A 144,179-nucleotide genomic window follows, 5' to 3' on the forward strand; every position below is an offset into this window, starting at 1 on the left:
ACCAGAAAGAGAATTTCTAACCCGCAAGAAGGTCTTGTCATATCCATTAAGACTTTTTTGGCAAACTGACAGAAACGATATTAACCCACCAAGAGTTCGAAATGCAAATGGGTATAACGATACATCAGCACAATTCATAATTTAACTAAATATTAGAAGCAAACGCAGAAGAAGAAGAAATACCATAAAGACCAATGGCAGAGCAACAAACAGCGGAGTTGAACTGACTTCACCCATAATGGAGTTTTCCCAAGCTAGAAAGCAATGCTAGTTGCACAAAAAAAAGTGACAAATGTAAACATAAAACAGGCTGAAGGAAGTCATCTGTCGTTTACAATAGTCTGCATCCCTGCAGCGAATGCGAGAGTTTCGGGTTGTGAAGAGGGCAATTCAGGAAGAAGATTATATTTGGTGTTTTCCTACGCGGCTCACGTACTGTACGTTCGCTGTACAGAGCAGAGAAGAAATCTTCTAGTTTACTCACATTATTAGAAAAAAAAAAAAAGAAGCAAATCGCTGATATAGCTAGTAGTGTTCCTGATTTTCTGTAGAGAGACGTACCAGTAGTACCGCTAATGTTACGACATTAAACTGCTGTAACTGTGTTATCATAATACATTGCAAAAACCACACTATTCAGTGCTGGAAGGAAGTGAACATAAAACTTAAAAAACTCGTATAGACATATAAAGATTAGCTATTCTGAACTGACGTGTAGTGTTGCTTCGCTTGCAAATTTTGGCAGATATACGAAGCTCATTCGGATCTTCTACATAAAGGAGTAAAATACTTGCGTGATGTTTTACTAGTGAGATAGACCATTAAAAGGAAAAGATAAGGCAAAACGTAGACAACATGTTACACGTGATGATATCAACTTAAACCATATAAAGAATATGTAATTTCCAGTTCACAATTCAGAGTTTTCAGCATACAGTGTTGAGATTCCTGCACAAAAGAAAATCCATTTAATATAATATAAAATGTTAAACATTTATTTATTGCGCTAAAATCAATAATAAAAAAGCAGTAATGAAAGTAGACAAGGAATTTTGCAAGGATCATACTCAGGATCTATATTTAAGGCACCATACAGCCATTTGTCAAGTAAAGCTAAAGAAAATCCCTGAAAAATCTGACAGCATGGTTTAATAAAAAATAATAATAGAACATTGTATTATTTTGTAATTTTCTCCACTTTTCATCTGATCAGGTGATATAATATCATATATGGACCACCTAAGTCTATGACTTTTTCTCTGCGTTTCCCCTTTGTTCCATGGTTTGCAGAAAGTTTCTTACAATTATCCAAGTGGCTAATATTGCGCTACGCTCTTCTGTATTATCTTTATATTTGTTCTTTCCTTCCAATCCAATTATTTCAAGTGCTGTTTTCAGCGTCTTATGGAACATTCCAGTATCCGATATTGTTATTGGTATTATTTTTACTACTATGTTCTTTCATTGTTCTTTTGTGTTTTGGGCTGGTTGTTTATATATATATATATATATATGGTATTTTTCTATATGCTTTCTGTAGGTTTGTTGTGTTTGATATTTTGATATTGATTAGATTTTTTTTTTTTTTTTTACTTATTGTATGTCTTGGTTGTTATTTTGAAATGTTTCTAGTATGCTTTATGGTCGGTATTTATAACATGGTATTACTTCTAGTATCATTTTCTGTTTCATTCCTATTACTTGATGTATGATTATTGGAATTTCTTTGAGTCTTTCCTTGTACTCAGTTTGTACTATCATTGAACATATACTTGTGGTAACATTGTATTACTTGTGGATATGTTTGACATTTCTGCATTTGTCATCTTGGGTCGTGATGTTTTTCAGGATGTGTTTTGTATTTATTACCTTGCATGAAGCTTTGTAACTACTTATTACACGTCAGTTCGTATATTTGGTGTTGTTAATGTGTTTTTAAGTATTACTTGTATTAGCAATGATTACATGGAAATATACACCAATCTCAAACTCCATACCACTATATTTGATGAGGAACAACTTATTTATCACAGTTCAAAATTTTACATGTAATTGTCATGGCGACTCATACACTTATTATAAAACATGGCAACTGTTGACATAACTATAGCAACATACAAAACAGAAAAATATGTACATCAATTGACAGATTGCTTACATTATTTCTTCTTCTTCTTCTACAAAAATGCTTGAGCACTGCTGCCCTGATTACGAACCAATACAAGATATACAACGTTGTCGTTGTGGCTTTTATTATTATTATTATTATTATTATTATTATTATTATTATTATTATTATTATTATTATTATTATTATTATTATTATTATTAAGCATGACAGCATAAAATATTTCGTGTATGAATGGAGTGTAGGGAGGGATAATTTTACAATATCATCGTCGCAGAACAAATTTAACTGTCCCCTGATTGCACATATTTAATATTTTCTTATAAATAATTTTCTTCTAATTTTCTTTTCCTTCTTCTCTAAGAAAATTTGAACTGCATTATCTTCTCAAAATAGCTAATAGGAGTTGTATCACTCCAATACCGCACTATGCTACAGTCCAATACAGGTATCTCCCAGTCAGACTGTTTAGAGCAACTGTACTATAATAACTTGATCGATTGGAATTAAACTTTGATAAATCTTAACAAGCTGTCACACAAACAAATGCAAAGCTTATACTTATCGATTAAGTAACAGTAGAAAAAGGTTTTAAAAATCGTTTTCTTTAACAAAATTAATAGCAATTTGTTTCAGTTAGTGATGAGAGCAAGAGTCTTGATCTTACAGTTTTTGCAAGAGTCTTGCATGCAAGACCAAGACCAGGAATCCCGATGCGAGACCAAGACCAATACCAAGGCGTGCAAGACCAAGACCAAGACCATACCTACAAGACCAAGATCAAGACCAAGACTTTTGCGCAAGTACTGGTACTAGTTGAATTTTTTTATAGAATGTAAAAAGGGTAAAGATCTTTAGAGCTTTCACTTGAATTTCTTGATTTCAGCAAAAATGCTGCTGGAGTGAATGTGTTCCCAGTAGTTTATGCACTCTGTGTGAGTCGATTTGCCCTTGTAGCATATAGCTATAGTATGTCGTTTTCTGAATCGGTTGTTCGTGTTTTCTGTAGTTATTTACTCATTTTCAAGCCACACAGGTATCACTTTAATCAAAGCTTGTTGCATACAAAAGAAATGTGTTATTGGTGCTGGGTTACAATGCATTCCTGTGTTTTAAAACAATGAGGATTAATTATTGGTAAATCAGACACTATTCTACAAGTGTGTGTTATGTGGAGTAAACTTAAACTTTTGACCTTCGAGCTGGTAAAATTTGTCGGCTCGTCCTGGGATAAATCTAGCAAAAGAAGGATTTGTTTTTCACCCTTCAGTTGCTTACACTCAGGCAGTCTGCTGATGAAACCACAAACGTCCAGTAAGAAGAAATTTGCAAAATCATAAACGCAAGTGGCGAGAGCAGAAACTAGATTTCATGCGTACTTCAAAGTTGTTGAGGGAAGTGGGTAGCATCCCTATGGGTTATGCGAACTATGCAAAAAGTCGAAGAATAAAGTTACAATAAAAATGAAAAGCTGAAACACTTCTGGACTGAAAAACATATCAATGCATAAGAACGAAGCACAGGAACTATTTCCATTAAAGCAACTGCAAACTCTAAATATTGCAGATTTCTTTAAACCTGGCTTGATCAATATTATTTTAATTTTTTCTCTCTTTTTTGGACAATGTTTCTAAACACATCATCATCTCTATCATAGCTAGTCTGCCATTATTGGCAGATCACTTGCTGCAAATTAGAAGCTTCGATGTACGGTGGTCCTCAGCTAGTCTCTCCGTCTTGACGCACAGTTTCCTTCGCCTCTCCCTCTCTTTCCTTCCACCATCCCTCTAGCACGTCCTTCATATATGCAGTTCCTCCTCAGCCAATGTCCCAACCAGGTCCACTTCCTCCTCTTAATAACATCTAAAATTCTTCTTTTCTCCCCCACTGCTACTATTTCTAACACCTCATTCGTTTTTCCTTCAACCCAGCTAATTCTCTCTTTTTTTTCCTCCATGCCTACGTTTTGAAAGCCTCCAATTTCTTCATCGCTTTTGCGTAATGTCCATGTTTCTGCCCCACAGAGTACATATTGGAATCAGTAAAACAAAATCTCAATATTTAATTGGAAGTTTGTTCAATAGAAAGATTAGCTAATCGTAGTTGAAAAGAAAAATATCTGACGCCTTTAGAGAGTAAAAATAATTTTGCAATTCATGGTATTTTAGTAATTGTGCCGTCTTGATTTTCTTTCACGCATCTCAGGGGTAGCTTCCCCAGTTTGGGAACCAATGGAGTATGGGATCTGTTTAAAAAATATAAAAAATATTACGAAATGGTTTGATTTATCTTATAAGCAATGACGCGTGTACATCCATTGAAAAATAAATAATCATACTTACAAAATAGGTCATCGCCTTTGTTGTACACTATCATCATACTTACAGGAAGGTAAATTATATTACATTTAGAAACATACATTGTATTTCCGTTACTATTGATGCATTGTAGAATTTATTATTCCTTATATACAGAGTAAAATTTCCCCATGAAAAGCATAAGATTTCTTGAAAGTAAGACTTGGAAGACTCTTGCAAGCAAGACCAAGACCAAGACTGAATGTGCAAGACCAAGACCAAAAGTTTTAGTGCAGGACCAAGACCAAGACTGGACGTACAAGACCAAGACCAAGACGAAGACCACCCGCGTCTTGGTCTTGCATTTGCTCATGACTAGTTTCAGTTTCAAATATATATTTTACCAGTGGCGTATTTAGAATTTTGTTTCGGGGAGTTTTGCTAACTTTATTCCTGAAACTGAACACATTCTGCAAGATATTTCATTTATTTTAAAATAGTAAATAAAATTTCACGGAGGCTTCAACATGGAAGCCTCCATCTTAAATACGCCACTGTATTTTACTCATTAAGTGCATTTTTTAAAATTACAATTAAAGTTAGTAGCAAACTCATGTACAGAACACTTAAATTTACGTTAACTTATTGAGTAATTGCAAAGGGAATTTTAAATTTTTCATGAAATTTCCACCAAATTACGACTAGATTCAACATTTCATTCACTGAGGAATTTCAAAAGGAATTTTTACTTTTCCTTTTGTTTCTTTTGAAAAACCAATAGAAATTTTTTAAAAGTTTTACAATAATGATTTACACTTATTCACTGAGTAAAATTGGAAAAATAGTTATTTTTTCTTTAAGTTCTTCTACAATATTAATAAAATACATTGTATTTTTATTATTATTGGAAAGTAAACGTAGCAATACGTAATATTATTGTTGATTTAATAACAAATAATGACGAAAAATGATAACTTGAAAAGGGTAACTGGGTGAAAGCCATAAAATATAAAGAGTGACATACATCAAAGTATTAATCACAAGAATAGGAAAAAAATGGATACGGGAAGCCTTAGGAAGTTACAAAGCAAAAGAAGAAAAAACATCTGCTTTTGTTAACATTGAACTCGGGAGTAATTGGATCTTTTGTGGCTTGAAGTCTTCATCTTTCTCCGTCTCTATCACTCCTTATATACAATAGAATGTTTAAGTTCACAAGTCAAATAATAATAATAATAATAATAATAATAATAATAATAATAATAATAATAATAATAATAATAATAATAATAATAATAAAGTTTTCTGTACTTAGCATTACACGGTTATGCTCCGAAACTAAAGGAGACTGATGATAACGAAACGAAATGGTGGAATGATGAAAACCGAAGAATTCCGAGTAAAGTTACCCACATGGTGTTTGTCCACGACAACAGTGATGGAACACGTCACGAAATTCCCAGATGGCATTGGCCTCATGACCCAGCAGACTTGGTGACTCAGAGAACCATGACAAGGAGTGACAAGGGAAGGACCTGGAGATGACGAAACACATGGCAACTATGTGTGAGGCTGTTAATGTAATTCCAACAAGCATGTCCTCTTCTCTCTCCCTACCTCCCTCTTCTCACTAAACCAATATATTTTTGGTTTGTTGTGCGCATCTGTTTCAACACATTGCACTCAAAGAAAACTACAAGGTTTATGAGAGTATGAACGCGTAAAAATCACAGAGCCACATGTTTTCCTTTAAAGGATTGTCAAAATTTAATTGAGTGGACCTGTCCAAATTGTCATTTAGAACGTAATATACGCCGCTCAGACCAAACAGTGTTTCGTTAAATCTTTTCGTGTAGTATATGTTCAAAAGCCATTTTATTATTTTTCTGTATGGGAAGACGAATAAACATGAAATTACATTTGAAATATCCAAACTACAGTACGTTGGCTAAAAACGTCACACCGCGAATCAAATAAATGAAGTTCGAGCTCGAGTAGTGGAAATCAATTTACTATGAAATTCTGCAGTAGTGCTGCAGAGCTAATATTTTGACTACTTTCAGGTCACCGGGGCAGAGCAATTCAAAGAAGTTAGACCCAGACTCAAATGACATTGACAAAATTCGTGGTTCAAGTGACCCGGTAACCCGCTTCATCACTTCAAAGAAGTTAGACCCAGACCCGGAGGGCTTGGACAAAAGTCGTGATCCATGTGACCTGCTTCCATCACTGCAAAGGAATTAGTCCCACACCCGGATTAAGGCGGATTTTCATGTGTCCTTTACCTCCGTGAGTTGCGAGCGATTGTGCTAAATAGCCAATGAAATCACGCATCGGAGATGGCGCGCTACACTCGCGTCAGAGTAGAAATTTGTTCAATTCTGACGGAAGTAGCGCGCGTACACTATTGTATTCACTGACTAACATGGCGGAAGTCGCAAACTTTCTATTTTACGCATGCGCATTAGCTAGGGAGTAGTAATTTGGCGCAATACACGCACGGATGTATGAAAACGAAAATAATTTACGGTGAATACGCTACATGTGATGCTTCCGTTCTAACGCGGGCATGAAAATCCGCCTTTACTTGGACAAAAGTTGTGATCCAATTGACCCGGGGCTCGGCTCATCACTGCATCACAAATATATTGATATAATAAGAATACCCAAAACAAAGGAAGAACTAGATGCAGCAATAATAAATGTGAAATATTATTGAGATTGGAAAACTAACAAAGATTAGAAATTAAAAGAGTATTTCCCAACATTAAGAATAATAAACAAAACAGGCGAAATCTTCAAACAAGAGCGCAGAATGCCTTTCGGGTCACAAGCAGGGGTAAAAGTGGATCTGAAAAGATAGGGGGACGCATGAAGTCACGCCGACCCAATTCCCTATATTTACCAATTGTAATTTCTAGGAAGTGGGGGAAGCCATAGATATTTTATGGAAGTAGGAGGACAACGTCCCTCCGCGTTCCCCCTCACTTATACCCCTGGTCACAAGATTACAGATTACTTTGGATGACCTATGGAATAATGGACAAAAATAAACAATAGAACATGTGTTATGAAACTGCAAGATATTAATTCAGAAAGAAGAAATTATCACGCTAAGAAGCAAATTGAGAAACCTTAATATTGCAAGAAGTTCTAACAAATAAAGGAAACAAAGATTTAGAAATCATTACTAAACAAGTGATCGAAGCACTCTGGAAGAAGAGAAAATTAATCATGAAAAGATGACCTGAAATACAACTGAAATTACAACCACAGTTTAGTTCTGGAATGCCAAGAACTTCACTTTTTATGTTTATGTTATGTGTGCATGTGAATTGTAGTAAAATACAGTGAAAAGAACTAATAAACATAGAAAACTCGAAAACCGCTTCTCGCTACCAATGACCATTTTTGCCAAGGTTCCTCAATCTGGGGGTCACGAAAAGGTTTCATAGGGGTCGCGAAGATGAGCGAAAGAGATAAATATAATTAGAATCTAATACTGGAAAATATTTTGAAATATTCTTTTGAATTTTGTTCCGGTAGGCATATTTTTTCTTTTTATACATAGTGTTAAGAACAAGAAAAAATACGTCGTACTAAACAGTTTCAACAGGTGCAGAGATATTTTAAAAAATCAATTTAAATGAAAGAGGAACGATATGGAACTAGTGAGAATTGCATATCTACCTTTAGGATCTCCGCAATAGGTATATTAAAAGAATTAGTCCTAAAAGCGACAGTTCTATTATCGACAGGAACTGTTATCTGTCCTATAAGTGACCGATGCATTATAATGAGATTATGGAACATAAGATTTCCTCTTGTAAAATATGTCTGCCTCTGGCGTTATTTGCGTCCGAATAACCTTTCTATGAAAAATGTACGTGTCAGTGGTACTGTTCGCCAAATATATTTACTCTCATCTGAAAGTGCAAATAAAACTTATTTTAATTTTTAGTTAGATTTGACATAAAACATATAAAAAAAAACTTAGCGAGACAGAGTTATTTCCATGAGAAGTGCATTCCTATGTAATTAAATATTAAAATCCAATTGTAATATCCCCTTTCCTCGAAAGCTCTGCTTTCTGTACTTAATTTAATTCAAATCTTATTACTCACTAAGCAAAGCAAATATATTTCATTTTGGAAAAGTCAAACGTGTAAGAGTTTCGCAAACTATCTAGTTTTTAGACTTCCTAAGATTCTATGAATAAAATGCGAGAAACATTTCAATAATGAAATACAGCTTTTGAGATCCCTTACATCTGATTAGCTGATCCCAACTAACGCCATTCTTAATATGAACGAATCGGTGACTCATACGCCAGTTAACAGGTTGAATCGGTCGCTCATAGGACAGTTAACAGTTTCTGTCGCACATAAGACTGTCGCATCTAGGACGACACCTACTAAAAATCCTACACAATCTTATTACAAACCAGAAATTATTAGTGGGTCGCTGGCAAGAGAAAGTGATAAAATGGGGGTCATGATATGAATTAGGTTGAAAACCACTGCTCTATAGTGATCAATGTTGAAACCTGAACTTGTTAATTTCTGCTATTCCCAATTTGAAAATTATTCCTCGATCCCTAACTTTTGACCTACATCCTGGCAAAAACTCATCCTGATAAATTAAGTGGTTCTTGAGACAGTGGCGGCGATTGGACGTTAAAAGTGGGGGGCAAGACATGATCTGAATATTTGTATATCAAGGTTAGTTTCCCTGGTTCATACAAACACTTTGTTGACGGAGGATTGTATAACTAATAGGATACTATCTTTTTCAGTTAAAATACCTTAATTATATCGTATTTCATATTTTATTAAGTAAATTGACAAGAGCAACACAAATAGGTATTATCCCTTTGTACTCTAAAATAACGAAAGTGTAAAAAGAAATTTTGACTCCTTGCTCATTAACATTTTAAAATACTATCTGGAAAACTGTGATCAGATTATTTAATAACAGATTTACTAAACAAATAAATAGAAAGGATAACATTAATCATAGTAATGAATAATGAGGCTTGTTTTGCAAAAGTTGAATTGAAATTCTGGATTAATGAACAACTCACATTTTTAATTCCACACATGCTAATAAATGTGTTATTACCCTTAGAAAATGAAAGACAATAAATATTACAAGCATATGCTACGACATTTAAAGAAATATTTGCTTTTGCAGCTTCCCGAAACATATTCGTTACCATTAGATGCAGTTTTCACTTTCTTGGAATACATCAAAGCTTAATAATACTTAGAATCATTTCCCAGTTATACAAAATAACCCTAAAACCTAGAATTTAATTGCATATACACTCGTACACCCCTAAACACACCACTCCATTCGTATATTACACTGAAAAACAATGGAAAAGTAGATGTTGTTTCTTATTACTCCCTTTTAATCAATATTCCTTACTATTAGAAAGAAGAAAAGACATTTTAGGAACTGTCAATTTTTGTGCAATTAAAGAATAACTTGTGAAAGACTTTTCCTTTTTTGCGAAATATCATCTCAATTAGTTTTAAAGCGGATGATTAACATATCGAACTCTTGTAAGAAGAAGTGAAAGTCGCTGGAATTATTGCGCTCCTATAGTTTTTTTTTTGGGGGGGGGGCATTTTCTGTGGCAATTAAAATGTAATTCCTGCAGTTTTCTAAACTCAACAGGAAGACAACCATTACGTAGTCACGCACCGGTAGGGGTCATAATTTTTTCTGTGAATCAATAATACATGCAATAACTTTACATTTTGAAATTAATCTATATACATTAATGTGTCACTTCAAAAAAGTGAGGGGGCAACTGCCCCCCTTTGCCCCTCCTAATCGCCGTCCATGCCTTGAGACTTCTTTCCTTCGGAATGGAAGATACATGGTACGCAACACGGGTATGTGGTTTAGACTAAGAGCTCTCACGTGTTTATATGGTTAACGTACGCGCTATAGTAGCGGGAGACCTGGGTTTGTTTCCCGGCAAGAACTCGTGTGGTTTGTACCCCATGTTAAGCTATAGGTCACGTCCCATATATGAAATGAAATGAACTCTCAGTTTTAAGTCGATGCTGATCGTTAAGAGTCTTCATCCCGGCGAAATTAAAATACCACTAATTTTACAGTAATTATGTGATATCTTCAAATAGATAAAAGATAATTGAAATATGGAAGAAGAGCGCCCTAGACAATATTATTTTGCATGAGGTACCGTTATCACAAGTCACCTAGTAGCTTTCCGTTTTCAGCTGTTTAGAAACGCGAAAATAAATGCCGATGTTCAAAATGGCTCGAAATCGAAAGCAGATAAGTGAGTCGTGATAACGGTTTCTCATGTAAAATAATATTGTCTAGGACGCTCTTGTTCCACATTTCGATTATCTTTTATCTATTTGAAGATATCACATAATTACTGTAAAATTAGCGGTATTTTAATTTCGCCGGGATGAAGACTTTTAAGTCGATGCTCATAAAGCTAAGGGAGACGGATGATTATGGCAAGTGATGATGATGGAAAAATTGGTGGAATGAAAAAGTGGAGAGTACCCCGAGGGAACCCACGGGAACGATGTTGTCCCCCATAAACTTACTTGGCCGGGGATTGAACCGGGGACCCTACGCATCAGAGGTAAGTACTCTACCACTGGGCTACCATGCCCCCTCCCCATGTTCCATATAGCACAGTGCTGAAAAGGGACGCTAAACACCAAAAACTTCCCACATCCTTTAGGTTAAAACTGACGATTGGTTAATGAAGATTAATGATTATTGAAAATGTGCAAGGTAAATATGAGAGAAACTGGGGAACCCTGAGGAAACCCACGAACATAATCTCCAAAATGAACTCCCATGGGCTTTAATTGAAGCAGAGACCCCACGCACCAGACGTGAGAGCTCCACCACTGGGTTAGCGTGACTCCTTGTTTCATTCGAACCTACAGAAATTTCTAATGCACGTAATGTTTGAAAGTTTTCTTAGCGTACTTTCACTTTACCATTTCACAATTTTTCCGCAATCATTTATTTATTTATTTTTTAAACATCTCCTTTAGCGTACAGGGCTCAAAGATCTCATACAGATTTGCGATTGATTACAGTACTGAACTAACCATGACCAAGGAAAGTGAAGCGAAATTGTCAAAAAGAAAACTTTTGTTTTTTCCTTTCTTTGGGGAAATCGAACAGATTTCTCCGAAAAAACATTAATTTCTCTTTGACCGATTGAATTTCGTGGAACAGAGCCTCTCTACTGTACATTTTAATGATAGTCTTAATGGCAGCTACTTAGTAGGTGATTTTGTTTCCAGGGATGTGAATAACCAAACAACCCATAACTTTTGACCAGTGTGATAAATGAGGCTTCTCCCAGACCTCACTTCTTCCCTTGGGCTACGTAGGAGATTAGACAGACCAGCACGGCAAGACAAGGCTCTAGGGATATTAACGTGTTCCTACGAACTGTCTCGATATGTCGTTAGTCTCGATCTGGAAGGGAAAAAAAAAAAAAAACTGACAAGAGTATCGACAAATATTATCTCCCAAGTGCTTTGAACATGAAGTATAAAATAACCGTATTGGCTTGGCGGAAATATTATTTTAGATATGTTTTAGGGTTAAGCTTTACGCCGTTTTGATTAAATACAAGTATTTACTAGTAGTATGTGCGGCTCTGCTAGTACTTTGTGTTACTGTTAGAAAGCTGTGTATTACTGTTAGAACAACAAAGTACAATAGACAAAACCTGTTACTTAGCAGTATTTTTAACCTATTTCAAAAAAAGAAGGAGAAAGTTCTGAATTCGTTCCGTTTATATATAGGGCAATTCGATTTCAGAAATTTATTCTGAAAAAATCTAATAAATACAGATGGTAATCAGAAAAATGGAAACACCTGTAGTTGGCAACCCGTACGTCAGATGTATGGGTTGGCAGTGGTGTCGTGGCGCCCGCAGCGCCAGACCGCTGGTGGTGGTGTGTTAGGTCGGTCTCCATACTACGTCAGGCGCAGTGGAATAGCAGTGTCCAGTGGTTGCAGCAGACGGAGGTAGTGTAAAATGGGAGACCTCTCAGATTTTCAAGAGGGCAAATTATTGGTGGGCGGTTATGTGGAGTGAGTGTGACGGCAGTGGCTACTGTCTTAGGTGTGTCGCGTGGGACAGTGTCGAAGGTGATGACGGCCTATACAAGACACGGGAAAACCACATCGGGGAAGCGGAACAGTGGGCGGAAGAAAATCATGAGTGACAGGTCACGCCGGGTATTAAAGCACATTGTCACGCAGAACCGTCGTGCCACTGCGGAGTAAGTGACGGAGGAACTCAATCAGCACCTCCCCCACCCTGTTTCGACAATCACAGTCCGCCGCGAATTACATGAAGTGAACTTACGGGGTCGTGTTGCACGGGCCAAATCGCTCATCAGGGACCATAACGCTTTCGCAAGCCGCAAATGGTGCCGCGACCATGCCACTTGGACCGTTGAGGACTGGAAACGTGTGATATGGTCGGATGAGTCATCCTTCACCCTATTCCTAACCACAGGCCTTGTTTATGTGTGGAAAACGCCCAAAGAAGCTTATGATCTGCAGTGTCTCCGCCCAACTGTGAAACATGGCGGCGGCTCGGTGATGCTGTGGGCCGCCATATCATGGTTTTCATTGGGTCCTCTGGTCACACTTAGCGGACGAATCACTGCCAACGATTATGTCGCAATTTTAGGAGACCACTTGCATCCTATGGTCCGGATGTTGTTCCCGGACAATGACGCCATCTTCCAGGATGATAATGCACCCATTCACACAGCTGGCGTTGTTGCAGCGTGGTTTGAGGAACATCGGGATGAAGTTCAACATCTCCCCTGGCCCGCCCAATCCCCAGATCTCAACATAATTAAACACCTGTGGTCCGTCTTGGAAACACGACTCCGTCGACGATTTACACCTCCATCCTCTCTCACAGAGAATGCCCTACACGAGGAATGGTGTAAAATTCCATGCCTCCATCCCACGTCGCATCAAGGCTGTTCTGAAGGCGAAAGGTGGCCGGACACCATATTAATCTGGTAAGTTGCAATTTCGTTTAGGTGTTTCCATTTTTCTGATCACGATCTGTATATGTTATTAAGACACATGTGCTGAGAAAGGTAAAGTCTCAAAGTCTCCTTCAAACATATCACAGGCGTTCAATGTGGACACCTCGCGTCAAACGGCACACTTCAAGACGATTGTAATTATGTCCTGCCAAACCTGCTGTAGTATGTTGCGGTCAATATCAGCAATTCATTTCATGCTCACTGCTGACTCTTAGCGGTGGAAAGTGGAAACACTGCGTGGAAGCTAAACTTTGAAAGTTAACCTTCCGAAGTGCATCTTTTTATAACATACATAGGATTATTATGTTTCACAGAATAAATTTCTGAAATCGATTCGTCATTTTTACTTGCCCTGTACCTACATATATATAATATGTGTGTGTTCTGGATATGTGCACGTCAGTGGAGTATTTACGATTTTGTTTCGGGGGGCTTTGCTAACTTTCGGGTGGGGGTGGGGGGCTTTGCCTCAAAATGTGAAAATTCTTCAAGATATTTCATATACTTTACTATAGTAAGTAAGATTTCGGGGGGACTTAAGCCCGGAAGCCCCCCCCTAAATACGCTACTGGTGCACGCATAACTTGAACATATGTACACTCATGTCCAAAATGATTGTCGCATATCTATAACTGTCTTCTTGTAAGAATATAATTTGATATTGATTTTGCAGGGTACTTTTAATACTGATACCATGTGTATTATCGGGAAATGTATATTTGTAGTAAATTTCCTAGGGAAAAAATATAAATACGAAAATAAAAATTAGTAAAACAAAATGTTGCTAAATTGACAAGAAAGTTTTATTTTCGTTTTATTGTTGTTATTTACTGCTCTTTTAACATGAAATTTGCCACATACATGGCTTTGCGGATTATACACATACTAACAATATAAGAAATACCGGGTGAATTCGTTATCCAATTATATTCCTACAAGAACATATTTATAGACATGCGACAATAATTTTGGACATGAGTGTACACCGATTTTGATGTTTTTCTTTCTTTGAAAGAGTAAACTTTCCTGGTTGTCCTTGTAAATTTCCTGAGAATTTCTAGTAATAGACCATAGAACTTCTTAACGGGTGAGTATTAATACCATAGTTATGTGTAAGATTATGCGTAACAAAGGAAGCACGGTGGCTCAGCGGTAGAGCGCTTACCTCTGGTGCGTGGGTTTGATCTCTGGCCAAGTTAGTTGGTGGTGGACAACATCGTGTCTGTGAGTTTTCTTGGGGTACTCCCGTTTCATCCCACATTCTCATTCCATCATTTCTTCCGTTACCATTCACTTGCCTTAATCATAGTCTTCCTTAGCCAAAAACGGCAAAATCATGGGACGTTAAACTGAAAGATTTTATTTCATTTTCAAAGAAAGACTACGCATAACTTCGAAACAAACGCATTGATTTTGATGGTACTTTCTATGAAAAGAGAGTACTTTCCCAATGGATGCTTATAAATTTCATTGGGATCTGATGATAGCCTTTGGAGCTACACCATAAAATTCATCAGCGACTGAAAGTTTTAAATTGTAATTAACTGATTTCATTGTGTGTGTGCACAACATAGATGTACCAATTTTGATTATTCATTTTATTTAGTTTCAAAAAGTACTTCCCCCCCCAAATCTATATATATAAAAGAGAACGTACAAATCCTTTGTTAGCTCATCACGCTAATACGGCTGAACCAATTTCTTTCATTTTTGGGGGGTTATTAAGATTTGGACCCTAGATGGTTTTTATCATATCACTTTAATTTTCAATTACCAGTGTCTTGAGATAATTGACCATTCAAGTGTCCATAACGTACAAATCCTTTGTTAGCTCATCATAGCTAAATCTAACCGTATTTATATGCAACCCACATGACCGTGTCACTCGGCGGGTTAACATAAATGACAGGCGATATAATGTTAACATTTACTCCAATCTTCTATGGTTTTTATCATATCACTTGAAAGCGAAAAAGTAAAAATTATCTAAGTAACAAAGTTTATTGCGTTCCGGGGTGACCCCAGCGAAGCGGGGTGAACGCTGCTAGTTCCATATAAATTTTATTAGGATTTGATGACATTTTTGGGGGGACTAGACTATTAAACTCCTGAACAGCTGATATTATTAACACATTATGCATTAACATAAATTTCTAATATAAAAATCAGTTCTGATCGTTTGATTTTCAGTTTAGCGCCTCCTTCAGCAGCGAGGCTATACGAGGCATGAACCTAGAACTTAACATGAGACCCCTGGGAATCGAACCGAGGTATTCCACTTCAAAGGCATGTATGCTAACCACTTAGTCACAAGTGAGCTCAGTTCTGATGGTAATTTTAGATATGACACATTAATTTGTTTTGCTTGACACAGATTTCAAAACATTTATAGATAATAGTAATGAATATAAAGGGACGATCAATTGAAACCCGTTCAGTAGTCATAATTCATGAAATAAATTTGATTTCGAGCGGAAACTTGTACACTATCTAGAGGCGTCAATGGTTAGCGTGCAGTAAAAATATAGTTCAGAAGAAGTCACCATGAGCGTTGAGATACTTGTCCCACTGTGTCACTGACTTACAAATGCCGTCTATGTAAAATTTGGACGGCTGACTATCAAACCAATCAGGCACAGCGTCCCGAACCTCAGCGTCGCACTGAAATCTCTGGTCTTTCAATGCTTTCTTTAAAGGCCCAAAGATGTGAAAGTTACAAAGTTAAAGGTCAGGGCTGTAGAGCGGGTGTTGCAACATTTCCCATTTGGGTCTTCTGTGACAACAACATGGGTTTGACCAGGACGGGGATAGTCAGTGGTTTGTTCACACCCCTTTCGAAACATTCTGGCCCACTTCACCACTGTTGTTTTATAGACGCATGCATCACCATACATGTCTTTCATACGCCGGAACACTCAAGCTGGTTGACAACCTTCGGCACTCAGAAAGTGGATGACAGCACGTTGGTCCTGTTTGGACGGATTAGGGATCTTGAACGCCATCTTTCACTTGTTATACCTGCAAAACGGGAACACGTATCAACAACATTCTTATACCCAACACACAGGGACATTCGCCATTACACACTATCAAACAATATTCTCCTACAAAGTATACCAATAATACGTGGAACGAACGGGTTTTAGTTGATCGCGACCTATATTTTCTGCTTCTTAGCGCTTTTATTGATCTGTTCTTTTTATCGCTGCTGTTGAAGTCAGTTAAGATTTTTTTTTAATTAAAGTTTATATTTGTATATATAGCGCATAAAAATTAAACAATCTCTTTCAGCAGAAAAGACTGTCGATTATTATTGGCAACGAACGGCATTCCTTTTAAGCGCCATAAAAGAAGCTTTTAGCGATTTTCTTAAAAAGTACGCATGAGAAATTAACCCTCCAGATCCTCATTTTGTAGCGTATCTTACTCTTAAAATAAAACTCATCCGATATAGAGTAAAACAGTCACCCAAAATAATTGACCTTTAATCTACTGGGTGCATAGCGTTTATTATTTTTGTTACGTGTTTATTAGGGTGGAGTGGAAAGAGGCCCAAATTTTTTGTTTCGAAATTCGATTTTGGATAGGAGGCAAAGTTGCATCATATTATAGTACTTTACCATGGAAAATTTCAATTCTCTAAAATAATTTTTAGCCGGGGCGCAATGGGCCTTAAGTTTGAAAGATTATGCAAATAAGTGAAAAGGCCATTTAAAAAAAAAATTAAATTCAAATTTGGATATGTTGCAAAAGATGCATCATATCGTAGTACCTTACAATGGAAAATTTCAATTCTCTAAAATATTTTTAGCCATGGCCTTAAGTTTCGTAAATTTTGTAAACAAATACATGTTTGTTGTGTATTTGTGTAATTATTATACAGCTCTTCACTTGAAGTAGACTGTAATTTGAGGGTGTTAAGATTCGTTGTCGCGACGAGCTGAATTTCTAAAGCTACCGAAGTTCATATTCTATATTAAAGGTTACATCAACCCAAAATTCACCAATAAGAGGTGGCTGCCGTCGAGTTCAATCCCACCCACCCGCCAACATTAGATTGAATTTTTCATAAGTTGCGTTCACGTCTTCGTGCAAAATACTGCGACTGTCTCAAAAGTAAGCATCTATTTTTTTCTTTTGGCATAGTATATACATGATAAGTACTTGAATATAGAACTCATGTGAAATTCACATGAAGGGAATATGGTTACTTCCGCCCTAAAGTACGGGCTTGACACACATTGCGGAATGCACCTGCTATGTACAGTAGTAGGCCCCGGCGTATATCTAGTCGAGTCAGCAAAAATTTTCTCGATTCTGATTGGCTGAGAGAGGTCACGTGACTTTAGGCCCCGCCCACGCGGGAAATTCAAATTTCCAGGTCACGTGGTATGACGTCATGAGTCACCCCGCGGGGGAAATCCCTCATTCTCTTTTATGACCAAGATTTTTGAAAATTGTTCCCTTTTACGGGTAAGATGAGTGTTTATGATTGGTTGACAGCTGTCACGTGATCTTAGACCCTGGGATATTTGAAATTCGTTCCCTTTTACGGGTAAGATGAATGCTTTGGTACCACGATGCTGATTGGCTGATAGAGGTCACGTGATCTTAGGCTCAGGGATTTTTTAAAATTCGTTCCCTTTTATGGGTAAGATGAGTGGTTTGGTACCTTGAATTTGATTGGTTGATAGCGGTCACATGATCTTAGACCCTGAGATTTTGAAATTTGGGTATCCTCTTTGATGAGTACTTTGGTACTACGATACTGATTGCCTGATAGATGTCACATGATTTTAGACGCACCACATGATGAACAGATTACATGGAAATTCCTCACTCATACGTTTCATTTTACGGGTAAGATGTATGTTTTGGTACCTCAATTTGATTGGAGGATAGAAGTCACATGATCTTAACCACACCCCATGCTAGAAATTCAGAGTGATATGACAGCGATCCACTCTTGACCGAGATTTTAGAGTTACGTTCCCTTTTATTGATATGTACTGAAGTTCACCTTAAATATTATCATTTCCTTTCATGAGTAAGATGGTTCTTACCTTATATGTTTACGTATGGAGATCTTGTCCTTGAATTAGTAGCCTATGTCTCTGAAAGGAACAATGGTGAAAGAGTGGTCCATCCTTGTCGCTTGTAGATTTCTTATAACACATTGTTGTGAGTTTAAGCGATTTTTTAAACGCTCAGTAAGCGCTTCATTAATAGAAACAGTGTTGCCAGATTTTTCTTACCTAAACTGCTCCGATTCTTTTTGAAACGGTTCCGTAGAGTGCAAGAAATTTTAAACTAAAAATTTTTCGAACTAAAAAAAATTCAAAACTAAAAATTATTCGAACTAAAAAAATTTTCAAACAAAAAATTTTGAAACAAATTTCAAAAAAATTTCGAACTAAAAAATTTCGAACCAAAAAAATTAAAACAAAAAAGTTTTAAACAAAAAATTTTCGAACAAAATTTCAAAAAAAATTTCGAACTAAAAAAAATAAAACAAAATTTTGTCGAACTAAAACATTTTTTTAAAAACAAAAGTTTCGAACTAAAGATGTAAATCACATCTGAAAATTTTCAAATCAAACTTTTTATCGAACTAAACTTTTAAAATTTTCGAACTAGAAATTTAAACCAAGTTTTAGAAAACTAAAAAGAAAAATCCTAAGAAATGTTTTTTCCAGGAATCGAACTCAGGTCTTTCAAACCAAAGATGTGTATGCTAACAGCTTAAATGAGATCGGATTTAATCATGCTTGGTGGGTTTCGAACCATGATCCTTGAAAAGAATACACTTTTAAGAAAAATAAATCTGGCAGTGTAATGCTTCCGTTCGTGGATTAAAATAAAATGCTGATAGACTTTTTTGTGTGTTGACATAGAAGCACATATGATTGAAAATGCAAACGTCAGCGGATCGTATTACTTTTGTTTTACTACGAACGTGTCAGCATGATTCATGAAAAAAGAAACATTGATATTTTCTTACGGAATATGAGGAAAATGAAATGTCGTCACAGTTACGACAAGTAGTGACATGATCCTGACAGAAAGCATTTGGGATGATGTCATGATACTAGATGTTGTAACTATTGAGAAACGTGAATGACGTCACGATCGATTGTTACACATCGCTTTCGTTCGTGATTCATGACAAGAGCAGCGAGCGTTTTGATTGGTTCATTGTGATGTCATTTTATAAATTTCCTCGTTTCTGATTGGTTGATGATGACGTCGTTTTCGCAGCGACCTAAATAAAAATCTAAATTTCATTTTTCAAATCCTACACCGCTCTCAACTATCGAGTGAGAAGGTCTGTTTTTTTGAAGTGTCTTCATTTAAGTTTTACTGCACCGACTTTTTGTTCATTGAATTTGAGGTAAGTTCAGTGAGATTTTATTTTTCACACAAGATTCGAAAATCATTTTTATTTTATATTTGTGGGCGGATCACGAATACACTGTTTTACTTTTAGCACGAAATATTTAGGCTATGAAGGAATTAGTGGAATGGGAAAGTGGGAGTAACGCGAATAAACACACGAGATCGAACCCCACACATTAAAACTAAGCACGAGAAATGATATGGTTTAGCGTCCCTTCATCTTAATGTTGAATGTGAGCTCCCGTCGGGAATTAAACCATGGCCAGAGATGTGTTCGCTTGGCTTTGAAAAGAATTCATTACAGAATTTTAAAAACTATGCCTGAGAATAATATAGTTCGATTCCTTTGAAACCATTGTTTTAGTTTAGCATCCCTTCAGCTTAACGTGATATTCGAACAACCACCTGGGATTGAACCAGGGCCAGAGGTGTGTACGTCAACCACTTAGCTTAGTTTTGAAAAGAATGTATGATAACGCATGAGAATATTAAATTTCAGAAATAACGCATGAGAATATTAAATTTCAGAAAAGGCTTGACAGCGCCCCGACGTGGAAAGCAAACCCACCGAGGATTGAACCAGGGCCTTTCACGTTAGAAGCATGTACGCTAACCACTTAGCCACGAGTGCATGAATATTTGGTTAAAAGTTTACATTATACAGATTTTGTTTTGACAATTACATATGCGTAACGTTAATGTTTGATGAATCTCTTCAACTTGCAAACGCTTTGTTTTAGTTTAGCATCCCTTCAGCTTAATGTGATATTCGAGCAACCACCCGGGATTGAACCAAGGCCAGATGTGTGTACGTCAACCATTTAGCTTAGTTTTGAAAATAATGTATGATAACGCATGAGAATAATACATTTCAGAAAAGGCTTGACAGCGATCCGGCGTGGAAAGCAAATCTACCGAGGATTGAATTTGGGCCTTACACGCTAGAACCATGTACGCTAACCGCTTAAATAAAATAAAAAAAAAGAGTTCATGAATATTTGGTTAAAAGTTTTACGCTATTCAGATTTTGTTTTGACAATTACGTATGCGTAACGTTAATGTTTGATGAATCTCTTCAACTTGCAAACGCATCATTTTAAAGGTCGTTGTGAGTGGAAAAAAAAATGCTGACGCGTACTTTGTCACATCTCAGCAATGTTGAAACATTCATTCATTTCATGCATTCTTTTTTATCACTATAGGATGGTAGGTCAGTTACATGCTGATGTAATGGTCTCGAGTTTGACAGCAATAAAACACACATTTCAGTAACAATTATTAAAAAAAAACTTTGATTTCTAGTACGTGTGCTTTAATAATGAGCTTCTGAACGCCACCGTCAGGGAATCAAACTCAGGACCTTTACATGAATTGCTTAGTTAAAAATTTATCATGAATGTTATGATTTCCTGTTTATCAGGTGATTAAGATTTTTCTTTCTTCTTTTCTTTTGTAGTAAACTCACGCTGGTCAATTCCTTTTTTCCACATTACATATTTGTTTTACCGTACCTGTTTGTTAGTTTTCTCCTTTCTTAACCATGGCCGAATCGGGTTTTACTGTTCGCAATGAAATCACTCGTCATTATAGACGATTTAACATTGAAGGTAGAATGCTCGAAATTCAATTCAACGCACCACCCGTAGGAACCGATATTATCCAATACGTGCATAATAGTTTCCAAGCAATGCTGGACTATTTATTAGCCAATGTCGACGATGAGGCGATGGTTGGTTTATCAGTAATATCACCACGGAATACCAATAAACCATTTTGGGTGAGTTTTCGCCAAGCCCGAAACTTGACACTGGAAACAATGTGGGCCTCGTTCGAAAGAGTTTTACAAAGTAACAATTCATTTCTCTTGCACGAACCATTCACCGTTCATTTCCATCGTGTGGATATTCCACGTGGCTACGGCGGCGGTTTGCGGCAAGGAGTACTTCAAAACGAAGAATTGTTACGAAGCAAGCGAGGAATTGTACGAGTAAAAAATCAAGATTCAAGGTGTCTGGCGTACGCCCTTGTTATTGCTATTGGCCTGAAAAAATACAAGAATGTAGATGTGAAACGACATAAGCAGTATCAATATCAAACAAAATGTATTGTGGACCAAGAAGTCGATGCGCTATGTGCAAATGCAGGAGTCAATTTGGATCATGGTGCCAGTGTAAATGAAATTCGACAATTCCAGTCATACCTCAAAGAATATAAAATTACAGTGTACACTAGCTTCACAGGCCACGATATCATGTACGAGGGACCCAACGACGAAAATCGCACTCCCATAAATTTGATTTGTTTGGCTGGCCATTTTGACATCATCCAATCCTTAACTGCTTGTTTTGCAACCAATTTCTACTGTGAGGCGTGCCATAAAAAGTATAGTAAACGTAATGAACATGTAAAAAATTGTCCTGTAACATGCTCCAAATGTTTACAAAGACCTCTATGCGACAAGAATCAAACGCTAGTGCTGTGCAACGACTGCAATCGTCAATTTTACGGCGAAGAATGTTTTAACAATCATCGGAATGCAATATATCATCAAGGGGAACCTGTATGCAAAATGGTGAAGCAATGTACTAAATGTTACAGAGTTTATTCTTTTGTACGAAGTGGACAACGCATTCATGATTGTAATGAGATCTTTTGTAATGTTTGTAAGAAGATTGTTCCAGGATCGCATCAATGTTTTATGCTTCCTGATCGACAGTGTTTGAAACCTGGTGTTCCTTCACTCATGCACGCAAAGAAAGCCTTATTGATATTCTACGACATAGAATCTATGCAGGACAAAAATATTGATGATAATACGTATGTACACGTTCCAAATTTATTGGTTGCACAACAAGTATGTTACGCATGTGTTGAAAACGATAATATCCAGCAGTCTTGCAGTACGTGTGGTCAGCGCCAGCATATTTTCCAGGGGGACGATCCAGTTTATGATTTTCTCCAGTACTTGCGGGAACGTCGTCCCAATATAAATAGGATTTTCTGTCTTGCTCACAACTCGAAGGGCTACGATGGACATTTCATTTTAAAGACCATGGTCGAACAATGTCAATGGAGACCTGACGTCATATTAAATGGGACCAAGATATTGAGTTTAACGTTGAATAATCTGACGTTCATTGACTCGTTGAACTTCCTACCTATGGCATTAAGTAAATTGTCAAAAGCGTTCAATTTACCAGCAACTAAAGGATACTTCCCGCATTTCTTCAGCACCAAAGAAAATCAATCGTATATTGGACCACTTCCAGAAACGAAGTATTATGGTGCAGATGAAATGACCGTCGAAGACAGGAACAAGTTCATGCAGTGGTACAACAATCATCGTAATGACACGTTTGATTTCCAGAAAGAAATTATCAAGTATTGTATTCAAGATGTCAATGTACTGCGACAAGCATGCGTTTCGTTTATGACGTCATTTGAAGCAGAAACCAAAGTGAATCCCTTCTTGGAGACGGTCACGATTGCCAGTGCTTCCAATTTAGTATTCCGCCGGAATTTCCTTAAACCCAACACTATTGGAATTCTACGGCACATGGCTATCGATGGAGAAGTACCCAATCAATCGCTGCAATGCAATGGCTGGCCTACATTGAAAAAACCGAAGGAAAACAAATCTTACATGCTGCCCGACAAAAAGAAGTGTTTATTGCGGGATTCCATGTTGATGGTTACTACCAAGATCCTGAGACGTTAGAGGAGCACGTCTACGAGCATGCCGGCTGCTTTTATCACGGGTGTAAAGTATGTATTACTACAGGCCGTAATCAGCCCATCTACAGCAATCCAGAAGACACCATGGAATTCCGTTATGAACGAACGCAACGCAAAAATGCAAGACTGCGTGAATTGGGGTACATTGTACATGAAATGTGGGAGTGTGAATTTAATCAGTTCTTAAAACAAAATCCTGCAATGGCGACGTATCTGAAGAATCACCCGTACATGAACCGCAGACCATTAAATCCAAGAGATAGCTTTTTTGGAGGAAGGACCAATTGCGTGAAATTGTACCACCAAGTCGACGAAAAAGCGGGGGAAGTAATAAAATATTTCGATATTGTCTCGCTTTATCCTTACATCAATAAGTGTGCTAAATACCCTGTAGGCCATCCACGAATTTATCTACAGGGTGATGAAAATATACCACCAATAAATAAAGTCAATGGTCTAATCAAAATGTCGATATTACCAAGTCGCCATCTTTATCATGGTCTCCTGCCTTACCGATGTAACAAGAAACTACTCTTTCCACTGTGTGCTGCGTGTGCCGAAGAAATGAACCCAGACCCTACAGCAACGTGTACACACAACGACCAGGAGCGATGCCTCACTGGAACATGGGTATCATATGAAATCCAGAAAGCAGTAGAATTAGGATATCAACCAGTGGAAATTTTTGAAATTTGGGACTATGACATTGAACAATATGATCCCATCACGAAAACAGGTGGCTTGTTCACGGAATATATCAATACATTTTTAAAATCAAAAATGGAAGCGTCTGGCTGGCCTAGTTCCTGTGTGACCGAAGAAGACAAATCAAAATTCATACAAACCGTCCTGGAGCGTGAAGGTATTGCATTGGATCCGTCCAAAATTGAAAATAATCCTGCACGAAGAAGTTTATCTAAGCTTTGTGGGAACTCTCTATGGGGAAAGCTTTGCCAGCGTACAAACTTTAGCCAGACCCAATTATTGATCGGCCGGAAGAATTTTATGAAAAACTCACTTCCCCCGACATTAAACTCCATCAAATTGTACCCATCAATGATACGATGTTGTATGCGTTCTGGAAGTACAATGAACATGAGCCTGTTCAAAACCGAAACACCAATGTCGTGTTAGGTGCATTTACAACATGTCAGGCACGTCTGGAACTGTACAAGTACCTGGAAATGTTGCAGGAACGTGTTTTATATTTCGACACGGATTCTGTGATATTTACAGAAAAGCCCGGGGAGCCAACCATTGAACCTTCTACGTACTTGGGATGCTTATCGAATGAGATGGAGTCTTACGGACCACGAGCATACATCAAGACATTTGTCAGTGGAGGACCAAAAAATTACAGCCTAGAAATATACAATCCGGATACCAACGTCACCAGTTACATATGCAAAATTAGAGGATTTACATTAAACTACAATGCAGGACAACAATTAAATTTCAACACGCTAAAAGAAATGATTACAAATCAATGCCGTGGACAAGTCACCATCACTATCCCCCATAAGATATGCAGGACTAAAGACCATACCATCGTCACACGCAAAGAAGAAAAAATGTACAGTATCCAGTACACAAAACGTCGATTTAAAGAATTCAATTCCTATGATACGGTTCCGTACGGGTACGTTAAAAAACAGAAGATGGAACTGGAAAAAGAAGATGAAAAAGAAAAAACTGTAAACACCCAATAGGGCCGCCATTTCTTCTTTTCCTTTTCTTCTTTCCCTTCCTTAACCACAAAGCAGCAACACCAAGAAGAAAATGAAGTACCCACAAGAGTTCATAAACCATCAACACCACCATCAGTGGAAGAAATGTAGTCATCTCGTACCGAAGGAGGAACCTTGACCATAAAGCAGCAACACCAAGAAAAATGCAGTACCCAGAAAAAGTTCATAAACATCCATCAGTGAAAAAAATGCTGTCATCTCGTACCCGAGGAGGAAGATGAACCTAAACAGATCCATCATTTACGAGTAAGTTTTATTTCTCTCTTATCAATATTGACTCGTTTTTATTGTTTCAGGAAAAAAAGAAATTCAAAAAGTAATCCGTTGTTTCTTCTTTTTCTTTACAGGATACGTCTACAACATTCGAAGATGATGACACGTCCAACATATTCATTAAACTAGATCCTGTATTTATTATGTTAATAAAATTGTATGAGAAGAGCACATACCTTTCGTTAAATACACAAGTTGAAAAAAAAAATATGTTTTATTATTTCTTGAAACCTTGAACACTTGTTTTCAAATCATGGTAATCTTGAAAATTTAAGGTGGAAAATATATTCAAGATTTGGTTTACATGATTTTGTTCGAAAAAATAATTAAAGAATTTTTTAGTGTCCAAAATTTGATTTTTAATTTAGTTCGAAAAAATTTGGATTTGAAAATTTTTAGATGTGGTTTACAACTTTAGTTCGAAACTTGTTTTTAAAAATTGGTTCGAAATTTTTTGAAATTTTTTTGGTTCGAAAATTTTTTGTTCGAAAAATTTTTGATCTGAAAATTTAGTTCGAAAGTTTTTAGTTTAAAATTTTTTGTTCAAAATAATTGTTTAAATTTTTAGTTCGAAAATTTTTTGTAATTTTTGTTTCAAAATTTTTAGTTCGAAAATTTTGTTTGAAACTTTTTGTTTGAAATTTTTTTTGGTTCGAAAATTTTTAGTTTTGAAATTTTTTTAGTTCGAAAAAAATTTTTAGTTTGAAAATTCTTGCACTCTGCGGAACCGTTTCGAAAAGAATCGGAGCAGTTTAGGTAAGAAAAATCTGGCAACACTGTTTCCATTAATGAAGCGCTTACTGAGCAATAAATCGCTTAAACTCACAACAATGTGTTATAAGAAATCTACAAGCGACACCCCTCTTTCACCATTGTTACTTCCAGAGACATAGGCTACTAATTCAAGGACAGGATCTCCATCAAGGTAAGAAAGCTGGTAATCATCTTATCTGCCAAAGAGAACGATAATATTTAATGTAAACTTCAGTACAATATCATGATACCAAAAAAGGGTTATTTAAGGAGGAGGTTGAACCCTTCATGGGAACTTTACGCATAACCATAAAAAGGGAACTAAATTCTAAGATCCCGGTCTAGGATGGATCGCCGTCATATCGCTCTGTATTTCCCTCATGAACTGGGGGGGGGGCTAAGATCATGTGACTTCTATCCACCAATCAAAATTGAGGTACCAAAACACGCATCTTACACATAAAATAAAACAAATAAGTGAGGGGTTTTCCCATGTAACCTGTTCACTGTGTGGCGGGTCTAAAATCATGTGACCTCTATCAACCAATCAGAATCGAGATACCAAAGTATACATCAGAAAGGACACCCTAATTTCAAAAATCCTAGGACCTAAAATCACGTGATCTCTATCATCCAATCAGAATCAAGGTACCAAAGCACTTATCTTACCCGTAAAAGGGAACGAATTTTTTTTAAATCCCAGAGCCTAAGATCACGTGACCTCTATCAACCAATCAGCATCGTGGTACCAAAGCATTCATGTTACCCATAAAAGGGAACGAATTTCAAATATCGCAGGGTCTAAAATCACGTGACCTCTGTCAACCAATCAAAAACACACATCTTACCTGTAAAAGGGAACAAATTTCAAAAATCCAGGGTGAGGGATTTCCCCGCAGGGTGACTCATGACGTCATACCACGTGACCTGAAAATTTGAATTTCCCGCGTGGGCGGGGCCTAACGTCACGTGACCTCTCTCAGCCAATCAGAATCGAGAAAATTTTTGCTGACTCGGCGCAATATAACGGGGGGACTACTACTACTTGTACCTATCACGTACTGGGTATGTACTTGACACATTTACAGGCATGTGCTGCTTTTTCATTTAACAGAGCGCCTTAGCAGTGTGAACCCAAACGCCTGGTGCGATAGGAAAAAATTCACAAATTTTAAATTGAAAACCATCTTATTTCCAACAGCTTCTATCTCTTTAATTTTTCATAGCGGAGTTGGTTTTTGGCGCCGGACTTTTTATACACCCGGTATTGTTATTTCTATAACAAAATTGTCTAAGTTGAATTAGAACAGTAAATAAATATATTTTAAAAAAAAGTAGAGTGCAGACAAATCATTGTTATCCTCAACTGCTAACTAATGTGGTTAAACCGAGGAAACGGTAATTTCTAATTGTACTGTTAATTCTCGTGTATTGTAGAGTATTATATAGCCCACAGCAAGTAGAGCTAATAGCTGTCTCCCAGAGGGGAATGCATGGAGGCTACCTCTGCTGTTAGGACAGAACGTGCAACGGCAAACCAAATGGTAGTTTTGCATATATAGTTTAGTACATTGAACTTGGTGATTCAGAAATTATCTTGTCGAACAGGAGGCTGGCTTAACAATATATCACGAAACATTTGCTGTGTGGAACAATACCACCACAATCGCCTCCGGTAGTTGTTGCATTAGCAGACGGGCTTATCTCTCTGTGTATATCACAACGATGCTTGCTTGCATCTGTCTGCCTGCCGCTATGCTTTCGGTTTGTTTGTAGAACTTTCATTGTAGCGAAGCCTTGAGTAAACACCTATTTTTTGAAGGATGAGCTTCAGGATATATTTTAAGATTCACAATATATCTATTCACGTATTTTTTAAAGGAATCAGAATATATTTTAAGATACACAATATAATTACAGACCTAAGAAGTTCCGAAATACTTAGACATTTTTGAGCCAGGAATGGACAAAATATGTAACAAAAAAGAAACCGTTCAAGGGTTCGTTCTGCATAATATCGTCAACATATAATCAAAATTCTCTCATTCTGGCATCTTTACTTTAAATAAAGGAACATTCAATTTTTTATTGTATTATTATTACTATCATTGGCAAACTTTTTAAGTTGAAGAAACATGTTCTTTTCTTCTTTTTTTTGGTTTAGTACCAAACTATTCTTTCCATATATTAAAACAAATTAAGAGCAGAAAATCTATAACACCATTTTAATAGACCACCATATTGGATTTATATGTATATTGTATTTATCTGATTGAAACTTCATTATTATCCACATAAATTTAGTTTTGTTTGCTACCACAAGCATGCACACTCTCAGGTTTAGTGGAAAGAGGATAACTAGATCACTCCATGCTTTTTTTTAAGTGTCGAATTTGTTTAAAATTGTGTATTGTTCATTAGTATTTTATTAGCATATGTAACTATTACAAGAAACATATCTTTTGTTTTCCTCTTTTACATATCTAGACTGCCTCCCTACATTCTTCTAAATTGCTAGATATAAAATATTGCAACAAGAATTTTTCTTCCCTATATAGGACCATTGATCAAAGGAGCTATTCTTGTCACCCTAAATTTATTTTATTTTTATTTTACTTTTTTACAGAAAGAGATTCATTCCACCACCTTTATAAGACGTTAATACATCTCTCTCTCTCTCTGGGAGTCAGCTATTAGTTCTAATCGTTTGATGTATATTATACAATAGATTACAATACACAGAAATCAACAAGACAATTAGACAATTAGAACAAGACAATTAGATAATTAGGAAGTTACAATTTCATTGAGTTTCCTTGGTTAAACCCTATTTGTCTAGCTGCTGGCAATAACAAAATACTTAGGTAGAATGTCAAGAGAAAAAATGTTATGTACTAGGCCTATGTTCAAATGCATTTGAGACAATAACAACACTAAATGCGACATAAGCGCTGAAAAAATCTATCAATAGTAACTACTAAGGTATTATTAATTAATAACCTTTAGTAGTACTACACAAGAAGCAGTAAATTAGTTTGGTTTATTTGCACTGGAGTATATTATTGATCGTAGCGGTTTAACACTTTCATACTGTATATCGAGCTCAATTCTCTAATATTCTAATTGTATAATGTTGCTATAATAATATCTTATATGCCTATACACGAACGGACATACAAACTGTATGATATTGATCTGTATCCACTGACCTATTAGAATATTATCAATGAGGTTTGTATAAGAAAGTCCAGAAAACCCACTTATGAGTATGCATGGTATGTAGAGGGTCTACTCCAAGACATTCCAATATGTACCCTGACATTTTATTATTAATTATCATTTAGCAAACTTGTTCTTTTAATTAATCCCCCGTTTGTAATTGGTTAAAGTTTAATGCCTCCTTTCAGTACCCTGGCCATATGAAACGGGGGATCTGAACTCGTATTCTAGACAGTGTGTCTTTCAGAAAAAAATATTCCGGGGGCGCACATTTTTTCACACGGTATTATTCTATTTATTATTATATTCTAGACGTATTATTTTGGTCACCTCCGGGGCGGGAGCGGCCACTCTCAGAGCTCCGGGGGATGGAGAGCAGTGCTGCTCAAAAACATTCTAGGCAAGAACTCTCACCAGAAATCGCACCGAGGAAAGTATGCTGTTTAGCTACTTGACAATGAAGGGATGTTCAGAATATTACATGTTTCCATCTGAACTTATTTTCGTCCATCATTTTCAATTTTTCTTAATAATATATATTAAGCCCAATGACATTATATAGAGCGTCCTTGTAGCTGAATGATTGGTGCACGTCCCTTTGGTGCGGGAGACCCGGGTTCAATACCCAGTGGTAGCTTGTGTGGTTCAGATCCCACATAAAGCTATAGGTCCATGTCTTAAATACTATCGGACCTAAAAGGAATGTTCAATGGAAACAAGTAACAAACACATATTATACGCTACCAACAGAACTCAACCGATTTTCGCCGAACTTAGCGTGAAGGGAAAAACTTCACCTGCTTAGTATGAGTGTGAAGTAATTTCCTATGCAAAATCTTTGGTTACCGACTTATTGTTCACGAAAGTTGGGGTTTGCGCTAGGTTAAATTTTCGGGAAGAAAATCCCTAATTGCTATGTAGAACAAAAATTAGGAGAAAAAATTATACATGGAACAAATCTGTTAAACACGAAGTAAATACCACCATACTTATGATAAAGATTTGCTAAAATCAGTGAAGAGCGAATTTTTCCACCTCATTGCTAGCTGTATTATGCTATTTTCAGACTTTGCTTTTATTAATCTTGAACATTTGCACTCACTTTGAGTCTTTTGGTAATTTTCATACATATAAAGTGTTTGAAAAATAAACACACTGCTGAACAAGACTGCACTTATTTAATATAAAAACACATTTACACGTGACGTTTCGATCTTCTAGCCAAGATCCTCATCAGACGTACATTCGATGAGGATCTTGGCTAGAAGATCGAAACGTCACGTGTAAATGTGTTTTTATATTAAATAAGTGCAGTCTTGTTCAGCAGTGTGTTTATTTTTCTGATTTTATTCGCAAGACGTTGACTATGATTGTGTGTCAAAGTGTTTGAAACGTCTGGTTTTCTTTCTGCGTATTGAGTATTACATAATTTGTTGTAAACTGACACACTGCCGATCTCATAGCTCTGTTTCACTAGCAGAAATTCAACTGCTTAATATAAATTTGAGGGAAATTAGTTGCCACAAAGAATTTTACTAGATCGCATTATCAAATGTACGTCAAGTACCATTTTAAGAGCGAGTAATCCTTACACAACGCTAAATATAATTACCACAATACGAAGTTCACGTTACATACGACAGCACTTTGAGAACACGTTAATGAAACGACTGTGGGAGGAGTACCTTTATGTTCGAAGTGCGCATAACTGTTATATTCCTATGTGTTGAAAAGCTTGTCTGTCTTAGCTACTGTCGTTAGTTATCGACCGTCGAATGAAATATTTCTTTCTCTGCATCTTCTCGTGGGCTTGGGAACAAACCTAGCAGTCCAATCGAGGACCAGTCTCAGGTCTAATCATGTAACCAGGAAGGAACTCGAGTGTTTGGCTTGAAATAAAAGTCTCAAAATAGGGAAAGAAAATACGTGTTTGTTTGATTTAATTCCAGTTACAGACAAAGTCCAGGGCTTTTTAAAAGAGAAGTGTGTGGCCAGGATTCTAAAAACAAGATTGTATATTCTAACTCATTAGTCCATACTAAAGTACAGGTAAATTAAAGCACAGTGTACCTCTATACACACTAGCATATTTGTTCGGAAGTTAATAAACTTTTTTTTTTTTTTTTAATAAAAACTGAAAGTTCATTGTTGCGAAATCAAAAGTCCGCTCTTGGATTCTACCTATCAATCTGGTTCGGTCCCGGCCAAGTAGGTTTGTGGAGGGCAACATCGTGTCCGTAGATTTTTCGGGGTACTTCCGTTTCCTCCCACGTTCGCATTCCATCATCATTCACTTGTCTTACTCATAGTCTCCCTTACCCTAAAGGAGATATTCGTAGGACGTTAAATCTAAAGATTTCATTTTCCTTTCTTTTTCTTTTTAGAGCTATTTTTCCACGCGAGTTAGTAACCTTGTCTTGGGCTGGTAAACTGTTACAATAGATCCTCTAAGACTAGTTTTACTGTATATGTAGCTTAGTAACACGAGTATTATAATCAATCTATGTAAATCGTTTAACTAGTGTGCAATCAGGAAGCCATATATCACTTCCACATAAAACAAAAGGCAAAAGATGCAAAGATTCATTTTCTACATCGTTAAAGATGAGTGATGCTTCTGGTTGCCTCAATATGAGTCTATGTGTATGTGTGTGTCTATAGAAAATGAACTAGTTTGGCGTTACCTAATTTTCGCTTAATTTGCTGATTGCCTCAGCGGCGAAAACCAGTATGAGATGGGGTTTGAGTTCAAGTCCCCTTGTGGAGAGAGAATCGATAACTTTTAGAAACTCCGCCCTGCTCTGAATACTGTGGTCATAAATCAGAGGGAAGCGTGTGTGAGTATCGGTGCAAGTTTTTGAGAGATACGTAACACCAACCCATTAGCTTCAAGCTGCCCTTCTAATTGGAAGAACACCGAAAAAAATACAGAACTCTGCGTACGTCTAGAAGCGCCTCTTCTATTTATCTCAACCCGACACATATTAAAAGGAAGAGGAAAAAACGAGAGAAAGTGAAAGTAAAAAAAAATGTTGAAACTCAACAGAAAACGATAAGTTATTTCTCCGTAAGCGTAATTTGCTTTGATGGTAATCTCACTTGATAATTTCTAACTAAAAGGAATAAATAAATTGACCGTAATTTACTATGTTGATTTACGAGGGTGGAGACAGGAATTGCAATTCTTGAACAAGTAATAAAGGAGTTCTTTCAAATAGTAAAACATGTTCATTCATAACATTTTAGGTAGATATCAAGAACTTACCCTTGTAAAATAAAAAAGGGTACTAACTAACAAACTTGAAATTTTCAGTGTGATATGAGGTGTTCAAAGCACAAAGGAAATGAAATGAAATTTCTGAGTTTTACGTCCCATGGTTATGCCGGTTAGGCTAAAGGAGACGATGATTATGAGAAATGAATGAAATGGTGGAATGAAGAAAGTGGGAGGAAACGGGAGAACTCAACGAAACCCACGCATGGTATTTGTCTATCACCGGCGGGAGCAGGGTTTGAACCCTCCGGGACCCCATACACTAGAGTTGAACAATCTACCACTGAGCCCCCAGAGCACAAAGGAATCGAGATCAACTACCAAAGTAGGAGAAAAAAGTTAACACTAAAGGTGAAAAGAAAGGAGAAAACTTGAGGACTTTCGGGGACTGGGGATTCTGGAGATGCAGGTTTTCTTATTTTATTTTATTTATTATTATTATTATTATTATTATTATTATTATTATTATTATTATTATTATTATTATTATTATTATTATTATTATTATTATTATTTTGACAAGGGGAACGGAAATTTCACTTTTTTAAATTTCCATGTCTTTCTTGTTCAAACGTCTCTTTTGTTTCCTTGTTATGGATTTTACAATTAACGAAGTGTCTTTCAATATTCAGTATTTGTGTGTCCTATGTTCAGTCAGGAGCTGATTGTCTTTATTTGTTTTCATAACTAGCATTGTAGTTATCAGTGATTGTGAGTTATGCAAACCCCATATCACAAGTGTCAGTTTGGTTGCCTAACTATCTGTACTTGGAAACTATATATCTTATGTGTGACTCACTGGATGCGTAAAGTCGATCTGGTAGGTAAGGAAGCAGTACCAACAAATGAAATCATTCAGTTTACCGTCCCTTTAAGCTAAGAGAGACGGATGATAAGGGCAGGTAAATGATAGTGCAAAAGTCGATGGAAGGAGAATGGAGGAGGGAACAAGTGTACCCCAGAAAAACCCACGAATACTATGTTGTCCACCACAAATTTACTTGGGAGGATCGAACCAGGGATCCTACACACCATAGGTAACCGCTCTACTATTGAGCCACCGCAGTTTGAAAAAACATAAGTCCTTCAAATGGGACTGCAACCAAATCGTAATCTGCAACCAAACGCCAGGCCACTCAGCTATGTTTACCGGTTATTAGGCCAACAAGAAAGGCTTTCAAATTTACCATATTCATTGTCAAGATAAGCTGAATAATGTCGCTGGATTCTAAATTTTTTTTGGACCTACTTAAAATTTTCTGCCATATCGAACATTCAATACTATTGTTTTCTCGTGCGTGGGTCCTTGGTTCGATCTCAGCTTCCGCCAAGTGTTTCGTGGGGGACAAACACCGTGAGCATCAGTTTTCTCGGAGTTCTCCGTTTCCTTCCACATTCCCCATTCAATCATTTCATTCATTTCTCATCATCATCACCATTTCCTTTACCCTACACGACATTCGTAGGACGTGAAACACAGATTTCGTGTTATTTTATTGTTTCTGTCTACAGAAACAAAATAAAATGTTCCCAAGAGGGGCTAAATAAACGTATGCTCAGTTACTTTAGGTTTGACTCAATTGCATGCCCATTGCTTTACTGCTAGTCTGCTTTGTGCTTGGAGTACGAAACTACTGCTGTTCGGCAGATTCGCTGAACCATTGTACAGTGTTCAAGCTCTCAATATAGTGTCAGAAGAATCGAATTGACAAATAATGTTAGGATGTTCGCTTACTCACGTTTACGTTGGCTGAGTAAATTAACTCATAAAATATAGTCGGACGAGCACAATTCTGGTGATATACAATCGAATCTTAGGTGCCAGACGCTCCTTCCTTTATGTATGTCTTGCAATTACTGATGAGAGTCTCCGAAGGATGCAATTACTTTGTGGTCGGCCGTCGTAACGATCCAGCGACTTGGCCGTAGTTGTAAATTTTATTATTATTATTATTATTATTATTAATATTATTATTATTATTATTATTATTATTATTATTATTATTATTATTATTATTATTATTATTATTATTATTACAGTAGACTTTTGATAATCCGGCTTCAGTAGTCTGTCCTCTCAATAATCCGATCCCCAGATCTGGCGTCTGCCGCATATCGTTGCAACAATCTATCAACGATTGTATTTGTTTGTACTATAGTAGTGGAAAAATACATAAAGTACTATTGTGGCTTCCGTTTACTGTTGTTTGTAAAGTGGTTGCTTGATAATGCATGCCGTCGTCGAGCATCTTTATTGCTTCAACTGAAAATTGGAACATGCTTCATAGTGATTGATTTATACATACAATCTCGAACATTAAGTTTTTCTATTTTTCTGTGATAATGTATGTAACCTTATATTTAGTATAATACTGTATGCGTTAAATTCAATTTCAGACACTCTCAGTCAGTGGCGTATTTACGATTATGTTTCGGGAGGGGCTTTGCTAACTTTCGGGGGGGGGCTTTGCCTGAAAATGTGAAAATTCTGCAAGATATTTCATATACTTTACTATAGTAAGTAAGATTTCGGGGGGCTTAAGCCCGGAAGCTCCCCCCTAAATACGCCACTGCTCTCAGTAATTCGGCTCTTTCGCCAATCCAGCATCCTTCTTTACAAGTAATGGTCGGATTAACGAGTCTAGTGTAATAATAATAATAATAATAATAAGTTTCACTCTTTTAAAATGAATCATTTTGATGCAATTCTCTCTGAAGGAATATTGCTGAATCATACATATCAGTTATTTCCATATATCAAATCCACCGTCAGAATTCTTGTAGTTCCTTTCATTATCATTATTCCTTTTATTATTGCCTTTCAATCATTATTTACTTAGAACAATGATTAAAACGTTAACAATATTAGTTTGAAACAACTTTACTGTTTGTTGAACAGACAAAACAATGCGTTGCTGCTAGGCAATAACTTTTAACAAGCATGTTGAATGTATAAACTCAAAACTTCTGCGTTGAAACTGTTATTTCATTTGAACATTCCTCTGACCAGTTACGATCTCATTAACGAATGCTCTTTACAGTTACAAATATGTAAGTCATTTTTTTATTTCATTTACTACATATTCTAACTATGTATTAAACTATGAGATATGCCCTTTTTTTATTTATTTCGAGAAGAGTGAAGTAGATAAATTAGTTTGCTGTTGGCTTAAAAGTTTAGAAAGTAATGTTATCTAGTTTATCATCACATTCATTTCGAAACGGTGTCAAGATTCATTTACATTAACATCTACCTGCAACGTCGATCGCTCGAGTTTATGACATGGTTTTCGTTCCACTCTTTTCAAGAGTGTAATTCGGATTATTTCAGGATTTACAACAACAGTAGCAACAATAACAAAACGACAAAGCAAAAGGATTTATTTTAAAAGAAAGATGATCAAGAAGGATTTAAAAAAGAATCAAAAAAAGAAGCATGGAGATCTTCTCCACGAAGTGTTGCCAGATTTCTTAACTAAGAAAACCAGAAGCATACAGTATTTCTCAAAATGTACAAGGTATAGTCCATCAGTATTAGAATATAACGAAAAACAAGTACAACACGTTATAAAATTAAGGCGAATTCGAAGCAACAGCACTAGTTTTTACAAGTGAGGGTTTGTATTATTCTAGCGATTCTGTTTCACATTATTTTACGGCTTGCGAAGACCTTGAAAGTTTAGTGAAAAGGCTAGTAAGGTGAGTGAAAAACTTGTAAGGTTAGTGAAGAAAACTTGTAAAGTTAATGAAAAAAATTTTTAAGGTTAGTAGAAAAATGTAAATTCTGTGACGATCCTAACGATTCTTAAACTTCCTCCCTAGAAAAAGATGGCATCAAAAAGTAAAGTAGTCGAGTTTACAAGTTGCTTTTTGAAACTCCAGGGTTATATCCCGGCGCTAAACAACCTTATTTTTTAAAATTTTTATTATTTTTTTTAGTGATTCCTCCAAGGAAAATACAGTGGTATGTCGACTTACGAGTGTCTCATCTTGGGATCAACTCAAGCTACAAGTGAAATACACATTCATAGAAAAAAGAAAAGAAAGTACTTACGACAATTATTCGATTAACGGCCGTAAAAGGTGTCATGAACGCCCATAAGAAAATAATTCAATACAGAACGCAACAAACAGTGTAGATATAGGTCTATATTGTTTTTCCCAGGCTTAGAGAATTTCCCATCTTCCGCTCTTATTCTGTGTTGTGGCATAGACATGCTTGAGTGTGATTTTTGAGTTTTTTTTTTCTTCCTTTTTCAGAGCGACTATAGGAGGAAAGGAAATGTGGTGATCGTAAAATAAAATTAAAATAATCAATTCAGTATTTCAATGCACTTTACGTTTCATGACTTTTACGTACACTCATGTCCAAAATGATTGTCGCATATTTATAACTGTTTTCTTGTAAGAATATAACTTGATAATGATTTTGCAGTGTACATTTAACGCTGATACTATGTGTTTAATCGGGAAATGTATATTTGTGGTAAATTTCATAGGAAAGGAATTATAAATACGAAAATTAGAATGAGTAAAACAAAATGTTGCTGAATGGACAAGAAAGTTTTATTTTCGTTTTATTGTTCTTATTTACTGCTCTTTCGATATGAAATTTGCTACATACATGTCTTTGCCGATTATACACATACTAACATTATAAGAAATACCGGGAGAATTCGTTATCAAATTGTATTCCTATAACAACATATTTATAGACATGCAACAAAAATTTTGGACATGAGTGTACATATCGAAAAGGTATTGTTCAATGTCTGCCTGTCAATACACTCACCTAGGGTCACATCGTTCAAAGCATCTGGACCAAATTTTAAACTAAAGGTTTTTATTGGATTCTTCACTAGGGAGCTTGAAGTTTCTTTCTTATACACACACACACACACACACACAAAAAGCAATTTATTGAAGGGATACGAGTTTGTTTACTTTTGATAAATGAATATTTCATTAACAACTGTACATTTTAATGTAGTATAAGTCGTTTCAGGGGCGTCATTTCAGACTTCGCTTGAGGGGGGGCAAGAGCACCACTGACATAAGCCTTTCACGTTTTTTACTAGTATATTAGTAGACAATCGATTAAAGCATATGTATTCCTCAAACTCTTGGGGCGGGGGCAATTGCGACATACATGCCCCCGCCCCACGGAGTGGAGATATTTACAATGCAACTACAAAAGAATCGCCTTAAAAACTCGAGACGACGTCTTATAAAAATGGTTAATAGGAAAACAATATGCAAATAATCCCATTTTATTTAAATCAGTGATACAATCTACTTTCAATATCCCTCGCGCATTTAGCAATATTTATTTACATGGCTCTTTTTGCCAAAATTACGTTTGTCAGTTTAGTCTGATGAAAACTTAGCTGATTTTTCTACTTGTGTCGTGTGTAATTGTCAGCGCCAGATTTACATATTTCTAACTCCTAGACCAAAACACAATTCTGTGCCTTAGCCTCTCAAAATGGTTATTTATAATTCTTTTTAACTTATCTAAAGTCTTCCTGGGGAAACTGTCATTCATGTTCCCTGTGCTTTTACATGTAGAAGCAATCTTATGTTTCCTTGCTTTTTGGTGTTGGAGAATGTCCAAGTTTGCACCAGTGCAATGGAAAAAGTAGCAGTGCAAATTTTACAATCAACTTCATAGTTGAACTTCGTTACTTTCAGAAACGGGCTTCTCCTTCAAATTCGATGAAACCATACACTTCAGGTTAGGCATTCTGTTGATACAAAATTGGAACACTTACTTGTAGACTAATGTATTATCAACGACAGTTCAGCTCGACCACTTTATCAAAGATTGCAGATCCCATTGACTACTAACGAACAATTACAACTCTGCGCTGCAAGTCTATTGGCTTTCTCGCTATGAAATTGGAGAGGGTGGTATGATAACTTCCTCGAAGCTGTTACATGTTATTGTTCATTCACTAATTACCGGATTCGCAGCCAATGTTTGAATTTTTGATATTTCACTTTTCGAATCACGTGGAATTCGAACCACATGAGCTCCTACCGGGAATCGAAGCCGGGTCTCCCGATACAAAGACGCTTACACCACTGTATAACCACAAGAAATCTCTTTGTAGTAGAAGAGACGCTGCAAGAATCCTAGTCTATTACAACCAGTACTTGGTACTTCAATACAAAACGAAAATCTTCGGTATTTTATTGAATTTTGCTATCAGAAATCAGAGGTCTGGCAACACTATTGTTCCTAATGCTTCACTTATATAGAGAAAAAAAAAAGCGTGTAAAAAATATCTACTTTGAAATCTTATGAACTACCTTTGTATGCTTCTTTATTGGTATGCTTGCCAGTTCTGGAACATTGTAAAATAAACAATAAAAATGGAGGTAGCTATGAATGGTCGTTGCTTATGTATTAGCTTAGGGTTTGAGGAAGATCTCGGTGTGGTAGGATATGAAAGAATGGTTTCTCAGCAGGTGATTAATGCTTTTAGCACGTTTCTTTCTTTCTTTTTCTTTAAAGCCTCATGTGTAAATTATGTGCAACAGAGAAGGTACTTTCTTTTTAAGGTACCACGTTACTGTCAATGACTTTAAAGAATATAGTACTAGTAACATCTTCCACACTAGCTTCAATTAGACAATTACAGAAGTTTTGTTACTATTTAGTGCATGTTAATGTATTTGGTATTATTACCTCTCACCGAATATAGTATGTTTCAAAATGACCATCCTAGTTTTAAGGTTTTGTAGTGTTTATTACATTTAACGTACAATTACAAATAATACATGAGATAAAAGAGTAACTGAAATAGTTTTTGCTATAAATGTTCAATATGAGCGCCACTCGACAGACGCTAGTCGATATGTAAGTTTCCAAACCTTGATCAGCGTATTTGGAGTAATTGTTGTAACAACTGCTTCCATCCTCTGTCTTAAATCGGGTAGATCAGCCGACAGCAGAGGTACATACACATGATCCTTTATGAATCTCTAAAAATAAAAATCGGTTGGCGTCAGATCTGGTGAACGTGGAGGCCCATGAACTTTCAGCCAGGATATGACACAAAGCACATTCAATTTAGGGGAGTCTCATTGCAACTGTACCATCTTATGGAGAATTACTGACCCCAAGATGCGAACATTACTAGTGTTCACATCGCCACTTAAATGAAATATCGATTCATCACTAAAGACGACACGACCCAGAAAATCTTCATCGTAATGCAGCAACTAACTAGCTGCGATCTTTGCTTCTAGCGCTTTCTAACAGCAGACAGAGGATACAGTGCGTGCGCATGCGTGCGTACAAAACTGATTGAGTTGCTCTTTCATTTGATATATTATTTATAATTTTAAGTTACTCGTAATAAATACTGCAAAGTCTTAAAACTCCGATATTCATTTCAAAATATCCCTTATTTAATGTCTGTTTAGAAGAGAAGTTTATAAAATTAAAATGTGTTTTTGTTGAGTTAGAAAGACTATGGTAATTGTATTCGCTTCTCAGATTTTATGTTTGTGATATTTTGATCGAAAATTAAAATTAACATATACTTAAAACCAGTGGTGGTATTCTAATATTTTAACAACCGGTTCTCTCTCTCTTTATATATACATATATATACAGGGGAGGATTTAGCCGTCAAGACGGACATTTTATTCGCACCAATCTAAAACAAACTGTGCACAATATTCAAAGAAAGAAGGTCCTGCATTGAAAATTCCAGAATCGACAGGTATATGTTGGTCAAGTCATTATAGCGCCGTTTCTGCCAGTAAGAAATGTTACAGATCAATAATGATGACTTTTGAGCATGCACAATGGGATGACGTAGATTGGTGCTATAATTGCATATGGAGTTTTTGAAATACAGAGGTCTACTTCTCGTTTAACCTTTTGCCTAGTTGTGGAGACATTAGGACCTCTGTCTAATAAGAAAATGTTTACAAAAGGAGGACTGTCAGTTAGCAATATTACTGCGATTAATTTCAGATACAAGCTCACTTTTGAAACGATTTCTGAATATCTATAATGAGAAACAAAACAAGAAACAAGATCTCTCACCGAAACTTACGAAGATATTAAAAATAAAATGTATAAGATTGTTGGTAATTCAGTTAAACAGACCATGGTAAATATGGGCTTGGCTTATTACTTAGAAATTTATTTAGTAATTACTTGAACACTTGTGCATGTTCTTAGTTTTTTCTAAAAATAAAGAGAATCCAAGCAGTAAAAAGAAGTAACATTAAAAAAAATGTTATAGCATTCTATGGAGTATCCGTAGAATAAAACTCCTCTCAATTTCATTATTTTAAAACAGTATCAGTGATGTATATAAGATTTTGTTTTGGAGTCCAAGACCAAATTCAAACTAGCAATATACCAGTCTTTACTATAACATTATGTAGTACATATCAAATGGAAAAAAACTTTGGCTTGTTTTCCGTGGGATGGGGGAGGATTAAAGCTTTATAGGCTTTTGTAAATACGATTTTGAGTAGTTCTCACAAATCTGAAACCTTCCCCAGAAAGATTTCTCTGAAAGAAAACTTGCCCCAAGCCGCTCAAGTATATTTAGGGTGGCCCAAAAGTAGGTATTACACCTGTGTATTGATCAAGTATAACATTCTAGCTTATGGGCGTATTTGCTTCGGCTCTTCCGAGCTTAAGATGTAAGTAAAAACACATTAAGAATAAATAATAAAGAAACTAAGTCTCCCTGATAGACAACAATAAGAAATGATATAAAATGTAGTACGGTACTGTATACCTACTTTTGGGCCACCCTGTATAAACTTTTTTTTTTTTTCATATTTTGGACTTGTAATTTTCATATATTTTTTTCTTCATATTTTGCCTCTCTTTGATAATGACCATACAATGTATATCCCATCTGTACGTATAAGTATAGATCTAGTCATGTCCATAAATATGCCGTAGTTAATTATGAATACTTAGATGGTGAACTTTCTTTATTATATATATACGAATTTGTTTAGATCAGAATTTCGTCTTGTGAAAAGAGAATTTACCTTGCCGCGGACTGACGAAGAATCAAAATCACTTTTCTAAATACTCAAAAGGAAAAGGAAAAAAAATCAAAATTTATTTACTTTCTTACAATACAATCCTTGAATCTTGAAAAGTGACTTAAGCTTGTACTCTTCAAAAACGAATTTTCATTCATTACAATGAGAGAAAGGGAAAAAAGGAAAATTTGTTTTGTCCTGTGTAAATATTTACTGGAGGATATTTAAGCAGAGAGAGAGAGAGTTTGAGATTTGAAACAAATGTCCATTTACCACCAACTGAAACATGGAAGGAACCACGCCTCAGTGATGAATAGATCGCTGTCACTGAATATGTGCCAGGGAAACACTCTCTGGGGAGAAGTTGAAAAGGAATCTCATGACACACACTCTCTCACACACACATACACACATGAAGGGGATGGAAACGACCTTCATATGAGCCCTTTAGAAAAGTCAACGCCCACTCTATACAACATTCACGTGGCAGTTAAAAGGCATGAAAGTAGATTCACATGTTTAAGGAGGTTGATCTTCACTACGTTCCCTACTATTTTTTCTTCTTTTATAATAATTTTAGTGAATAACAAAGACAGCGAAGAGCATCGAACATTTAGAAAATGAGCCAGATCGTATCTGCAAAATGTTATTAACCGAATTAATAACTTTTCTTAATTCAGTGAATAACAAAGACAGCAAAGAACATCGAAAATTTAAAATATGAGCCAGATGACATCTGAAAAATGGTATTAAACGAACCAATAATCGTTCCTAATTCAGCGGATAACAAAAACAGGAAGAACATCGAAAATTTTAAAATGAGCCAGACGGTATCTGCCAAATGTTATCTACATACGGTGAAACAACTCGTTCATCAACACCCAGGGCACATTTCTATACTTGTATCAAGGAATATGAAATTTGGACAGAAAACTTCTTGTCATGAAACTAAGGCATAAGAAAGAATTTTCTAAGAGTAGCTACATATTCTAAGGAGAATAAACGGATCCATTGTTTTTGCCAGGTATAGAGCATCTCACAAATCCCTAAATTTGGGAAATTAAACCCGACATATAAAACTCCTCATTAAGACTAACTGAACACGTTTATATGCCGACTTCTTCTGGATTTTCGAAAATTCCGCTCTTAAAAGGGGGAAAGAGAGAAATTTCCATTATATTCAAATTTCTGACTCTTTAATCGCAAAATGCTCGATTTACTAAAGTTAGAGGTGTGAAATTCGGTGTATATAGTCTTAACTTAAAAACCTAAGGGAATAACTATTTCGAAGGTTTTGAAAAGTCTGCTTTTAAAGGAAAAAAAGAGGTACTTTCTATAATATTCAAAATTTCGTTCCTTTATATAGAAAGTGTTCAATGTGAAAATTCGCTTAAGTTGAATGTGTGAATTTTGATATTGTACTCTAAATTAAAAAAGAGAAAGAAGGAAGTTAAAACTGAAGCACATTTTTGAAAATTCTCCTAAAAGAACATCATTTGCAGCATTTTTTAAGTTTGTGTTCGGGGAAAACCACTTATATAACACGCCACCTATGGTAGAGCACAACACCAACAATCTCCTAGACATGCTACATATTGAAAAAATAACATGTGACGAGGTTTGGGCAGCCATTAAAAAATTGAAGCCAAAAAGAACATTGGGTCCTGATACTGTACCGAGCTATATATTAAAAGGATGCGAAGAGATCTTTATCTACCCCTTGATTATTTTGTTCAATTTATCGCTAAAAACAGGCATTTGCCCCGACATTTGGAAAACATCACAAATCTGCCCCATTCTTAAAACTCAAACTTGTAAAACAATAGAAGACCAGGCCTATTGCTATATCATCTTCATGCTCCAAGGTGTTTGAAACCATTCTGTTTGAACGTATAATGGCTCATACTAGAACCGCTATCTCTGAATACCAGCATGACTTTCTTACACAAAGATACACAAGATAACAAACTTTATATCCACTACCCTTGACAATGGCAAACAAGTGGATGTTGTATACACTGATTTTACGAAAGCGTTCGACAAAGTACATCTCCAAACCCTACTAACTAAACTCGGACCCCTTAATTTTTCTCAGCATCTTGTAAACTTCTTTTCATCCTATCTAACAAACCGTAAGCAATTCGTCGTGTACAGATCAAACAAATCATTCACATTCTCGCCAAGCTCTGGCGTACCTCAGGGATCGAACTTGGGACCACTCCTATTTCTAATTTATATCAACGACCTACCGGACTGTATAAGTAAATCACATAAGTTACTGTTTGCTGATGATCTCAAAATCTATATGGAAGTTAACTCTGTTCAAAATTATGAACTGTTGAAAGCGGATCTGCATCACATAAGCAGTTGGTGTAAAAATAATTATATTGAACTGAATGCTAACAAATAGAGTGTAATGCCATATACCAGAAGACAGTCCTGTATTTCATTTGAGTATGTGATTAATGAACAGCCACTATTTAGGAAAGATGTAGTCAAAGACCAGGCGTGTACTTTGATCCGAAACTAAAGTTCAGTGTACATATTGAACATATTACCAACAAGGCATTTCGCAGTCTACGCCTAGTCATAAGGTTAGGTAAAGAATTCGAAAATATCAATACTTTGAAATCATTATACTATGCGCACGTACGCTCAAGGCTTGAATATGCGTGTACAATTTGGGATCCTCAAACCAGTAAAGATAAGTTCATGCTCGGAAAAATTCAAGCTAAATTTCTGAGATTTTTAACGTTTAAGGACACAGGTTTCTACCCAAGTAAATTTAGCTCCTCTACCCTGTCTAGTAACTATAACATGTTAACGTTGGAACAAAGAAGACTTGCAAAGACTATTTTATATTTATATAATATTTTGCATTCGAAAGTCGATTGTCCAGAAATTGTATCCAGCTTAAATATATCAGTTCCGTCGACTAAAACACGGAACATGAATCATAACTTCTTTAGTATCAATAAGTCACGCACTGACATAATGACTAAGTCATCGATTAGTAAGAATTAGTGCTGTCTACAATAACACAGTCAAATTATGTCCAAAATTTGATGTATGTACAAACAACATCCGAGAGAGATGTTATAGATAAAATGAAGCAATACGCCAAATAAGTAAACAACTAATATTGGTAATCAACACATTATTGGGAATATTATACTTTTACTGTAGTAAGAATTATGTATAGTCCGAACGCTGTAATTGGGATCTATCCTGTTGTGTTCTATTTAATAAATAAATCTCTGAACATTTAAGCTTCTGGTTTTATATTGATTAATTCTTTCCCATCGCTGTGCTGGAAGGACATTTCTACTGGTCAGTAATAATGAAGAAAAGGTGAATAAATTAAACTTACTTGGAAACAAAGTAACAATTCAATGATGAAATGAATACCTTTTTTTTGGGGGGGGGGGTGAGTCAGATGCTAATATTCTACTGAAAATCTTTTATTAAAGTTATCTGGTTCTTACATTGACATTCTGAAATTGCTTTCACATTATCTTGAATTGAAGGTAAAATTATAATTTTCTTCTAGCTATTGAAATATCTTAAAATATCAATCTCTTTAGTAAGGATATTGCATAATAATAGTCTGAAAATAACCAAACAATTGCATGTTACTTTTCTGTCCCGTGCGTAACGTCCCGTGCGTAACGGCGAGTCAAAAAAGAAAACATAATCTTACGCTAATTAAATTTTATTTTTCAATTTAAAAACATAATGCACAGTAAGGAGAATGAATGTAGAACATAAGTGATGGCATATAAAATGAAAATGCTGCCATAAATCGCAGAGAATATCCAATGAGCTTTTCGTTTGAGTCCCGTGCGTAACGCTTAATTTTGGCTTATAACTCAAATTTACAATAGTTTTGAGTGTTTCATTTTATTTAATCATGCGCTAATAGTTTTCCCCCTAATTTTGACATACTTTTTATTTTATTTGAAAATACATTTTTGTTTTAAAAAGCAGTTTTTGTGTACAAATGTCCCGTGCGTAACGCTGAGAATCGCCCTTGTGGTATAAGTGTGTGTAAGAGCACACACTCACACACAAAATATAGATAGAAATCATTCAGACAAAATCTAAGTTATCGTTCTTCTAGATTTCCGGGATCTAGTGACTTCTTTACAAAAATTTTAAACGCATCGACCCGGTAAAAAAATGAGTCGCGTTCAATAGAAGAGAAAAGAGGGACAGGTTGTCAACGTTTGGACATCATCCAAGATGGGAATCAGCATCTGCTAGACAGCAGCTGCTTTGCCAGCCCGTTCGTCACCAGGCAACAATCTTCCTTCGCTTTTGGACAGTGCATAGAAAAGCACGCCATGTCTCAAACTCCCAAAGACAGACAGAGACGGAGAGGTAAAGAAAGAGAAAGGAATATACAAAAAAAGAGACTTGTGTACGCGATCAGAAAAGAGTTGTTGGCCATCTGCAGCCCACGCAGTTCCTCACAAGCAACGGAGAACGGACACTGACCGGCAGCACATCATGTGAAATGTGAATACATTCCTCTTCAAAGTAGCACCATCCATGTACTTACGATCAAACAAAAACAAATGGAACACTTCATACATGAGTTATCTAACTCAATTAAGCATGCTATGCATCACATAGAGAACTTACTTAAGTACTGTACGTGATAATTCTTTTGTATCACCGAACAAAACTAGATAGATGATTGGTGTTTCTATCAGTTGCTTTCAACATGATTTTCTAGTTGAGAAGGGAGCAAAAGAGTAGTGTAGGCGTCTTTAACGGATATGAGATCACTGTAGAGCCAAGCATAACTTGTTGGAAATTCACCTGTTTCTCATAGGGTGTCCCCGCTGCGCCCAAAGGAACAAAAAGCAAACAGAACAATGCCATCACTTTTGAATGGAATTACGTGGACAAAAAAAATTAAGAGTGGATATTTCCATTCAATACTTCTCTGTACTAATTGCTGATAACCAGAGATTTAACTTGGGGGTGTTCACTATGGGCATAACATAAAATATATTATGAAATGTTAGGTACGCTGAGAGAATAGTAGAAACAGTAAATCCGTTAGTAACTTAAAATTTGTATGAACATTGTATCATTTATGGAAGATTACACATACTTCCTTCATGGCTAAGCACTTAGCGTACATGCTTTTGGCGTGAGAAATCCGGGTTCGATTCCCGACGGGAGCTCATGTGGTTCGGATTCCACGTTAATAAGTAGGTCCCGTCGCATATAGCCTCGCTGCTGAAAGGGAGGTTAAACTCAAAATCAACTCAAGATGACACATAGTAATTAACAAATTAACAATTCCTCCCATAATCGACCTTCTACAATTTTCTCCCAAATCTTCATAATATGGACAGTATTAAGCAAATTTTAAAGTAATATTGCTTTATTGGGCGGACATGTCAGGAGAATTCTGGGTGGGACGCGTCATAGGTAATGAGGGACAGAGTACCTATGTTTAACTTCAACATGTACCGCACAAAGAATAGCTTCCTACACTGCACTGTTACTCAATTAATGTTATAGAGAAAGTAGCCGACGGTTCAAATTCTAATAAACAACTTTTTTCTCTTTATCTGTTTCCACTTATGTGGATCAGTGGCGGATCTAGGCCAGGGCTGTGGGGTCTATCTCCCTCCCAGTTTTTTGAATGACAAAAATAATTTAAGCTATTATTTATATATTTTGAAAGTTTATAGTAAACTCATGATATATCTATCATAATCTGGGTTCTGGCTGCCCCGCCTCCCAGTTTTTACCTTCTAGATCCGCCACTGATGTGGGTCGACGTTTTTGATAAGTCTTCTCCGTAAAGCCCTGTCCAGGAATTTTTTTCTCTGTTAAGCTTTTTGCTTCAAGGTATTCTTAACACCATCCATCCATTTCATTCTTAGGCACAAATTGTTTGTCTACATGTGCTATTTTTATTCTGCAAAAGAACTTCATTTGATACGAGAATTATATATATATATACGGATCAAAAACGACCCGATCGTAGAATTTCATGGGATGTAAATGATCTTTTGGTATTTCGAGGGTCAAAGCATTGGATGGAATTTATTAAACTTAACTTGTAACTTCTGTGTTGACGTAGGATACACGATAATAACACTACGAGCAATAAAGACCAGTTCTATTTATAATGAAAACAGCAGATGTTTTTTTTTTTCACATCAAGTCAAAAACTGGGGGGTTTGTTCTATTTCATCGGTACAATTTGACATGCATGTATAGTGTAGGAGTTTTGTTTATGTTTCTTCAACGCAAAGAATTCAACGAGGCGGACAAACTTAAATTTCAGCTGTTCTTCTATAAGCACACATGTGGAGAATTAGCCATTACTATCATGCATGCCAATACACAATCATTCATCTGATCAGTCAGTTCACTTAATGGCAAGCTGTTTTGGTCACATGGATTTTTGCCCATTATAAACTTACGTTGGTGATAGAACAGCGAAACACAGATCATCCGCAGACACAAATATTTTAACTCTAATCCAGTACTATATGAAGTGAGTGGTAAAGAACTGAATGTCTCTGTTGAGGAAACGTAGTTCTATTTCAGGTAATGTGATTTAGCTGTGGGATTTTCTAGAGATTGAATTTAGACATTTTCATCGGGAAGGGAAATGAAGAATGAAATGAAACATTTGAGTTTTACGTCCCACGGTTATGCCGGCTAGGCCAAAGGAGACGGTGATGATGAGAAATGAATGAAATGGTGAAATGAAGAAAGTGGGAGGAAACGGGAGAACCCCGAGGAACCCCCCACACAGGGTTTGCCCACCACAAAGTTCACTTTGCGCGAGCTGGGATCGAACCAACGACCCCATGCACCAGAGGTGAACGCTCTACCACTGCTCATCGGGAAGGGGGAATTTGTGATTTCCTCGGGACTGGGAGTCTGATTTGGGAGAAAATGAATCTATTAGAGAGCCATTATCATAAAGAATACAAGTCCTGCCTTGACTTGGGTATTAATACTTTTATTGCACCATTTTTTCCATTATTACTTATCTATTTCTCGTCTTTTGCTTTAGCATACAGAAGGTAATCGTTGAATTTGAAAAAGTAAAATAAATAAATAAACTAATAACTGTATTCATTGAACATTGATACGATTTTAAGTCCTGGCAACCCCGTCACAATTTAACAAATTTCGCTATTTCTGTTAAACTTTGCTTTTTCTTGATGAGGTAGCAATAAACTTGGGTGGTAACACATATATTTCCTTGTATCGTTTTTGAGTTCTATTGACATCAATTCTGAGAATGCAACCAATACCAATAATCATCATGCCATATTGGAAAATGTTTGACATAACTTATCACGGACTTTTCCTTTCTTTTTAAAATAAGATTATGCGTGATCATACACCATCCTCTAATCTCTGACCAATTTCAACCTTACGCATGTAACTGAAATTCTTTGTATCAAATTTATCATACAAAATAATATAATGTTTACCAGTTACCACAGATTTCTTTCAAAATAATATACCAATATATACATTGAATATGAAGAAATTTACTTGTTAATTCATCCTTACCTCACCCTTTCCCCTCCCTCATCGTTAACTAATTTCAACCCCTAGCAATAAACCTGATTGGGGAGCCTCAAAGGTAAACATGTGTGCCAGGCTTAATTAAAACTAAATGATTCTTCCGGAAGGTACCGTCGAATCTACAGCCAGACACACACGAACACACAGGAATTTAAAAAATAAAGGGGAAACGAGGAATTCTCCCCTCGTCTAGGTTTTCTCTTTCCCTGCCCCTATATTTAATTCTTTCCCCGAAGTCTGAAAAAAAATATTTTATTTCCACTTCTGCAGTACACAATGAACGCTTACTACGCAGTACAGATATAGCCATGTTCAAACAAGCTTGGTCATTCACTCATATACAAACTCCAAGTTTAATGTTTACGTACAGTCACAGAGGTAAGTACCAACTCACTCGCAGAGCTCCCTCCTGGTTATATGATTATTCTGTGCGCCTTTTGCACGAGAGAATTGGGTTCGATTCCCGATGAAAACTCATGTAGTTCGGATCCCATGTTAAACTGTAGGTTCACATCTCTCATAACCTCGATGCTGAAAGGGAAGCTAAACCCTAATCCAAGTTCTATTACTATTTTCTTCAGCAAATCGTATAGCTTGTAGTTTAAAAAGAAACATTTATTTATTTATTTACCTATTAAATTTATTTTTCAGTCATATACAACAAAACTGTTCCTCCTCTTACAACAGGCATCCCCCAATAAATTAAACATTGTGTAATACAAAAACCACATAATGCAAAATAGAAAGTATAGTAAGAAAATCTGGAAACAAAATAATAATAATGACGAAAAACGTAACGTGACGAGGGGGTGCTGAAAGTTTCCTAGCTTTGCCGTCTTCCTGTCTACATAAAACCTTGACTCTAGGTTCATACGAAAGTTTAGTATCTTAAGAGGCCTCATCCCGGCGAAATTAAAATACCGCTAATTTTACAGTAATTATGTGATATCTTCAAATAGATAAAATATAATCAAAATGTGGAACAAGAGCGCTCTAGACAATATCATTTTACATGAGATACCGTTATCACGACTCACTTATCTGCTTTCGATTTCGAGCCATTTTGAAAATCGGCATTTATTTTCGCGTTTCTAAATGGCTGAAAACGGAAAGCCACTAATGACTTGTAATAGCGGTACCTCATGCAATATAATATTGTCTAGCTCGCTCTTGTTCCACATTTCAATTATCTCTTATCTATTTGAAGATATCCCTTAATCACTGTAAAATTAGCGGTATTTTAATTTCGGCGGGGTGAGGCCTCTTAATACAGTATAATAAATAGTACATAGCACAAATACAGGTTTCTTACGATTAACGGAATTATTTTCTCGGACTTGAAGCAGAGATGTTGGAAGCTAAAGCAAGTTTCACAAATTTAGAGTGTCAGACAGTCATTAATCCTTTGTTGCTGTTGTTGTTGTTTGTTTGTTTCTTCAGTAAAAGGTCTGCAAAGGACACACACACTGTATCGTCACAAACATTGGGGGAGCAGTGTACTTACACCATAGAAACCTGGATAGCTTGTTTCAAGGCTGGCCATTTTACCACTACAGTAGACCCCGGAGTCCTCAACAAACCCGGCAACATATGATGCTGTCCATGAACCGACCCGTAAAGGCAGGCAAATATCAACATCCCCCGTCCCAAAGAAAAGAAAATGCCCAAGTACTGAACATCTAATAGAAAAACAAAATATATAACACTATAATAGTTGAAAAACTAGCAATAATAGTAAGACATAACGGGAAAAAATCTCAAAAATAGAAACCTCAAAAGCCGTTGGGTATTTCAATTGCATGAATTTAAGAATGTTGTCACGACAGTTAGGGTTATCCTCCGAGTTCTGAGTAATATCATTACTATCTGTCTGAGTATTCTGGATAGTCTACAAAGATGTGCCGGATATTCAATGGGACGAGTGCAGTATTCACAATACAAACAGTTAGCGTCACGCACTAACAGTAAACTTTGCTATGTTTCTGATGTACATACGAGTATATACATATTTATCTTTCGCGTGTATAAGTCCCACTCATAATGTTAATTGTTATAGGAAGGTGTGGCTCATGCATGCGAGAACGAGGCAAATATCTCCATTGGTCAAAGAAGATTTATATTTTTAAAATTGCATATACGAATAACAATATAGGTTTTTCAGAAAGAGGTAAAAAGCCAGTTTTATTTACTTATTTATTTGACCATTGAATATTCCTATACTTAGTTATTAGGAATAATGTGCTAACTTAGCTAAAATACTACGAACTGTGTCACACAGTGAAGATAATGTTTGTGTTATGCGTTTCCTTCGAGCTGATTCTATTTACATAATGTGCGCACAGTTTTAGGCGGCAAACGGCAACGGCCTCCTCGGACAACAGATGAGCGGGTAGAGGTGAGGGCATTCTCTTGTCCTTAGGAGGGAAAACTGTCCAAAAAGGCGGAGGAACTACAAAGTGGTTAACGGCATGGAGATGTGGAAAGGAAATGAAAACACTGCTATTTTTTTTTCTCAGGAAGCACAACGGAGGAGAATAAATACAACGGTAGTTCTTCCTGAGGTAAAACGGTTCACAGTTCGGATCTCCAGGTGAGAACAACTGCGGGAAAAATCAGAGGAGAAAATAATAGTATCAATAACTTTTGTTTCAGCATAGGAACCTGGAACGTACGAACTTTACAATGTGTGGGTAAAGTGGAAAATTTAAAAGTGGAAATTGATTAATGTAAAAAAGTACATAATTGGTTTGAGTAAAGTTCGATAGTCAGGCAAAGGTGAGATAATATCGAGAAATTACACAATATTCTATTTGGGAGGCTTTAAGGCCTAGAATGCTGTTGGGATAACTGTAAGGAACGAAATAGCAAAGTGTATCCAAAGTGGAATGCTGCACTAACGGCTTATGTTTATAAAGCAAGGTGCAAATCCAGTGGATATTGTGATAATACAAGTGTATATGCCAACAATCGATCATCATGACAATGAAACAGAAGTATTATATGACTAGATTAGTGATATTGCTTCAGAAGGGGAGAGAGATGATCAACGTCACAGTAGTGGGAGACTTCAACAGCGTAGTGGAATGAGTTGCGAGTAAGGTGGTGGAACTATTCGGACTAAGTAGAAGAAACGCATGGGGCCAGATGCTTATCGACTTCTGTAGCAACATGATATAGTGGTGACGAATACGCGGTTTAAGAAAAAAAACTGTACACATGGAAAAGCCCAGGAGATAAGAAACGCTACTAAATCGATTACACTCCTATCAAGCAATGTTTCAGGAATAATGTACGAGACCTGAAGACACTACCGAAAGCGAACATCGACTCAGTACACAATCCTCTAGTGGTGGAAGTGTAATTAAGAAAAATGGGAGGAGAAATCGAAAATGAAACTTCGGGGGACTAAGAAGTATAATAGGCAGTGTAGAAAGTAGCTGAGCAAAAGTTAAACAGATTCTACTAGATACACTCAACAACATTGGCAGGATGAAAAAAGCACCGAGAAAACCATTGGTGTCTGAAGTCACGCTTAAGAAGATGGAAGAACGAAAAGGGTGAAAATCACGGACATCAAAGAGTAAAGAAGGTTGAGTAATGAATTGAGAATAGAGAGGGACAAAGCCAAAGACAAATACATAGAAGAGATATGTGAAGAAATAATGTAACTTCAACGGAGCGATAGATATGATTTGATGTATCAGAAAGCACAAGAATTAGTAGGAAAACCTAGTTAAAGGTGTTCGTACGTTTAGAATCGAAGATCAACAAGGTAGTGTACTCATTGACCATCAAGAAATTCTTGGAATCAATGAGGATTACATGAGGGACCTATGCCCAGAGTAACCACCCAAAAAATATTGCGATCGAAGAGGAGAAAGAGGTGGATGATGAAGAAAAATGCAAAGCATATTGAAAAGTAAAGTAGTACAAGTCATCAAAGACATGCAAAGAAAGAAGGCCGCTGGAGACGATGACATACCAGCGGAACTGCTCAAGAGATAAGGAGACAACAATGAAAGTACTCTCATCACTTATTAACAAGATCTGCCTGAGTGGAGAATGGCCGAAGGATTCTCTTAATGTTACAATGGTTGCATTACCTAAGGAAAATTAGGCAAAAAACAATGCAGTGATCACAGAATCATTACCCTTATTTCCACACTGGAAAGATTATTGCGCGCATACTGAACAGGGGCTGGAAAGTAAAATAGAGGAGATATTAAAGGAAGATTTATTTGGATTTCGGAAAGAAAAAGGTACCCAGAGATGCTATTAGGTTGGTCAGAATTGTATAGAAACGAGTTCATGACGTAAGAAAAAGAGTTGTGTTTGTCCTTTATCGACTGCCAAAAACTTCTCGATAGAGTTAACTGGACGAAACTTCCGAAAATTTTTAAAGATACGTGTATCGGGGTCAACTGGAGAACCGGACGATTCATTCGCAACTAGAACATAGGACAACGAATGAAGTTGCGCTTGAATCAAGGAGAAACCAATAATTTGGAGACTGGAAGAGAAGTCAGACAAAAATGTAGTATGTCGCCCCAGTTATTTAACATTTGCAGTGAGCGTTTAATGAAGGAACTCTTCATGGGAATTGGAGATTTCAAAATTGGAGGGAAGATCATTAACAAGACCAAGCATACGGGTGACACGATTATTGTAACCGGAACCAAAGAACTACAGGAGATAATGGGCAAAATAGTTGACACTGGGAAACAATTTACGGAACACAAATCAACGTCGAAAAATCGAATTTATGTATCGGGTGTTCCGAAAATGGCACACACGGACTACAGAGCACTATTCTACAAATCAAAATAAAGTGAAAAATATATATCATTGAATACCTTTCGGGTCTTCTTCTGGATATGCGAATTGACTATATCCAGACTATATCCACTATATGACAACGTTGTAGATAAGAACAATAAAGTAGAAATCCATCAAAGAGTAACATTGATTCTTTCCTGAAGACAGTTCAAGTCCATAGATGTTGACACCAACACACCCTATTAGTGTAACAATTGATGTAATTGATTGATGGTTTCGTGCAGCAGTGTTAATGGTTCTAAGTTAATCTACGACGTTAGCACATAGTGATACTTTTGATTCCCCATAGCGACTGAAGGAGGCCCTGGAGATATACTGCTCTATAGCATTTTCGCTTTATTTTCACCTGTAGAATAACGTTCTATTGTCCGTGGGCGCTACTTTTAAAACACCCGATACATCTATCCACTGTTTGTTTCCTTCTAACAATGACGTACATGTTCCTAAGAGTGACGTCAATACTATTTGCAGTGTTTCCAACGACAAAACAGTAGTTGCTACTAGGGATTTAGGATTTAGATTTCTGGGCTTTCGGCATCTATGACCATTTAGCCCGTCACGTACATGAGAGATGACGTCCCTCGGCGAGCACACTATCCGAGAAAAGGGAAGGACACGGCTTGGGACCTACAAGTTAGGTATCATCCCGGCATTTACCTGGTGTGAATGAGAAAAACCCGGGAAAACCTCATTTAGGATGGCTAACCTGAAAAAACTTTCTACACATTTTCGATCGAGTGCCCCACCGAATGTGAGAGCGTTAGCGACTAAGCTACGCGGGGCCATGTAATAAAAAAATATATTAGTTGCTACCATAAAAATAACAGAGATTAGTCTATGCAAGATTTATATATTGCATTCATTTAAAACAAAAGTTCAAGATAAATTTTATTAAAGCTATTTAACACGTTATTGATTACTAAAAGAAAATGTAAGAAAGTAGAATAGAAGGTACATATTTAAATATAGCTATCACTGCACCTAGTGTATAGAAAAAGGTAACGAAAATTGCAACAAGGTTTCATATCCAGGACCTGCTAATTATGAAAAATGAATATTGAATTTGACTACGAATTCAGCTACGTGATAAAAGCAAATGTTGTTTGGAAAGTTTACATGAAACCAGGTTATCCTAAACTACAAATCTAGCAATTAGTTTTCCAGCATCACGTAAATAACGACTGTTACAAAATACATGCATATGTATTGAAAACACGTATGGTATTTGCAAGAAGTCATTAGGACTGTGAAATATCGTATAGAGCATAATTTGAAATTACCAAGAAGATAATTACCATAGAGAATACATTTCACCTTTTACACGAGAAATTGTGTGCCAGGACAATAGTTTCTGACAAAGGAATGTCCAATACGAAATGGGTACACACACTGCACGCAGGAAATTCATTACAGGTTTAGACCAAAAAATGCGGCTCGTAAACTATAGTTTAAACAGAGAGAAAGAAAAACACGCTCATTTGGTGCGAAATGAACATACGTAAAATAACGCATTCTTCGTTCCAATCACTTGTAATTCTTTGTCTGGGTGTCACTGCATTTTTTTTTCTTTTACTGTTGGTTCGGGGGACAACACTATCGGAAATACCACTGTCTATACCAAAGGACCGAGAGAGGCGGTAACTGAATTCAGGAAGGGAGAGCTACTGTCACCCAAATTAGAGGAAATTGATAATGTTATTTGTCTCTTGTGCAGCAGGTTCGGTCAATGACAGGAAGAGGTTTAATTACAATTCATCTTCAATGGAAGCCAATCAATAGACCAAGGGCGTTCAGCAGGACAATTGTTCCCACATGAATAACTATATTTATCTTTCAATGGGTATCTTCAATGTAAACATCTTCTCTTTCATCCAGAACAGAGAACGAAAAAAAAAAAATCAAATTTAAAAGATTAAATTTGCATTACACTTGTAAGTAACGAGTAAGTATTTCATTCATTAAGTACCTTGTTAGTTTGCTAAAAGAAATAGTTACGCTGTTTTGAATAACTAGTAAATGATTAGTTTTATTACTTCAACATAATCGCAAATAAATAAACTTACTTCTAAAACTACTAATGGGTTTCCAAATTAATGACAAAAATTGTCTTTTTAATTAATTTTAGTAATATTTACTGTAATAAGTTTCCCGATTCCGGTGAAAAATCGTCCTTTCCATTGATTTTAACAATCTTTATTGAAATAAGTTTTCCAATTGCGTGGAAAAATAGTCCCTTTCATTGACTTCAATAAATCTTTATTGAATTAAGTTTCTCAATTACGGGGGAAAAATTGCCGTCTTCATTGGTTTTAGTAAACTTCATTGTAATAAATTTTACACTCGCAGAGGAAAACTGCACTTTTCATTGATTTTAGTATCCTTTATTACAATAACTTTCTCAATTGCGGAAGAAAATTCATTGATTTTAGTACTTTTAACTATAATAAGTTTCCCAATTGTGGCGAAAATTTGTCCTTTTCATTGGTTTTAGCAAACCTTTATTGTAATAAATTTCCTAACTGCGGAGAAAACTAGTCCTTTTCATTAATTTTAGTAGTTTTGATAGTTTAAATTTGCCCACTGCAGGGAGAAAACTTTCTTTTCGTTGATTTTAGTAGTTTTGATTATAATGTTTTCCACTTGCGGAGAAAATCTTCCTTATCATTGATTTTAATAATTTTGGTTGTAATAAGTTTGCCAATCGCGAAAGGAAATCTCCTTTTTATTGAATTTAGTGATCTTTCTTGTAATAAGTTTCCAAATTCTGAAAAAAATGGCCCCTTCCGTAGATTTTAGCAAAATTGCGGGGGGGAGAGGAATAGTGATTTTAGCAAAACTTTTTTTTTATAGGGACACACTGTTTTTATTTAATGTTTAACTTCATATTAACGTTTAACAGGTTTGTTCCATAGATTTCCTCCTAATTATTATTCTAAATAGCATTTAACAAAATATTTATTTCGATAGTCCGACTAAGTATGAATCCAACCTTGATGGCCAATAACTCAGGAACCAAAGGTCTACACAGGAAAAAAAAGTCATTTGCATAATAATTATTACTTTTTAAAAAAGTAGATACTCGTATCTATCTTCATGCTAATTTTTGATTAAGATTGGATAAATTCTGTAGATCGTGTACGATATACATTGGTCTAGTGATTGTGTTTCTTTTCTCTTAAAAAAAATCACATGAAAGATAACATTTAATTTTCTTCAATACTCATACCCAGCACTTTTTTCTGACAATACGTAACAACATGTAATACCAGCACTTTTTTCTTTGAACCTTTTTTTTTTTTTAAAGTAACCTTATCTAGATTTTTCTTTTTCTAATTGTTAGATTTTAATTTTTTTTTCAGTCTATTTAAAGATTGAGCCAAGAGTATATCATTTGCATTTAAAAGGTCTGCTTGAAGGAGATGGTGATGATTTGTGTCAATGTGCCAAGATTTTAAATTCTAAGTATTCGAAAAATGAAGTACTTACATTTTGTGAATCGGAAATTACTAAGTTAGCATTCAAGTTTCGCTTTAAAATAAAAAGAAGTTCGTTGTTTCCATGTGCACTTTTAAGAAATTAAGAGATTTTTATTAACTTGATCTAAAGCATCTCTGTACGAACACCTTCGGCACTTATGTTTATCAGGATGGGGCCACCTTGGGATCTATTGCTGCTCTGAGGTCGTCTTTCTGCAGTTTATACCGAAAGTAATAAACGATCTGTAGAGATGGTGAGGGTATATAGAAGGATATGTTAAAAGGTGCAAGTTACTGTAATAATATTTACATCAAATATCGGCACATTTTTGTTTTCAAGGATAAAGCACTGACAATACCTCAGTATAAACTAAAAGCTAAAATTAAACATGAAAGCACGAAACCCTGATAGGTTTAAGCAGCCTAGTCAACGATTTTAAGTTGGGTGATGTGTTGTCAGCACAAAATGAGTCGTACCTCTTTTGTTAATTTTCTTCATAATTAGCTTCCATTTTTTCTTGTTAGCTCGCCAACTCTGTTCATGATGCCAAGTGAACGCCATAGGCTATTACCACCTGTATCATACGCCCCGATACAGGTTTTGACCAGGCTCTACATTGGTGATGAGGCGGTTATGATATAACCTAACCCAACTAGAGTATTGGCATTATAGGCAAATTTTATGTTGAAAATTAGAATCCACTTTCTCAAGTTGCCAACGATTGATTGATCATAGCGTGCTCATTATTGGTCCACCTGATTTTAAAGTACAATTATACAAGAACTTTAAGTGAGAATACGATGAATCAATGTCAAATATAATGTCAGACAACTTCGTTAAATTACAATTCAAACTGACACAAAAAGTACATAGCCTACAGTACATATATATCTATTAAAATAAGATTTGTTCGTATATTACTTTATCAGCTTTTTTGAATAGCTGTACGTTGTATAGCTGCCGGTTAAATAGCTGTAACTACGTTATATGACCTAGCGGTTGAACATAAAGACTTATATTACATTGTATTGGTTTGTAGTTGAACAGCTATATATTGTAAAACCAGGTGGTTAAACAGTTGTACGTTGTATTGAACAGTTATAGATAGACTGTCGACAAATTTTAAAGTTTAAGGGAAATTTTACAGCTTATTTAATCTTGGGGTGACTCTCCATTTGCAATCCATGAGCTTTCTAACACGCGGTAGAACTTTAAAAACACTCCGTATAAAGAATGTATATTTTTCTTAAAAAGACATTCCCATACAAGTTTATATAGTGATGCGTGTTGTTGTTTGTGTCTGGTAGGTGACTTACTCATCTCTAATAGTATAGATGTCAATATATGGTATGACGAGATACAGGGGATAGATATACAATTACTGAATAAAAAAGTAATGGCAATATTATTATAACTCATCCCTGATTTTATGCATAGAACAACACTTGTTAAATTCCTTCAACGTAATTGCCTCCCATCTCTATCACTTTTAGCCACACATGTGAATGGCGTCGTCAGCACATCAATCTTAGTCGATGTTCCACAAGGACCGCTATATGGCACGGGTGATTGCTTCTCTTGTTTTGTAATGCTCCCAGTAAAGTGATTACTTCATTTTGGCGGAAAGGTCGTCAGGAAGTCCCTGAAAACACTGTTGTGCACTACGTATGTTCGCGTATCACTTCAATTTTGATCCACGCACGTTATTCGTCTTTCTCAAACATATTGTTACTTCCTTCCACTTTCCTCATTTATTTTACAACACTATTGCTTCTGACTGAATAACACGCAGTCGTTACTACGTAGCACATTTCATTGCTACATATTCCCTTATCAGCTATGGAACTTTTGTAGTACTGAGACACGACCTTCTGATGTGAGAATAGTGTTGCCACTACTAATTATCCAACTTATGTAGATTTTGACAAATAACTATATAATTCGTAGAAAGAATAATTATCGTACGTTCAAATACAAAGGTACCTTCTAATTTAAAGGCGCCATCAAGAGATGGTCCCTGAAGTTTCTGTCCACGTACGGAGGGAAAATTCAGTCCTTACTTTGGTGCTAGTGTTACCAACCATGATCACTCTGTTACACACCATTATAAAATACTGCTATTATAGATACACTGAAAAAGCCTTGACACATGAGTAGTGGCAATGCCGCACAGCTGCGAGCTGTCTGAGACCTTCTCTCGCTGGCTCCTCTATAATACGATAGTAAAGATAAACTTTATTGTTTCATAAAAAAAAAAAACTGTCTTAGTTCCTTATACCTAATACAAAACCCATCTTGATAGTCTTATTTTGTTATAGATATTACTAGATTACTTCTAGCAACTCTCCCAAGAGAAGTTCACGCTGAAATATTTTGGGATGTCATTTGGTCTTGAAATTCCGGTCGAACAACATTCCGTAGTTTTATAGAGTCTATGACTCTAATACTATAGAAACTAAGTTTTTATATAGGACTATAGAAACTAAGGGACACAATTGTTCTATTTGTTAATTTTGACACGCGGTAGAACTTTAAAAACACTCCGTATAAAGAATGTATATTTTTCTTAAAAAGACATTCCCATACAAGTTTATATAGTGATGCGTGTTGTTGTTTGTGTCTGGTAGGTGACTTACTCATCTCTAATAGTATAGATGTCAATATATGGTATGACGAGATACAGGGGATAGATATACAATTACTGAATAAAAAAGTAATGGCAATATTATTATAACTCATCCCTGATTTTATGCATAGAACAACACTTGTTAAATTCCTTCAACGTAATTGCCTCCCATCTCTATCACTTTTAGCCACACATGTGAATGGCGTCGTCAGCACATCAATCTTAGTCGATGTTCCACAAGGACCGCTATATGGCACGGGTGATTGCTTCTCTTGTTTTGTAATGCTCCCAGTAAAGTGATTACTTCATTTTGGCGGAAAGGTCGTCAGGAAGTCCCTGAAAACACTGTTGTGCACTACGTATGTTCGCGTATCACTTCAATTTTGATCCACGCACGTTATTCGTCTTTCTCAAACATATTGTTACTTCCTTCCACTTTCCTCATTTATTTTACAACACTATTGCTTCTGACTGAATAACACGCAGTCGTTACTACGTAGCACATTTCATTGCTACATATTCCCTTATCAGCTATGGAACTTTTGTAGTACTGAGACACGACCTTCTGATGTGAGAATAGTGTTGCCACTACTAATTATCCAACTTATGTAGATTTTGACAAATAACTATATAATTCGTAGAAAGAATAATTATCGTACGTTCAAATACAAAGGTACCTTCTAATTTAAAGGCGCCATCAAGAGATGGTCCCTGAAGTTTCTGTCCACGTACGGAGGGAAAATTCAGTCCTTACTTTGGTGCTAGTGTTACCAACCATGATCACTCTGTTACACACCATTATAAAATACTGCTATTATAGATACACTGAAAAAGCCTTGACACATGAGTAGTGGCAATGCCGCACAGCTGCGAGCTGTCTGAGACCTTCTCTCGCTGGCTCCTCTATAATACGATAGTAAAGATAAACTTTATTGTTTCATAAAAAAAAAAAAAACTGTCTTAGTTCCTTATACCTAATACAAAACCCATCTTGATAGTCTTATTTTGTTATAGATATTACTAGATTACTTCTAGCAACTCTCCCAAGAGAAGTTCACGCTGAAATATTTTGGGATGTCATTTGGTCTTGAAATTCCGGTCGAACAACATTCCGTAGTTTTATAGAGTCTATGACTCTAATACTATAGAAACTAAGTTTTTATATAGGACTATAGAAACTAAGGGACACAATTGTTCTATTTGTTAATTTTGACAATGCTGCTTATATAAAACAAAATTAGAAGTACAAATAGTAAGAACCTTACAAAAAAAGGTTCACGAAGGAAAGAAAAATGGTGTTTGGAATCGATGCACTGTCCACGTAGACCTATCTCATAATAGAATGTAGAGTCTTGTTCACAAAAACCTGACCAACCATCTCTCATTGACAAGCCTTGTACTCCAATCTAGATTTGGAATTAAATCAAACAAATGTTGATTTTCTTAGGTCAATGGAAATCTTTCGTCGTATGGTTGTCAAAATATACCATTTTTATAAATAAAGGTTGGTAGCCGAGATTTTCTGAGCAAGACTGTTCACCACTTGACTGGTATTCACTTCCCAATGAGAATTAATTTGTTTCAGATCTCATAAGTTAAGCTTATTTTTCACGTCTCATATAGCTTGGGTGCTGAAAAGACGTTTAAGCTCAAAAATATTAAACACATAGATCACCATAGGCTAAGGACACCATAGATCTTATTAGACTATCAATTGACAAGAGACGTCCATTTCTCTACATATATATTTCGGTGTTAGAAACTTGTTTCCTTATTTCATGCCACGTTATGAAATTAGCAAGTTGTATACGGCATAAACATCTTACGATTTTCTGCCCACTTGAATTACACAGTGAGTGCAACTTCTGGTAGACCGTTAATGGTACTTGTTTCACACATTAGAAGGAAGAGATTCAGGATTTACTTGCAAAAACATGGAGAAAGCCAGAGAGAGAGAGAGAGAGAGAGAGAGAGAGAGAGAAAGAGACAGACAGAGGAAGAGAGTGAGAGATCGCTGGAGACTACTTTACCAACCGTTCCAAATATTTCTACACAAGCGCTAACATGTAAGTACATTGTGCGATCGAAGAAACTGCCGTGCTACCGTAAGTGGTGTAATAACTCAACTTAGTACAAAAACAGTACTTGAATAACACTATGCAGATTCAAGGAAGCAACCCAAGTTCTACAAGAGTATTTCAAAGTATTATTACATGCAGTGGGACTATTACCTTCCCGGCGACAAGTGCTAGAAACTATTTGGACTGGTCTGGCATTGAAAGTAAAGTAGAAGAAAGATATTTCGCATTAAATATTCTTCTTTTAATACGATAGAGAGGGCTCACTGGTCCTCAAGGCTGTTTTTCGTATTAGCCTTTTCAAAATATTCTCTGTGGAGTGCGGTCGTTCAGGGACAAAGTAATAATTTCTATTCCGAAGAGCCTCTATAGTTTGGCTCAAGCAATAAGAGTTTCTTGTGGAAATCCTCGTCTCCATTTATTTTCCCGGTGTTCAATTTCTTCTTTCACTTCACCTTTTAGACCTCCAAACAGTATATATATATATATCTATATCTATATCTATATATATATATCTATATATATATATATATATATATATATATATATATATATATATATATATATATATATATATATATATATATATATACAGGATGTTAATGAACTATACCGACAAATTGTAAGAGATGATTCCTCACATCAATATACAAAAATTTCATATGGACCTGTGTTAAAAAGTGCATAGTTTCAGAGTTAGGGCTGTCCTCCAAAATTGTGAAAAAGCTTCATTTCAACATGCACTATTTCCAATTCGAAAAACCAAGGAGTGACTGTTCATATCAGTATAAAATAAGTCACATATACGCTAATCAAAGATGTTTATTTCATCGATAAGAAAAGAATGTGCAATATATTCCTTACAGATTCTAGATATGGTCTGATTTCAAGGTGGTCTAAAGTAAACAAACTGTAAGCCTTCATAACAGTGAACATGGAATGCATCGGTAGGAAGCTGGAAATATTAGGGACTGCTAGCACTCTGGTTCCTCGTGTTTGGAATATCACGTGCTGCAATGTTTTGTTTCACGCTTATACCGTGAAATACACGTTGACAAAATGCATCGCAGCACATATTATTCCGAACACGAAAGGAACTGTGGAACTGGTTGTTCCTAACTCTTTCGACTTCCCGCCGAAGCATTCCATGCCCACTGTTGTCAAGCTTATCTTTACCCTACATTGAACTCGCCTTGAAATTAGACCATATTTGAGAATTATTTTAAGATGATGTGTGGGAGTTATACTGTGTACGGAATCCCTTGAACACCCATTACATATTGATGAAATACGCATTTTCGGATTGCGTATCTATGATTTCCTTGACATTGATATGGATTGCTACTCTAGAACTTTTCGAATTCGGAATAGCTCGTATTGAAATTGAGCTTTTTCACAATTTTGGATAGCCCTAGCACCGAAATAATGCACTTTTCCCCTACAGATTCATATTAACTTTGTCTTTTTTATGTAAGGAATCACTTCTTACTGTTTGTCGGTGCAGTTCATTAACACCCTGTATATTTTGATTTTAACTAACTAACTCTATGGCCTATCGAACCTGGAGGTTCAATGCCGCGTTCACAAAAGCTCTCCACTGACTTCTATCCTTAGCTAACTGCATCCAGTTTCTACTTTGTATTCCAATCTCTGTGAGATCCATCTTAATATTGTCCTCCCATCTACGCCTAGGTCTTCCTAATGGTCATTTTCCGGTTGGTCTTCCAGTCTAGACTTTGAAAGCGTTTCTACTTTCTTCCATTCTAGCTACATGACCCGCCCACCTAAGCCTCCTAGACTTGACGACCCTAACAATGTTGGGTAAACCATATAAATTATGTAGTTCTTCGTTATGAAATTTCCGCCATTCCCCATTCCCGTTCCTCTTAGGTCCGAATATTCGCCTCAGGATCTTGTTCTCAAATACTTTCAGTCTATGTTCTTCCCTCAGAGTAAGTGACCACGTTTCGCAGCCATACAGAACAACAGGCATGATTATCGTTTTCTATATTTTAAGCTTCAAATTCCTCGACAGAATTAAGATATTTTGATTCAGATCCCCAAAAATAGATTAAATGTCAGCTAATGTTGTTCTATTGAAACAGGAAGTAGTAAAAGCCAGTACAACTTCCACTTTTAGTATTGATTCCTATAGCGAAAAATCTGTAAGAGAAAGCGAGAAAGTGATTTTGATATGGATTCGGCAACTCAAGAACAAGTTCCATGCCTTGCTTTATTCCTATATCGCATCCGGAAGTGATAGATCTACTACTTCTGGTTTCGATATTAAATCCCCATAGTATGAGAAGGCTACTGTAGTTTCACAGTGTGAAACGAAACTCATATTTTAATCTTTATTTACTTTCATTTACAGTCCATCTCCTTCAGCCGTCAAAATGTAACAGCGAAACATTAAAAAGAATCCGTTTTATTTCAAAAAGTGTTTTAGGAATTGATAAGTGTCTGTTACAAGATGAAGCAAACCATCAAATCAACATTATGTCAGTACAGTAGAATAGATATCATGTCCTTACAGTCGGGACAATATGGCAATTATGGAGTACAAGTAAATATTACCAAACGCAGCTTACACAAAGCGATCCCATTGAGCTCAAAAACGTAAGAAGCAATGCTGCTATATTTAAGTTTATACCTTCTTATCTTCAACGGAAAAGCAAATATGTGAAAACTTTTACTAAATAGCTTTCTAAACTAATTTGGTTTATGAATTATTGTATTTGCAAGAACGAAATAAGAGAGCTCCGCCGTGGCGATATGATTATCATCTTTGAATTTGTTATGAGAGACATTTGTTCGGTTGCCGGTAGGAGCTCACATGGTTCAGATCCACGTTAAGCTGTAGTTCCATGTCTCATACAGCTTCGGTGCTAAAAAGTACCAACAAACCAAGAACTTGGTACAGGATGAATATTTAATGATATTGAGCACCTTTGCCACTTTCATTTTTAGTTCATTGATTTATATGGAATAGTATTTTTTTTCTTTTCTTTGAAGTGAACTATAATTTTAGTGTTTTTGACTTTATTGAAGTGAACTATAATTTTAGTGTTTTTGATGTTATTGAAGTGAACTACAATTTTATTGTTTTTGATGTTATTGAAGTGAACTATAATTTTAGTGCTTTTTGACTTTATTGAAGTGAACTATAATTTTAGTGCTCTTGATGTTATTGATTTCTTCTAAACATCTACTTAAATTCACCTTGCTTTCTGAAAATTAAATTCGGTGATGAATAATTAAGGATTTTTTTCTTAGACCCCCCACTTTCCCTTGCTGTTTCCTGTATCTTCAGGACTTATTATAAAGCAGACGCTTCTGCCTCTCACTCTGTTCTCCCTCTTCACTTTTTTTATCTCCTCTCTCTTTTTCAATTCGTTCTCCTTTAGCTAAAGAAGAGGTACTTTTCTTTTAGCACGTTACCTTAAACTTTAAAATGTGCCCTTAATCTCACTTTTGTATATTATTTTTTCTTTAATACAACTCACTCGACTTTACAACAACAAAAATAAATGACATTAAATCAAAGTATTTAGTCTTCTTTTTCTTTAGTGTGTCTAGGTTTTAGTTTTATTATTTGTCTTTGTCTTACTTTTCACTTATTTAGTCGCTACTTTATCTTCGTTCTTCATCCTTTAGTATTTCCTCTAGCTTTATGTGATTTCTGTCTGTAATTTAGCTTTTCTCCTTTTTGAAGTTTTCATGGATTCCCTTGGTGCCTTCTTTACTAACTTAGATTTCTCACCTATGATAATTTATTATTTATTTCACTTATGTTTTCACCTGTTTTTATTTGCAGATATTGCAATTTATTTTCACTATTTCTAACCCATTATGAATTATGCTTAATCTCGCTTTGGTTTTCATCTTTTGCTCATTCCAACATTTTGCTTCTTTCCCCACACCTTCATTATTCACTAAACACTTTGCTTCACACACACACAACATTAACGCTATTTCAGTGAACACACATTAACCCCATACATATAAATTCGCTAGAAATCCCCGATTAACATCAGAATTATTACTGTTTTCTTTTGGAATTCCTTGTGTTTCATTGTTTTAAGTTGTACTATAAGTTTTTCCTATTTTCTCATGCTGTTATGATTATGTGCTTTACTATATTTTCAAATCTGCTTAAAGTCTGTCTGTCGAAAAAATTAGGTCATTTGTGGTCATTTCTCGTAGGTTGCTTTTTCTTGTTTTATTTTTCTCTCTTAATAAAATTTTCAGTTCCATACTGTGTATTCTGGGTCTTAGATTCCCGACAGCACATATCATTATTTTTAGGGATGGCGCACGAGACGAGTCGAGAGAGGATTTTCCTGGCAAAATTCGAGTCAAGACACGGCTCTTCCAATAGAAAAATATATATTTTTCGAGTCGAGACATCACTTTTACAGCACATTTTCGAGTCGAGACAGCCATAAATCTTGTCTCGTGCGTATCCCTAATTATTTTCTACATTTAGCCTTTTAAATGTGTTTTAAATAGTCCTCCTGATAAAAGTGACATTGTTTCTTTTCCCATACACTTTATTTTAATATCTAATGTCGGAATATGTTTTTTCAGTTTAAATCTCTTTCGAGTATTTATACATTTCTTATTCCATATATCTTCTATCACTTTATTACATTCTTCCTCACTTTCAGGCATTTTCCCTATCACCTCTAGAACTTTATTAGTTTCCTTAAATTTTATCCATGATCTTATTGAATTTTTCAAAATTAGTAAATGTGCAGTCTCATCTAATGTAAAATTTTATTAAGCTTTCTAACGGAATTGTTCTGATAATTTTATTAGCTCTCATTAATATATTTCTCTGAACTCTTTTACTGTATCTTTTAATCTGCTGTATCCGAAAAATCTGTATCCCCATTGGATAAGCTTGCATATGTGCATTATTTTTATTCATATTAGTTTCATTTTTTTGTATATAGTTTAGTGGTTTAGTGAATTCTTTGTGATTCTTTTAGTGATTTTTCTGGTGAGTTTTAGTGAGTCGTGTTGGCATTGGCTGGCAACAGTGCCTTCAGTGTGCTATTCAAGTTGTGTCTGTGCATTCGACAATGTGTTATAGTTTTAGAAAAACATATTTATTCATAGTCTTTAGAGAAACACATGTTCATTCATGGACAAGATTTACATGTTCTTAACAGTGTTTTAGAGTGCTACTCAGTTTGTGTGTGACCGAAGACAAAGTATGACAGTTTAGCAAGCAACCATGTGGTTTAGCAGCAAGCTAGCAACAATTAACTGCGAAAAGAAGTTAAGATAAGTAATTCATTGTACTAATATTTAAGTATTATATCAACATATGAACAAAGCATGTTATATTTATCATATTAACACATGTACCTTTAAATAAGAATTGAAGCAAGTAACATCTAAAATATTCGTCAAGTCAATTTCTCGTTCCTTCATGATATCTGGGTGAATCAGTAATATGGGTTTAATCATACAGTTCATTAGCTTTGGATGTGATATGTGTGATTTGTAAATAAAATACATAAACATATCACCCCTTCATACATCATCACCCATACTACGGAACAATAACATTATTGGAATTACTGTTTTATTGTACAATTTTATAATTCTATAAGATAAGTTATCTTTTTCGAGCTTAGGTTAACAGTTTGTTTCCCATCTTTCTTGCCTTTTCTTTACCTGTCTTATATGTTTTTAATAGTTTAGACTTTTTATCCAACTACAATCCTAAAAATTTAAAGTTCTCTACTTTCTTAATGTTCTTGTTATTTATTTTAAGAATTTGTTTCCTTTTTAGTTTTGTACCAAATATCATATGTTTTGTTTTCGTGTGACAATGTTAGTTTGTTTTTGTTGCACTCTTATTTAATTCTTCAAACACTTTATGTTCCTTATTTTCGATTTCCCTTCTTCATGATCCTTTTATTACAATTACAGTATTATCAGCATATCTGACTGTTACAACTGTTTCTTTTACATGTTCTATTAATTTTAAACAATGTCGTATTACTATATCCCACATTCGTGGCCTGTGGGCATCCTTTTTTGCTTTTAGTTTACTATACTCTGATCCGGTAATCGTAATATAATTTTTCTTTCTGTACAATAACTTTTCATTGAGTTATATAGAATACTGTTCGTTTCAACTTTCGTGAACTGATTGAATTGAGATGACCACTATAAATTGTCAACTGCGCCACTAATGCCTACGAAAATGGTTAACTGATATTTTCAGTCTTTCCTTCTTCAATTAGTTCCAGCAGGCCCGTATCCACAAGGGACTAGGGTGGGCCGCCCCCTAAATTTTTACTGCCATCCTAAAATTTTCACTGTAGGCTTGTAAATGAACTATAATATGGTGAACTATAGTATGACTGGATCAGCCCCCCCTAAATGTTTGGGCTGGCTACGAGCCTGAATTCCAGTAATCTTCTAATAGCTGTTTCTGTACTCTTCTTCTTCTTCTTCTTCTTTTTTTTTTTTTTTTACGAAATACAATTTGTAGAATACAATTACCTATTTATCTATTTTTATTTATTTTCTCGATCAATACTCTTTCAAATAGTTTCCTGATTACGCTCAACAGGCATATGGATCTACGAGTATATGATTTAGGCAGTCTTCTCTTTTAAAATTACTAGGATCACCTCTTTCCAATTGTCGGTATTTGTCCTCTCTGTAAATACATGCCAAATAATCTTGCCAAATATTGTGTCCAGTTATTAATATTCTTTATATAATTTTTTTTTTGTTTTTGTTTTCTTAGGTATAACTCCATTTCTTGATTTTTTACTTCTTACTCTCTGCTTTTACTTCAGGTACTATTTGAATTTGTTTTCTTAATTCTTTTCACCTTCACTTTCATTTTCCTATCTTGTGGCAACAAGATACTTTATGACATTCTCCATTCGGGGAGTGTATATGTCCCATTTTTCTTTTTTAAAGTTGATAATGTCAATTCCTGTATTTTGATATTCGCTATTTTATATGGATTTCTCGATAGGTGTAGGTTCAAATTTCCGGTTATGTAAGCTATCCAGATTTCTTGTTTTGTTTCTTTTAGTATAGTTTCGTACTTCCTCTTTAGATCCCTATATTTCCTTTGATTGTCTCAGGTTTTTTGGGATGGTATATTGATATATTTTTTTTTAGCTTTTCTGTACATATTTTTTTTAATTTTCTGAGTTATTCATTCCGAAAAGTATTTGCTTCATTGCTTTTTACATTTGTTAATTTTATTTTGGTTGAGTTACTAATTACCCTGATTGTTTCTGTTTTAACTTCCTCTGTTAATTCTTCTACTCTCTTCTGTTATTTGTGACAATTTTATGGTCCAAAACTACTACTCTCTTCGGTGCTCCAAAATTTTTCCCAATTTATTTTATTTGGGTTAGATATTTTTTATATTTCCCTATTCTCCCTCATTTTAGTCCTCTAAGATGTTTTTTCTATGTCAAATAATACGTTCTGATATGTTTATCGCAGTGTTTAGTACACTTTAAATTTTATTATATTTATTGTATTAAATGCAGCAATAGTTACATCTATATTCGATTCAGCTCCTTGATTATTTTTGTAAGTTGGCTGATTTCTTCATAAATAATTCTCATTCCCCTCCCCCCAATATTAGATCCTCTAATATCTACCCTCTATCGTCTGTAATACTACTATGCCATATTACAGATCTAACATTAACATCTGTACACACAACATTATCTTGTAATTATATTTTTCACATATTCTCGCGACATTTTGCAAAAAATAGTTCATTTCGTAAACTAAACTGACAATAACAATTTTATTAATGCGAAATTTTACACATTTTATTTATTTCTGTGTCTTGGGTCTAAAAGGGCCAATGTCACTTTTTGGCAAAAATGAGATGTTCGTCAAATTTTAATACCTATAAATGGATATCTTCTTTGCAAAAAAGCAAATGTTAATATGAATGGTATATATTCCAAACTATTTCGTGTTGACACTTGCTCTTCTTGCACAAGAAAACATCCATTTATAGGCATTAAAAATTTGACGAACATCTCATTTTTACTAAAAAGTTAAATTGATCCCTTTAGACCCAAGCCACAGATTTTATTTCTACACAGTTACTCCAACAGTTCCCCATATTGTGTTATGTCTAATGTTTTTAGGTTTTGATTTCTGTTTATGACGACTGCCATTGGTTTACTCCATTTCTTTATATGTGCTATTCCTTTATATTCTGCATAGTTCCTTATTTCCAATGTTTGTTAATTGATAATATTTGTATATGGTTTTTTTATAACAATATTTTGTGGTGAACAACAACATGTCCGTTGGTTTTCTCGGAGTACTCCTGTTTCCTTCCACATTCTCATTCTACCAATCAGAGTTGGCAAAAACCATGGTTTTTATTGAAAAAACCAAAAAACCAGGTTTTTTTGGTTTAAACCCGGTTTTTTTGTTTAAACCAGGTTTTTTTTTGTTTCAATAATTTACTCTATGTATTTATATTAGATATGGACAGAAATTAGTTTGTTTCGCCTTGGTGTTATTATGCAACAACAAAGTTATGCTGGAAGGGGTCACATAAGCTTAAAGCGGAATCCAAACCGCTTCTCGGTTTCATCCAAGAAAAATTGTCAATTTCGACACGAAACCGGGACTAATTAGTCAGAAATGCGATTGCCGATTCACTCACGAAGGACTTCTGATAAAAATACGTTGCACTGATCTTTACATAGACCTAGTTGTTAATATAATTGTCAAGAGTCATTTCAGAAGGACAAAAAGATAAACAGTTACATAAGTAAAAACATTATACAATTATATATAAATCGGGAAACTCCCGCCTTAGCTATTGGGAAAATCCTGTTATTACTTTAAATGTATTTGTATATAAAATTTTAAGGTCAACGTATCATAATCACTACGCTAAAACTGAGGTATTAAATTACAAATTTGGTATGTAGATATCATTCAATAAAATTAAAACAAAGTCAAATCCAAGCTGATGTTGGAAGTTGCGTAGGCAGTTGATAAATTTTGCCAATTTCCATCAATATATTTAAGCAACCTTGGCTTCTTTCTAAAAAAAAACAGGCATTCAGGCAAGTAGAAATATATAATTTGGTTTCGTTTCGTATGTTTAGGCTTAACATCCTTATGAAATACCAAGGTTATCACAGAGAAGACTTTCGCTTAAAGGGACACCTCGAATCGCTACTTGGTTTACACTTGAAAGATGGGTTGTGGTTCGACCGAGAATTGAACACGGGACCCCTTGATTAAAAGGTGAAAAGTAGATAAACGTAATGCAGATGGTTTCATAAGTGGAGACGTCACTATGAAGTTCACACGATTTAAAGCATTTTTCGTTCCTTTTTTTGTTTGGTTTAAACCAGTTGGTTTAAAAAAAACAGCTGGTTTAAACCAAGGTTTAAACCATGGTGTAAACCACCTTGGTTTAAACCAGCCAACTCTGCTACCAATTACTTCATCATTCACTTACCTTAATCATCATGTCTCTTAGCCTAAAGGGCATAATCGTGGGTCGCTGAACCGAAAGATTTCATTTTTAAATCTACATTCTCTGTTTCTGTTATGTTTGATTTCCTCCATGACTGTAATCGAGCTGTTTGCATTATTTTAATCTTGTCTTCATACAATCGCTTTACCGATTTAAAGCTTTTACATTATGAATCATGTAATATCAAATATATGTTTGCGATCTAAGAATTGAGGGAACTAGTGTTCCCTAAGAGACTAATGAAATTTCTTGTCTCGTCTCGTTTGGTTTAATTTTAAAATGTATTTCTTGTCTCAAAAACGATGCACACTATTTCACACACCGTGTACTATTCATAAGCTTGGTTTTGCTCTAAAGGAAGAAATGAATATCTAAAACCCTAACTCCACTTATAGGTAATCGTTCTAAATGCGCCAATTATGTATTTGTCTTACTTAAAAAAAAAAAATGTGAAAAGAAAAAAAAGTGTGGTAGGTATAGGTACTCAACGCTCTGGTGAAGAAAATAGCGAAGTTCTAAAAGGATATTCATGAAATCATAATGCATCATCTTCAGCAACTTTGCATGTACTAAGAAAATTGCTTACATGTGCAGCTCAGAAATTTACATACACACTCAACAGTGCATTGTGTTAACAATATATGTATGCATCTACACAAGAAACCGAAAAAAAAAAATAGCAACAGAATTAATCCCCAGAGATACTTTTTAACGTTATATTGAGGCTACCTACGTCTTACAAACACGAAACTGGCAATTCCCTTTTTGCGCATAAAGACAACGCACAGCTTTCCTATATTAAACTTTGTGCAACAACACAGACTAGAACTACCTTTCTTTCTAAAACTCTATAATCTAATCCTTAAACCCAGATCGTCCTATGAGTTCGTGCTTTATACTCTTGCCAAGCAAATAAATAAAACATAAAAACTTCGTTAACGATGCACTGAAATGGTTACGGAGGGAAATGCAACATAGTTACTATACAGGACGTTTTCTTCAACTATTCACTAAGGATTTGCTTCTTGTTGCACTATCTTGTAAAATTACTTTTGCTCTCATTTGCAGTGTAGCTAACAATACATGCAATAATGAACTATTAGTTTTGCAACTCGTAAGGCATCATCTCCATGTACCGTTCGGTCTCTGTTGAGTGCGTTACAAAAATTAGTGAAGGGAAGAAAATGGAACATTAATGGCTAATTTCACAATATATATTCACAATAATTTCGCAATATTTCGCAAACTAACTTAACATATTGAATTCATCGGACATTGTCCAATATGTTCAGTTAGTTGGCGAAACTGTTACACAATTATTATTTTTAAAATAAATTGCTTTGTTCAGCGGTTTTTATTTCTAGTTTAAGTTATTTAGGATAGCAAAGCTAACACGAAATGGTTAGTTATTGGATTGAAACCGGTGCTGACAAGGAGAATTAATAAATGGAAAGACAGGAGGAGAGTCGAAAAGGCCACATTGCCACGTTAAATGAATCTTGTAGCTGTCAAAAAAAAAAAAAAAAAAAAAAAAACTTGCAACCCGATCTTTTTATTTACTGTGAACATATTACAACTTTTTGAAAGCAAGAAATGTATTTCCACTTATGCAGCACTGCACTCTAGTGGACAAACAGTGAACCTCTTCATTAAAAACGTGTATTTTGGCGCACTCACCCTCCATGTCCAAAAGAATTCGTTGTTTCGGAAGCGGCGAAACTGGTTTTTCCTTTATGTCAGCGGGAGGGCGATAGCAGGTAGCAAGCAAGACATCCCAGAAAGTTGCACACTGTTCGACTCCTTGCAGGATGGAAAAAATGTTTTATGACCCTTCAAGACTATGTGTACATGGTGAAATATGGTAGGGTTTCAAATATTTTCTTCTGACAGCTACAAGTTCTTCTAACGTGGCAACCCCCTTTAAGGGACGTCAAGTGTGGTTCCTGAGAAAGTGCCTAGTGGGACAGTGTTTGGTATAGCTAGTTGGCGTAACTGTTACAGTTATTTTTGAAATAAATGTTGCTTCGTTCAGTGTTTTATTTTTTTCTAGTTTAAGTTATTTAAGATAACAAAGCTAATACGAACCAGTTAGTTAAATTTCTCAATAAATGTACTATAATTGGAACGTCAGTTACGTTTGCCGGACCTTTTAAACCTAATGAAAAAAAAAAAACATAATTTGCAACATTTGACTCGCTTGAATACAAAAAATGAAATGAAATCTTTTAAGTTTTACGTCCCACGGTTATGCCGGTTAGGCTAAAGGAGACGGTGATAATGAGAGATGAGTGAAATGGTGGAATGAAGAAAGTGGGAGGAAACGGGAAAACCCCGAGAAAACCCACGAGCACGGTGTTTATCCACCACAAAGTTCACACGGCGCGAGCTGGGATCGAACCAGGGACCCCAAGCACCGGAGGTGAACGCTCTACCACTGAGCCACCGCGCCCCCTCGCTTGAATACAATCCTATAACAACGACGAACACAGTAACCATCTAGAACAGCGTTTCCCAACCTTTTTCAACTTGCGGCACACTACAGGTGTAACTTGAATTCTCGCGGCACACCCACATTATATATATATATATATATATATATATATATGTGTGTGTGTGTGTGTGTGTGTGTATTACTATTATTATTTATAAATATAAAATACCGTGGTATTTTTATGTGATTACTTATCTCCTTCTTACAGAGAAGAAAGCTCGATCACTAATTTTCTCCTGTGGTAAATCATTATGCATATTTTTTATTCTAATTTTAAAATAGAAAACAATTGCAATGAAATATAGAACTCGGGTTTTAAAACTCCACTTTCTCTTTCGAAAATTGTATCTAACCTTTAACTAAAAGGGAAGATCACTATATAACGAATAAATAAACAAATCTCCTATACTTTTAAAAAAACAAATGTAGGTAATTTGTATGCATGTTTGCTTTGTTCAATTTATTGAATGATATGTTAAGATTTCAAGTTACGAAATAGTCTGCAACAATAAAGGAGCAATAATGGTCATGACAATGATAAATACGTTTTTCAACATTAAAAATGTACAGAAAAGTAACACAGTATGAAACTTAAAATTGTAGATTTATAGTAGAGGTTCATAGTAATGTGAAATACAAATATACACTTTCCCCTATGTCTTGTAATTTGGTTCCTATAGAATTAATAATTTGTTTCGATTTCCTCGCGGCACACCAGCGGCCCATTCGCGGCACACCAGTGTGCCGCGGCACACCGGTTGGGAAACGCTGATCTAGAACAAAAAGTAGTTTACTTTTATTTTATCCTTTTCTATTTCTTTGTTTTCGGCTTGTAACTCTCACGATATTGTAAAAAATATGATATTTAATAATTTATTACCTTCCGAAAAAATGGCGATTTTGTAAAACGTATCCTGGATCTTGCAATGCTTTTTTCATCAAGAATCCCAGACACTAGCCTAATCAAGATAACTTTGCTCCAACATATTAGTCGCACCATATGTATGTCAACTTACAATATTTATGGTGAAGTTAAGTGTTCATTCGTTTAGATTAAATACACTACGAATAAAATTTATACATCTATATCACATTTATAAGGTATATATACACACCCTAGATTAAAATACCTACAATTAACATATTTTATTATTTATATTATTTCTTCTCATTACATACATTTTCTGGTGGCATGAGTGCTGGATGACTTGTTTTTTTGTGCTCCGGAATTCTGGCTTAAATTGAATGTAAAGTGTTAATTGTAGTGATGTGTAGTGATTACAAATGACTATGAATATACAGTAGTAACGTTGGTGAGCATATTATATCAGTAAGTATATGATACAGCAGTATATAACGTAATTATAAGTCGCTTTGATTCTTTGCTTACAATGCTGAACAGAGTAGCCATATCAGTAAGCCTGAATTTCCGGAGTTAATCAGTGATTCGAGATATCGATTGTTGTCATGAGTGTCTGATCGGAATGTACAAAACCGGTACCGAGACAGGACATATCAGCTAAATTACAGTGCATGGACTGTCATAATTGGATGCATTCTCGGTGTGTGAAATTAAACGAAGCAGACGTTGAGTTTATTAAATCTCAAAACAAACACTGGCGCTGCCCGAACTGTTCAAAGAGACGTCGAAGTAGTATGCAGGAGTCAGAAATATCACCTGAGTCTGTCCCATCTATTGCGGATGTTTATAAACTGCTGCTCGATATGAAAGAAGAAATCAGTAATATAAGAGAGTCTTCTCGTGAAATGGAGCGCGATTTAGGCAAGTCCTTAGATTCCTGTCACGAAAAGTTGGACAGTAATCAAACGTTGCTTACTAATCAACAACAATTAATTGAAAAACAGCAAGTGTTGATAGAAAGTTTGACAAGTGAGAATAAATCATTGAAAAAGCAAATCCTGGAATTAAAAGCTAAGTGTGTTGACATGGAACAGCACTCTCGGTGTAATACCCTGGAAATATATGGAGCGCCTGAATCCCCCCAAGAAAATATCCCTGAAATTGTAATGAACATCGGAAAGGCTTTAAATGTAAACATTGATGAAACAATGATCGATGCTTGTCATCGGTTAAAGAAATTCAATAATCGACCTACTACTGGTATTATAGTTAAGTTTGTCCGGAGACATCATAAAGAGTTATTTCTTTCACGAAGAAAAGTAAAGAGAAACCTATCTACAATTGATATAGGTATGAATAGTGACAATCCAATATATACGGTGTATTAATCAATCCTTGGCCCCAACCAGGAAAATATTGTTTGCTAAGGCAAAGCAGCTGCAACGTGATAAAAACTATAAATATCTGTTGGTAGATTATAGTGGGAAAGTTAAAATCAGGAAAGGTGACCAAAGCCCCATTCATGTAATCTCCTCAGAGGAGGACTTAGACAAACTACAGGGTTAAATTTGTTGTGCTTTGGTCATAAAATCCTTATTAATTTCATTATAATTACCTTTTCATGTATATAATGGTTTTTATTATCTCACTGATACCAATTGGTTAATATTTATAAATACTCGTATAGAAGATGGAGTACAAAAATAAACTGTCATTATATTATCAAAATGTTAGGGGTCTCAGGACCAAAACTCACCTTTTTCTCAAAAACATATTAAGTAGTAACTATGATATTATAGCTTTAACAGAAACATTTTTGAATACTGATGTTAAGACTGCTGAATTATTCGATAACAGGTACAATGTTTTTAGAAATGATAGAGACCTTACGTTATCAGGTAAATCTGGAGGTGGGGGTGTACTTGTGGCGGTTAAGAAGTTTTATAAAACTATTCATGAGGTAACATATAATGCACAAAATTGTGAATCACTTACAATATATATTCGTGATGAAACTCAAAAATTATTTATAAATGTTGTTTATATAACACCATCTTCCCCAATAAGTGTATATCAAGATTATTTTAATCATTTAGAACAGAACAACTGTTTAGTTGCTTCCGACATCTTTATAGTTGGAGACTTTAATATAAAAGAAATTGGTAATTCAAATCATAATCTCCTAGGAGGATCGAGAACGTGTCAAAGGCTCCAACAATTTATTTCATATTTTAACATGACTTCATATAATACTATACAAAATTATAACCTAAGAACCTTAGATCTGGTTCTAGCGACTGTTACAGTGGAACTCGAGCAAGATGAGTCTCCCTTAGTACCTGAATATGTTAATCATCCTAGTTTATCAATTTCAGTACCATCAGTCAAAAAAATGCCCATAAGTAAGACAACGCAAAGAAAATATTATAATTATAGGAAAGCTGATTTTTACAAATTATACTGTACACTGCGTGATTATGACTGGAAAAACCTATATGATTTCGATAGTGTCGACTTAGCATTAATCTTTCTATATGATTCTTTATATAAATGTTTTGATAATTGTATACCAATATATACGCAAGTTAGGAAGTCTCGGTATCCGGTATAGTTTACCAGAGAAATAATTCAAACTATTAAAATTAAGAAAAAATGTGCTAAAAAGCGTAAATTCTCTAGGTATTATGACGAAATATTCAGGAACTTAAGGTCGGAATTAAAACAGCTTATACATAGAGCTTATGATGATTACATAGAACAACTCCAAATGAATGTCAATGATAATATAAAACGTTTTTGGTCATTTGTAAATACCAAACAACAACATAACACAAGAAATCTAGTGTACACTTTGAATAACGAGAACTCTTCCCAAGGCAATATTTCAAACGGTTTTGCAAAATATTTTTCTTCAGTTTACAGTCAAACCAACTTTAGTTATAAAATTAACGATGTTCTTGCAGATTTTCCGAACATACATCACAAACTTGATATTTTGCATTTTAACTATGTTTCTTCAGATGAGGTTAAAAGATCTATTAAGCATCTCAAACCCAAACAATCTTGTGGCCCAGATGGAATTCCTTCTTACGTTATTAAAGCATGTGGAGATGTTCTATGCGAACAAATTAAATTTATTATTAATTTGTCATTGAAAACTAATATTTTTCCTCAAAAATGGAAAGAAACAAAAATAACTCCAATTTTGAAATCAGGTAATTCAAACATTATGACAAATTATAGGCCTATTTCAATAATTAATTCAATGTGTAAAGTATATGAATACATACTATACGAAAAGGTGTTTAATCATGTGAAAATTTTCATTTCTCCAAATCAACATGGCTTTTTCCCTAACAGATCAACAGTAACTAACTTGTTGAAATTCTCACAGGAGATCTACAATTGTTTTGAAAAAAAGGAACAACTGGATGTAATATATTTGGACTATGCTAAGGCTTTTGACAAAATAGATTATGAAATATTAATCAAGAAACTTATAACATTCGGATTATCCAAAAATTTAATTAGGTTGTTTCTATCTTATTTACATAATAGAAATCAATATGTAGAGTTTCAACAAGAAATTTCTTATCAGTTTGTAAGTTCATCTGGTGTTCCGCAGGGTTCCAATCTTGGTCCTTTGTTGTTTTTGATTCTAATTAATGATTTGCCTGAGGTTGTAGAAAATTCCAATTGTTTGTTATTTGCCGACGATGTAAAGATTTATAAATCAGTTACAGTTGAAGAAGATAGCAAAATTTTACAACAAAACTTGAATAAAATCATAGATTGGTGTGGTTTAAATAAACTACAACTGAACGTAAATAAGTGTAAAAGTGTAACCTTTAATAGAAAAAACAAATTATTTAAATATGTATACAAAATTAATAATATCCAAATAGAGAATGTTACATCGATTAGAGATCTTGGTGTAATTTTTGATTGTAAATTAACATTTGGTAATCATTTAGTTAGTGTTATAGACTCAGCAAATAAAGCCTTAGGTTTTGTTATCAGAAACACAAAAATATTTTCACAACCATCAGTAATTATCAAGTTATATGCAACCCTAGTTAGAAGCAAATTAGAGTATGCGTCGGTAATCTGGAGTCCCCACTTTAAGAGAGACATCCAAGCAATTGAGGTGATTCAAAACAAATTTTTGAGATATTTATATTATAAAACATTTAACCCCTTCGGGATCCTATGGTACAATTTGTACCATATGCACTTTTCCTGGTACATTGCGTTATTTCTCTTCTATTTGAGCTTTTTCGTCCGGTTTTTTTTTTTTTTTTTTTTTTTTTTTGTTTTTGTTTTCCAAGTCCAGAGGCCTTGAAGAAGACATTACGTATGGTTTCAGACCGTCCTGCGTCCACACATAGGAGGTGATGACGTCATAAGTCAAAAATTTCTTTTCTCATTTTCTAAGCGTATGTTCAATATTTTTTGGCGGGCTTATTTTTCTACGTAGAAAATTGAAATTTTGCACAAACATTCAGTCCACGGAGTAGTATGTACTAGATTTTTTGTTCCGATGTCAGTGCTAAAACAGGGGGGGAATCAGAGGGGCTTAGGGGTAAAAATAGGGATTTTTTACCCCAAAAATCCCGTTTTTCGTCATTTTCCCGCCCTACATACATGATAGGACCACGTGAGTCATACCGTCTGAAAGGCAGTTCCATTCTGAAGAGAACGACGGTCGAATTATTATGCTAGGGTAATTAGGGATGTCTCAGGGAATTTTTATCCAAATATACTTCTGTATAGGGTAAAAGTGGGACATGGTAGGGAATTTTTTCTGGCGCGCCTATTTTTTCACGTAGAAGATTGAAATTTTGAACAAACATTCAGTCCACCGAGTAGTATTTACCAGATTTTTTGTTCCGATGTCAGTGCTAAAACAGGGGGGAACCAGAGGGGCAAAGGGGTAAAAATAGGGATTTTTTACCCCAAAAATCCCGTTTTTCGTCATTTTCCCGCCTTACATACATGATAGGACCACATGAGTCATACCGTCTGAAAGGCAGCTCCATTCTGAGGAGAACGACGGTCGAATTATTATTCTAGGGTATTTAGGGCCGTCTCAGTGAATTTTTATCCAAATATACTTCTGTATAGGGTAAAAGTGGGGCATAGTAGGGAAATTTTTTTCTGGCGGGCCTATTTTTTCACGTAGAAGATTGAAATTTTGCACAAACATTCAGTCCACCGAGTAGTATTTACCAGAAGTTTTTTTTCGATTTCTGCGTAAAAACAGGGGGGTCCAGAGGGGCAAAAGTTGGATAAAGGGAAAATTTGCCCCCAAAAATCCCTTTTTTCAGGAATTTCCCGCCTTAGATACATGATGGAGACATGTGAATGGTACCGCCTGAAAGACAGTTCTATTCTGAAGAGAATGATTGGCGGATTATAGTCCTAGGGCAATTAGGGATGTCTCAGGATTTTTTCCCTGAGATCATAGTGTTTTATGGTACTTTGGGGCATTGTGGGAATTTTTGATAAAAATTATCCCTCCCTTACTATTCAAGATAGAAACTTGAAATTTGGCACACACATTCAGTATACCAAGTACTATTTATCAGATTTTTTTTTATGGCTACGATCACACAGGAGGGGTCCAGGGGGAACCAAAGTTCGAGAAAAAAAATTTCCCTCCGAAATTTTTACTTTGACATTTTTTTCCCGCTTCTGGTATATGGTATGAGCATGCAAGTGGTACCATTCGAAAGCCAGCTCTATTCTGAAGAGAATGAGGTATGAACCATGATCTTAGGATAAATAGTGACGATACAGTAGCTGCTTGACTGAAAGTCTAAAAAATAGCCCAAAAAGCCAGGATCCGGAAAGGGTTAAACCAGATTCAACAACTTACTTGTCAGTGTCACTTTTACGCTCGCTATTCAACCTAAGCAGCTTAAAGGATAGAAGAATTGTACATTCTCCTATTATTTTAAGAAATATATTTATAAATAGAATTAATAGTTCAACACTGTTGCTACATATCCCTTTCTATGTACCAAGATATCGCTCCAGAAATCAAAATATCTTTTATATACCTATGTCGAAAAGTTCAACTCATGCACACTCACCTATTATACGAATGCTGAGAGTCTATAATAAATTAAATGATAGGATAGACCTATTTTCAGATGGAAAAGTTAAATTTGTTAAACTTCTCTATGAAATACTGAATAATGACCATGTATGATCTATTATTATTTGTTAATGTACTTATATATATTATATATATGTATATTATTGTTCTCGTTGCTGGATTATACATTCTTTCATTTTTCTTTTTTAGTATTTTTTTCTTTTTTTTTCTTTCTATGTTTTATTTTTCTTCTTTGTAAAGTCATGTTACCATCAATTATGTAAGTCAAGAAGGTATGTTGTGGGTGTATGCCTGTGTACTTTCATATAAATAAATAAATAAATAAATAAATAAGTATGTTATTCGCATCGTTAGTGCTTATTACTAGTAAAGTTATTAATTAATTACTATATTAAATGGAATATTTCCATAAACTATCATGAAGTTTCATATAAATATATACAATTTAAATGTATTCCCACAAGGATGACAGCAAATACATCAGTAAATTACATAGGATTATTCGTAAATTAAAATCTAGAATTGACTGTTTCTACACAGTATACATGAGGCTTTACAGATAGAATGGCAAGTAAACATATATCTATGCCGAGGTTAAAGGTAAGTATTTGGACACAAAAGTCAAAATATTAATCAATACTGTATATCAGAAAATTTTAGAATGAGAACGTTAAGTATTTTAGAATGACGAAGAACTATTGTCATATAAAACAAAGATAAACTAAATGAAACAACGTTGTTTGGACAGGATAATGAATATTGATAGTTAATTTGGATCTATTTTTGCCATCAATAACAGTATTTTACTGTGCAAATAAGTGGTTCATTTGATACATCGGATTGTCGCAATAAATCTGTAGAACAGCTTTTATAACAACAAATCATTGTATTTAAGTATGAGTATAGTGGTTATTGACAATAAAAATGGTGTTGTACTCAAGTTTAAACAAAGCATACTGTAGCATTCAATACAAAGGCAATAGCCAATTTTAACTAGCTACAAACAATAACTAATATGGTCTTTGAACACTAATAAAGTTATATAATTTAATTAGAGTGTTAAATAAACTACAAAAGGAATACTGAAATTCTAAAATTTATTAGCGTTAACGAAAAATAATGTCCAAAGTCTACATATATATCGTACTAATTAATAGATATCATTAAATTGAACAAACTCGTATATATCAGTAAACAAAACTAATGTATAATTTGAGAAAATAGATAAAAATTGTTTTTGTGAATGTACGAGGGTGATTCAGAGAGCAATGTCTCCAAGCCCAATATTTGACCAATAGTAAGCCTACTATTTATCAATAATGCACTAATGTTTAAGCTATTGAATGTCACTTGTTTCAGCTTTCTCTCTTTTCTCGTTGCAGAGTAATAGAGCAACCCATGGCATTAAGTGGTGACGTCCGGTTGAAACAGCGGGCTGTCATTGAATTTCTGACAGCGGAAGGTTGTGCACCCAGGAACGTTCATTACCGGCGACGAGTCGTGGATACACCATTACGACCTGGAAACGAAGCGTCAGTCGATGGAGTACCGCCACAAGTCCTCTCCTCCTCCAAAAAATTCAAAGTTGTCCCATCTCCTGGTAAAGTGTTGACATTATGCTTCATCCTGCCTATAGTCCTGATCTTGCGCCCAGTGACTTCTGACTCTTCCCCAAACGCTACAGTTGTGATGCGTAGGTGGAAGCAATAGTTCGGCAATGGTGTCGCCAGCATCCACCACAATTCTTCCCTGACGGTATGAAAAATCTTCTTTCGCATTGGCGCTAGTGTATTGCCAGTAATGGGGTGTATATTGAAAAACGATGCTACCATTTGTAACTGACATTACAAGTTTTCCACTGATACCTGTATCGGTGTTGTCAAACACAAATAAAGGTATCGCCTTGAAAGCATTACTTTCTGAATCACTCTTCACGTAAAAATTGATGCGGTATACAAGAACCGCTCCATCTATTGAGGCAAAACTGATCCTGAAGCATAACCTCATCAATTTCTTCAATACGACGCTAACAAGGTGGCAGTACATAGTACGGTTAATGAGATAAAACCCATAATGACCATTAACTCATTACTGTAAGATCTATTGACATAAAATATTGCCCAAATGTATATACTGTCAGTCGATAGATCACATCGAAATTTTCTTTAAAAATAACGCTATGGCAGTTTTATGGCACTGAATAATATATCGTTCGTTGTCAATCTGACAGTTTCTGTTCTTATGGAATAGGTTATTTATTTATTAATTGAACATAAAAAATAAACTATTAAGCAGCAGATTGTATCTATTATTGTTTGATAGTTTTTGTTATGCTGGAATGGATTATTTATTTATTAACTGAACATCAAACAAAATACACTATTAAGCAGCAGATTGTATCTATTGTTCTTTGACAGTTTTTGTTATGCTGGAATGGATTATTTATTTATTAACTGAACATCAAACAAAATACACTATTAAGCAGCAGATTGTATCTATTGTTGTTTGACAGTTTTTATTCTGCTGGAATGGATTATTTATTTATTAACTGAACATGAAACAAAATACACTATTAAGCAGCAGATTGTATCTATTGTTCTTTGATAGTTTTTGTTCTGCTGGCATGGGTTATTTATACTAAATGAACACCAAACAAAATACGATATTAAGCAGCAAATTGTATCTATTGTTATTTGATTTCTGTCAACAGTGACAAACATACTACATATAATTATAAAAAAAGCAAGCACTACAAGTGCCTAACCTTGATCGCAGGAAGAACTAACGGAATATGCTTACCACTTTAAAGTGTCACTTAATCAAAATCTGTTTCTAGATTAATTAAAAAGACAAGCCAACTTCGTCTTTTATGCAAGTTTTGGCCCATCTCTGTAGTATTATTTCGTTGAACATTTTACTTCGCAATCTTCCATCTAGATGTTTTAACAAAGTTCCAGACGCGTGTTTGAAGATGGTAACATCAAAGCCTATCTGCCACCGAGTACCTTCCTAGTGGTTTCTTTGTTACGGTGATATTCACTCTACTAGGGCTACTTTAACTTCAATGCCGACCCACGTCCTGCTTTCGTGGTTCCTAAATTCTATTAGATCACCGACTGTTTATATATCTGATTTTGTTGTCTCGATTCCTGAACTCCGCTTTTGAAGAAGCCACAAATTAAAATATCAAATTTTCTAAGCTTCTGGTTGAACATCTGAAGAACGAATTTTCAATTGATTGAGTAAAATTATGATTTTTAAAAATCTTTTGTTTTCATAACATTATAATCTCAAAACATGAAAATAATGTAAAGTCGATGAAGATACTTCCGTTAACATTCAAACTAACATGAACATGAATAGAATTGAAGAATGAAATGAAATCTTTGAGTTTTACGTCCCATGGTTATGCCGGTTAATGAATAGAATTGATGATAGGTTAAACATATTCTGTGAATTAAGGTAAATACTTGTGTCGCGTCAATAAAACAGGAACTAAACTTTGTAACATACGAAATTGCTAATATTAAATTTATTACTACTACAGGTATCAATCAACGACATGTTCTATATCCGAATTAGTCTGTTAATTTAACCGGTAACCTGGATATGAGGTAGATACTACCCCAGCCTTAATAATGGCAAGTATTAATAATGTTTTGGATACCGGTAGAAGTCCTTCTTCTCCCATAAGGATGTTTTCTTATGTTTATAACATTAGAATGAGATCACAGAGTTGTTCAAAGCTAACTTTATGAAAATAACTCGTTTAGATGTTGAAATAACACATATTTTAGTGTTGGGTAGGAAATAATACTCCATCTTTAAGATTGTGTCCCAGCAAGAATGTCCAAGATTACGAGTTAAGTTCATATTTGGTGAAACTCCAAAAGAAGTTTTGTTATTGATTCGGGACGCACCAACATCTTACATCTAACGAGATCTGACAATACATTCAATCATGACCTGTTTTAGCATACGATAATTCCAAGAGCTTTGGTCTGATTCGTTTCGTACATACATATGAACTAGCATACAAAGCACATGATTTTGGAATGCTCCTTAAGGATGCATCACTTCTTAAACTCAAGCAAACAAATATGAAGTTGTTGAATGTAGATATGCCAGGTTATTGTATGGTGCCTACATTTCTTCCTTCCTTTCTTTCTTTTAAATTTAACATCCTACGGATATGCCCTTTAGGCTAAAGGAGATGGAGCTTCATGAAAATGAATTAATGTGAAATAAAAGTTGTGCTCTCACCGGGAATCGAACTCGGGACTAGACGCACGCGCTAGCAAAAGTGCTCGCGCTAAACTAAACAAGCGAGTAGGGCTAGGTTTCTTATGTAAATTAAAATTAAAATGTTTGATTAACTAATATTTGATTCCCTGTACATTTCAGGAATAATGAATAGTAGATAAAATTTGAGAAATGTGAAGGAGAGAAGAAAATATATATTTGAGAAGAAAATATATCTACATATTCATTTTGTCCTCATATAAGAGGACACTCATACCTTTGAAACTCATATCCCTGAACAATGTATTCAAGGGGAATGTGTGATAAAAGTAATTAATCTTGTACCTCTGTTGGAGCCTTCATTTATTTCTTTCATTTAATTATGACTGACACATAACCATAGATTTCTTCCCTTTTCTTCAGGAAAAAATATGGAAATCAATAACAAAACATACAAGGAAGTCAGGAGAGAGAAAGATTAATTAATACTGTATATACTCATTAAAATACGACTTCTTTCAAACAGCCCATGCAACCCGAGATACTCAACGTGATTCGTTATTTCTGAAGTTATTGAATAACTGTCAGCAGCCTGCGAAAAAAAGATGAAAGATCAGCCCTTGGTAATGAATTAAAAAAATTCAATTCAAAAATCTCCACTGCTTGAAGAATGCAGCACCGATCTTTGAAGTTAGAAATTCCCTTCTTGTCAATGTTTGCCATTAACTATTCATGAAGTAAATTGGGACGAAAGGAATAAAGAAGAAAAGCATTGAAAAATCTTTGATGAAAGTTTCATCATAATCGAAGAGCAAGAATAAGGAAAAAGGCTCTAATGTGCGGTACTTGTAATAAAACTTATCTTAGAAGGAATTTTCGAAAAGAACTTTTAAAAAGAAAATATTTAGTTTATTGGTTCTTTTTTTCTGTCTTTTATACAAGATTTTTTCTTGCTGGATAATATTAAAACAGAAGACCGACATAGCTATATAAATAAAAATCGAATAACTTTGTGTGTTACATCATCAACCAAAACAATTGAACCCATTTTGATCAAATTTTATGTACAGAGATATATCGGCCTGAGAAAGATTTGTATAACTCCATTTTGATAAATTAATTATCATAAGCTGAGATAATTGAGATAATTTATCAACGAAGTTTCCATAGGAAGGAGAAGCGGTCGCGTGGTTCAGTCGTAGAGTGCTCAACTTTGATGCGTGGAGTCTTTGGTTCAATCCCAGGTCGCGTCGGATGGACTATGTGATGGACAAACACCGTGTGCATGTATTTTCTCGGGGTTCTCCAATTTTCTCCCACTTTCTTCATTCCACCAATTTGTTCATGCTCATCATCACCATTTCTCATAACCAGAAGCATAATTGAGGGGCATTAAACTGAGGAAGAAGAAGCGGACGCATTTGCAGTATTGGCGCAATGCTGATTTCATTGCCGCTGAAAAATACACTCTGCAAATGCAAGAGAAACCAAATGCAATCGACAATCCAAGTCAGAAAAAAAAATGATCTTGCTGGAAAATCATCTGAAGACCACACTAAGATATCCCCAGAATGAAAAACAGGAAACAAACATTCTCCCAGGAATCTTGTTAAAAAAAAGTATCTGCTATAAGCCTCTTCCCGAAATTGAAGACAGATCTAAACAAAACTAGGAGCAAAGGACAACATCCCCACAGAGAAAAACTACTAACTTTTAGTCCCTACAACAGAAAGCTAGAAAAATGCAAAAGACGAGAGCTGAGCAACAGGCTAAAAGGCTGCGAAGATTCGAGTTTGTACGCAGAAGCGAGCCATCAACATCACCTCAGACAAGAAACGGAACAACAACAGTTTACTGAAGAGTAGTGCTCTCAAACGGGTCGGGTTACGGGTCGGGTCGGGTCAGGTCAACTCCGGTCGGGTTGTCAGGTCGGGTCAGCTCGGGTCGGGTTATCGGGTCAGGTCAATCAGATCGGATCACGGTTCGGGTCAGTCGGGTCGGGTCAGTCGGGTCGGTCTTCAACCCGACCCGACCCGACCCGTTGAGAGCACTACTGAAGAGGAAAAAGCCAAGCTCTACGACTAAGAAACTGAAATATTGTGATGAGCTTACTAACGAAGTCACAACTGACACTGAATGGGTTTGTTACATATGTGAAGAAATAGTGAAGGAAGACATCGTAAATGCATCGTGTGCAAAACATGGGTTCATGAATCGTGTTCCGGACTTTCAGCTGATTGTGAGGAACTTGTTTTCTACACTTGTGATCTGTGCAAATAGTGCTCTGCTCATGATGGACACTACAGAATTTAAGCTATTAATTATACAGTACCATTAAAACTTAATAACGAATGTAAATGGTCATGTTGATTTGTTTGAAAGTACACACAACTGCTTGTCATTAAACATGACATTCTTTATTTCCAGACAAAGATAAATCCTATATTTTTCGTTTTTAATTTTATTATTTTGTATTCAGTGTTATTTATTACAGGTGTGTGGAATTAACGTGAACTTATACATATATTATAAATTTTTACTTTCACAGAATGTATGCTAGAGTACTTTGTTTTGATTGATACATATCAGTGCTATATATTTTAAAATGCTATGCGATTTGCACAACTGTGGTGCAATTTGAAAAAACAATTGCCTAAATAACAGCTTTTACAAAAAAGGTTTTAAATTTATTAATTTTTTCCCCTAGTATAAGTTGCAATATAATTTTGCAAATTTTTGTGATAAAAGATGAAGTGCCCCCTTTACGCAAGATAACAATAAAACATTGTATTATATCAATCTTTTTTTTTTAGGAATATTCTTTTTTCTTCTTTAGAAAACTGGTGCGATTTAGACAACTCTCCCTTATTATTCAGAATCCTGTTAAATTTCGCCTCTCCGGATTTTCTCTCCATCAATTCTTTTATAATTATTTATTTCCATTAATAATCTGTCTTCTCTAGCCTGAAGGTATAATCGTAGGATTTTTTAAAAGGCATTATCAACTGAGTAACGCTCGTCAATACTACAGTGTGGCTGTCAGAATATACGTTGTAACTGTAGAGTTTAAAAACAAATGTACAACTGTATCAAAGCGTTTCATGCAATTATAGTTATACTTTAAAATTATTACGTGACGTTTAATTAAACCTACCTTTTCCTGTAAATTATCCATATTTGTCCATTGAAATATTATAAACCTCCACTTACCTGCAAGAAATAGAAAATACTAGATTAGAAAGATGCAAAAATGTGTAATTATTATTTTGAAATCAATTGTATACAAAACATTTTCCATAATTAATTTTAATCTTACAATTGACTAGTTACGTATCTAAGAAGAATTGACAATTGTTAAGGAGAATTGTCAAGAACAATGCATCACGATGTAACATTCTTTACCTAATGCTTATTTTAGGAAAGACAAACAAAATATTTCCGGATCTGTACGTAACAAGAATACTATAGTATAAATGTATTATGTGCGTACAAATTTTATTCTTTGTGAAATTACATGGGTTAAACTGGTGCGTGTGACTTCCCAAAGCCTAAAGAGAAAATTAACTTGGCCTGTAAATAATGAGAAACGTAAAACAAGCTGTCATTATTATTTGCCTGAATATTACTTCCTTTAGTCTTTGTAGGCAAATGAATTTAAGTGTAAGTAAACTTTTCCGTGTCTGATGCCTATGTTAAGTAACCTAACAAAACGCATTATACCATTATAGAGTGTTCATCTACCCCAAGGACTACGATGCACACCCCCTTCAATTACTCTTGACACTCCCTCACAAAAGCAGTGGTTACTTTTAAACTTTCTCAATGAGTTCAAATAATCACTCCTTCCCTTCCCTTTTACTGTTCCTCACCCATTAAAATGAGCTGTTTTTGCACAAGTTAGTTTTAGACAAAAGAATGCCACTAAAAATTAATCCGAGTATGAAATAAGTTGCCTTACTTTTATGATGGGGATGGCCCTGCGTAATATAGTCGCTAACGTTCTCGCATTTGGTCCGAGGTGTCCCGGGTTCAAACAGCTTTTTTTCATGTTAGCCATAATGAGTGAGGTTTTTCTGGGTTTTCCTAATTCACACCAGGTATCGGGATGGTACACTGAGAAAAATCCATTATCCGGACAGCGGTATATTGTACAAATACAAGGATTCGTTATGTTTACTAAGGAAATCTGTACGGAGCGTACTTTATCCATATACTACATAGGTACTGCCTTTTACCCGCTTAGATATTACATCATGTCTCTGCAGGATGTCTGATATCTAACAATCTTCTGTATTTTACATACGTATACGTATGTTAAATACTTCAGCTATACGTTATATACGTCCATCTGTGTGTAAGATCCAGACCGCCTATAGACACTCTTTCTTTCGCCATGGCTGACGTCATTGAACTACCGTCTTTTGCTTGCGAAACGAGGTTGTTTACAAACGGAACAGAAGAGAGGAAGGAAACCTGGGAAGCCTGGGTAAGTACAATAGTTAACTATTACTTTAGTTAAATATTCCCATTAATTATATATTCTTTTAGTGTAACTTGCTTTAATATAGTACTAAGTAAGTAATGTAGTTTATGACTACAATTCTTACTATTGTAACTCGTAAATGATTGAGGAGAATGGAATGGGTGAATCTGAATTTTGAAAAAACTTTGAATATTAATGTTTTGAAACATATTATGTTTCAAGGTAGCAAAATGAATGTTATGTGTTTATTCATTCCATTTTATATGTGACGATTTATTACTTGGTGCAGATTTACTACAGGACTGCTTAACATAATTGCTAATAAACCGTTTTCAGCGCGGAAATTTCCTTGTGTAGTGAAGATTTAGGATTTAGATTTCTGGGCTTTCGGCATCAATGGCCTTGTTACCCCATATGAGGGATGACTTTCCTCGGCGAGTACACTATCCGGGGAAAGGAAGGGAAGAAAGGATTGGGGAAGGAAGAAAACGGCCTGGGACCTATATGTTAGGTACCACTCCGGCATTTGCCTGCTGTGAATGAGGAAAACCCAAGGAAACCTCATTCAGGATGGCTGGACTTAAAATCTTTTGATACTTTTTCGACCGAGTTCTCCCCCGGGATCGAACCCGGAACCGTTCGCACCGAAGGCGAGAGCGCTAGCGACTACCCTACGCGGGGCCACTTGTGTAGTCTAGAAAACTCATTTTTACTAGGATATTTGCATTTTTTTTTTTTTTTTTTTTTTTTTTTTTTTTTTTTTGCTTTTAGTTTAACGCCCCATGATTGTACCAAATTTCACATAAGTAAATCCCCACGCTAAGCGGGTTTGCATATCCAGGCTCCTAACTATGAAAATATTTACGATCACTCCAACCCCAATCATTTCACAGATTCAACGTGTTGTATATAAGTTATTAGGACGTAAAATTGAATGTAAATTATACGAAAAACCCTTTTATGCATTGCAAGACCTGTAACGTCCAAATATTCACCACAAACTTATAGTTGAATCGACATAAACAAACAAACAAAAAAAAAAAAAAAAAGTGTGGAGCACGAAACCACTTTACACAAAAGTCAAAAGAGATCATTGAAGACATAACAACTGGTCGAGAGGTTTGTGTCACTAGTCTATCAATCAGAAGTTTCTGTGTTCAAACCCTGTAGAAAATATTCTTTTTTTTTTCTGAAAAGTGTGTTCCTATTTTCATCAGAGAACTGAGAACATTTCTTTGAATAAATCTTTGGAAACTACTTTTCTCTCAAATTCGATTAGAAGCGAACATTATATGAATTGCTAATCTAAAATCCACAGCTGAGAACAAAATATTAAGTATGTTCAATATGTCATTATTATCATTTGATTTGTAATTAAAAACTAATTATAAGCATTGACGATTTCAGAAGATTCTCCCCGGTAATGGTCAAGATATGAATGAGAAAAAAACTGATAAAACATTATTAGTCTACTTTGAGCATGATCGAAAATAACTTATGGCCACGAAGGGGAAATTTATGTCGACAGGGTCTCAAATTCTCCGACGGGTCATGACCTGAAATTATCATTGTTTGAAAGGTTTCCTTAACAAATAGAATATTATATTTATTTCTCGTTCTACGTTTTGAAATGGAAAAATCATAATTTTAAATAGAATTATAATACGATAAGCATAAAGATTTATACAACTAATGAAGTAAATATCCTTGTGTAAGTTATCGATTTCTATTCGGATTAAAACTCGAATACTCGTTTGCATCACACTTTAAAGTAATTCCTCTCTATATATATATTTCCTACTGGAAAGCATGTTTAACTCCAATTACTTAATCAATATTTTTAATAATATATTTTTATTGTAATACTCTTACTATTCAATGTTGTATGCACTTAATTTCTCAAAGCAAAACCTCACAAATGTATAATTGACTAGTAAATATTATCAAATAAATTATCATTTAGTTTACGTAAATATTGCATCGCCTGATTTGAAACTTCGTATTTTAAATAATAATAATAATAATAATAATAATAGTAGTAATAAAATCATAGCCATATCTTTATCAGAATCTCAGGCTTAGTCAATAAATGAATTCAACATAGTCTCTATTCGAAGCTCTATTTAATCGAATCAGATAGAAATACGAAGAGGAACTTCGAGAACAGGTAAAAGAAAAATGTTACTTTGGTGGGTTTGGAAGTAACTTTTAAGTTTTTTTTTTTTTTTTTTTTTTTTACAAATTACAGACAAATGCCTTGGACACTTTTTTCTTTTCTTTAAGTTAACTGATTCACCGAACGTATCTGACATATGAGTAACTTGTCTCTATTTTCTACTCGGTTATACACTCTTTTCCATTAACCTTGAACGACAAGAACACGAACACAAAAACATCCACATAGGTATGACATTTAAAATTCCTAACTACCCCCACGGGGAATCGAACCCGGGACCACATACACCTAAGGCACACGTGCTAGCCACTAGACCAGCGGGAAGAGCAAATGAAAAGTATTTTGTAGTGTCTGAAGTTTATAGCTATTTCACCCTGTTGTAGTAGGCCTATGTCTATTGATTTTTTAATGTTTACCGTATTCGTTACTTTGAGGAATGATATATATTATTGATATAGGCTTTATTACATATTCGGCCATAAATATTATATAAATTATCAGAATTATTCATGATCTTTCATGGAAATTCACTGGTGCATGCACAGTAGACAGACAGTGTAATTGGAAGATGAGTTCAACAGAGATTATATATTCCGCCGATTATATTTTATTTAATAACTATTTAGAAGAGATAACGAAAACGAGTCTACATAATGAAGATGGAATTTCCGTAGAAGATAGAATGGTGAGGTGTATACGGTTTGGGGTTAATATGGTTGTTGTTGCAGAATCTAAAAAGAAAATTAATAAGATGTAGAAAACTTGAGAAAGGCTTGTGAAGAATATGGGATGAAAATAAATGTTAGAAAGACAAAATCCATGGTGATTGAAACGAAGCGATCGGTGTGAAATATAGAAGTAGGAGCGGAAAAAACAACAAGTGATTAGTTTTCGATATCTGAGTACTATTACAAGTGATGATATGACATGCGAACGTGAAATAAAAGCAAGGATAGAAATGGCGAAAAGAGCCTTTAGGATGGAGGAAATAGTATTTTGAGGGGACCACGAATAGAGTTGTAAAGAAAAAGACTCATAAAAGGCTTCGTTTACTGTATTTTACTGTATTTATAGGACATAAACATGGACGAAACTGTAGAAACTGTTAAGAAGGAACTGTATCATGACGGATGTGCTAGAGGGTATGGTGGCAGGGAAGAGAGGGAGAGGACGAATTAGACTATATAGAAACAGAATTAGGCTATTGGCGATATCAAAACAGAAAAATCGTATGTGAAGATGGAGAGGTTAACAGAAGATCGTGGAGCATGGCAGCTTCTCAGCTGCGGTAAGTGACCCGCTGGTAATGGCGGAATACTTCTGATATAATGATACTGATTATGCACAGTAGGAACAGAAATATCCACTTTACTGTCATTGCTAATACGAATCACAATGCAAATTTCTACAGGTTTGCAAAATACCTCGCTCTAAAAGCTGTAGAAAACTATCTGTTACTATGCGAGGGAAAATCATAGGTCGAGCAACAATTAGACAAATTGCCATTCAGATAGCTAGGGGTATGAGCTGTGACGAGAAAACAGTGAAGAAATTGATTTAGCGGTATGAAGAAGGTAGTGAATATTTCACATCTTGGCCAAGAAGTAGGAGACCAATAATAATAATAATAATAATAATAATAATAATAATAATAATAATAATAATAATAATAATAATAATAATAATAATAATAATAATAATAATAATAATAATCCCAGGAATTTATATTTATTTCCAGCAAGACTTTTGCATACCCTCCTAGTGCAATATGTTTTTGTAAAACGGCAATTATAAAATTGTCAAGCTGAATTTGAAAGTCATAATAAGTAGTGCTTTATTTATTTATTGCACAATTCTTTTATGCCAGTAGCTTTCGCCACCTTACTCGCTCTTCATGCTTACTCAGGAGAAAGCTGCGGGTCCCTAGGTTGGGAACTACTGCTTTCCACCAAGGAATTCAGACATCCTGTTAGAAATTTGTGTTCTGACCAACATCAGAAAGTTGTGTTCTTCTGTTTCTACTGCGCATGCACCAGTGAATTTCCATGAAAGATCATGAATAATTCTGATAATTTATATAATATTTATGGCCGAATATGTAATAAAACCTATATCAATAATATATATCATTCCTCAAAGTAACGAATACGGTAAACATTAAAAAATCAATAGACATAGGCCTACTACAACAGGGTGAAATAGCTATAAACTTCAGACACTACAAAATACATTTTATTTGCTCTTCCCGCTGGTCTAGTGGCTAGCACGTGTGCCTTAGGTGTATGTGGTCCCGGGTTCGATTCCCCGTAAGGGTAGTTAGGAATTTTAACTGTCATACCTATGTGGATGTTTTTGTGTTCGTGTTCTTGTCGTTCAAGGTTAATGGAAAAGAGTGTATAACCGAGTAGAAAATAGAGACAAGTTACTCATATGTCAGATACGTTCGGTGAATCAGTTAACTTAAAGAAAAGATAAAAGTGTTCAAGGCATTTGTCTGTAATTTGTAAAAAAAAAAAAAAAAAACTCTTAAAAGTTACTTCCAAAGTGACATTTTTTTTACCTGTTCTCGAAGTTCCTCTTCGTATTTCTATCTGATTCGATTAAATAGAGCTTCGAATAGAGACTATGTTGAATTCATTTATTGACTAAGCCTGAGATTCTGATAAAGATATGGCTATGATTTTATTACTACTACTATTATTATTATTATTATTATTATTATTTAAAATACGAAGTTTCAAATCAGGCGATGCAATATTTACGTAAACTAAATGATAATTTATTTGATAATATTTACTAGTCAATTATACATTTGTGAGATTTTGCTTTGAGAAATTAAGTGCATACAACATTGAATAGTAAGAGTATTACAATAAAAATATATTATTAAAAATATTGATTAAGTAATTGGAGTTAAACATGCTTTCCAGTAGGAAATATATATAGAGAGAGGAATTACTTTAAAGTGTGATGCAAACGAGTATTCGAGTTTTAATCCGAATAGAAATCGATAACTTACACAAGGATATTTACTTCATTAGTTGTATAAATCTTTATGCTTATCGTATTATAATTCTATTTGAAATTATGATTTTTCCATTTCAAAACGTAGAACGAGAAATAAATATAATATTCTATTTGTTAAGGAAATCTTTCAAACAATGATAATTTCAGGTCATGACCCGTCGGAGAATTTGAGACCCTGTCGACATAAATTTCCCCTTCATGGCCATGAGTTATCTTCGATCATGCTCAAATGGACTAATAATGTTTTATCAGTTTCTCATTCATATATTGACCATTACCGGGGGAGAATCTTCTGAAATTGTCAATGCTTATAATTAGTTTTTCACTACAAATCAAAGGATAATAATGACATATTGAACATACTTAATATTTTTTTCTCAGCTGTGGATGTTAGATTTTCAATTCATATAATGTTCGCTTCTAATCGAATTTGAGAGAAAAGTAGTTTCCAAAGATTTATTCAAAGAAATGTTCTCAGTTCTCTGATGAAAATAGGAACACACTTTTCAGAAAAAAAAAAGAATATTTTCTACAGGGTTTGAACACAGAAACTTCTGATTGATAGACTAGTGACACAAACCTCTCGACCAGTTGTTATGTCTTCAATGACCTCTTTTGACTTTTGTGTAAAGTGGTTTCGTGCTCCACACTTTTTTTTTTGTTTGTTTGTTTGTTTATGTCGATACAACTATAAGTTTGTGGTGAATATTTGGACGTTACAGGTCTTGCAATGCATAAAAGGGTTTTTCGTATAATTTACATTCAATTTTACGTCCTAATAACTTATATACAACACGTTGAATCTGTGAAATGATTGGGGTTGGAGTGATCGTAAATATTTTCATAGTTAGGAGCCTGGATATGCAAACCCGCTTAGCGTGGGGATTTACTTATGTGAAATTTGGTACATCAATGTAAGAGAGAAGGTGACAATGAGATACATGATAATGGTGGAATCAAGAAAATGTAAGGAAACTGGAAAGTCTTAAGAATAACCACACCTACAGTGTTCACCAAAAGGCTATTTGTCGGGAGCAGGAATCGAACCAGGGACCTAACGCGTCAGAGGTAAGCGCTCTACTACAAAGCTTTCTTTTGTTTAAAGAACTTGTTTACATTGAAATATATATATTTTACGAAGATACTAACATATTTTACAGCTTCACTGAAATTAAAAAAAAAAAAAAAAGTAGTCAGGGAGAGTTTACTTGTCAGATTTTTATTTTTTAATTTAATTTATTTTTATTTTTATTTATTTTTGCTTTGTTATGTTCCCTAGTTAATTAATGTTTGGGTTACTGAAAATTAAAACCTTTTTAGTATTATTGTTATGTCATCACTTTGGAACCAAAAAAGTTAGATTTTTTTTCTTGTGTTTTCATATAGGAAGTTGGTAAGTTTGTGCCTTAGCATTGGTTTGGTTTCTAGAACGTAATTGAAGGTCATGTTGAGTTGAGTCTTGGCGGGTTTAGAGTTCGTGAAGTGTCAGGCACTGCTTGTGCCCCTGTCTTCTGTCTGTGATGTTTCCTGGCTTTGGGCTGTGAGGTATTTATGTTGAGGAGTACCAACGCAGGCCGCGTGATATACAGGTAGCTTCAACAGCTACGAGTGCCAGATGTTCATCTTTCGTTACGGCGTGACTAATGCAGTATAGTACTAGGTTCAAATTCTATGGGTGGTAAAAATGGTCGTGGTGTGGTAAGAAATACAACGTAATTGTTATTAGTTTATTAGTGTTTCTTCATAGTATAGTTTCACTATTTCTAGAAGGAATTAAGTATTAACGAAGTAATAAATAAGCAAAAGCACACTTTGATTGGCGTTAACTATTTCTCATACTCCATTGAGAATGTTTTGATCCTCAGTTGCGCAAACATCCAGTGTGCGTTTTTTTGTTTGCTTACACTGCCTTATAGATGAGCTCCCTCGTGGCTAAGTGGTTAGTGAACACGCCTTTGGCGTGGGACACCCGGGTTCGATTCCCGGCCGGGGGCCGCGGTGGCTCAGTGGTAGAAGGTTCACCTCTGGTGCTTGGGGTCCCGGGTTCGATCCCAGCCCCGCCAAGTGAACCTTGTGGTGGACAAACACCGTGTGCGTGGGTTTTCTCGGGGTTCTCCCGTTTCCTCCCACTTTCTTCATTCCACTATTTAATTCATTACTCATCACCGTCTCCATTAGCCTAACCATCATAACCGTAGGACATAAAACTCAAAGATTTCATTTCATTTTTTCGATTCCCGGCCGGAGCTTATGTGGTTCGGATTCCACGTTAATCTGTAGGTCCACGTCTCATACAGCCTTGCTGCTGAAAGGAACGTTAAAATCAAATCAGCACTGTTTTACAGATGCAATTGTTCGATTCCGAGTTCGAATGAAGCTTTTTACGGGCAGGGGGCGACTTTTATATATACAATCCAAGGATTTTAGTTATTAGTCAGTGATGCAATATATAGACCTATATATATTGCAAAATTGAAAGTGACTATGTTTGTGACTCTTAATCTCTTAAGAGCTGCGGTGGCTCAGTGGTAGAGCGTTCACCTCCGGTACTTGGGGTCCCGGGTTCGATCCCAGCCCCCGTCAAATGAACTTTGTGATGGACAAACACCTTGTGCGTGGGTTTCCTCGGGGTTCTCCCGTTTCCTTCCACTTTCTTCATTCCACCTTTCATTCATTGCTTATCATCAGCGTCTCCTTTAGCCTAACCGGCATAACTGTGGGACGTAAAACTCAAAGGTTTCATTTCATTTTTTCTTAATCTCTTTGGAATCTTGTACTTAGGTTCACAGCGGAAGCGACGAAATAACTCGACTCATCCATTGTAGCTCTCTTCGCAACCAGTTTCCAAAATGTTGGCAATAAGTTTGCGAAACGGGATATGACGACTCCAATTTTGGGTGAAAAGTCGCTATAAAAAATAATAGAGAAATTCATTGTCTATAAGCATTGTTTTAAAGTTGTAGATGTAAACTAAACAATATGTTCTACTCACTGGCGCAAATCCGTGGGGGGGGGGGATGACGGATACATGTCCCCTCCAATCTTGGAACTGAGGGGGACTTCTCCCCAATAATCCGATTTGAAATGTGTTTTTTGGGAGAAATGTGATTATTTTTGTCCGATTGCTACAAAGGAACGTGAGATAAAATAGATGTCCCCCAGAATAAGCCTCAAATCTGCAGCCTCCCAACGCTGAAAACAACTCTGATCCTCCACAACATTGTTTTTCAACTTCATAAGTATTTTGGACATCGTCAAAAAAAAGTATGGTAACGGTCTTACCCCCCCCCCCTCCCAATGTTGAAGACAGATTTGCGCCGCTGGTTCTACTCACATCTTTGTAAATAGGGCGCAACCAATCCTTTAATTCAGGGATCATTTTTTTGTAAAAGAAAAAGTGCAGAATAATTAAAAGACCCCAAAGGACAAATATAACAAACATCTTCTTCGCCTTTATTCACGCAATCTATAGCTAATCTTGTTGCTATCGGTAATGATGTATTACGTGTGTTTCTCAACGGAAACTCTGCGAACTAAAGGACATCAAGTTTGTAGTTGTTCTTCGTTAGAGGGCAAGGGTAACATAACAATGCAGGATTGTGGGGCAGTGAGTATGCTGTATTTCCAAACTCTTCATCAGTTGCGCTGATTAAAACAAACAAACAGACAAAAAGAACGTAAAAACTGTTTTGAACTAATAATGCTTCTCTACAGATGAACATTTTGTTTGGAGCAGAAAGTCGCTAAATGTGTAAGTAGGTAAATCGTCATTTAAAAATCACCCAAAAAAGTCTCCAATCGGAAAAAAATATTTTTTGTCGCTATCGTAGGGCGACCATACGTCCCGTTTTGACCGGGACAGTCCCGTTTTAGTGGCGTGTCCCGGCCGTCCCGTCAGTAGATGGAAAAAGTAGTATTCGTCCCGTTCTATGTAAATGAAAGAAGTAAATAACAAACCCAGTATCTTTACTCCTTTTAAAAGTATTAATAATTAATAATAACAAAGAGGCAAAAATTGAACTGAAATTCCCTATATTAAACATACTCTATAGTTCGCAGTACTGCTCGAAAGGCAGCAGAGGTTTTAGCAGTTGGTTGTGTGTTGAACAAATTTCAACGTGTCTTTCCTTTTTCATAAGTACCCGTTCTGTAACAAAGAGAGAGAGGAGGAAATCTGATATCAAGGCACTGATAAGAACAAAGGTAGATCTAAAAGTCTAGGGTTGCAAGAACCTGTCCCGTTTTTAACTGAAAATTTTATGGTCAACCTACGCTATCGTTGAGGTCGAATTCCCCTTATTTAGCGACTTTACCCAAAATTGGCAACATTGACCCCCACCGAACAACCAGGGTTGAATTCAGGGGGTAGCCCGGGGGGAATCTCCCCCCCGAAGAAAATTCATTCCCCCCCGGAGAAACTCCCAAAATTTCAGTCACAAAATGTAGAAATTACTTCACCCAATTATTTGCTTTTCTGTCCGTGTACGTGCAGACGAAATCCGATCTCTCAATATACATATAAATGACGCAGACCCATTCTATATAAATGTTAACATGTAACATCTAAGATAGAATACCAAATAGTGAATAAAACTTGTATTTCTTAACGCTATGACTGAGTTTGGCAGAACATGAAATTGTTAACTGTTGAAGAAAGGTTTGTATTTTAGTAGGTACTATACTCTCGCCCTATATTATATATTAGTAGGTAGCACTAGCACAGGTTGAGATACGAAAGGAAAGATAGGGAAGATCTTTCGATCATTCCATATAATCTCTCATGTCAGCAGACTTCAGTTCTTGAAAATATACAGTTCCTACATTATTTGAAATAGGGCGCCTAAATCCCATTTCTCGCATCGGAAGTAACAGACGTAAATGTGTTTTACGATTGTTAAAGTAAACACATCTTTCTTTAATTAAAAATAATTCAGTTAAAGGGTGAGATTCAGTGGGCGTCATTTAGAGGGATCAGGGAGGAACAGTTATCCCTCCTTGATTAGAGACTTATATAAAATTTATCAATATGATAATAGTATATAAGTGAAAGATTGCTATTGAAGGTGACCAAGATCCTGCTCAGTGCCGTTCCATGGGGGAGGGGCAAGCGGGGCGACGGCCCCGGGCGCCGAAGTAAGGGGTGAAAAATTCGGGAGGGAAAAAGAAAAAAGAAGGAAAGAAAAACAGAGGAATGAAATACATGTGGACATATATAAAATGAAAGGAAAAAAGTAATGAAAAGTGCTCAAAATCAAGGAAAAGCAGGGTTTACTTTTTAAAATTTTCCCACCTTTGGCGGCTGGTCTGTCGACCTCACTCATATATACGGGGATGCCGTCGTATACTCTCGCGCCAAGCGCTGATTTTCCACGACACGGCACTAATCCTACTGAAGATTTCGTCAACTAAACTATTGATGTATATGCAGTGAAGAAACCAAGGCTAATATGTTTGATTTAGAATCAGAAGTGTGAGAAAGAATGATAACTTTTTATTAAGATATTCCTAAGTATGTTTGTTTTAGGAGAAAAAATATTTCAGTTAATTTAAATCTTTTTAAAAATTTTTACATTAGTAACAAACAGTAATTACTGAATATAGGAAATAATAAAAATAGTTACTGTAAATAGCAGTTAAAGTTTAGTCTAAACTATTTTTGCCAGTCTTTATTTAATGTTTTAGATGAAATCAAACGATTGTTTTCTTAAAATTATAATCTCATTGAATATTTATCAGCAATTAGTCTCAATATTAGGTAAGATGTGTATGTGAATGGAATTGTTAAATATGCTGCTTTCTTGAAAAAAATACAGAAAAATAACCCTCCCCCGAGCAGTTGACATTCCCCCCCGGGTGTAAATGTCTGAATTCAACACTGCGAACAACACCCCGTTATCTTTAGCCTAGCCAGCATAATAGTGGGACGTAAAACTTAAAGATTTCATTTCGAACAACACTCCCAGAAACCTATTGTTATACCATTCCCAAAACACCCTTTTGTACAGTTCTCCCTATTCGAAAAAAAAATTGTAAATAGCAGTGTTCATATATAAATATGGAACTCAATTTCCCTGAATTTTCCAGGTTTTCCAGGTATTAATTTTTCAATTTCCAGGTCTAGTGGAAGAAACTAATAGTACGAGAACACATAAATTTTAAGAATACTATATTTATATATTTGAGAATGGCCACCCTTCTCCCCAATGAACGATTGCAATTAAATATTGAGTCACAAGAAAATAAATAATTAAAATAAATAAAATTTAAGTTGAAAAATATGAAGTTGAGAAACCTACTAAGGGAATTATATAATACTTTTGTTCCATACTTGAATACATTCAAAATATACAAAAATATTGGCTTGGGGAAGAAAAAAGGGCCCGCGAGATTTTAACTGATTCTTATAGTACTCGACAACAGAAATAAATTACTGAAAGAATTTTCAAAATCGGCGCAGGTAAACATGCAGAAAATCGCATTTTCATGTACCGGTTCAAAATGGGGAAGAAAAGACGACCGCGAGATTTTAATTGATTCTTGTAGTACTCGTCGAGAGAAATCGATTAGTGAAGGAATTTTCAAAATCGGCGCAGGCAAACATAGAGAAAATCTCATTTTCATTTTCCGGTTCAAAGTGGGGAAGAAAAAAGGGCCGCAAGATTTTAACTGATTCTTGTAATACTCGACGAGAGAAATCGATTAGTGAAGGAATTTTCAAAATCGGCGCAGGCAAACATGGAGAAAATGGCATTTTCATGTACCCGTTCAAAATGGGGAAGGAAAAAGGTTCCGCGAGATTTTAACTGATTCTTGTAGTACTCGTCGAGAGAAATCGATTAGTGAAGGAATTTTCAAAATCGGCGCAGGCAAACATAGAGAAAATCTCATTTTCATTTTCCGGTTCAAAGTGGGGAAGAAAAAAGGGCCGCAAGATTTTAACTGATTCTTGTAATACTCGACGAGAGAAATCGACTAGTGAAGGAATTGTCAAAATCGGCGCAGGCAAGCATGAAGAAAATGGCATTTTCATGTATCAGTTCAAAATGGGGAAGAAAAAAGGGCCCGCGAGATTTTAACTGTTTCTTGTAGTACTCGACGAGAGAAATCGATTAGTGAAGGAATTTTCAAAATCGGCGCAGGCAAACATGGAGAAAATGGCATTTTCATGTACCGGTTCAAAATGGGGAAGGAAAAAGGTTCCGCGAGTTTGAACCGCTACGATGTATGTTCACGAATGTCCCCGTCTTCTCAAATTTAGTTAATTACTGTGACACTGAAACATGTGACACAGAGTCACATTGTGGATGACTGCAATCGGCAACCACTGCACATATACTCCTCCCGCCCCACAGTTTGATTATTTCGATCCATTCCTCACGTGCTAACGGCATGGTTCAACATCTGCAAGAAAGAGGTAAATGTAACGTTCAATTGGCAATAGCTTTTCACCAAATTAAGCTGCATTAAATCTGATTGCATATTTGACATACTGAGAAAATTCTAGTCCGTGGCCATATGTATCACATATCCCATCAATTCATAAAAATTTTGAACACAAAATTACGGTCGTCCGTGTGACGTACTCCCAAAAGGCCTAATGTGTATCACCCACCTCACATTCAATGAAACCACATCCGTGTAGAATTTAGAAAGGAACTTCTTATGATGTATACAGGATGTCTCAAACGTTCCCTGACATAGGATAACTCTGTTATTATCAGAGTTACAACAAAATGTAAGAGGAAAAACATCTCGAAATATGACGTTTTCAATCTAAAGTGAACACTTTTTAAAAAAAATCGGACGAGATGTTTGTGCTGTATACTCTTTATGCACCCAATTTTAAATGAAAATGCAACGTTGTCATTTACCTGGACCCACAACATAAGTGAATGAAGTTACTGTTTGAAACGGGGGCTGGCCATCGACATGTTAGCGTAAAAGACAGTAACTTCACTCACTTACGTTGTGGGTCCAGGTAAATGGCAATGTTGCATTTTCATTTCACATTGGACGCATAGCGAGTGTACAGCGCAAACGGGTCATCCGATTTTAAAAATTCCTTCACTTTAGAATGAAAACATTATATTTGGAGACGCTTTCCAAAGTAGTATAATTTAGTTTGTTTAAATTTACAATTTAATACAAGTAGATTCGGATTTATATGCGTAGGATTTTGTATGCATCTAACTAATGAATTCTTTATTTTCATGCTTAACTTAGTGACTTGGCTTTGGACTGCAACTGATTATTGTAACCCATTATTGCTTGAGAAGAAACAAGATATCCGAATCTTTATTTGGAGAAATCAAACGTCTATTGGAAAGCTGGGGATTACAATCATTAATTTCTACATTTCAAGGTGCGTAAATTATATATTCTGTGTTTGTTGTTAAATTACTATTACTATTATTGGGTTTAGAATCAATCAAGCACTTCATGATATTTTATGGGGATCAAGATGGGTGCCGGATAGATAAGTATTTGAGCGTCAGGCTCTTATTTCTTTTCAATTTAATATTTCATCAATGATTATTTTTCTCCCTCATTATTCCACCAAATCGTATTCCAAGATCATATATCCATTTTTGATCGATATATCCATATTTTTGATCTCTTTCATATTTCTATATTTTCGATTTTTGATATTGTTTATATTTCGATATTGCTGTATTTTTCGATATTTCGAACAAGTTTCGATAGTTTGTCAATATCGATTATCTATATCTAAATTCGGATATCCCAAAGCCCTATCGAACCCCCTCCGAAATGAAGTTTTTGGCTATGGACCTGATTAGGGATGCGCACGAGACAAGACGAGACAGAATTTTTGTTACGAAATTCGAGACGAGATAGAGCTCTTCCAATAGAAACGGATCCAGTTTTCGAGACGAGACATAACTTTCGCGGCACCTTTTCGAGAGGAGACAATCTCAAATCTTTTCTCTTGCGCATCCCTACACTTGATCATGAGGTATCAAAAAAAAAATAAATAAATAAATAAAAAGGTAATGAGAAATACCGGTAACATGTAAATACAATATAGGTAGCTAAAACATTTTTGTTTTCATTCTTCAGTAATGCATTATTATTAATCTCAGGGGGGCGCGGTGGCTCAGTGGTAGAGTGTTAACCTCCGGTGTTTGGGGTCCCTGGTTCGATCCCAACTCGCGCCGTGTGGACTTTGTAGTGGACAAACACCGTGCTCGTGGGTTTTCTCGGGGTTCTCCCGTTTCCTCCCACTTTCTTCATTCCACCATTTCACTCATTTCTCATTATCTCCGTCTCCTGTAGCCTAACCGGCATAATCGTGGGACGTTAAACTTAAAGATTTCATTTTTTATTAATCTCTGTATTTTATAGTGTATTCTCAAGCTTAAGGTGATGTATAATTAAATTTTGAATTCAGTTAACTTATTTTGTTTCTCAGATTGTTTTTAAAATGTATGTACAAACGTTTATTTTCATTCTTGAGAGTTTAAAGTGACGTATAGTTATTAAACATAGTATTTAATATTGTACTCTTAACGTGGAAGTGATATACAGTTAACTTTTGAATTCAGTTAACATTTTTCTCTCTGAAATTGCTTTAAAAAGTATGTAAAAACGTTTTTATTTTATTTCTTGAGTGCTAAAAGTGATGCAAAGTTATTAAGCTTACTACTTTATATTGTATTCTTAACCCTAAACTGATACACAGTGCGTTTTTGAATAAATTATGTCAAGTTATTTGAGTGACGAACACTGGTAGAAAATCCTGACTACTACTGGAACATTTTGATTTTAAGGTGACGACTACTGGTGCAAGGATTTTAAAATATTGTTTTTCCTCCAACGGCTACTCCTTTTTTAATTCTAACTACATGGTCATTATAGGAAGGATCAGTGAGTCTTTCCAACTATGGTACAGCTCCGACAGATTCACGATGCTCAGAGAAGAGACAAAATAGTATGTTTTCAACCTTAAAGTGAGAACCACTGGCGTTTTTACCCTGCTATGCAAAAGTAAGTGAGTACTCCAATGGAGTTCCAATGCGGTACTTAATTTCTGCGTTTTAGATATATGGAAATACATGTCTCTAAAATGTAAAGAACTGATTTTTTTTTTTTTTTTTTTACTGAAAACTGCAACTCGGTAAGCCTTATGGATACCGAGGTATGGGAAAATAAACTATAGGTATGTGGGGCTTGCATACTTGACGCTACAATTCGGAAATTGAATTAAAATATGACTAACGGCTATCAAGATGTTGTCAAATAAAGGGAGGACCAACACAGTTAAGGGGTTTTCGTGTTAGATGCTAAAATTTCCGAAATCGGTCATGGAAAGTTAATAAACACCAGTAGCAATTTCATCTTAAAGTAATTAGATATCTTCATGGGGTGTTAGAACATCATGGAGTCTACCAAAATTAAATTTTAATTTTGAAAATATAATCTGACATTTGTAAACAGTATTTGAAATATGTATTTACCCAAAACTTCCAGCTAGTACATCTAACATCTGGAGAAACACTGTGAAATAAAAGCTTGAAATTTCGGAAACAATTATTGGTCGCAACAAAATTAAATAAGATGGTACTTCTATGGGTTAAATCAGTACCTCAGTACAATTTCGATCGAAAGATTAGTTCAGTCCTAGGTTTTCTTCAGGCAATTCCAAGGGTTCATCGAGCTGTGCAAAAGAATGAAAATTCGCTGTCAATATCTAAGATAGTAAATAAGATATAAGGAATTATATATTTTATGACGTGAAAATAGAGATCTTTATGGATTTGTACTTTTGGGTCTTTCCTAAAAGAAAAAAATTCAGAAAACTACTGTATATACCTTAATAGACAATTCAGTGGGCGGGGACACAATAGCTTAGTGGTAGGGTATTTAACTAATCTTTTTTTTTTTTTTTTTTTTTGCAGAAACTATTGGAGTATTCACTTAACCCATAGAAATACGATCATACTTAACTCCCTATTTAATTTTAAAATTAAATAAAAGGAAATATTTCAGTGTAGCGACCCACGATTATGCATTTTAGTCTCAGGGAGATTATGATTAAAGCAAGTGAATGTTGTTGACAGAATTGATGGAATGCAAAGGTGGGAGGAGAGTACCCCGAGAAAACCCACGAATACGATGTCCACTACAAACTGACTTGGCCGTGGATCGAACCAAGAACCCAATACACCAGAGGTAAGCACTCTACCACTAAGCCACTGTGCCCCCGCCCATTTAATTGTCTATTAAGGTATATACGGTTGTTTTCTGAAATTTCTTCTTCTTACAGCAAATACTCAAAAGTACAAATCCATGTGGGTCTCTATTTTTACGACGTCATAAAATACATAATTCCTTATATCTCGCTTGCTATATTAGATATTGACAAAAAATGTTCACTTTATTTCAGAGCCCGATGAACGCTTGGAATTGTCCAAAGAAAATTTAGAGCTGAATTAATCTTTCGATCGAAATTGTACTGACGAGTCTGAGGTTCTCACTTAACCCATATAAGTACCATCTTATTTAACTTTTGTTAGGATCAATAATTGTTTTCTGAAATTTCAAGATCTAATACGCTTTTATTGTATGGTGTCTCTCTAGCTGCTAGATGTACTAGCTGGAACTTTTAGGTAAATACATATTTCTAATACTCTTTACAAATGTCAAAATATATTTTACAAAACTTTTAAAATTTAATCTTGGTAGACCCCATGATGTTCTTAAACTCCATGGAAATACCTAATTATTTTAAGATGAAATTGCTACTGATGCTTATTAACTTTACATGACCGGTTTCGGAAATTTTACCACCTAACACGAAAACCCCATAACTATATGGATCCTCCCTTTATTTGACAATATCTTGATAGTCATATTTTAATTAATTTTCTAAATTGTACTGTCTAATATGCAAGCTCCACGTACCTATGGTGTCGCTTTTTATTTCACCATATTTCGGTAACTGTTAGGCGTACCGACTTGCGGTTTCGGTAAACACACACCTCTAACGTTCTTTAAAACGTTATTAAGACATATTTTAGAATATTTAGAAATGAGAGTTCTGGGAATATCATGGTACCCGAAAACCCCCATCAGGGCGTGTGTGTAGTGTATTTAATTGAAACTACTTTTGAGGTTGTTGTAAGCCCTCGTAATTACGTTTCCGAAACTGCACCATCTAGTACGCAAACTCCACAGTTCTGTAGTGTCGCTCTTTATTTTCCCATATCTCGATATCCATAAGGCTTACCGAGTTGAGGTTTTCGGTAAACAGATGTCAGTTCCTTACATTTTAGAGACATATATTTTCATATATCTAAAAAATACAGACATTAGGTACCCCATGGTAGCCCGAACACCATTGAGGTACCCACTTACTTTTGAATGGTAATACATTTTGAGTTGTTCAGCATCAATAAACACTTCATAGTTTTTCTACGTGCAACCCAAAAGTCCATACCTGACCTAACAGATTTTGTCCATTTAATCTCAAAAATGTTAAGATACTTTGTATTGTTAAGTACAACCAAATTAAGCACACTGAATATAACATTTTAAATATTTTCTGATTTTTGTTGCAGGTATTTCGTGCATCAAACCAGGATTCTGCTTGAAAGACAGTCAAAAGAAGCAGTGTAGGTTGTGGCTAAAAGTACGCCCTTTCTGAAGACAGACTCAGTTGTACTTACATTATTTTGTACGAATATATAACCCTAATAAAGATACTGTACTACAAATTATTTCTTTCTTCCATAAATTATAATAAAATATTATCTCTGTTTAAAGAAAATGATTGTTAATGTTAAGTCATTTTAATTCTTTTTCTCTGTAATAAGAACATTATCCCTAGCAATATTTTTTATCTTTGTGCTATTGCGATTGGATGAAGTAAAATTCTATACGAAGCACTATTATTTCAGACATGCATTAATAACTAATGTATTGTTCTGTATGTAAGACAATGTGTATACTGAACATGTCTAGCGAAGGTGTTGTTTTAATACAGAATCTATAACTCAGCTATTCAGTAGTCAACTTTATTGGGAATCCGAAGAAAGAAGTTAAAAAAAAAAAAAAAAAATGTTGGACTTACCAGCGTGTGTGTGTTCGAATTCTGGACTAATCCAAATTATCCAGAGAAATCATTATATATTTCTTTGTTGCTATTTCAGATGTATCCTTTATCCAAGTCGTATGAAACGGAGACTTCATACATCGCTATACTTTGTATGAACTATGTTCCGTATTTACTTAATCACTTTGTAACTTTCTCTAGTGTTGACAAGGCCGCAGGTGTCAATCGAATAGTTTAGTGTTTCACTCATGTCACCTTGTGACTAAGGTACGTCCTGTCGGTATATATATGGTACTGGGTTCAATTAGCGATAAAATACATTTTTAGCGTTAAACAAATGCAAAAATCTATACGAAATGAGATACCGTGATCTCTGACTTACGGATAACACCAAGCAACTAATGGTACTGAGTGTGATTGAGTTTACTAATTACTATTTGGCTAAAATCAGTGTTCCTTTATCTATAGTTCTTTTCGTGCTTTGAATTGCAAAGTTTGAAATAACCGTTTTAAATTATTGTGTATATATATCTTTCGAGTAATTCTGAGAATCATTGCTCTTTCTTTAAGCAATGTATGAGACTGTTAAATTGCTCTTTCCTTAAAATGTTGCACTAAGAAGGATGCATCCAGGAAAGTCCAAATTTGCAGAATGTCTATAGCAGGGAAGAATAAATATGTTTAGTCGATGGCTGCACAACGCCTCCGCTGTCACCACGTTGTCACACAGCGAATACAGCGAACGTTTAAGAGTATTCTGCACTTACTATTAGGTATCGGCCTGGGAACTTTGGCGCATCTACCCAGTCTCCTTCTTGGTGTTTCATTTTTAATGGCGAGTACTGAGTAGGAATAATATTGTAAGCGAATGCGTTTCCGGCTGACACCACACTTTTAATTATTGCGACATTAAAAAAAAAAAAAAAAAAAAAAAAAAAAAAAACCTGTTAATTAAAATGTACAGAGAAGTTATTTCTGGAAAATTCTATTCAGGCCTCTTGTGGTAACAACTGCACTTTAGTAGAAGATACTATTAAGGAAAAGAATGAGGTAAAATAATCTTTATATCGTACAAGCAATGGATGATAACAGCTTAATAAATGATTGTACGTAAATCTTGTTTGAGTTTGAATATAGGATTGTATAAGGCTGTGCATTTTGCATTATTATTGAGGTGCTGCAACTAACTGCAAACCATATGATAAATTCTTAAAGTAATATATCACATATTGATTTACTCTGTATGGAAACGAAAATAGTTTAATATATGGTTAACCTCCTTTGTGCCAGGGGCGGATCCAGAGGGGGGCGATCGGGGCGATCGCCCCCCCCCCAAGAGGAAACTTTCTTATTTTATATATAAATAAACCCATCCATAACAAGTTTGGAGCTCTTAAAAGTAGCAGTATTACCGCCGACCGCCCCCCCCAGAAGTCCGTCCTGGATCCGCCCCTGCTTTGTGCCCATAATTTTAAAATTAACGCTTGTGTCACTTTTCAACACTTGACTTTGCAGTAGCTTTCCAACGAATTAGCAGGAAGCCCAAACTTATAGGACACCCTGCAGGTAAATACATTTCTTTGGACAGTTTCACTGCTCCAAACTAAGATTTGAAAAGTGTAGTATTGTTAATTTTATTATTATTGGCACAAAGGAGATCAACCATATTTTAAGCTATTTTTGTTTTCATACAGAGTAAAACAATATTTGACAACATTACAGTAAGAATGTATCATGCACTTTGCAGTATGTTGCAGCACTTTAATAATGGTGCACTATACGTACACTCTAGATCCTGCATATGTCCGATCCATACATTACAAGAAGGCAATACGTATTCGATACAGGTAAAATCTGTATATTTCATATGGACAACCTATTAGCTATATACATCCAATCTATACATTACATATGGCCAACCTGTACGCGACATACGTATAATCTATATGCTGCATGCAGACAGTCTGTAAGCTACATATATGCACTCTGTATGGTGCATACGGATATTCTGTATGCTGTATCTGGACAAGCTGTGTGCGACATAAGGAAAATCTGTATAATACATACGTACAATACGTATACTGTATCTAGTCGTACGTATGGGGCACAAGTACAATATAGATGCTGTCTCGGGGTTGAACGCAAGAAACATACGTACAGAACGTATATTGCATACTTCTTGAAATCATGCTCCGTCCTGATAGTCAGTGTATGTCGTCATTATTAACCCACATGCTACATACGACCCTGACGTCACAAAGCTAGATATTACCTCCGTATATACTTGTTACTGCAGATAACGTCACACGAATGACGTCATTGCACTTGTGCAGACAGTACGTATAATACATACTTTTTCAGCTATACGTTTGCTGCAGGATGTTATATACGGTTGTACGTTAAGTCCAGAAACTACAGGAATTACGAATGTAACCTACGTTTTTAAGTATGCCACCTACATTTTTTTTTCTCAGTGTATCTAACACACAGGTCCCAAGCCGTTTCCTTCCTTTATTTTTCTTCCTTCCCTGGGTAGTGTGATCATCGAGGGACGTATCCCACACATGAGACGGGCTAACATACTGGCTAATGATGTTGGAAGTCCAGAAATATATACCTAATTCCTTTTTAAGATAGAAATAGTTTCCTTAACAATAAATAAATAAAACTAAATATCACTTAAATAGTTTAAGCAGTTTAATGTTTAAATAGTACTAATTTGTAGTTGAAGCGTTAATTCCTTTTTTAAGATAGAATAGTTTCCTTAACAATAAATAAATAAATAAATAAAACTAAATATCAGTTAAATAGTTTAAGCAGTTTAATGTTTAAATAGTACTAGTACAGTAGAGCGTCGATTAACCGAACGTCGGTCAACCGAACGACCGCTTAACCGCACTGTGTACTCGCTCGCACTTGTTACTCTCCCACCCTACCGTCCATCATCCCCCTCACTCCCAAACCAAGTTTCCCACAGTAGTCGCCGCACTGAGCCACCGCTGGCGGAACATTGCTTCTAATGGGGCCTTCATAAGGCGCTGCTGACCGGCCAAGCCGCCAGTCGCTGTATTTAAACAATCAGCACACTTCTGTCGGTTTGGCACTGGCTGTAGAAGTAGCGGCAGTATCAAAGCTGTTCACAGCAACAGCTGCGCCAGCTTAGAGTTGAGGCGTGCCGCTCCGCGCATGGCAAATAAAGATGTACATTTCGATTATCCGAACAAACCAGTTTTCCGAACACCCATGTCCCCCAATTACTTCGGATAATCGACGCTCTACTGTATATAGTTTCAGCCTAAACCAGTAAATAATGGTAATGACATGACGAGGGTTTAACCTTGAGCTTTCATTATTTCTTATCTAATTTATTTACAAGACAAAATTAGGGTCTACATATTCAAAATGCTCTATGTATTCAGATCATGTTAATTTTTATATGAGTGAAATTAAGTACGATTATAATGAATTAAGTTGCAAGATTAACAATGACCTGCGTATCTTTAAACGTTGATAAAGATTTGTTTCATTGCATTTACGATCACTTTAACGATTTATAGTGTTTATACTACAAATCATGTAACATTAAAAGAGTATTTGAATCTAAGACTTAGGGTAAATTAGTGTTGCTCATGAGAAACTCGAAAAAAAGTCTCGTCTCGTGGGAAACACTAATTCCCTCTTACCGTAGAACAGCAGAAATGAATTTAAGGTTAATGTAAAGGGACAGGTTTTGCCGATAGATGTCACTACAGTCTTCGTATCTCTCCCATGTATTTTTTACCTTTCACGAAAATTTACAATTTCTTTTACAAATTTCAACGTAGAGACTTCAAATTTTTAGAGAAGTAACTTCATAACCTATAAAAAAAAAACAATCCGTGCCGATTTTTTATTTAGAATTTTCTTCATTGTTGTAACAGTTCCATTGTTAAAGGTTTGGATATCCATTTCAACAATGAAGCCATTTCAACAATGAAGAAAATTCTAAATAAAAAATCGGCACGGATTGTTGCCTTCGACAGATTATGAAGTTACTTTTCTAAAAATTCGAAGTCTGTAAGTTGAAATTTGTAACAGAAATCGTGAATTTTCGTGAAAGGTAAAAAATACATGGAAGAGATACGAATATTGTACTGCCATCTACCGACAAAACTTGTCCCTTTAAACCAACCTTAATAGCATCATAATTGATATACACTTTTAAAATTTGGTTTTAGTAGTGCAATCACTAAGTGACTAGCCTTTGTTTCCCATTTCCCATCAATAGGGAAAAAAACAGCAACGTGTCTAATCAATAATCAAACGGTAAGAAAAGTTTTCTATTTGCTTCCTTTTGTCAAATGAGACACAACTGTAGCGGAGAAACGAAGTTTTGGAACAATCGTGCCGCATTACTACAACAATAATAATAATAATAATAAAAGGAAGGATTCAATATATCGTGGTATCTATACTTACAAACTTGAATTGCATTGTACTTAATGACGCAGCACAAACCATTTGACAAGAACTAAAAAAATCCAATTGCACATTCTGAGTAAGATCAAGCTATGGTAATAAACGCTCGGATCCAAACAACCAGTGAAAGCATATAATTACACATTCTTTCTCGTTATGAAAGAGATTCTCCATTCAGAATATGAAATCGTATTCAGAATATTATCATTGGGAGTTATACTACAGGCGAACAAAACGGATATCAGTTTTGTTTTTCAACTATCTGCAATACGGAACAAAAGTCCTACTTATACAGCATTGATGAAATAAAAACAGAGAGAAAACGTTAAACTTGCATTATGCACATAATAACAAATGCATTAAGTGTGATTTTATAATCAGGAATGTAGGTTATGGTATAATGTTAAAGCATTTCAGTGCGGCTCTTTTATAGTGATTTTATATTTATTATTTTTATTTACTTAATAAAGAAAGTTCTATGCAAGCCAGGTCAAAAATTACGAAGAATACTGTAATCATTATTTTGAAATAACAAGACTGGAGTAACTTCCGGATAAAACTTTAGAAAATTCAACACATTTCAATCTTCAAGACTAGAACTAATAAAATTCTACTTCGTATTTCGAAGTCATATTTTTTATATTATTTAAAACTATTAGAAGCCAAAATTGGTTATTATTTTGCAAGAAAATCAATCAGATTATTTATAGCCTTGATTTTAAGTGAATCTTGATTGTACATGATAGTTTTTCTTTATTAAAGACAATCTGTGATACCATGATCTATGGAATAATAATAATAATAATAATAATAATAATAATAATAATAATAATAATAATAATAAACATGCAAAATTGCTTTTAAAAAGCTAGAACCTCAAGGCGATTTCTGTTGGCGAAATAACGTTTATTTCAGTGTTATTCAACCTGGAAATAAGTGTAAACCCAGGAGGCAGACGATGACTTCTTAGGGGATACGCAAAATTTAAAAGAAGCTACGGATAGAGGATGTGGTGTGCATGAAACAAGCTGAACCATTTCATTAGCAGGTCAGAAACACGTATTTGAGCTCATAATATTTGTTTCATGCTAAGTATTAACATAGCGCTATTGAATTTATAGCATGATTTCTTGCTTGCAGTAACACTGAGTTATTTAAGTAATAAATTATATAGTTACTTATAATTTGAATTAAGATAACTTAAATCTAGGAACGCATACATGGAACTTAGAGAACCTAAGAAAAGATTACGGAGCGAAGGGAGACGAGTAGAATTAGAGGGTTAGAACCCACGAGTGAATACGGGTAGAACGCATGCGCGCAGACTACGCCCCATTAGGATTCTGCCGCTTACAGTCGGACAATTTGTCCATGCCGACCAGATGCCGCGGTCGGATTGCCGGCGCCGTACACCGGCGTCTTTCCGTGAGATTTCCTTGCGGATAGTTGCCTTGCCGAGCAGTCGGCAAACAGCCGGAAATGAGGATTAAATACGCAGGCGCCGTCGTCGAAAAGTTGCCTTGCCGAGCAGTCGGCAAACATCCGTAAAGGCGCAGTAAATGCGCCGGCGCCGCCGTTGAAAAGAGGCTGGCATAAGGAGTCGACAGAGGGTCGGAAAGAGGCGTTTCCGACGGTTTTGCCGACTCTGACGGTCGGCAACAATTGGCAAAAAGCGGCAAAGGGCATTTTATTGTACGATTTTCGACCGTTTGCCGCCTCGGCAAAAGGCCGGTAACTTTGAACATGTAGATCGTCTTGCCGCCGTGGATGGGTGCCGGCTGCCTCCGGCGGCCTGCCACCGTCGACGGCGGCAATCCCTCTTTCCGATCGCGACTTCCTGATGGGGCGTGGGTGCTCCGGGGCTCCGGCAACCATAAGATTTTGTTTAGACCTGGGTTTGAACCTGTTTCCCTTGACTTTAAGTCGGCCGTATTACCTTATCCTTATAGTACCGGTATATTTTACTTTATCACAGCATAGCCCTTTGTGACAGTGTTCATAAAAGATAGTAAATCAATCAAATATCGAGACTTCCCTGAAAACATATAGGGTAACACATCTCTCCAATGATATGCACCCACAATTTTTGGAAAGTCGGCGTCGTTGGTAGAACGGAGTTGGTAAGCACAGTAGGATGTGTATTTCTTGCTTGAACTTTAAAAAAAAAACTGTGTTAGGAGCTAGAAATTTTTTTTTAAAGTTAATTTTTTGCCACAAATTTAAAAGGAGAGTTGTAAATTTTTAAGTTTCTTTATTCCCGCATAAAATTTAAACAGTTTGATAGATTCAACGTAGTCTTAGATGTGACACTTTGTGTATATTACACATGATTATGCAAACGACCCACTACCACTTTTCATCACGCCTCGAACTTCTTTGTGGCCACTACGTCGTGTGTCGTCGACGTTAACTATGCCTAAGTAGAATGAATTTCGATCCTTGGGCAGAAAGCTACTCGGTTCACGAATGGAGATGTGCCCAAAGCGGAACACACTGCTTACCGTATCTTACTCATTACTATGATATGAAAGAAAACAACAATTTCCACATTTGCATAAACTCAAATGTATTGTTTTATTAGACCAGGCAATACAACGTAAAATTCAAGCACATGAATAACAATACAGCTGCACACCAATGTCGTCACTGGTATCAAATGCCATATAGGACAAATATATTATTATAACAGTATAACGTAAGTGTATAACAATTGACGGATCATCGAAATACATTCACTAAAATATCGGAAAAAAATCGTGGATACTTAGTATTTGTCGAAGATATTCAATATTTATCATAATTACTACTTATCACTACTCATTTAATCGTTTACATCAGTGGTTCTCAAAGTGGGATACGCGCACCCATGGGGGTCCGTGGGACGCAGCCAGGGGGTCCGCGACGCCTAAAATTTGAAATGTGTTATAATAAAATAGTTGTTGGAGGAAGCCCTATATTAACAAGACGAATCAACGCAAAAGGTTTCAATTTGCTCTGGAACAAAAGAAATACTCCGAAGACTTTTGGAATAGCGTAATATTTAGTGATGAGAATAAATTTAATCTGTATGGATCCGATGGACACAAAATTATTTGGCGAAAACCTAATACAGAATTTAAGAAGGAACATACTAGAGCAAAAGTAAAACATGGTGGAGGATTTGTCATGGTTTGGGGCTGCATGGCAACTTCTGGCGTAGGAAATCTACACTTTATTGAGGGAACACTGGACAAATTTGCATATCTCAACATATTGAAGACAAACTTGAAGTCTAGTGTAGAAAACTTAGGACGTGGACAGTTCTACAGATTTCAGCAGGACAACGACTTCAAGCATACCGCTTACCTTATGTACTCATGGCTATTGTATAAAACTTAGGACGTGGACAGTTCTACAGATTTCAGCAGGACAACGACTTCAAGCATACCGCTTACATTGTCCACTCATGGCTATTGTAGAACACACCAAAGACTGTTGCAACTCTTCCTCAATCACCAGATCTCAATCCCATAGAAAATCTATGCTGGGAATTCGATAACATGCAGCAGCGCCAACCGAATAACCTGATAGAACTGAAGACGTTTCTGAAAGAAGAGTGGCTCAAGATTAACCCTAGTGTTACAAAGAATTTGGTACAAACAATGGCAAACAGACTAGCCGAGATGATAAGAAGAAACGGATTCGCAACTCGCTAATGAACTTTTCAAATTTTTAAATGGACAAGGTGTACGAATAATTTTGTGACGAATAATTTTCTACGTTTAAGGTCCGATTTTGTGTACAGGAATGAAATAAATATATTTTGTTTATAAGATACCTTGACATAACATATTTCAATTTCTTATAATATAAGCTATGTAAAAGAGGTTATTTCTATTCATTTGTCTCTCAGCGCCAATTGTACGATCAATTTTGTGAGCCACTGTAGATTCAGCTTGAATATCTCTATTCATACAACTAAGAATAATAAGAATTACACGTAAAAATCAAAGTAAATTAACATTAAAATATACACAGGTTGTTTTCAATTCAAAAGATAAATATTTGGCTTGGAATAAATTTATGATTACTTTTGTTAGTATTAAATTACATAAACAATTCCACTGACATTTGAGATTAAGACGGAAAATTAGAAAACAAGAAATAACTTTGAGATAATATGAACGATAAAGCAAACAGTAACAACGACACATAGCAAATAACATAGAATAACATACAGTAATATAGAATAACAGATTCGAGGAAAACAAGATCTGTAACAATCATAAAATACTACTCAGTAGTTAATTGATTAAAATTTAAAATGGCAAATGTTAAATGTCATGTTGGTAAAGGACATAAATCAAATGTTTAGTGATAGGATTACAAACATACAAGTATTATAGCAAAACATAATTTTTAGGAATCATACAATACTGCATTTCTTTACTTAAAAAAAATGATCTTTATGCAGCCTTTCATTATACAATTAGTGAGCTAAGTGAAAAAATTTACTTTTAAGAATAAGGACCGGAAATAATTGAATCAAGCTGAACCACTAAATTCAATAATGTAGCAAACATTTAGAAATGAATGTATACAGGGTTGTTGTTGCTTTTACAATAGTTAACGGTAATTAGGTGCATTAGTAGTGTAACGCAATTATGAGAACAAACAATGTTCACTTCTATGCATTTACTGAGTGAAATGACGCAATGTTATATGCAGCAAAAACAAGAGAAGAACCAACAGTAACTCGATAATTTCTTGTATTATGACCTGAGTTATCCCTTGTCACGATAGCTACGTGTATTTATGCACTATCAATGCTAATGAAAAATCTATAAAATCATGTTATAAAATTAGTGTATTTCTAACATTTGAGGTTGCTTTCTAAGCGGAGAGAGAGAGAGGGAGAGATTTGAAAAACGGAAAACTTCATAGAGAAATCTTAATCTTCACAAGTAGAACAACACGTGCGTTACCGTACGCGTATTTATTTTAGTTGCGTCCTTTCAGGATTCTTCTGGAGAATGGGGATAAGATTCTCTACCGATATAAACTAGAGTTTTACGTCATTAGTGTATAAGTTTTAATTAATTACACATTGAGTGAAATGCAGGCTATAAAATCAAAATCAGAGTGGAAATCGCCCCTCACCCTGCAGCCTTAAATGATGTCCCTGGTCAATTGTATACTGTCATGTCTTTTTGTTTACATTCATCTTGCATATTACCTAAGGTACTTATTGTCCAACTACTATAGTAGCTTCTAAAATCACTACCGTAAAACACACATGCCTAAAATTGCTCCATTAAATAATTTGCATACTGCTATAAGTAAGGAATTCAAAATCCAAGTACTTTATTTTATTTTATTTTATTTATTTTTTTTTTTAATGGAAGGATATCTCCCCTTTCGACGTTAGTTTGGAATTAACCACTGAAGACAGGATACTGAAATGGTTGAAGATGAAACATGGAAACAGTTACTGTGGTGGTAATAATAATAATCAATGGAGAAATTGTAAAGAGATACTGCCATTATGTGCCACTGGGTGTGGTATTTGCAGGGCCGGATTAAGAGGGGTCTTAGGGGGGCTATACCCCCGGGCCTCCAGGTGGACAGGGGTCTCCACTCTGATCAAAATCTCAACTGTCTATCCAGAAAGAATCATGAAGATCATAAAATAAAATGTGAAACATATTCCCTTAACTTTCCTATTATACTTTCACAGAAATGAATTAGGTGAGGTCAGCAAGGGCCACAGTTTTTTTTTTTTTTTTTTTTTTTTTTTTTTTTTTTTTTTTTTTAAGCTCCGGGCCTTCAGATGGGTTAATCCAGTTCTGGGTATTTGTGGCAATTTTTGAATTTCTAGATGATTTTATGTCAATTTTCATTTGTAGAATATCTTGTGAATTCTCTTCGTTATTTGGAAGTTTGCATTTAATGGAATTTAGGCTCAAAATAAGCACTCTGTTCTTTTACGTGATCTTGACCGACATGTAGTACTCGAGTTACATTACCCTTTAATATTTTTAACTCCAAAATGGCGTATTTATTCACCTATGATCTAGCCCCATATATATATATATATATATATATATATATATATATATATATATATATATATATATATTATATATTCATGTTTTCGTATGAACATTCATTTTCCAAAGTGTTCTGCTGTTGTTTCCGAACTCTGTAGATAAGATCAAAGAAGTGCAATATATGCTTCATCAAAATTTAGGGGAATAGAATAATCTGTCTAACCTCAGTTCTTACTCCTCCGTGCAACTATAACAAATAAAATTACTATGTGAAACAGGTTTCGTTAGAGCAAAATACTGAACAGTGGATGGGAGATACCTTTCTGATGACCTGTTAATGAAATATTGTTAAATGCATACAAAATTAATTTCACAGAGCAAATGTCTAGAGACTGCAATGAACTGATATTTGTACAATATTAATCGAAAATACTTTTATAACCATATGCTATAATAACACTAATTAATCCCAGAAGATAAAATACTGTGCCATCAATTATATGTATTAATTATATACTAGTATGAGCATGTGCGTACAAGGTGCATATCCTAACATTGAGGAAGTGAAAAAAAGGGCATGTTTGCAATGTAGTAGGACGAGTTTTACCTTCTCTAATAACCAGAATATCTTCACGATTCACACATACATCGTTCTTAATCCTATTTTATTATATCACGTACCTGAAAAGTGATTTCCAACGTATTATAACTAAAAACATCACCTCTAAACCACAGCATTTAATAATACATTAGGCTTTGCTTTGTTTTGTTTCTTCAACGATTTGGATAACGATGTTTATTATCCTCATTTTTGCACTTTCTTGAAACAAAACGTGTGTGGAGAAAGGAATGTATAGGCTCATAAACATGAAAGTAATGAATATTAGGAACATTGAACTTAAGAATTCAAAATTTCAACAATGGTAATGATGCTCTTTTTAGTGCCACCGTTGTTTCTATTCGTTGAATAATATTTCGTACATAATGGATGTTGTTTGTATTGTAATATTTTAAAATGAAACACAGTTTGTAAACATAAGCATATAGGCTACTGCTTAATAACAATTATCTTTTTTTAAAAAATACTATATGCATTTCTTGTTACTACATTCTACTTACATTCATAAGTATATGTTTCAGTGAGCAGATTTTTATGATAATCTAGATCAGTTGCGTATTTACGATTTTGTTTTGGGGAGGGGCTTTGCTAACTTTCGGAGGGGCTTTGCCTGGAAATGTGAAAATTCTGCAAGATATTTCATTTAGTTTACTATCCGAAGTAAGATTTCGGGGGGGGGGGACTTAAGCCCGAAAGCCACCACCCTAAATACGCCACTGATCTAGATTAACCCTTATTACTATCTCAGGGTGAAAAATGCCTAAGAGAATTATTTTCGTTTACCGCGACAAGAGGTTAGCACATACAAAACTGTCTTTCGGTGTATTTAATTTTTTTTTCTTATCATTCTGTGTGCTAATGGCAGTGGAAGTGTACAGACGTCTGGAGTTTGACTACTGCATTGAACATAGGATGAAAATACAACTGGGGTTAGTAATAGTGTGATTACTGCATGCCGTAAACGTCGATAGACCACTGATGGGCAACTAGTGACATCTCGCCCAAAATTGGCAGCCCCACAGCGACGATCCGCGGTGGTCCGACCCATTTCTGTTTTGAAAATTATACCACCAGTGGCAGAGAGGCGACTAAACGCCAATGAACAACAAAATTACTCCCGCAAAATACGTTAAATCGCCTATATGCGTGATTTGTTTGCATTAGGGTAAGTCTAAAAACACTTTTAAAAAAGAAAAAAATACCCCGGGGTGGGCGCGAACCACCAATCTTATGATTACTAGCCAAGTGTTCTTCTGACTTCGTCGCGGAGGCGTTGAAGAAAACATCGCTTGTAGAGAAATAAATCGTTGTAGTCGTTTTCATTTGGCTAATCAGAGTGCTCGTAATCTTTCGGGATCAGATAAAATGCATTCGCCATGTAATTTTATAACAAAATGACACGCGTCTATTTACTTTATTTCATAGTTCTTCTATATTCACTTTCTAATGATCGGCGACAATTGCCATCTAAATTCATACAATTATACGCACTCATCTCACTATTTTTAACTTCATGATGTAGAGTCAGGGATTACTTCAGACCTCCGGAGCTCACTTTAGGAACAATTCGTCAGGAAAAAATAATATATAATAATAACCGCATGGACATGACTGGTGATAGTTCGTGTTGGTCCCTTCGCGATTCTCCGCGACGAATCGAAGAAGCGCGAATAAAAACCTTTATTCGCATTATATTAGGACTATGTCAGTTTTAAATTCGTGCTTAATACTCTGATATCAAGATAAATATGGAAATAGTGTACCATTAAGTATTTCATATCCGTTTCATATGAAATACTTTGATAATGTTATATTGTTTCTCTGTATTCGAATTTCAATTGCTTCCAAAATTTTAGAAAGGTTATATTTGAGTTTAGCGTCCCGTTCAGCAGCGAGGCTATATGAGCCGTAGACCTACACATCAAATCCGAATCACATGAGCTCCCTCCGCCAATCGAACCAGGGTCTCCTACACCAAAAGCGCGTATTCTATCCACAGAGCCATGAGAGAGCTCTGTTTTGAAAAGATAAGAAGAAAACTAAACATTAGAAAAAATACAGTTGATTCCTATAATGAATTCTGAATTATTTATCCACAATATTCTACAAAATACATCATCTGTCAGGAAAACAAAAATAAAAACTTGCAATTGTATATCAGAGTGAAGAGGTGAGATCAGTTGTTCGATATGGACAATGTAATGGAGGTGAGGATCTACACGATATGAATCCGAGCTGCGTGTAATATATCTGAACTCTTACCCAGAAAGGCGAATGCAAACTTATTTCTATCAAAAAGTTTAGAAGAATGAGTTATTGAAATTAGGATTTCGAAAGGTAATAATTTGATATTTTGTCTTTACAGGTGATGCAGAATGACGTTAATCGTCCAAGAATGGATCAAGATAGTGCTGAGTGGGTCAGTATCAAAGTAATCACAATAGAATAGAAAGCATATAATTTGGAGGGACGTGGCGTATTACATGCAATTGTTTTCAAGATGTTGAAGAAATTTCAGATTGGATCTGTGCATGATAGGACATCCAGTGAACGCCCAAGGATCACAAAAGATAAGAACAACACCACAATGCCGAGGCAGGCATTGGAAGAGTCCTGAACACTATACCGAAAGGCTATTGTCCGTGTCAGGTGTAGACCAAAAATTCATGTTATGAGTGCTGGGCATCAACGAGTTACAAGCTACAGATGCAACAGTACCTCAGTGGGGATAACCCTCCCAAACAAGTACAGTTCGTCTAATGGGCATTGACTCATTCCTACTGCTTAACACTGATGCCACATTCTTTGTCGAAGGCGAGATTAATAAACATAACTATTATGAATGGTCTGGTGTAATACACCGTAGATACAAGGAAAACACTTGGTGGGATCAAGGTAACAGTGTGGTGGGGTAGGATTTTCAAATAAATTAATTAATAAAAACTTGGAAATTTTGAACAAATGATTTTTATGATAGTTCTGACGTTATTCTCTAATTTCCTTCAGGAATTTTCTCTTAGCTGCAATATGATTATAGTAAATTGTACTTGATGTAAGTTTCCAATTATACAGTACAAACATTTTATATCTACTTCACGTTGTTAACGTTCAAGTTACTTATCTGTCCATTCTCTATTCAAAGTCCCCTTGAAATTGCATTTATAATTATCTTCAGACAGTAAAGATGGTATTATGAACTCCCATTTTGGTTTATGAAGTTTGAAGATTAAGTTTTTTGCTCAAATTTTTATTCATATTGCCATTTTCAAACTTTTATCAAAGGAAGTCATTTTCTAGGAAAAAAATACGTAGCTCTGTGCTGGTAAAATGAGCTTTAATTAAAATAAATAAAACAAAACCTGAATTATGCGCTGAAAACCATTTTAAAATATTCATTCTTTATAACACAATTGAAAAAGTCAATATAAACATAATGGAAAGGGTCATTAAAAATAATTTGAAGGACTCGCTAAGAAAACATTTACACAGTTTTGAGATTGCCTGTTTATGTATATTTGCAAAAGGTACAAATGTAAACATTCTTCTCGCATCCAGTGCACCCGTTGTGTGCCCACGTTTAGCAGATAGCACATTGTACCCACAACTCTCCTCGGTTATCTGCCGAAAATAGACCCTCGCAGAACAGACAAATGGCTTCATTACCAATATTTTAAATTCTGAATGGTGTTGCTAAGCCAAATTTCCCAGAACCGATATGTGATTCCTTTTGCCTTATTCCGCACTAGACTTCACAAAAATTGTGGACTCAACGTAACGTAAAACTTGCAAAAATTATGACTGCTGTGCCTATTATCGCAAACTATGTAAGAGTTTATCCTCTTTCTTTTTTCTTCAGCAGCCAAAGACTTGGGGCTCATTAAATCCCTCACCAAATTGGAATTGGAATACTCAAAATGAATTTTCGTAATTTGAAAAGTTAGATAGTCTGCACAGAAAAACAATCTTTTAAACATGCTTTATTCATTGCAATAATAAACTGGGATGAATTTAAATGAATAAGCACTGAAATCAGAAGCAAAACACTAGCCCTTCAAAGTTTTTCAAATCGAGAAAAAAAATTGCATATTCACTCATACTACAAACAAGAATGTTCTGATGGCAAAAGAAAAAGAATAACTAAATAGCTGAAATAGCCACTGCCAGGTTGAAAGTGCTGTAGGACAAGATATTGAGAGTGCTCATAATATCATCTTTGATTTTAATAATTGAAGCGCTTGGAGGATAAAGGTGTTATGTTACATCTTTCGAAATGTTGCATTCTGGCTGTTCATGCACGTGCTATATGCTACTCGTGCTACCTAACACATTATTTGGTGAGCCCTCGTCCTAGTGCAGATATTTAGAAACGATGAAGGTGGTTATGTTAACGGACAAGGTTGTGAAAGTCAATTTTCCCATCATATTCAATTTGTTACATACCACCTTTATCCTCCAAGCTCTTCAATTGTAACTTCCCGATACAAATATTAATGATGTTCTGTTAATACAAAGCGATTAAATTTCATTCTACTAAGATTTATATATTTTTACTGGTGCAATGATCGGGATGCCGACTCCGATGGTGTTCTGGTGCTCGAGCACTTCCAAGAATTTTTGTCAGTGCCCACACGAAAAGAAAGAAGAAAAACAAGAAGAAAATAAAAGAAAGGGAAAATTATACTCAGAACACCCCGTATTCAAATGATAGAACCACTTTTTTTTTTTTTTTTTTTTTTTTGAGAAGAGAGAGGGATATAAAATTTGGACAGAGGCTTTACCAGAGATTGAAAAAAAAACAACGTAAAATTTGGAATTGTGGTGCGAAGGATCAGATTGTCATAGCGAGAGCTAAGATGGAAATTAGAATATTAGAATCTTTCTTGTTACGCCGCCATACTCTTATTCGAGAATATTTTCCACTATGAGAAAAAGCAAATTATTTTAATCCAAAAATCCCTAAAACTGCATTTTTATAAGTTTTTAAAATTTTTTGGTTTAGAGCCCCCAGACCCTCGCTAAGTCTGCGGTTCCAGACCCACAGTTATCAACTGAGAATTAGAACACTCTCATTGATTTCCAAAACCCGGCGCTTGTCACAGACGTACTGTAGAACTGAAGAAGTTATTTATGTAAAGCAGGAAACTGCTACTGTAGGCAATGGACTGGGCCTATTATTAGGTCTATACATGACACTAGAAGAAGAAATAGATACGCAATGAGATTAAAATTAACCATACACTGGAGAAGATTTTAAAATTACGTATATCTATTTTTTACTGTTCCTTGAAGCTGAAGAAAAACAAACATTGCAATAGTTACAAAACGGATAATTTGATTAAAATAGGGGAGAAATGTGTCTCAATAACTCTAATAATAATAATAATAATAATAATAATAATAATAATAATAATAATAATAATAATAATAATAATAATAATAATAATAATAATAATAATTATTATTATTATTATTATTATTATTATTATTATTATTATTATTATTATATGTAAGATATTTGTTAATGCTCCCGTAGTCATATGGTAGATTCGCCTTCACCTATTAACTCTTCTTCAGAATTCAATTGTTATTGAGTAGCGTGTAAGTGGCTTTGATACAATATGAATTTTCTTAATATTTGTTTTTATTTATTTTAAAATACGATCAAAACATTGGTTAAGTCATAATGATTTATTAAAATAGCCATAAGCCTACCAGAGAAGCCACCTGGAGTTCTTGTGAATATTAATTTTCAGAAGAGTATAATAGAAAAAGAAAAGAAAGAAAGAAACAGATGTTTCATTCTTGATATTCGTTTTAGGCATTTGCGGTCACGTTTCGTTGAATGAGATTTTATTTTTGCACTGCAGTTGCACTATTACAAACTAGAAGACTTAAAATAAAGCCTTGATATCTGTTTGTTATTAGCTCGAAAGCACGTTAATGCTACGGTTTAATTTTTCTTTCGAGCCTTCTTTGATTGTATCGAGAGTTCATAAATCAAAGTGTTTGGGGCTTCTTGCTGTTTTTGTTCCATCTGTGTCTTTCTGGCTAGAAGCGTTAAAATCTCTATGATGTTCAATTAACCGTAGAAATAACAAAGGATCGAACAAAACTTGTTATAAATCATTTGTATTTAGCACCATAATCTGTAACCACATCTAAGAGGTAACTTGTAATTAGCCCACAATGAAGCACCTTCTACTGTCTTCCTTCTCTCTTTCTCTTCTTTAAAAACGATTCTTCTTCTTCAGACTATCGAACTTTAAAGGGCCATTTTTATTCGCAACGTTCCTCATTAGCAGCGCTCCCTAGTGTTTGTCTCAGCACACAAGATGCCTTCGTTGTTAACGCGCATACAGTTAAGCTTTGTGAATTTTAAGAGAGTGCTACCTAAATGAAGTGTAAATACACTCTTAACTATATATTTTTTTTCTTTTCTCTACTTTCTTTTATATTTTACACATTATTTTTTCACTGGAATTCACCGAGAATCTAGTATCTACCGGTTCTCAAACTGTAGTCCACAGACAAGTAGCCCCTGAAGTCTGCCACTGCAGTTCTTAGATTGAAAATTAGTCCAAAACATACAAAGAAACAAAATACCAGTGAACAGCGAATCACACACTATAATTGAATATATCAAACAGGTATAGATCAGCGTTTCTTAAACTGTAGTCTGCGGACCACTAGCGATCCTTCAGCGTATTTATAGGAGATATGCATGTTTAACTAATTTTTTATTTAACTCCACTACTGATAATAGGAGTATAATAATCATGCAACTTTTTTTTTAATTAAGTTGGTTTTCAGAATCTTTGTAATAATACACTTGAGACTGTGCCAATCTGCACCCTGGAAAATAAATAGATCGTATAAATGAACACATTTCTTACATTCTGTTAAAGAAATGTAAATGTATCCGGCAAAGGGAGTCCTCGAAACCACGAAGTTTAAGAACCATTTGTATAATTTAATAAGGAAATCATTATACAAATTCTAATAGCTTATAATTATAAATGTATAATATAATAAATACATTCTTAATAGTCTTCAGTTACTTTTTAAAAAAAGTATTTTCTTCCATTAGTATCAATATAAATTAACGTAATTTTAATTAAGACTGTTTCTTTTTAATAGAAGTAAATTGGCATCAAATTATATGCTGAAAACAGTTTTTTTTTTCTAAAGGGACACAAGTAGGGTAGTTCGTAGATCATTCTGAAGAATAAAAGTGGCCTCTATTTGAAAAAAGTCTTGAGGAGCACTCATGCAGCCGCCAGCAAAACTTGCTTTCTACCTACGTCATTACTTCTTAATGTGTCAAAGATGTCGAACTCGTGATCCCGGCTCTCGGGCTCAGACTCTAGCTCAACAGTTGAGCCCAAGCCAGTATAAGCGCGTGTCCTATGACCATAATATGATAGTTCACAATGAAGCACCTTTCACTGTCTGTTTCTCTCTCTTTTGAAAGCTGATTTATTCTTTTTCCTCAGGGTATCATCTTTAAAGAGGTATTTTTATTTGCAACCTTTCTCATTAGCAGCGTTTCATTAGTGTTTGTCTTAGAATATAAGGTTCCTTCGTTGTTAACGCGCATTCAGTTAGGCTTAGTAAATTTTAAAGGAGTGCTAACTAAATACTGTGTAAATACTCTTCTTTTAACTATAAATTATCTTTTTAGATACTGGATAACGAGAAGTAGATGGCGAGCCAGAACCCAAGCCTGAGAGTGCTCGAGGCCCAGTGACGTTGGTGAGCACAAGCCTAATTGAGGATAGTGAGCCTGGACCCGTGCGAGCCCGAATGAGCCCCGGGTTGCAAAATGGTCACCCTCTGGTGTGTTCCAAACAGATTACCGTCTCTTGAAACTTCTTCAAAATCGCATAAACATGTACTGAAAGAGTTATTTGTTTTGAATGTATGCAGGGGCGGACACACAGTTTTGTTAGTAAGTGTAAATCAGTAATGTTGAATACTTGAATTGTTTAAGGCGATTGACAAAGTAAATTATTATTATTATTATTATTATTATTATTATTATTATTATTATTATTATTATTATTATTATTATTACTTGTTTATTTAGGAATAAATACTACAGAGTGGACGTGAACTATAATACAGTTCTGGTCCTTATTTATAATTATATTTTGTTAATTAAGCTTGCTCCTTTTAGGAGGTACAGATAGTTGGGCGAAGAAACAAAACCACACAGAATAATCAAACCCTACGAAAATATATTTTGTTTCTTTCATGCTTCCTAAAAAAAAACATAGGGGGAAAAGAAAAAAAGAGCCTTTTCATTCTGTTTTGTGAGCTCATGAAGTTATTTGTTATGAACGCTTTTTTTCCCTTCATTTTCATCTGCGTATCCACAGTAAATAAGAAAAATGGAATTACAAACGAAACCAACTTTCACTGTCAAAATTTTCAGCATTCGAAAGGACATTAGAGACCACGTGCGAACTGTAAACGAATCAATTACAAAAGCTAATAACTTTTCATCACCAATGAGTGAGGAGTTTTATTATTAACAGATATTAGCCTGCTTTTTCCTCTTCCATAGATATTGATCTTCTTAAGAAACAGTTGGTTTTCTTTGAGTGCCAACTGAATTTTTGTGATTTATGTTATTGCTAACTGAATTACTATCCTGATTCGTGTTCACTACTTACTATTCACCCGCGATTGAAACTTGTCTTTCTTGGAAGAAAGAAAATAAAAACTACACTTCTGAATGTGTACATATATAAAACATACATATAAAACATATCAAGGGAAACGAGCGAAGTAAGTGAAACATAAAATTGAGTGAAGTTGACGCAATGTTTCTCGTAGGTGTGGTCCAGGATTCGATTTTGCGATCATGCTTCTGTTAAGGTTGGTGTAAAGAGACAAGTATTGCCGCTAGATGTCACTACAGTCTTCGTATCTCTTACATGTATTTTTTACCTTTCACGAAAATTTACAATTTCTCTTACAAATTTCAACCTAGAGACTTCAAATTTTTAGAGAAGGAACTTCATAATCTATGCAAGGGAACAATCCGTGCTGATTTTTTTATTTAGTATTTTCTTCATTGTTGAAACAGTTACATTGTTAAAGATTTGGATATCCATTTTAACATTCAAGCCATTTCAACAATAAAGAAAATGCTAAATAAAAAATCGGCACGGATTGTTCCCTTGGATAGATTATGAAGTTTCTTCTCTAAAAAATTTGAAGTCTCTAGGTTGAAATTTATAATAGAAATCGTGAATTTTCGTGAAAGGTAAAAATTATATGAGACAGATACGAAGACTGTAGTGACATCTAGCGGCGAAACTTGTCCCTTTAAATTAACCTTAAGCAGTAAATTCGTGCTCGCATAGCATCAACAGTAAATATTCATCGGTATAGCAAGAAACTCTATATCAGTGACTTTAAAACAAACATTATAAGGAAAATAACATTGGCAAGATTTATCACTGCCTTTCTTCTGGTCAGATGCGCGCGCTTTGGAAAGTTGACTCTTAACATTAAAAGTCATAAAACCTAAATAAAAAGAGATATCGACCTGTATTTTTTTTTAAAAAAAAATAACTTCAATCATTTCTCAACATTTTTCTCGCTTTGCACCCCCATCTAACCTGAAAAGTAAAAAAGTTTCTCACTAGTCAAGTTTTTACATATTGCATTGCAATAGTGTACGCACTTTCTCTTACATTTTATTATTTTAAAATTCGAAAAGTTTTTTTTGAATGAAAACTTTTCCAACATTGACACCAAATATGGTGTTAATGGCTGTTTAAGTTTCAACTTTGTATCTCTTATAGTTCCGAACTTATGACGTGATATATTTAACGCGACGTTAGAATTTGTCATTAGTAAGATTTCACTGTTTCAATTTATTTCAATACTTGAAAATTCTTCTTGATATGGGAAAAACAGATTATTTGATAGAGAATACAATGTTCTACAATAATCTATCCATATGTAGTAACAAAAACTATTTTTAAAATTCAGGTTAAGATTGGCAACAATGGACATAAGGAAAAGCATTGCCATTTACTCCTGTACTGCAATCTAAGGATGAGACGCTCTATAGATAGAGATAGGTTTCCCGCGGTATCGAATATATGGCCATTTTAAAGACTGGCGGGAATTTCAAATCAAACACTGAACATTTTTTATTAATTTCGAGTATAAGACTTACATGAATTTTAGAAACAATTTTTCGAAGAAAAAAGTGCGTCTTATAGTCCGTAAAATACATTCGTTACCTATTGGTGGGGGTGATCTTGCTAGCGAGTCAGGTTTAGCCATGCAAGCAAGATGTCCGATCGTTGTAAGACATCTTTCCGGACAAGCGTATTTTTATAGTAAATGTTCATTTATCCATAATATCTTGCTAAAGGAGAGGATATTAAATCCTAATTCCTCCTAGCGACATTTTATGGAAAAGGACTCAACGAATCAACCTCTGTCAAATGCATACCTAGGAACATCTGGGGTAAAGGCAGCCAGAGAGTAGTATTCATTACATAATCTCATAACCTCCCTTGTGATGCCCTCTTCATGTCGCTCTGAGTGAATAAGAACATACTTATTTCTTTACTTGTTCTAGATTACTGTACCATACTTTCGAATGACGATAGAGAACAAAGCATAGTAATCGCGAAAAAAAACTCCTATTCGAGACCAATGCACTTGAGCTCTTCATAACTCCTACATTCAAAATAAATAAATAAATGAATAAAATAAAGTGATTATGTGCACATCTAGAAGCAATATCGCCCAGCCGCTGGACCGAATTTTAAACTTAAGAGACCTTATTGTAGAGTCGTTCTGAGCGTGATTAGTGTGCCATACTAAAGAGTTCGACTAACATGTTTCCTGCAGTAGTCAGGCATTTAGTTAGACGCTAGTTACATTAAAACGACTCTGCATAAAGCCCAACACGATTATCATAAATATTTTCTAAACAAGCGGCCTTATGCAGAGTCGTTCTGAAGCGTGATTAGAGCCATACTAAAGAGTTCAACTAAGATATGTTTCCTGCAGTAGTCTGGTCTTTAGTATGACGCTAATCATACATCAAAATGACTCTGCATAAGGCCCAAGGTTTCTATAAGATTCTCCTAATGAGGGGTCGAATTTTCGTCTTATCGCTAAAATAAGAGTACTTAATTAGACGGTGAAAATCGAAAGCTAAATATTTCTAATCGGATTTGATGATTTTGTTTGTATTTCATAAATCAATAACTCATTGACAACTCTATAATATGGAATAAATCTTTTTTTCTGGGAGGAGGAGGGAAATCTCGCTGTTGCATAAGAACACTAAACTCAAAACTTAAAAAAAAATCCTGTTCGTCTATATTTAAAAAAAAAAAAAAACAAATATTTTCCTCGAAACGAAAGATTCGGATAACAGTAATAAATTAAAGACCTTTTATGAAAAGTCAAAATGGCGCAAGAGCTTTTTAACAATCAGTGAAGCCAATGTAGGTCGCCCTTTCTCTAAAGAAATTTCTCAAACTTTCGAAGCGGCACTTTTTCTAGTTATATGTCGTATTTTTTTTTTTTTCTAAAACAACTCCTAATGTGTTTCTAAAGCAATCTTAATTACAGCAGTATCTCGTTTCCATCCTTTTCCAACCCATCCGTCGTCGTCTAGGAAGGGAAAAGAAAGATAAGGAAAATATCGAAACTTCGATCGGTGGGACAGTATAAACGCATCTGCACAGCCCAAGCATGCCGCAACTTACGTGTTAGGATAAAATCTCGTCTCTACTGAGCGGGTTTGGTCGCTCGCTGCCTGGGCTTATATTACCCACCGCAACCGAGGTGAGATACAGTCACACGCATTCATCTTGAGCGTATCCACCCAATGCATGCTGGCTGTAACAAACTCAACTGCTACTACGATCTAATTAAGAATGAGAATGGATGTGACAGCTTTCTCTCTTTGTCTTCTTCACTATCAGCGGTTTTTCCGACCAAATACCCGCCACTCGCTGGATGCATGTTGTGTGTTCTATTTTTTTTTTTTAATTTTTCTCTCATGTTTTTAACAGCTTTTCAAAAAGGAAATTGACAAAAAATACGAGTTTAATCTAGTCACCTAAATACATTACCGATACTGATCTTATTTAGTAGTTATTTAATGCTGTTAAAAGTACTCAAATATTCCTGAATTTATTAATTTTCCTTCTATCATTAGAAAATTTGTTATTTCTTTTAATATTTATTTCTTTTTAAAATCTTTGTTTCATTGAATTTCGTCATTTTATTCGAGAATTCATTATTCCATTAATTTTCCTCTTGTTATCCATCATTATTTTATTAATTTTCCTTTCGTTAAAATTCTTGTTATTCGAATATTTGTTATTACTTCATTTTTCTCATGCAACTCTATTTTTACTTCATTTTTCATTACTTCATTTTTTTCATGTTTTCAAGCATACACTCTTCCGTTAATTCTTCTACTGCTATTCAGAAATTAATTTTCCTTCTGATATTCCAATGTTCGTTACTTCATTGATTTTTCCCTCTGTTACTCGATTATTCGTTATTCCATTGTTTTCCTTCTGTTATTCATGAATTCTTTGTTTTCATTGGTTTTCCTTTTTCGAATATTTGTTATTATGCCTACAATATTTTTCTTTTGTTTTCAAGTATGCACTATTCCATTAATTTTCCTCTCGTTATTCGAAAATTAATTATTCCATTAATTTTTCTCACGTTATCCGAAAATTAGTAATTTCTTTCTATTAAATCTTCTCGTGTTATTCGAAAATTATTTACTTTTTCAATTCTCCTTCAGTTATTTGAAAATTTCATTATTTTTCTCCTCAAATGTTCGTTATTCCGTTAATTTTTCCTTGCGTTATTCAAAAATGTTATTAAGTTTTCTGCCGTTATGCGATAATTTGCTATTTAATTAATTTTATTCCTGTTATTGAATATTCTTGATTCCAGTAATTTTTATCCCATTATTCGTAAATTTGGTACCCCATTAATTTTCCTCCTGGTATTCGAATATTTGTTATTCATTATTTTTCCTATTATTCAAAAATTCTGTTTCATCAATTTTTCTCGTGTTATTCACTACTCGTAAGTGCTCGCTTATTCAAATCATTATCTAAACAATTGTTCATTAAGTGTTCTTATTCCTAAAAGAAAAATAACGTTATCGGCGAAAACTCCGACACTAGACAGAGATTAAATTAACATAGTTAGGCCTACGTGTAGTGCTGCATCTGAGACACGAAAAGAGAAACAAGGTTTTCTCGTCTCGTAAAATTTGTAGAAGCCTTGTCTCGTCTCGGTTTGTAGAGTATGTACAAAATTTACGCCACGAGAGGCTTACGAAGAATGAGATATAACATTGATAGTGTGTACTAACTTCTTTAAACGTTGATAAATGCTCTTCCTTGTGTTCATACAATCACTATTTAATTCTTTTTAATACTATGAATCATGTAATTGTAAAATTATGTTTCAGATCCAATACTTGCGTGAACTAGTGTAGCCACGAGAGTAATGAAGGATTTCATCTCAAATTCAGAAATATACTTCTTGTCTCGATTCTCGTCTCGTTATGAAGACTAGAAATTTTACGAATCATACGCAACACCAATTTACTGATAGTTTATGAGCTTAAAAGCACGGATAAAAGAATTGGCAGAATGAAAGAGTAGGAGGGAACTGGAGAACATAGAAAAGGGCACATAAGACTTATGAGTTGATTTTCAGTTTAACGTCCCTTCCAGCAGCGAGGTTATATGAGACGTGGACCTACTGATTAACGTGGAATTACAACGATATTGTATATCTATTTTGTAATTTTTTCTATTTTTATATCTTGGTTTTGGGCAACGGTGCATAAAAGTACACAATCTGTCGTGTAGAGGAAAAAGAAGAAAAGAATATTTATGTTGTTGATTCTAAATAGAAAGAAATAAGATTTAATCTCAATAGTTAAAGTATATGTTGGTTTTATAGGTGTAATCTACATATATAGTTATCATAACAGTAGATAGTTACTTGTTTTAAAATGTCGCTATGACAACCGAAAAAGAAAAGTATAATTAATGAAGTTTTGGAGAATAAAGGTAATAGTGATATAATTTGTCGTGCCTGACTTAATGTGATTGGATCATTTTGACATTTTTTTTTTTAATTTACACGGACTGTAGGCTGAAATGTAACGTAAAATATATGTATAATATAAATTAATCATTACATTTTAAATGGTGGTTCCCAATATACTTTACATTTATAGATGGTGTTATTTCGCCCAGGACGTTACAGAATCCGAACCACTTGAGCTCCTGCCAGGAATCACAGAAGACTTATATACAGGGGAGACACCAAGTCGCTTTCGCTAATGTGCGACTAAATGCCTTTTTTTTGGGGGGGGGAGTGACTTTGTACTGACTCTGTACACCAGATATTCCACATGAAACGTCTAATACTTAAAAACCACAAAGGTTTTAAAATAAAAGAACAGACCAAAAAAGTGAGATAGGAAATTTGTTAGAAAACTCATTGAGTGGAGTGCTCTGCTTGACATGTAAAACCCCTTATGAGGGGTCAGTTGAACTACCCATAAGTTTCAAGTGATGAGGCACGTAATTTGATAGCCTACACGATTAAAAGGATCATAGGAAGCTAAAAAAAACTTGAAGAGAAAAGTTTTTCGTATGGGACACCATTTAATTGTAAGTTTTACCTGGACCAACATGAATTTACAATTGAATGGTAGCCATATCATAGACGGTGCTCCTGCACTAAAACTCTTTCTACAGAAGTTGTTTATTTTTCCATGATCCTTTTAATGAAATGACAAACTACATATCTTACAATTTAAAATTTTCAGATTTCCTCCCGGGACACCATGACAGAGGGCGCTGTGGAACAAGCAAAGTTATCCAATCGAAGTGCGTTCTGACCTTGTGATTTACAAGCGTTGGACGTTTTTTCTTAATGTACAAAAACTCACAATTAAATGGTGGCCATTTCATAATGATGTCCTACATGAAAATCTTTTTTTTTTTTTTTTTCTACAAATGCTGTTGCTTTCTCCATGGTCTTTTAAATGGCGTAAAAAGTACATATTTTGGTGTTCAAAATTTTCATTTGAGGCCCGGGTTTCCATGATGTGGCAAGCAGAGCACACCCTCTGACACTTTCCTATTTGAATTTTTGTTCCATGCTTTTTACCTCCAACCGTTTGTGATTCATAAGCACCGGATTTTTATCTGAAACAGCTGATATAATATTTAATATTTGCGGAAAATGAACTATAGTACGTTCAGACTTCTCTGCATTCATTCGAGTCCTAAATAGTAGATGGTAGACGATGCTGATAAATTTTCCAGGTAAGTTATGGGCACTTTCCAACTACTTTTTGTCTTATCTTGATGTCAGGAATCACCTCCCAAACGTTGCCTTAAAATACTAAAATATATATAAATTTAATTAACCTAAAAGACACCTGTTGCAGTAATTTTAGGACAACAGTGTTGCCAGGGGTCGCGTTTCTGTCAAAAACACTCATTTTACGGGCTTGTATTAAATAGCCTTTTTATATGGCAACACTGCATCAACCTTATCACATTTTCGCACCAATGGATAAATGTTGATACATACTGTATATATATACAGGAATTTACCCGCAGAAAATCAGTTTTCTGCAACTGAATAGCCTATTGGTTTTCTTCATTGTGCACTTTTTTTTATTTTATTTTACATGGTTACATTTGTTTCAAGTCTCAAGTCTTTATCATTCTTAGATCAAAAGATATACGCAATCAAACTTTGGGTTGCGCAACTTTACGGACACACTATACATATATATATCCATGAATTCAATTAACTTTTGGTTCAGTTAGCCCCAAAACGGCGTATTAGTTGTACCTTGCACGCAAGCTGTCGGAAAAATAGTCTGAAATTTTGCTTCACTTCGTGTAAGTTAATCCTCGATATATTAGATAATCCTACTTCACTAAGAAGCAGAACTACTATACATTGTGTAGATTCACACGACGAAAACTGAAATTCAATCTTGAAAATTGAACGTTTTTAGTATAAGCGGCTACTACTGGTCGAATCAAGTCTCTGCTTTTAAGAATTATGTGATACAACAAGCAAAATCACACACACATTGCATAGTTATATTGTCAGGTACGTACGCAGGGGTGGGTCCTAGAGGGCTTGACCCTCCCAAACCGACTTTTCTGTAAATTTAGTGTAATTTTTAGGTCTGATTTTACAAATTTTAATATACTTTATTCTCATATTGAATTTGGAGCTCTCCAGAAAGTTTTAGACCGTCCTGAAATAAATTCTTCCATACGTACCTGATTGTCTATCGTAAACACTGTTAAGGATCAATTTGCGTAGCGCATATTCACTGGGAGACCTCTGGCGTCCCACAGATTCAATAGTTGTACTGAGACATTCAGTCTTGAAGTTGATAATTTAAGGATAACGGACATATTCACCGAATTTCCATTGAATCCCAATTAGACGAGCTTGTCACGGAACAATATCATATTTGGATATCCAGAGGCCTTGTAATTATTCCGCAAAGAGCTCAAAAGTGACCCACAAGAATTTTGTAGGAACTCCCGTTTCCGAGACACAAGCATGCATTTGGACATCCCGATCTCCCGAGACGTACGTTCCTTGGCCGTCGAAGGGACATGTCTGTGCTGTAAAGCAAATGGTTTGTTTTTCAAGTCTGTTAGAGACCCTAGATATAGTGGTTATAACATACATTTAAATTTTTCAGAGAAATTCATACGGGAGATATTCCTACCATTACCCTCACCTTACCCTCTTAATAAGCTGAAGTGCTGTTTCTGTGGAAACGCATATCTAATAGCAGCAGATGAGATATGAAATAAGAAACGAGAATCGGACGCCGTATATTTTTTTCTGGGTGAAAGATAAAAAGAAGACTACATCCATGTTTTTAAGGGTCATTGTAATAGCTGTCCTAACCATAACAGGATATGCTTTTAGATTTTTTTTTAACCTTTTGTCCATACACAAGCAACATATAGATAGAAAGAGAGAGAGAGAGAAAGAGAGAACTCTTTAGTACATTCAGAGAACAAGCTCTGTTCCCAGAAAAGAAGCACAGTTCCCATCACAAAAATCAATATCTCTAACATCTACGTTTTTCCATTTTATACCATTAGATGATCACAATCTCAAGCTTAAACTAAAAAGTGCGTTATAAAAAAAAAATACTTACGCTAAATGGTAATAAAAGGCTTGCCTCACTTAACCTTTGCCGGTGTTAATTCTAATATCTCATCCATATATATCATGTACAATTCTGTGCTTTAAAAGGATTCCACAGAAATTGCTGTAATCAATAAGAACTTGTTTCTAAGTCCCTGCGTGGCACTCTGGTAGAACGCTCACTCCGATGTGAAATATCTCAGGTTCAGTTCTAGGACATGTAAGCTCTTTATTGATTTGGAGGAAGTTTAATGATTGTTTTCGTAATTATGTGAGACGGTACCTACTCGAGACTACATCCGTGGAAAATACTCTCATCGAGAATCGAATCCCGAATTCGCGTTGAGTACTACGGTACGTATTGATTGTGCACGTAGATTTTCTCTAGGGATGCGCACGAGATAAGATTTGTGGTTGTCTCGACTCGAAAATGTGCTGTAAAAGTGATGTCTCGACTCAAAAAATGTATATTTCTCTATTGGAAGAGCCGTGTCTCGACTCGAATTTTGTCAGGAAATTCCTGTCTCGACTCGTCTCGTGCGCATCCCTACTTTTCTCGGAGTTCTTTCATTTTGCAATCCCATCCGTTTACTTTAGTCTATAACACACAATCACGCATTGTTAAACTAAATATGTTATTTTTTATATCTTTCTTGTAAGGCTCTCAAAAGCCGAACAGCTATCGTATATACTTTCTATTCGTATGGGTCTGAGTTCGTTACTCGGTACGAGTATGTGAGATTAAGATCATACATCAAACTGTAGAGTTACGCTCGTTGATGGAAAGGAACATATATTGTAATTATCTCTGTTCAACTAAACCAATGATATCATCAAAATCTCCCAGGTGCTTTTCTCTACGATGTTCATGTCTTTAAAATACTTACCATTTCATTTTCTATTATCATATGGATCAGAAAGCAGGGTCTCTACATAGGATATAATACCAACGAAAAGGTTTTATCTTTCTCCATATATATATAGGGATAGGATATGATCTAGGATATGATCAAGGGAGGGGCTAAACCATAGTTTGCCGTTTTACCCAGGGTGACGCAGGATTGAAGCCCATTTTATCTAGTGTATACCTGAGCTTCAAGGGGGGCTATAGCCCCCTTGATCCGCCACTATATATATATATATATATATATATATATATATATATATATATACTCACTTGTGACTAATTTTGTTTACGATACTCTCCAGAGTCGTTTGTGATAGAACAGTGTTACTTTTACAAGGAAATCTAAAATCCGCGCGTACTTTTCTTTTGTAGCGATGGGGTTTTCAAAATAATGTAAAAGATGATTTCTGTTAGGGAATGCTACACATTTCTCTCAATAGTAGCTAAACCAGCGATCTTAAGGGTCCCTATCACTGCGAAATTAAAATACCGCTAATTTTACAGTAATTATGTGATATCTTCAAATAGATAAAAGATAATCGAAAAGTGGATCAAGACCTCCCTAGAGGATGTTATACTGCATGAGGTACCGTTATCACGAGTCACCTAGTAGCTTTTCGTTTGCAGTTATTTAGAAACGCGAAAATAAATGCCGGTTTTCTAAATGGCTGGAAATCGAAAGGAGATAAATGAGTAATGATAACGGCATCTCACGCAAAATTATATTGTCTAGGGAGGTCCTGTTCCACTTTTCGATTATCTTTTATCTACTTGAATATATCACATATTTACTGTAAAATTAGCGGTATTTTAATTTCGCAGTGATGTGGCCTCTTAATTAGAAGTTAGTTGACAGCATTTTAAAGACAATTGTACTTTGTCTGTTTCGTTTAAATTCATTAAAATATAATTTTAGTAGCAGTAACAGGTACTTGTAAAAATACCTACTTTTCATAAAAATAAACAAATAAAATAACCCAGCATGAAATGAATGCTAATAATTTGCTATAAAATGCTTGGTGGTGGAAGACTTTTATGTCAATATTCATCAGTTTGTCTTTGGATAGTTTGAAAGTTCATCTGTTGGCTTTGAATGAATTATTTTGGATTTTGTTGGTCCCTACAAAATATATTGGAAATGCAGAGGATACGTGCTGCAATTTGTTTGTGATAGTCAAGTCTTAGCACTTCAAGTCCTTTCAGCTCAAAGAGGAAAGGGGAGGCACGGTGGCTCAGCGATAGAGCGCTTACCTCTGGTACAGGGGCCCTTGGTTCGATCCCCGGACAAGTAAGTTTGTGGAGGACAACATCGTGTCCGTGGGTTTTCTTGAGGTACTTCCGTTTCCTCCCACACTGTTATTCTTTCATCATCATTCACTTGCCTTAATCATTCGTCTCCCTTGGGATGTTAAAAAACGTGGGATGGTAAAAATTGACGATTTCATTTTATTTCAATTTGAAAGAGAAAAGAAGAGATCTCCATAAGAAATTAATGAATTGAGAAACCAAAAGATAGAATAGGGAAAACCTGTTAGGATTTATTTATCATTATAATGTTAAGCTACTGCTTGTTCCTGTATTGCCACCTACAAAGTATCTCCTGGTATCAAGTGGGCAGAACTATACGTAAGTACTATCTTTCATTTAATATTCTTGTTTATGTATAAAATACCAAGCCTTTGATTCTGAATTAGAGATCTACTGTTGATCTCGGCTTTGCATTTATGCTGAAAGTTCTTGCGTATTGACTGAGGCTGCTCAATAACCTAAAGCAGATTTTCAAAGCTAGCATTTGCAATGTTGCTATTTAAATGACCAATCTGACGACACCATACTAACTTGCTTCACAAAGAGGAAAAGATGCAGTATCAAAAGGTAGTCTCGGGGGCAGTGGAATACGTATTTGAAAGACAAACTGTGGTTACGCATACCCAATTAAATCTGTATATAATTTCGTCCCACACAGAGAGAGAATATAAGCCACGAAATCTTCTCAAAGGTATCAACTAACACACAGAAAATACACAGACGTATTTTGTCTCTGTGTTTCTTCCTAGTAAAGGTCTCTCTCTATCTTTCCGTTTATGTGAAAGCTTATTGGTCGAACGGATACAATTTTGTTTTCGTCGTCTTAATAGCTTCGAAGTGACCAGAACCCTTACAAACAGCTTTCGGCTTCCTTTCAGTACTACTGTTAAACTTAAAAACCCTATTCAAAGGAATTCTGTGACCCTTTTATAATCTGCCTATTCGAGCGTACACACGTGGTCCAATTGAGTCATTTTTTTAATACAAAAAAAAAAAAAAATCAAGCTTCGATCGAAACATCTTTTGTCCCTAGTTTAACTGCACTTCAGAAAAAAAAATTAGAGCTCAGAGGGTTCGTGCTTTTGATATTCTACAGGATTACACTTCGTATGAGAACGATCTTCAACCTCTTTCATTCACTGGGTTCACCATTTCTCTTTTTTATTTTCTTTCTCCTGTCTTTTTATCAAACAAATCAGTATAATTGGATCTTCAGAAAACCTCTTCTAAGATTTTTTTTTATTTTTTTTTATGTTGCAAGCATAGTTTCAAAGACGAAAAAGTGAAGTGGAGTGGAACAGACCGGTTCTTCCGAGCCAATCATTCATTCTGTGCAGAAGAATTTTGAGAATATAGTCCTACTTCAAAAGAAACAATTCTTGGGAGGAAATATTTTGAAGAGTACATTATAGCTTTTGTTATTATCTTTTCTTTATTGTTCTAATTGTTGTTCGTAAAGTTTTCTCAGGGTATTTCCATTTCCTCCCACAATCTCATTCCACCAATTTTCCCATCATTCACTTGCCTTAATCATCCGCCTCACTTAGCCTAATCAGCATAACCATATGACGTTAAACTGAAAGAGTTCATTTGTTCTTCATTGTTCTAAGAGCTACGGTAGCTCAGTGGTAAAGCACTTACCTCTGGTGCGAGGGGTCCCTGGCTTGATCCCCGGCCAAGTAAATTTGCAGTGAAAACATCCTGTCCATGGGTTTTCTCGGGTACTCTCGTTTTTTTTCACATTCTCATTCCACCAATTATTCCATCATTCACCTCCCTTAATTATCTGTCTCTCTTAGCCTAATAGGAATCATCGTAGGACATTACCCCATCAGGATCCTGCCGCCGACAGTCGGACAATTTGTCCATACCGACCAGATGCCGCGGTCGAATTGCCGGCTCCGGCGTCTTTCCGCGCGATTTTCGACCGCGACGAATAGTTGCCTTGCCGAGCAGTCGGCAAACAGCCGGAAATAAGCATTAAATGTGCCGGCGCCGTCGTTGAAAAGAGGCCGGCATAAGGAGTCGGCAGACGGTCGGAAAGAGGCCTTTCCACCTGTTTTGCCGACTCTGATGGTCGGCAAAGAGTCGGCAAAGGGCATTTTATTTTAGGATTTTCGACCGCTTGCCGTTTCGGGAAAAGGTCGGCAACTTTGAACAAGTAGATCGTGATGCTGCCGCGGACGGGTGCCGGCTGCCTCTGGAGGCCTGCTACAGTCGATGGTGGCAATCCCTCTTTCTGACCGCGACTTCCTGATGGGGTACATTTAAATATTTCGTTATATTTCTTCATTGTTCTAGTTTTGATTAAAAAGAGGTCTTTAATTGAGCATTCACCTCAAAGATTTTATAACGTTTGACCAATCTTGAGAGTTACTGACAGCATCGTTTCCGCTGTTTATCCTTACCCTTTTCACTACTCCGGCCGTCACAATATCGGCCGCAGAATTTAGTGTCATCATTGCGGTCGAGGACGCGTTAATGGCGATCAGCTATACGCTAGAAAGCTATAGAACAGAATACTTCTAAATATCTCACAGTAGTGATTTTCAACTGAATGTTTTATGACGTCATAGTTTGTTTCATCAATTTGAATGGTAGGACGCCCTTGGGTTGACACGGTTTGAATGGAATGAATGCCTTCTCAGTTTCAATCAAGGATGTTATAAAATAGAGGATCTGCCCATATGTATGTTCATATTATTAAATCAATGAAGCCAAAACACAACCGAGCATCGGCACGTCTGATTGGCTACTTTCGTTTCCGCCATCTTCTGATTGGCTTCTTTCGTTTCTGCCATGATTGTTGGCTCAAAACATTGCTATCTTATTGGGTGGAGTGTGCAGAGTAGGGGTGGCAAAACTGTGACGTATGGCTTCAAGATTTTGTTGTAAGGGCAGATCCTCTATTTTATAACATCCTTGGTTTGAATAGTAAGGCCTGACAGATAACCTGAAATTGATAAGAAAAAAATGAAAAGCAGTGGTAATAAGCTGACAAGAATGTTGACAAAGTAGGCGATGGTTTTGTAGGTGGATCCGTTACTGCGTGTTTACTATCAACACTTGTTCTTCAACGTCATCCCCTCCCCTCCTTCCCTAATTGTCTTTCTCCCTGCTTTTCTCAGATTTTAAAACTATATTCGTACATCATACATCAACGGGTTCGAAATGATTGGCATCAATGACTTCGACTGAGGAAAAATCGAATCCTTGTTTGGAAGAATCAAATGGGAAAATTAAATAAGTTTAAATTGTACAACTTACCGGAACCAAAAGAGACGATTCGGACGAACGAATTCTTATTTGGAATAGATTGAAAGAAATCAATTTAAGACAAATAACCAACTCACCTTCTCATCACTAGTCTATTCTACTTATAGTAAATGTGAAGGACATGTAGTAGTCCTCTGGCAACCTCTAGCTGCTGGATCAATTCTGTGCCAATCTTTACGATAACTGCACCAAAATTAAGTTGTAGCAAACCGCACTTGTCCAGGGCTGGATTAACTCATCTGGAGACCCGGGGCTAGAAAAAATATAAGGCCCCTGCTGAATTCACCTAATACATTTCTGTGAAAGTACAGTAGGAAAGTTTAGGGAATATGTTTTATATTTTTGGTCGTATTTTATTTTATGATGATGATTGTATCTTGATGATTCTTTTTAGAGAGCCAGTTGAGATTTTGAGGGCCCGGGGCTATAGGCCCCTAAGCCCCCTCCTTAATTCGGCCCTGCACTTGTGGTACTCCTCATGTGTTTAATGGAGCTGGTGGTAGTTGGTTGTTTGAGAGCCCTTTCTGGTAGGTAAGGAGGCCGAGGACCCAAACAGAATGATCAAAATTTAGGCTTGTATTTCCTTCAGAACACTGAAAGCGAGAACACTATTCATTATGCAAGAACAATGCCAAATGTAGTTTCCGGATTCTTAAAAATTAAAATCGTCACTCAATAATCTTTTTTAAGCAAATCTTTGTTAGTAGTACACACTGCTTTTTGCAACACCTAATCAAATGTTTAATCCTGTGCCTTCGTATGTCTCAAGATTTAATAACAGGTTTGTTTCATGTATTTTTATTCTAAATATCGATTCGAGCTTTTTTTTTTTTCTTTCTTTGAAGAAAATTTGACTAAATCTAAATATTAGCTTTGATGTCCCATAAATCTCAATAAACAAAAGCCTGCATACTAAAATCCTCAAGTGGCAACGTATTGTAGCTATCAGTTTTGCACAGCACAATATAACGCAAAAAATGGGGGGGGAAGCGATTATGACTATTATGCTGATTATCGCAAACTGACACGCAAATATTGTGTTGTGTTGACGTAAACCATAATGGAATGAGGCTCAAGGTCTATCATCATGACAAGTTTGACGAGTGTCAAGTGAGTTTCATCTCGTCAATCGGTTAGATCTTTCCTCTTCCTTATTTTCTGTTTATTTTTTTCTTTTTTCTTCTTTTTATTTTTTTTATAGTTCAAACCCGAACTTCGATGGAAATTTTGTTCAAGCTTCTATAGGATATACTGGACTGAGATATTTGAGGCAATCTATTAAGGGAATACAGCTTTCAATCGCTATAGTAGCTCATTTTATAAACTTGGATTAGCTATTGTAGCATGACAGATACCTTGGATTTTAAAATCCTAAATCCTCAACCCTGAACCTGAATTATTAGTGTGTGCTTCTGAATTTAATTTTCAGTTGAGAACAAATTTATGTGTGTGGGTGTGGGTGTTAATCCAACATCATAAGGCAATATGATTCCGACCACTCCACGTGAAATTATCCAGGTTGTCATTTAGAGCTGATTCTTCTGTACCTATGAACCAGCAACTAAGTTTATTCTTACTTATGTTTACGTTCTGAATGCGTATCTTATTTATAAAAGGCAAACATGTTAGTGTGACACTAATACCTAATAGTAAACAGTCGCGCCAATAAGTGTCGCCGCCTACTAGGGATGCGCACGAGTCGAGTCGAGTTGAGATTTAAACGTGTCTGGACTCGTGTCTCGACTCGAAAATATTTTTATATCTCGATTCGACTCGAATTCGAGACGTCTTGAAATTCGAGTTGGGA

This window comes from Thermobia domestica, chromosome 1 (genome assembly GCF_964235325.1).
Source record: "Thermobia domestica chromosome 1, izTheDome1.hap1.1, whole genome shotgun sequence".
Classification (NCBI taxonomy): Eukaryota; Metazoa; Arthropoda; class Insecta; order Zygentoma; family Lepismatidae; genus Thermobia; species Thermobia domestica.